Source organism: Trifolium pratense, linkage group LG2 (assembly GCF_020283565.1).
Source record: "Trifolium pratense cultivar HEN17-A07 linkage group LG2, ARS_RC_1.1, whole genome shotgun sequence".
NCBI classification, from domain to species: Eukaryota; Viridiplantae; Streptophyta; class Magnoliopsida; order Fabales; family Fabaceae; genus Trifolium; species Trifolium pratense.
Genome location: NC_060060.1, coordinates 11,910,438 through 12,032,126, shown reverse-complemented (window position 1 = coordinate 12,032,126; position 121,689 = coordinate 11,910,438). Strand labels below are relative to the sequence as shown.

Sequence of the window (121,689 nt, the reverse complement as noted above, 5' to 3'; positions counted from 1 at the left end):
TGAAATTGCTACGTCCGATGTGGTTCAAACCTCACTCCCTCTATTTTGTGTGTATGAGTTTTCAATAACTTATTATTTCGTTTATTTAAAAAAAATTGGGTTTGATCTATGTCAACAAAATCAATATGTAAATTGATGAATCGTTGAAAATAAACTTCCAAATATGTATCTAGTCCCTATTTGAGTGTGATACATGTACTGCACGATTTTTATTTTTGTGAACAATTTTTTTTTTGTTTAATCTATAATGACAATAATATTTTTATATTATTGGAGTATTTTTTAGGTAGAGTAGCATAACGACTAGATTTAAATATATTAAATGTGAAGAATTGAAGAATTTTAAATTCAAACTCAAATTTTTTTGTATGTAAATTATTTGATATCTAGAGTTTGATCGATAAAATTTATTTTATTTTAAAATAAAACATAACATAATATAATATTGAATTTTGTTCATTAATAAAATGATTGGTCCAACCATTTTATAAATAAAGAAGATAATCAAATGATGATAATTGAAATCTGAAGATGATTCCCCGTAAGCTTATCTCAGTTGGTAGAGACATCGTATTATATGAGTAGGAGTTAGGGTTCGAACTTCGGACACTCCACTTATTCACCTTTAAGGTGAATTTTCTAGCCACCGGGCTACTTGACCAAAAAAAAGAAAAATCGGAAGATCAATATAATACTCCATGTGGTCCTATATATAAGGAACACATTGAGAAAAACACACATACCAAAGAGACTTATTTTTTTTATTAAAAATTCTAAAATGTTATGTGTTATTCCAAAACTAACCTTGTGAATGTGTTGTGTAATTAATGCATAACATTAGAAATAAGTTGCATTTTATACAATTTAGGCTTAAATGCACTTTTGGTCCCCCTATTTTTAAAAAAATGAAGTTTTGGTCCCCTATTTTAAAAACCAACTTTTTAGTCCCTCTATTTTCATTTTTTTTTGAGTTTTGATCCTCCATCCTATTTTGGGGTTAATTTTGTTGATGTGGCCTTGTAACTAATGATGTGACAACATTCATGTGGACAAATTTAATATCCATGTCATTATTATATATTTTTAAATTCAATAAAACTTTATTTATAAAATATTTTAATTGTTAGAATTATATATTCAACTGAAATAATAATTGTTAAATCTTATAAAATATGAAATTTGAAACCCTAATTATCAAACCTTCAACTACTAGAATTTTATTCACCGTCGGAGAGAATCCTTCCTTATGGATTTCACTAATCCTATGGTTTCCGTTCAAACTCAACAATTTTTGGATTTTTAAAAACGAAAAGAAATTAGAGATAATTTTGTGTTTCAATAGAAATTACTCATACTCTTTAAACTATCTATGACTTTGAATGAGTTTGAATGAAAACCCAAAAATTGTTTTAAGTTTGAAGTTTAATTATAGATTGGTTTTATATAAAGTTGGATGATGATAAAAGTTGAAGGTTCTTGAAACACAAAACTTGCTTTCAATATGCAATTGTTTGATATGAATCAAAGAGGATCATGTCCATGTTGTGATTGTTTGTTTTTTTCTTAGGTTTAATAAATTAGAGGTTGTGAATTTTTGAATTTTTTATTTTAATGAACTTTTTTAGGTTTAATTAAATTATTTTATAAAATAAGTTTTATTGAATTAAAAACAAATAATGACATGGATATTAAATTTGTCCACGTGGACGCTGATATGCATTAGTGACAATGTCACATCAACAAAATTAACCTTAAAATGGAATGGGGGATCAAAACTCAAAAAAAATTAAAATTGGGGGACTAAAAAATTGGGGGATCAAAACTTTATTTTTTTGAAAATAGGGGGATCAAAAGTGCATTTAAGCCTACAATTTAATAAGGGTGTATAAAAGATTATCTATTTAATAAAGAATAAATTTAAAGAATGTTTCTTATGGGCTTTTGCCCTCTTCATATACCAAAAAAAATGTTTTTTATAAAAAGGAACAAAAAAAATTCTAAAGTATTCCTTATATATAAAACTGGAATGAGTATATGTTGAGATTCCTTAAAAGAAAAATGTTGAGATATGCATATAAATTGTCTTCTAGAAGTGCCTGCTCTTCCTGTATGAAGAAACAATGCTGAAAATAATAAATAAAAAAAAAGTAGGCTAAACGGCTTACGTGACCAAGAGAAGCAAAAGGCCATGGTATTTGAAAATGGAAACGCTAAAGCACCCGTGGGCGTGGGCTACAGATGTATATACCGGCAATTAAAGGAAAATTTTTTTCCTACCCCAACAATCTTCACTTTACCCCAATATTTTTTTAAAAATACCCAATATACTCTTATTAAAAATTAATATAATTTAAAAAAACAATTTTTGTCGTATTATACTGTTCCGGTAGAATTTTCATCCTCACGAAAAACTGTTCCGGTAAGCAACTATCCATACCGGTAAGTTAACTTTACCGGTACACTTTTTTAACAGTGTTCCGGTATGTTAATTATACTGGTACACTTTTTATAACGTTTCCGGTATGTTTATTTTACCGGTACACTTTTTAAAAAGTGTTCCGGTATGTTAATGTTACCGGCACACTTTTTAAAAAGTGTACCGGTATGTTAATTATATTTCGTTTATCATTATACATACCGGTACACTTTTTTAGAGTGTTCCGGTAGTCAAAGTGTTCCGGTATGTAATAAGTGTACCGGTATGTTATTCTTAATTTTTTTAATTTTAATTTATTTTTAAACAGATATGGCTTATCTCGGCGATACAAGTCAAATGTTGGTAGATACTACGGATGTTTTTACAACTCATCAAAAATTTGCTACCGCAGATGATGTTGTCAAATGGGCTCGAGATGTTGGAGATGCCAATAAAGTCGGTATTATCATTACTCGGTCGGATAAAAAGAACGGAATAAGAGGAAGAAATGACAAGTTGATTTTGGGTTGTGACAAAGGTGGAAAGTATGACTCTTCAGAAAGTTCCACGACATCTGCATCGAAAAAGTGTAACTGTCCATTTAAAATTAGAGCTGCACCTTCAACAGATGGTTCAGGATGGAAAGTTCAGGTTATTCATGGAGTTCACAACCACGGGCTACCTGATCAATATCATGGTCATTCTCGCAAGGCACGTTTAACCGCTGATGAAAACAAACGTGTTCAAGATTTGACAAAGCGTAAAGTAGCACCAAGACACATTGTTTTAGATTTGAAAGATCAAAATCCAGAGTCTGTTGTTGATGCCACACTTGTATATAGGAAAAGACACATGATGCAAATACAGGAAAGAGGTTCCAGAACAGAGCTGCAACACTTGCTGCAGTTGTTAGATGATGCAAAATATGTCAGCTGGAATAGAAGAAAAGATGATGGCTCCGATGTTTTGAGTGATATTTTTTGGGCGCATCCAGATTCAATCAAGTTGTTGAACTTGTTTCCCATTGTTTTGGTTATGGACTGCACGTACAAAACTAATAAATATAGACAGCCACTGCTTGAAATTGCTGGCATAACGTCAACTAACATGACATTTGCTGTTGGATTTGCTTACATGGAATCTGAGAAGACGGACAATTATCATTGGGCGTTAGGTAAGCTGAAGCAATTGATTACAAAGCAAGATATATTTCCTAGAGTAATTTTGACTGATAGGGAGTTTGCTTTGATGAATGCAATTAAAGATGTATTTCCACATACTACTAATATGTTTTGTACGTGGCACATAATAAAAAATGTGAATGCGAGATGCACCGTGCAAATACCTAAGGATATGAAACAGAAGGTGAAAAATTTGTGGAGAGATGTTGTTGAAAGTCCGAATGAGGTGGAGTATCAGCAACTGTTGAATGCGTTTCAGCAAGCATGTGTTAATTCAAGCAATTTTGTCGAATATGTCAATAACACCTGGTTGGCCCCTCACAAAGAACAATTTGTTGAAGCATGGACCAATCGAGTGATGCATTTAGGAAACACAACGACTAATAGGTATAATTTTTTATTTTAAAATTGAAATTATATTTTTCTTTTTTTGGCGTTTAATTGACTATTGTTTGCAATTTGATATTTAGAGTTGAGTCTGCACATTGGAGACTGAAGAAAATGTTGGAACACAGCAAATGAGACTTATGCAAGTGTTTGGAAGGCATCAATGACAACATAAGACTAGAAGTTGACAAAATAAAGAAGTCTTTTCAAAAAAGTTTTTACTATACAGAAAAGACACATAGCAGTCCATTTTTTCAATATTTGAGAAACTTTGTCTCCAGGGCCGCTATGACACTAATTTCTGATGAGATGGAGAGAATTGACATTGTTGGAACAAATAAAAACTTGTGTGGTTGCAAACTTAGGTCAACATGTGAGTTGCCTTGTGCTTGTAAATTGAGTGGATATACAACCAGCGGTGTACCGATACCCTTAGATTCAGTTCACGGTCACTGGAAGAAATTAACTATGGAAGAACCATTGGAGGATGACACAGAGGATGGATATGAGTTGGACATGAGTAATGCAATGGAGGCCATATGGACTCGATTTCGGTCACTTGATATTGTTGGTAAAAGAGCGTTGAAGAGTAAAGTGTTTGAACTTGCTTATCCAGCCTCAAGTTCATTGTGTCCACCACCTGAAAAAATAAAAACCAGAGGAGGAGTGAAGAACAAAAATAAAGGCAAAGCACCAAAAGGTTATGATGTGTATCGTGATCCATCATACTTTGAACACGTTGAAAGAGAATATGGTGATTCACAAGGTGACTAATTTATTTTTTTGATAATATAGTTATTGCTTATATTTTTATGTCTATATTCTATTATTATATATTCATCTTTTTTTGTTTTTACATAAATCTAGGTACATCGAAGAGGTTGTGTATGATAAGTGCCAAAAAGTAGTTAAAATTCTTATTCAATTAAGGCAATTATCGACTTATTTTCAAAAATATTTATAGTTAAAACCCCAAAACGTTGTACATTTTAACTAAAGATGTTTTATGTCCTAATCCTAGCTTTTTAAGCTTTCATGATTAAAAGAGGAGCAAAATTTAGTTCTTTTTCCAAGAGGCTGGTGGCTGAGCTACCAGGTGATGGCTGAGCGAGCAATTTAAAAGAAATCTTGGGAAACAAGCAAAGAATTCCACACGTGTCAAATAACCTCTTCACCAAGCCAAGTTGGTGGCTGAGCGACCAGTTAGTGGCTGAGCGACCAAATTGAAGGAAATCTTGGGCATCAAGCTTCAACTTTTGTACGTGTCAGAAAACCCCTTTACCAAGGCAAGTTGATGGCTGAGCGACCAGGTGGTGGCTGAGCGACCACTTGATGCCTATAAATAGCAATTCACTCTCATTACAAAACACACAATTCAGAGAGTTCAAAGACAGAGCAATTAAATTAGAATTAAGCTTAGGTCATAGGCAAGAAAAGGTGGATCCATCCAACTTGAGAGATCAAGGGATTGATGTGCACTCTTTGTTCCTCTTTCCACATTTGTAAGTTTACCACCATGACAATGAGTGGCTAAATCTTTTGTTGTTGGGATTAGGTGTAGCTCATTCATAAATATGTACAACTCTTAATCATGTTATATATGTTTTAATTTATCATCAACTTAGTGTTATCTTTGATTTACATGTTTATCTTTAAGATTTGAATTGTTATAGACATATTTCACTTTGAATCAAATGGAAAAGATAATCACTTATTAAAAATCCTAAAACTCTAGACATAGATTTAGGTTTTTAATATTCACTTTTGTATTGAAACTTAATGCTGTTGTGTTATTCAAATGTTTCGAGACATCGGAGTTTAAATAATACAATTTAGCCGTTATATTAATTATTCAATCGAGACATCGAGGATTAATAAGTATAACGTGATTCTTGTCGTTATCTGGACACAGGAACGTCCGTGAGCAATACGTGATATGTTGATGATTAGTTAAAATATATATGAATGTTTTAGAAACGTACATATAAGTGAAAGAGTGAAGTCTAATCCCGACAACCTTTTCTCTCTGAATCTTTAATCACATTTTTATTTACATTTATATGCTTTTGCAAGTTTTTACAACAAAACAAACTTTAAATACTTCACTTAAAATTATGGTAATTGTTGAACGATTTTTAATATCACACTAGTCCCTGTGGAGACGATAATTCTAAAACTTACTTTTGTACTTTCAACAAAATGGCGCCGTTGCCGGGGACTGGCGTTTGATATTAGTGTGTTTAACAATTTCTATTGTTTTAAGAAATTTTCCAATTTATATTTTCTATTTTATTCCTTGTGCATGCTAACTTGTTTGGTTAGATTGTTGATTCTTGTTTATGCGAGGTAAGACTCCACAAGAGGACTTACTTTTTGATCCAGAAATAGAAAAAACTGCTCGTAAGAACAACAGCAAAAACAAAAAAAGAAAACAACAAGCTAGACAAAGACAGCAGCAAGAAGGAACTTCTGCTCCTATTTCTCCAATACCTTCTATTCCTGAAGAAACAATGACAGAACCTGGAGATCCTCCCACCCCTGGGGTTTGTAACAACAGCCCGAGACGTTTGGCTCACTTGGCGAGACCAAGAGCTGGAGCCAGACAAACCGAAATGAAAACTGGCTTTTTGCAATTGTTATATGCTAACCCTTTTGCAGGTTTACCACATGAAGACCCATACAATCACCTTGTCAAGTTCTATGAGATAGCTGGTTCACTTGGAGCCACTGAAGCAGAGGAAGAATCAGTATTTCAAAGGGGGTTCCCACATTCATTGATCGGTAAAGCAAAAGAATGGTACCTTGATCAACCTACTAATGTTATGACCAATTGGAATACCCTCGAGGAGAAATTTCTTGAAAGATTCTTTCCACACCATAAGTTCATGGAGGCCAAAACATCTATTGCAGTGTTCGCTCAAAGTACAAATGAAACTCTAAATGAAGCCTGGGAACGTTACAAATCTATGATACGTAAATGCCCTAACCATGGATTTGATGAACTAACCCAAATTCATATTTTCAGAAATGGTCTTTTGCAGGAATCAAAGCTCCTTTTAGATGCAACAGCAGGTGGTTCTCTTTTATCATTAAGTGCTGCAGATGCTACAGCAATCATTGAAAAGATGGCACTCAGTGATCGACAAGGTGAACGCAGCAAAATTCAAAGGAAGCCAGGAATTCTTGAACTCGACACATCAGATGCTGTTTTGGCTCAAAATAAACTTCTTACCAACACGGTGGAGGAGTTATCTAAACAAATGTCAAAGTTGATAACTCTTCAAGAAGGATCGACAAAAGCTAAACAGGTTGCAGCATGTGAGTTATGTACCGGAAACCATCCAACAGGTCATTGTCCTCCATCTAACGAGGAAGTGAATTTTATGGGAACTCAACAAAGGCAAGGTCAGTACCAAAATGCTGGCTATCAAAGAGGTAACAACTCAAACTATGGTCAAGGTTGGAGGCAAGATATTGGCTCATCAAATAAGCAAAGACAATATGAAAGTTACAGTCAACCACCAGTACAACAAACTCAAAATTCAAATTTGGAAGAAACTTTGAGATCATTCATAGAGATGCAGACCAAACAAAATCAACAAACTCAAGTCTACCATAGAGGCAATGATGCGGTGTTAAGAAATCTTGAGACTCAGATTAGTCAAATGGCAAAAGAAATGGCCAATAACAGAAATCAAGGAGGATCGTTTGCAGCCAACACTGAACCAAATCCAAAAGAGCAATGCAAGTCAATAACAACTAGAAGTGGAAAGGAGATTGGTAAGGGTATTGGTGATAACTTGAGAAGAGAGGAGGAGGTTTTAAAAAGAAAAGAAAAAAAGGAAGTAGAAGGAAGTGAGGAAGAAACAGAAGAAAAAAATAAAGGAGTATTAGTTGAAAATGAAAAAAATAAAAAAAATGAGAATGAAGGGAAAGTTAGTGAGGAGAAGGAAGACAGAAATCAGAAGTCAAAAAATCTAACTACTCAGCACTTGCCTTATCCTCCAGTTCCAACAAAGAAGGACAAAGAAAGGCAATATGCAAGGTTTTTAGAAATTTTCAAAAGATTGCAAATTAATCTTCCATTTTCCGAAGCCTTGGAACAAATGCCCACATATGCAAAATTCATGAAAGAAATTCTGACAAAGAAGAGAAATCTTAATGAGGAAGAAACTATCCAGTTAAATGCTAGCTGTAGTGCTATTATTCAAAGGACCCTGCCAACAAAAGAGAAGGATCCAGGAAGAGTTACATTACCTGTCACAATAGGTAATGTGGATGTTGGAAAAGCTCTCATTGATCTGGGTTCTAGCATTAATCTTATTCCCTTATCGGTAATTGAAAGAATTGGAAGTTTGGAATTAAGAAAAACAAGAATGACATTACAGCTGGCTGACAAGTCTATTAAGCGTCCAACAGGAATTGCTGAGGATGTGCTAGTAAAAGTGGACAAGTTTATATTCCCAATAGACTTTGTCGTGATGGATATAGAAGAAGATGATGATGTGCCATTGATCCTGGGTAGATCTTTCATGAAAACTGCACGTATGATGATTGATATCGATGACGGGGTAATGAAGTTAAGAGTTCAAGATGAGGAGGTTAGCTTTAATTTATGGGAAGCCATGAAGCATCAAAAAGAGAAAGATGTCTTTTGTAAGCTCGATGCTACTGAAGAAGCTATTCTTGATGTAAGAATACAAATGGACAACCACTCGACTCTTGAACAAGCCTTGACTGATGCGTTCAATGAACTTGATCCAGACAAAGAGAATGAAATTGAAGATTTTTTGAAAAAGCTTGATGATTTTGAAGAAGTATCTCCTCTTGAAGCCAAAATAGATGAATTGAAGATTGATTCAAATGAACCAAAACCGGTGGAAGTAAAGCTCGAATTAAAGACATTGCTGTCACACTTGAAGTATACCTTTCTTGAAGAAGATAACAAGAAGCCGGTGATTATCAGTAGTTCATTGACAAATCAAGAAGAGAAGGAGTTGATCAAAGTTTTGAAAGAAAATAAAGAAGCAATTGGGTGGGCTTTATCTGACTTAAAAGGTATTAGTCCATCCTATTGTATGCACAACATCATGATGGAAGATGACTATAAGCCCGTGGCACAGCCTCAACGTCGTCTGAATCCAACAATGAAAGAGGTTGTGAGAAAAGAAGTTTTAAAGTTGCTTGAAGCTGGCATGATTTATCCAATTTCAGACAGCACCTGGGTAAGTCCAGTCCAAGTAGTTCCAAAGAAAGGAGGGATGACGGTGATCGCAAATGACAAAAATGAGTTGATCCCTTCAAGAATAGTTACGGGGTGGAGAATGTGCATTGATTATCGGAGACTCAATAAAGCCACCAGAAAAGACCATTTTCCATTACCATTCATGGACCAGATGCTTGAAAGATTGGCAGGACAAGAATTCTATTGTTTTTTAGATGGTTATTCGGGGTACAATCAGATCACAGTCAATCCCGAAGATCACGAGAAAACAGCCTTCACATGTCCCTTTGGTGTCTTTGCGTACAGACGAATGCCATTCGGGTTGTGTAACGCTCCAGCAACATTTCAAAGATGTATGCAAGCTATTTTTTCTGATTTGATTGAGAAATGCATTGAAGTGTTTATGGATGATTTCTCGGTGTTTGGCCCCTCTTTTCATGGCTGTTTGAAGAATTTGGACACCGTTCTGAAGCGATGTGTGGAAACTAACTTGGTTCTTAATTGGGAGAAGTGTCACTTCATGGTAACGGAAGGCATCGTGTTAGGCCACAAAATTTCTGCAAAAGGTATTGAGGTGGATAAGGCAAAAGTTGAAGTAATTGAAAAGCTTCCACCACCAGTCAATGTGAAAGGAATCAGAAGTTTTCTTGGCCATGCAGGATTCTACCGGCGATTCATCAAAGACTTCTCCAAAATTGCAAAGCCTTTAAGCAACCTGCTTAATAAAGATAAGTCTTTTAACTTTGATAACTCTTGTTTAAATGCTTTTGAAGAATTAAAAATGAGATTGACCACTGCACCCATAATCATAGCACCCGATTGGACACTTAAATTTGAACTTATGTGCGATGCTAGTGATTATGCGGTTGGTGCAGTCCTTGGTCAAAGAAAGGACAAAATTTTTCATGCTATACACTATGCAAGCAAAGTACTAAATGAAGCTCAAATTAATTATGCAACAACAGAAAAAGAATTGCTTGCAATAGTGTATGCGCTGGAAAAATTTCGTTCTTATTTAATTGGTTCAAAAATTGTTGTATACACTGACCATGCAGCTATCAAGTATCTCATCACAAAATCTGATTCCAAGCCAAGACTCATTAGATGGATGCTCTTGTTGCAAGAGTTTGATCTTGAGATCAAAGATAAGAAAGGTACAGAAAATTTGGTAGCTGATCATTTGTCAAGATTGGTGAACAAAGAGGTGACCAAGCATGAGCATGAAGTTCGTGAGGAGTTTCCAGATGAAAAATTACTAATGATGCAGGAAAGGCCGTGGTTTGCTGACATGGCTAATTATAAAGCTTCTGGATTGATTCCGGAAGATTTAAATTGGCATCAAAAGAAGAAATTCCTCCGTAATGCAAATCAATATGTTTGGGACGATCCGTATCTGTTCAAAATAGGAGCTGATAACTTGTTAAGAAGATGCGTTACTACTGAGGAGGCCACTAGTATTCTATGGCATTGCCACAATTCACCATATGGGGGTCATTACAATGGAGAAAGGACAGCTGCAAAAGTGTTACAATCAGGGTTCTTTTGGCCAACATTGTTTAAAGATGCATATCAACATGCTCAGAAATGTGACAAATGTCAAATGACGGGTGGAATTTCAAAGCGGAATGAAATGCCATTACAAAACATTCTTGTGGTTGAGGTGTTTGATTGTTGGGGCATTGACTTTGTCGGCCCATTTCCTTCATCATTCTCAAACGAATATATACTTGTGGCAGTAGATTATGTATCAAAGTGGGTTGAAGCAATTGCATCACCTAAAGCTGACGGCAAGACGGTGATAAAATTTCTCAAAAAGAACATTTTTACTCGCTTTGGAACTCCTCGGGTGCTCATAAGTGACGGAGGGTCACATTTTTGTAATTCACAACTGGAGAAAGCCCTTGAAAACTATGGAGTAAGACACAAGGTTGCATCCCCATACCATCCGCAAACAAATGGGCAGGCAGAAGTTTCAAACCGTGAGATAAAACGGATTCTTGAAAAGACGGTTTCTACATCAAGAAAGGATTGGTCTTCAAAACTTGATGATGCATTGTGGGCATACAGAACTGCTTTTAAGTCACCAATAGGTCTCACCCCTTTCCAGATGGTATACGGCAAAACATGTCACCTACCAGTCGAGTTGGAACATAAAGCCTATTGGGCTTTGAAATTTCTTAACTTTGATCCATGTTTTTCAGGAGATAAGAGAAAACTGCAGCTACATGAACTTGAGGAAATGAGAGCTCAAGCTTATGAGTCCTCCAAATTGTATAAAGAAAAAGTCAAGAGTTACCATGATAAAAAAATTCTCAGTAAAGAATTCAAGCCCGGGCAAATGGTTCTTTTGTTCAATTCAAGATTAAAATTGTTTCCCGGAAAATTAAAATCAAAATGGTCCGGACCTTTTAGAATCAAAGAAATAAAACCCTATGGTGCAGTTCTTTTGGAGGATCCAAAGACAAAGGATACATGGACTGTCAATGGACAAAGGCTCAAGCTCTATTTTGGTGGCGAATTTGATCGATTCACCACAAAAATGCCACTTTCCGATCCATAATTTCAACGAAAAGGCGTCGAGCTAATGACGTTAAACAAGCGCTTGTTGGGAGGCAACCCAACCTTGTTTTTTTTTATTTTTATTTTCAGCAGGGGTAACATGAATAAAGGAACTAGGCAAAAATTCAGATTTGGTCGCCCAGGCCACCAATCCTTGGCTCAGCGACCAGAGTGACACCTGCACTCTGCAGAATGGCGCCAGCTGGCCCACTCACTGAGTCACTTGATGACTCATCACCCTCACCACTCAAAACACGGTTTTTGTTTAGAAAAACCTAAAAACAAACTACCCCAACTCTATCTCATCCCAAAACTCATTCTCTCTAAACACCCACTTCCACATTTCATTCTAAATCAACTCCATTTCAAAAAAATTTATCAAATCCAAAGTGTTTTCAAGCAAATTTCTAAGCAATCTCTTCCACACCTTCTATTTTAGTTCATCTTTCAAAGGTAATGGCACCAAAAAAAGCAGCAACCAACCAAGGTAGTTCTTCACATGCCCAAATTGATCCCATCCGTTTCCTTGGCCACCCACAATACGCTCGGTTCGAAGAATTGGAAGCAAGAACTATTTGGGGAGAGAATGTTTTCAGAATTGAAAGGAGAGGCATCTTTTCACGCTTCCAAGAGATTATTGATGAAAGGAATTGGGGCGTCTTAGCCAGCCCAGTTGAAGAGATCAATGAGGATTTAGTTCGTGAATTTTATGCTAATGCCATGCCTTTGGACGATCAAGATCCAGTGTCCTTCAAAACCATGGTGAGAGGACACACCATCAGATTTGACCGAGATACAATTAACACTTTCCTTGGCCAACCAAGTGACCTTCCCACTGATACTTACTGTGCTTATACCAAAAGTGTAGTCCAAAGAAATTGGGACATTCCTGCTATCACCCAGACACTTTTGGAACCTGGACACGAGTTCGTGTGGAACCGAAACAACACTCACCCTATCCGTGCTTTGAAGGAGGATTTAACAATTCCAAGCCAACTTTTGCTGCTTTTCACTCTTCATAATATCATCCCTCGTTCCCACACCTCAGATGCTACTATGAGAGTGCTACAGTTCATGCATTTCGTGGAAAGTAACAAAGAGATAGATGTTGCTCGGGTAATTGCTGATCAAATGAAGGAGATAGTGTTAACAGGACTCCGACCAACCAAGCTCAGAGGCAATGCTTCTTTAGGATATCCAGGCCTCATTATGGGCTTAATTAAAGAACAAGCCCACATGACTATTCCTGAAGAAGCAGTAGATTTCAAATTAAAAGAAATTGATGATGCTGAAGCTAGGCGACTTTGCAAGCATAGAAGGCGAACCTCTAGGAGGCAATCTTCTGTGCCACAACCCGCTAATCCTCCCTCATTTCCTCCCACAGGATACCCACCCATGGATCCCCTTACTTTCCACAATATGGTTTCTTATAATTGGGATTTGCATGATGCAGGTTACAGGGCTATGCAGGCTGTGCATCAGTCCATCTATAATACTCAGGTTGTGCAGCCAGTCATGACTCCAGACCAGTTTGCCACTTATGTTCAGTGGCCTGGGGACAGGCCTTTTATTCCAGGAGGGGGTAGCACCTCAGGTACAAATACTAATATGGGAGATACAGGTGCAGGTGTAGGAAGTGGAGCAAACACATTTGATGATCCTGGTGATTTTGACATTGATGATCAGACGACTTTGAGGCAGATGATGGATTCTTTGAACAGGGGTGGAAGCGATGACGAGATGGCTGAAGAGGACCAGACTTCAGTCTCAGATGAGTTTTGAGAGGAGATCAGATAACGACTGAAACTCGCCAAAAAAAGAGTGATATTTTAAATCTTTCAGTCGTTTATTTCTTATTTGTGATATATGTGGTATACTTTTTGAAACAAAACTCTTGATGCATGCACTCTAAAAGAATGTTTTGGTGAACCTATGATGCATGAACTTTGAAAAATGTTTTGGTTTAAGACAAGCATGTATGGTTTTGTGAACTTTAATATCTTTGTAAAATAGTTTGGAAGCATGTGTTTAAATTTCTAAGTAAAAATAGTTTTAATTTATGCATGTATGTTAGAAACAAGCTTTAAAATTTTAAGTGAATCAAGAGGATGGGTTGTAAAATCAAATGATCAAGCATGATAATTTTGATTTGTAGAACTTTATGTCAACTTTTGATTAATGTTTAAAATATGCTTAGGAACTTAACATGTTCTTGAAGTGTGTTGTTTGTCCTAAGATGATTCTCATTATTTTTGTTAAACATGATTGAAGCTTGTGTTATCCAATCTAGCCGGGTGAGAATGTGTGAACTTTCCATTGTTTACATAAATATTTGAGAGCCGACAATTGTGTATGCTCATTTGATTTTAACTTAATCTTGCTGTCATTGATGTGTTTGATGTTGTGGATATGATCAAGGCCTTGTTTCTTTTTGAGTGGTAACTACTTAAGCCAAAATAACCTACCTTGTGAGTTAGTGTGATCCTTTGCTACCCCCCTTGAGCCAAAAATTTTGAAATTTTGTTTGATTTTGAACCCTTGAACCACAATAAAGAAAAACAATGACTTAACCCTTGTCTTAGGATGATTGAGCATTGAATTTAAGTAGGGTTGAAAACAAGTTGGGGAGAAAGAGGTTATTTGTTTGTTTGAAAAAAAAAAAAAAAAAAAAAAAAAAAAAAAAAAAAAAAGAAAGAAGTAGTTGAAAATGGTGATTGTGAAAAAGAAAAAGAATTTTGAAAAAGATGTTACAATCAAAAGAAGTCATTCAAATTGAAAAAAAAAAAAAAAAAAAAAAAAAAAAAAAAAAAAGATTGTGGCATACAAAAAGAATTACCAAAAGAAAGAATGGGGAATGTGAAAGAGGATGAATAGCTTATGTGATGAAATTCTCAAGAATTATGCTCTCTTATCCTTAAGGCATTTTGAATCCAAAGAAAAACAAAGATTTCTTGTAGCCTAGCCCCATTACAAGCTTAAGAAAGTCCTTAGTGATCCACGACTGATAGCATGTTTTGTGATATTGCTTGGATAAATGTTTGAATTAAACTGTTGCATGCACATTGCTTGGATGGAGTGAAACACTTACCCTTGAGTGATATATTTGTGAGAAATTTGTGATAACACTTGAATCTTAATTGTTTGATAAGAATGTTGAGAATTTTGCTTAGGCATAGCAATCACTTCATGATCATGCTTTGTTTCTTTGAATATTTTGAGGATTAGTCTTTAGTAGGCATTGTTTTACTTATGCTAGAAGAAGAAGATTTTCAAACTTTGATTGATTACAAACCCACTCTTGAGATTGCAAATTTTAAAGTTTGTCTATATTATGATATTACCTTTTGTTTGAGGACAAACAAAGTCCTAAAGTTGGGGAGAGTTGATAAGTGCCAAAAAGTAGTTAAAATTCTTATTCAATTAAGGCAATTATCGACTTATTTTCAAAAATATTTATAGTTAAAACCCCAAAACGTTGTACATTTTAACTAAAGATGTTTTATGTCCTAATCCTAGCTTTTTAAGCTTTCATGATTAAAAGAGGAGCAAAATTTAGTTCTTTTTCCAAGAGGCTGGTGGCTGAGCTACCAGGTGATGGCTGAGCGAGCAATTTAAAAGAAATCTTGGGAAACAAGCAAAGAATTCCACACGTGTCAAATAACCTCTTCACCAAGCCAAGTTGGTGGCTGAGCGACCAGTTAGTGGCTGAGCGACCAAATTGAAGGAAATCTTGGGCATCAAGCTTCAACTTTTGTACGTGTCAGAAAACCCCTTTACCAAGGCAAGTTGATGGCTGAGCGACCAGGTGGTGGCTGAGCGACCACTTGATGCCTATAAATAGCAATTCACTCTCATTACAAAACACACAATTCAGAGAGTTCAAAGACAGAGCAATTAAATTAGAATTAAGCTTAGGTCATAGGCAAGAAAAGGTGGATCCATCCAACTTGAGAGATCAAGGGATTGATGTGCACTCTTTGTTCCTCTTTCCACATTTGTAAGTTTACCACCATGACAATGAGTGGCTAAATCTTTTGTTGTTGGGATTAGGTGTAGCTCATTCATAAATATGTACAACTCTTAATCATGTTATATATGTTTTAATTTATCATCAACTTAGTGTTATCTTTGATTTACATGTTTATCTTTAAGATTTGAATTGTTATAGACATATTTCACTTTGAATCAAATGGAAAAGATAATCACTTATTAAAAATCCTAAAACTCTAGACATAGATTTAGGTTTTTAATATTCACTTTTGTATTGAAACTTAATGCTGTTGTGTTATTCAAATGTTTCGAGACATCGGAGTTTAAATAATACAATTTAGCCGTTATATTAATTATTCAATCGAGACATCGAGGATTAATAAGTATAACGTGATTCTTGTCGTTATCTGGACACAGGAACGTCCGTGAGCAATACGTGATATGTTGATGATTAGTTAAAATATATATGAATGTTTTAGAAACGTACATATAAGTGAAAGAGTGAAGTCTAATCCCGACAACCTTTTCTCTCTGAATCTTTAATCACATTTTTATTTACATTTATATGCTTTTGCAAGTTTTTACAACAAAACAAACTTTAAATACTTCACTTAAAATTATGGTAATTGTTGAACGGTTTTTAATATCACACTAGTCCCTGTGGAGACGATAATTCTAAAACTTACTTTTGTACTTTCAACAGTGTACACAACAATCACAGTCATCTCAGAAGGAACTATCTCAACCCTCTCAGAAGCAACAATCTCAACCATCTCAGAAACAACTATCTCAGATGTCTAAAAAACTGACATCTCAGAAATATTTGGGGCAATTTCCTAATCATATGCATCCACATATTGTTGACATTGCTGATGTGCTTGAAGATGGAAATTGTGGTTTTAGAGCTGTTGCATCTTTACTTGGTTACACAGAGGAAGGTTGGTCCATCGTCCGCCGGGAGTTAGATGAAGAGCTTAGAAATAATAACAATTTGTATGAGAAATTATTCAGACAAGATTTGCAGGTTGTGAGAGATTCGTTGGTAGCAACTAGATGGTTCACCATACCTGCTATGGGTTACTTGGTAGCAAATAGGTATAATGTCTTTCTCGTCACGTTGGATAAACCTAGTAAGACTTTCTTTCCTATGATGACTTCATATTCCTCTTCAGCAAGGTTTTTTTCTATTGGTTTTGTCAATGGAAATCATTGGGTTCCGGTAAACATGTCAAAGGGGTTTCCGTTGCCCGAAGTTACAGCTGATTGGAAGAAATTTTGTTCACATGAAGCAAGGTCTTGGATGTCAAACTTAAACGGACGCCTACAATATTGGAACCTTCTAAATCCTCCGGTGAAACGTCTTAGTGGTGTTATGTCTGTTGAATAATTTTTAATTGTTTATTTTATGTCGAATATTTATATTACTTATGTTTTATCAAATATCTAAATTCGTTAGTAACGTTTATTGTGTTAAAAAATATTTTATGTCAATAAAATGCAATGCCTACTTTAGCAACGTTATTTGTGTCAAAAAATAATGTATTGAAGTATAAAAAACATTTGATCGATAAAGTTCATAATCTAAATAAAGTACACGATATAGTAAAAATAGTTCAACAAAATACACAATCCAAAAATAAAAGTACATAAACCAGTGTTCAAAAAAACATAACAATAAAAAACTAGTCATGGGTATGCACCACGACATACATCTAGTGCAAAAAAAAGCTCCTCAAAATCCTCATCATCCCTATCAGCGTCTATCCTCGTAAGAAATGTCTCAAGCGCGCCTCGAGCCATACCTCTCCATCTCCGCTCACGCTGTAGTGCAGTTTCTTGTGGTGCATCATCTGCTGGTGCATCGTCTACTGGGGCATCTGGTGCAGGTGCAGGTGCAGGTGCATAGTGCGGAACTGGTGGTGCTCCATGTGGTCCATCAACAGGGCGACACAGTCTAGGATGTGATACCCTATAGTACCAGGACATGTAATCAGGTACAGTCTCACTAGCATATGTCACTGGACGTGTCGGCTGAAGGATCCGATCAACGGACGCGTGATAACCAATCCAGTCGCTATCAATATCAGAGTAGGCAGGAGCTAGAGGTGGTGGTGGTGGTATATACTGTACAAATCCAAATTGCCTAATACACCTCTCGGGCAAGTAAGGAACTACCGTGGATCCACGCAGATGACCACTATACAGAGTAATCAGATCAAAAGGAATGCTACCTCTGTGAATCTCAAACGGACGCCATATCACGTCATCAGGGGTCAGTGCATCCAATATAGGCCGATAATCGGGGAGCTTGGTCTTCCCTTGCTTATACATCCACCGCATAGCTCGAGGAAATCCAGGATTATCACAATTAAGATCCGTCTGAGCCCGCCTACCAAGGGTAGGAAAATACTCGTGGATCCAACACTGTTACAAAAAAGAAAAAAAAAGAAAATTGTTAACAACGCAACAAAGAGAAAAGAAAATTAAATTACGCAACAAAGATAAAAACAAAATTTAATTGCACAGCAAAGAGAAAAAAAATTTAATTACGCAATATTTAAATTATGTCTTTGTAGTGAGTGTCGCATACCTTAAGAAGTGTCGCATACCCTGCAAGGGCCCTCGTAGAAAACATGGATGCATCGTTCAAGTTATCGTATAAACAAACTAATGCAATACTGGCCCACGAATATGTATGGACTGCAGACAAATCACTAAACAGAAGTAGCCATTTGGCATCCACACGTGTATAACTCTTATCGGCCAGAATGGTAGATCCCACCAACATCAACATCCATGCCCTAGCTGCGCAGTCATATTTCCCGTAGAAATTGGCATTCCTATTATAACTCTCATATAGCCACTGCTGTGAAAAATAACCACCCCTCCGCGCTACAGTCTCTCGCAATGCAAATTCATACTCCTCTCCTAACAACTCAACTGCAAGTTCCGCAGCTTGTTCTTGAGAAACTGATACAGGAGTATAAAACTGACCCCTAACAGGTAGATGCAGAAGACATGCCACATCGTCCAAAGTAATAGTCATCTCGCCGAACGGCATGTGAAATGACGATGTCTCAGGGTGCCACCTCTCAACAAATGCGGATATAAGATGCGGATCGGTAAATTTCAAGCTAGTCCGCTCAAGCCAGCACAACCCCGAAATATTCAACCACCCTTGAATAACTTGAGGATGGTGATCAGGAATCCTGTCAGCTAACTTTCTTCCTAAAGATACTATTCGTAGCTCAATTTTGTCACCTTCGACACGTTCCTACATATATTTAATAAAAAAACATTGTGAATAATAAATTAGACCGGATAATTGGATGCATATCATAAGACATTGAAAATGAACTATAATAATATTTTAACACTAAATTTGTATGTAAAATAAGGATTTAACAGTTGTAACGAGAGTATAAACAATACAAATTAAAAAAAATGATCAATATAACTTAACAAATAATAACAAAAAAAACAAAGTAGTACCTGACCAAACCATACATGACGAGCAACATGATGCTCGTATCGAGTCAAAAGACTCGTATCGATCGGCCCTCCAGGCCAAGCCTGCTGCACAGCCTGCTCCTCAACCTGCTCCTGATGCACTGGCGGCATCTCATCGTCTTCCGGCTCCTCCTGATGTGGCCGAGACTCTCCGCGTCCTCTGTTATGCCTAATTCTACCGTCTCCTCCTCTTGTACGCACCACTGAAAAAAAAAAATTAAAAAAAAAAAAAATCACTGTGAACCGGTACACTTTTTTAAAAGTGTACCGGTATGTAATACGATACGCAGACGTCGAATATACCGGTACACTTTTTTTCAAGTGTACCGGTATGAATATCAATACCGGTACACTTGAAAAAAAGTGTACCGGTATGCATATTCATACCGGTACACTTGAAAAAAAGTGTTCCGGTATGAATATGCATACCGGTACACTTGAAAAAAAGTGTACCGGTATGAATATTCATACCGGAACACTTTTTTTCAAGTGTACCGGTAAATAAATCGAACCGGCACACTTCGAAAAAGTGTACCGGTATGTAAAATTGCACTTACTCTCTCAAATTCGCCGACTCACAACGGAACACTTTTTTGACTAGGGTAAATAGTGATTTTTTTTTTCCAGTTTTACATTATATATGAGGGTATATTTGTCATTTCAAATAGGATTGTTGGGGTAAAGTGAAGATTGTTGGGGTAGGAAAAAAAAATTTCGCAATTAAAAGGTAAAAAAGTAGAACTAATTAGGTGTGAGTATCCATCGGTTTCAACTTTCAATTGGATTCAGGGCGAAAATCACATTATTAATTTTGATTCAATTCTCATTATTTATATTTTCGATTTGTTCGGGTGGCGGGCCATACAAATGGTAGGTAGAAAGAATCGGTTTTTGTAGATTAGCTTGAAATTTTTATTATTCAATCGGTAAGTCTTACTATTGAGTAAAACTGAGAGATACATATAACTTTGTCTAATTTGCACACACTATTTTTACTGATGTACTTTCTCTGGCCTCATATATAAAAAAAAAATAGTTTTTTTAGATTCATTCAAAAAAGGATATATTTAGTCTTAAATATTAAATACATCACTTTTTCAATTAATCTAAAAAAATATTTTTGCTTATATATGACTCAGAGAGAGTAATAGTGAAAAAGAAATTTATGTGTGTGATGCAACACTTTTTTACTTATACACTTGAGAAATTAAATAAGTTGACATCAAAATAATAGTATAAGATAAATTTTCATCTGACAAATAGATGAGAATCAGGGGTGCTTGCGGTGCGGTTTGGTTCAGTTGGTTTTTCACAAGTCATTCAAACCAATGCGGTTAGGGTTGGTATGATTTGTGTAATTTATCACGATATATAGCTTGAGGAATAGTCGAAGCCATACCCAATCGAAAAAGTATGTTATCCAAACGCATTTCAAGTAATTGTAGTATAACTTGACCGGTTGACCCTTTGGCCTTTCCAGCGATACGAACGTATTTAAACAATTGTCGTTCTGTAAAGAATATGATAATATTTTCAACTTGTTACAAAATAAACATAGGAAATTTAAATTTATTTTATTGTTTACATGATATAATATGCAGATACAGAAATTACATATACATAATAACTTATTTTTAATACCAACAATATAGTTTTTATTGCGTGAAATGATATGTTTAGACAACCTAGTATTTTATGGACTCAATTTGGGTTGATTGCTAATAATTAATAGAGTTAAGTAAAGTATCGCGGTTTGGTTTGGTTTTTTGAAAAGAAAACCACAAACCAAACCAAATCGTGCGGTTTAGAAGAAAAATTATCCGTGCGGTTAAAACTAAATGCGATTTTTTGCTGTTTCGGTTTGGATTGATTATGTTTGCGATTTTATTTTTGGATTGGTTCGGATACGATCACCCCTATCGGATTTCATATATTTTCACATTTAAAGTGTATAAATCTAATTCAATAAACTATTCGGAGTAGGGATTTTCATATAGTTCTTGTATTCTAGTTACATTAAGTTGTTATTTTCTCAATTTCATGATATTTTTGTAATTAGAAGTTTGGTGTAGTCAATTGAAACTCTTTACTATTATACAACGTGTTTTAATTAAATAATATTTTAAAAATTTCCCTAAATTTCTTTACTATTTATATTTATGCTGCAGAGCTAAGTAAAAACAAGGCGTTAATAGCACTTTTTTGGCCTTTAATAACGCTTCCTCTAAAATTGCTATCATACGTTTACTTTAATGCCATAGTATAATACTCCCTCCGTCTCATAAAAATAAGGAGTTTTTACGGTATATCTGAAAAATTTCAATGTATCAGTAATTAGATCAATTAATTAATATATTGATGATTATTTTTATAAATTAAAAAACTATTTTTCGATTATTATTTTTCAGATATGATGATTTCATTAGAAAAAACACAAGTTCAATGTTTTGTATGCATTATACTAACTTTTTAACATTTTTTTATTAAAAAATTCAATAATGACTATTATTAGTGATAAAAAAAAAATAAAAAAAAAAATATTTTTTTACAATTTTGATAAATAACATTCAGTTATTATAATATTTTAAATGATAGAAAAATCATTTCTTTCAAAAAATATTCATTTACTTAATAATTTAATGATCTGATGTACCGATACATTGAAATTTTTCTAATGTACCATAGAATTTTCCATAAAAATATTATATTGGGGTTGTGCGCTAAAGTGATAATTATTTTGAGAAAAAAATATTACAAATAAGTCACTTTTATGAGACGATGAAGATGAATACATGCTCATTATCAGAACTTGCATTCAGTACATGGCAAAGCAAACATAATACATTACGGAGCGAACATTACAAAGTAAAATGTGAAATGATTCTTTTGACGATAATAAAAACTCAAGTGACAAACAAGACGATGAAATATGAAATTTTGACCAATACAAAACATGTTATGACTTTATTGACTTTGGTGGGGCGGTTTCTTAGATAACAGTGTAAATGTAGAAAATTCGAAAGTAGGAAATCTTATAACCGATTTATTGGCGCCATCACATTTCTTAAACTTCAAACAAATGCATTCAAATAATTGTCGACACTAGTGAATTTCCCCTCAGGGTAAAGCTCGGTAACTTCCACGCCAAAAGAAGAGTCAATCTCAAAATTTGTACAATCCCCCTTTACTAGAGTTGAGTGACCTAGTGCCAATAACAAGTTTGCAGGGAAAGGAGATTCTGCAGAAAAGAAAAAAAAAAAATATGACATAAATATAACATATGTGTTATACAATATTAAATTATTTAGAGTAATGCTAGCGTAAATAATTTTAATATTTTATTGAAAATTATGTTTATACTAACCCTGAATTAGCTTAATAAGTTGATCTTCTGGAACATAAATTTTCACAAGGGTACTCTTAATCTTATTCTCCCATAAGGAAACAAGCTCGTTGAAAGTCACAACATTTGCAGAAGGTCTAAAGTATAGAGTTTTGTTCAAGGTTCTTGGATCATCCACTGCTTTAATAGTATAAGTCCCAATGTCTTCCTCAGTGACATAAATTCCTGAAACAAAGATTTCAACATACAATATGATGAGTTAATTTAACATTTCTAGTATGTTAATTACTTATGAAAAAAACAATTTGACATAAGATATATGACCTTTGACATTTCCATCTCCGAGAATGACCACTTTATCTCGGGGAGGAGCCGTAACATTTTGTTGTCCTAATGTAGGGAGGAAGTATCCAGCAAAGGCGTTACAACTGACATAAGTGTAAGGAATCCCTTCAGCTTCAATTGTTCTTCGGATTTTTGCTTTTTGCTCAAAAAAGCTAGCCGCTGGCTCAACAGCATGGTGACGATCAATGTCAATTCCGAATTCAGATGGGAGAAACCTCTAATGACGTAGGACAACAAAAACATGTTCGTATTAAATAAAATAAAAAAATATGAAGTTAGAAATCCATAATCATAAAGGATAGCTCAAATGAGGTGTTACCTTGATGTTTCCAGCTTCTTTTATTGCTGCTATGAGCTTGACTTGATCATTTATTTGTGCTCCACCAAGTGTTGAAATAACAACATCAACTTGCTTAATTGCCTTAACAAGACTTTCATGGTCACTTAGATCACCCTATAGAACCAAAAAGAGATATAGATTGATGTTAGAATATGTGAAACAACTATGTAAATATATAAATATTGAAAAAGTAAATTAATAGTGATTGAAAGATACATACATATAGCAAAGTTACTCCAGAAGTTTTGAAGCTCTCAATAAGCTTAGATTTTTGAGGATGAGAAATTGTGCTTTCTCTAACCAAAGCAAAGGTGGGATGTCCTGCTTTAGCACTTGCCTCAACTATGAATTTTCCTATGTAACCTGTTCCTCCTAGGACTAGGATTTTACTCTTCACTGACATGGTACTAATTAAAGAACAAAAGTTCAAAGCAGAAATCAAAAGAAGTTGTGATTTTGTAACTAACTTAATTGTGGCTTAATTTGCTTGTGTTGAACAAAGGGATTGGTTATGCTATTTGTAGGACAGCACCATCACCAAATGTACATAAATTAATGTCCTAAGGCAATGGTCTTTAATTAATTAGTTCATTATTTTATGCTACAAGTTTGTACCTACATGCTCTTCGTGCATGAAAATTGCTCCTTTGAAAGAAAAACCACGCATACGAGATGAGGTATGTATATATGGCATGCATCGCACCGGCAAAGTTTAACTTAAATACGAAAGTTAAAAAAAAATCTGTAAAAATGTTGAATTGAACCATATTTAAAAACTTCATTGTGACTAACGGTTCGAGAACTAAATAGAACCAGTTCAGTTGAATTCATGAGTTATAAGTGCCGTTCGCTTTCATTTAATAGTTCGGTTCGGTTTTTAGTTTTTCAAAATAGTTCGATATATAGTTTGGTTCTGTTTGACATGTTGATTTGGTTTGATTTGGTTCTTCTATACGATCAATTTTCTCCTACTACTTGACTCTAATATTGTTTCTCACTTCTTGTTGGTGCTCTCAGTTGGTTTGATTTTTGAGGTTAATTTTATAACAAACATAAATTTTAGTAAGTTTTAGCTTGATGGGATAGTGTTAAAATATTAGATATTATTAAGTATTTTATGATTTTCATTTTTTTTTTATTTGACAAACTTTTAATGTTTCCTGTTTGATAGTCCAAACCTTTTAAATTTATTATATATTCTATTTGTAATCCTTTTTCGCATACTATATTATTTTACTTTCTCTTCATCCTAGGACTAGTATATTGCTGTTCTCTTTTTTCTTTTCTTTTTTTATAAGAGATTTTGCTCTTCTCTACCACGATCTAATCAAAGAACAAAAGTTTTTATAATTAAGTAATCGAAATATCGTCAACTGAATGAAAATGATAACACTGCAAGCTACATCAAGTGAATGAGAATAATAACACTTACAAAAAAAGGCATTTTAGCTATGTTCTTTTAGCCACTGCCCACTAGGCACTACCCACAATGATTATCGTGCTTGTGGATAAAAATCTCTATTTTCAACAAATACATTATGGGAAACAGTATTCTTTAAGTATTTTATTTAAAAAAATTATTTATTCAAAAAATTAAGAATTTTAATTCACAATGCATTGACTTCAGACACTTTCATATAAAATTCATAAAAATTTACTATATATTTAAGATGCTTAAAGAGTCATTTGAAGACATTATTAGCAAAAGTTATACTCCCTCCGTCCCAAATTATAAGGGAAAAAAGCTCATTTTTTTGTCCCAAATTATAAGAGAAAAAATTATTTTCAAGAATGTTTTTTCTTTATTTTCATAAAATTAAATGCAAATTGCATTTAATTTCTTCTCTCTCTCTCATTTTCTCAATAAACAACAACCAATAAAAATTGTTTTTACATCTTCCTATGCAACTTATTCCAAGGAAAACCCACAAAATCATACTTCAAATTCTCATATTTTACTTTTTCTTAATAAGTGTGATTTTTTTATTTTCCCTTATAATTTGGGACGAAGGGAGTACATTATTATGCCTACCCATTATAATTAATGGTATTTTAGATTATTGACTGAGCTAAAGCCCAATCCAAAGAACTAATCCACTTGTCTTTAGATTTCTCTAATATGTAACGTTGTTGTTAAATTCGACAGTAACATTGATGATCATAGTCCGTAATATTCCATCTCTATACTCCCTAACATCCAATGTTAGTAATTAGTATTGTTAGTTTTTGTTAATTTTGGTGAAGGGGAGAATCAAACTTCTCCTTATAACTTCATTCTCTAACTCATCTATCCCGGCCAACAAGTCACCCTTAAACTCTATCTCTCACCATTTGCTCTCTTATTAACTTGAATGTCCGAGTATTTGCGATACCACTCCCTTACATCCATCTCGACTGACACTTTTGAAGCTTGGCCAATCAATTTCGATCAGATCACACAAGACCTAATCATTTTCTAAAGAAACATATACAGCTCACAAATGAAACATTGATAAGAGAAAGTCTATATGAGCTTCATCAATTTAGGAAGCTTCACAATCTAGTTTCACACCTTAATTACACAAATTTACTCCCTGAATGCAGACATACGAATACTTAACATCATCTCTAGACCATAGTACTATAAAAATAGACCACTTTGGACCACATATTGTTACCCTTTGCCAATGCCAAGTACCCACCACCAGTGTTTTAAAAACCGGACCGGCCGGTTGAACCGGGAGCCGGAGGTAAACCGGTCTGGTCTGATTGTTGGACCGGACATGCTAATGAACCGAAAAAACCGGCGAACCGGCAGTTTTTTGAACCGATCGGTTTATTTGCAGGCAGATTTTTTTTAATTTTTTTATGCTTTTTTTTATGCTTTTTTTTTTTCTTTCTTTCTTTTTTCTTTCCCTTTTACGCTTTTTATTGTTTTTGTTACGGTAAACAACACATGCAGAACGGATGAAATTGTTTTGAAACGAAACAAATTTCACTTGATATCCAAAGCACAACAAGAAGTAACATTGGATAGGGCAAAACTAATAACAATAGAAAAGAAACAAATGGTTGCTCAAAATTATTAACCCATTTGAATATTCCAAGAAGAAAGTAACAATATCATCCCATGAACTGAAATTCATAGATCAATCACCGAAAAGGTCTAACCTTGGGTAACAAAATCAATATTAGGCATGTTTGAAAGAAAAAATAAAAAAATTAGTAAGATGAGAGAGAGAGAGAGAGAGAAGAGGAAAGAAAAAAAAAAGAACAAAGATATGGCTAAATAGTGAGGAGAAAAGAATCAAAGAAAAGAGAGAAAAAAGAAAGAAAAAACGAAATAGATGGAGGAAGAGAGAAGATAGAGCGGCTGTGCAAGTATGTTGTGTAATAGGAGTAATGAAATTTCAATTTTAGGGTTATAGCTTTTATTTGGGCTTTTGGGTCAACAAAACTAGGTAAATTAATAGCCCAAAGTATTATAAAAAGGCTACTTTTCTTTTTAACCAAATAAAAATAAATCAAGTATATTTGACATACAATTTTTTTTGGTAAGATATACAATTATTATTTATTCTTTTAAAACCTATAAACATAATTTATTTGTATATGACATTCTTTATATAAAAATTTATTTATTATTATTAGTGGTATATGTTTGTTTTATATAATTTATGGCATTCTTTTTATGAAATTTTCAAATTTTCAAATTTTTTATATTTTTTAAAGACCGAGTTATCCAATTCAACCGGTTTAATAACTATATAGTTTTATCATAGAGACTGGTTCATTCCATCGGTTTAATCCGGTTTGTCATGCGGTTCGACCAGTGACACAGTGGTTCGACCAATGAACCAGTGACCCAGTGCCCTCGCCGATTCGATGATCGGTCCAATTTTTAAAACACTGCCCACCACTCTGATTTTAATTAAATCTCCTGTAGATAGCTATGCTAAATAAATGTGAGTCAGTCACTGTCTCCAGCAAAGGATACCATTTCTCCTTCATCTAGATGAATTGACACTTAAACAAAGAAGTACTCACTTCGAACCACAATATATGTCACTTTGAGGAAAAATTTGTACCACAATATATGTCGCTTTATATTACCGATGAAACATTTAATGTTATTTTTCCTATTATATCCTTAACTATTTATTACTCTCTCTTATTTTAATTCTTCAATTTATTTTTTCCATACCATAAATGAAGGATAATTTTGTAAATCAACTCATAATATCTCTTTTCCATACAACGTTAATTACATTTCTTAATATGTGTAAAAGTGACAAAATGATATATATTGTGATACGGAGGGAGTAAATTTTTTGGGTACATTCTATCTAGTTTTTGGTACTATATAGTATGCATTAATATCCACATTAAACATGTGCTACCAACCAACCAAATTTTTTCACTAAAGAGTTGGAACTAAGAAAGTTTAGATAGATAACACGGATCTCTTCTAATTAAACCAATATCATGAATTTGATTTTTGGTTTGGACATACACAACAACAGTATAACTCTTACAAAAGATTTACTTTTTATTTTATTTGAATCCTACAAGACTCGAGAAATTAATCTTACATGTAGACGATACCCGGTTTAAAAAAACAAAAAGATGTTGTGAATATTTTTAATATTTATTGGATATATAACGACATTACAGTATTTTGAATATTTTAGGACCCTCTGGTGTACTTCACTCTCTCTGATTTTGTATCATCTTAAGAATTGGAATTTATTTCACAAGGGTTATTAATTAAATTGATTTAAAAACTTGTATGTTTCGTCGGTAAACTATATTCAGTTAATTTGGGTTAATGGGACTTTTAAAGATGAGTAATAGACTGCTATTTTGAGGGGTGTTGATGAACCCTAGTCACCACTTCTCTTCTTCCTAGTGTTTATCAAAAATGAGTGATTCAAGGTCAATTTTGGTCTAGAATCATCCCTCCAAATTGTTTTTTCTTTCACGTTATAATAAATAAGTGTGATTTTCGCATATTTTTTTGTTTTGATATCCGGTCTTCGTACGGTGTATTTTGTAGTCCCGGCTTTGTGCGGTGTATGTTGTTGTCTCGTCTTCGTCTTTGTGCGATATTTATTTGTTTCAGGTTGAAAGATTAGTTCGATCTAGTGCAGATTCAATCGATATTGACTTTTAGTGTCCTCAACACTACAGATCTAGAGGCAATGATATTTTAGACACTTTAATATAGTCATATTTAAATTTGTAAGCTTATACAATCTATTATTTTATACTATTAACATAAATACTAAATTTGTTCGTAGATTTATTTTTTTCATTTTTAGCGACTTTAATTTGTATGATATCATATCCTCTATCAATTTGGTGAATCAAGTATAACTGGCCAGCCCCTGCAACATTGGAAAATAAATTATTGAATTTTTTGACTTTATCACCATGAAACTCAAACTCTCATATGTATCACCATCTTCTTCTTCCTATCATTCTCTCATGGAAGCTCGTCTCAAAATCTTCAACCCTTCACTTTTTCGTCGCCAATTAACCCCCAAAACCAAAACCACACCACCCTTTTTCCCTCTCCTCAAAATCTCTCCAACTCGAGCTTTTTCTTCTCATTCACCAATTCCTCCAAATTCAGATCCTCACACTCATAGATTCTTCTCTTCAGTCACAACTTCTCAAAATCTCAACTTTTCAAACCCCAATAAAAATCTCAACAACCCATTTACCTCAAAATTACAATCCAGCAATATTGTTTGGAACCCATCTTCGGAAAATGGAAATCAAGGTTTTTTCAGTGGCAACAACAAAAACTGTGTTGTTACAGTGGTTTTATTGGGGTGGCTTGGAGCAAAAACTAGACACTTGAAAAGATATGCTGAATGGTACAATTCACGTGGTTTTCATGCGGTTACTTTTGTTGTTGATGTAAAAGAGATTCTTGGATTTGACCTTGGAGTTGTGCTTGAAGAAAGAATTTCTGAATTTTCTGACCAATTAGTTTCATGGGTTTCTTGTGAGGAAAATGATGGAAGAGAAAGATGTTTGGTTTTTCATACTTTTAGTAACACTGGTTGGTTTGTGTAAGTTGATTTTGTTAATCATTTTGATTTGATGATTTTGGTGTTTTAAAATGTGGTTTGTGTGATTTTGTTTTTGAAATGGTTTTTGTTTTGTTTTTTTAGGTATGGTTCTATTCTTGCTAGATTTATGGATAGTTATGATGTTATGGAGAAGATTAAAGGATGCATTGTTGATTCTGGTGGAGCAGAACCTTTTAATCCTCAGGTACTAAGAATTTGAATTTGTTAAGCATTTTTTCATTAAGTTGTTTTTGGCTCTTGTTAACCTTTGTTAAGTAATGTGGAATGTTGTTGATGAAGATAGTGTTTTGAAACTTGGATGTGTGTTTTGTTCTGGCTAAAAGTGAGTTAAATGTAAAATGATTTATGTTTGGATACATTCATATTCATGTAAAATTTGGTTGAAAAATAGTTTTGAGGTTAAGTCAATTGTAGAAGCATAAGCTCAAAATTATAGCTTTAATTTAGAATCAACTATGTAGTTATACGCCTCCGAAAGTGGAACCAAACATGCATTTTGTGATTGCGGATGTTACTTTGGGACTTTGTAGTACAATTGTGATGTGGTTAACAAAACCTTTGGTATGATAACTACTCTTAAATTTGTTAGAATTTAGAAGGGATATTCTGTTGCTGTGGCAAAAAATGTGGATTATCACTCAACCCATTTGTATTGAACACATTAGTGTGTGTTTGGTTTGACTGTGGAAATCAGAATTGATTTTGCATGCGATTTTAGTAAAATATCGATGTTTGGTTCTAGTCATACAATTGGTTTGATTTTTCTTCCAGTTCTCGGGTTGTTTATTAGTGATAAGAAGTAGTTTGTGTTTAGATTGAAAATTTGATACTAGGTTTTTTGACAAATTGACCTTTAGATTAAAACTGTTGAGATTGTTGAGATATTTCCTCATTCATTTCTTACTATCTTTTTTTGGTACAATTTGTTTTCTTACTTTAATTTGTTGAGAATGCTGAATATCCAATTGTTTTCTTCTTCGCCTTTGGTAATTTCTTTGATTGTGAATCGTCGATTTCTGTTTCATTGTATGTTTTTGTTGCAGGTCTGGGCTGCTGGTTTTGCTACGGCTATATTGCAAAAACGCAGCTCTTCAGCCCAAGCTTTAGTTGACGTAGGAAACAAGCTTAAATCAGAGACAAAGGTTCAACAAAATGAACCTTCCATAATTGAAATTGTGGTGTTGTCACTATTAGACAAGATATTCTCATTTCTTTTGCAGTTGCCGGAGTCAAAACAGTAAGTGTCTTCCCTTCAAACATTATATCGCAACATGAATAGCATCAACATTTAACCTTGTTAATTGGAATTTATAATATACACTTCAAAATGTAAAATAGTAAGCACATTTTTTCTGTCTCGTATACAGGAGGTTAAGGAAGGTTTTCAATCCCCTTGCGGAACACCAGCCTTGCCCCCAGCTCTACCTGTATAGTACAGCTGACAAAGTAATCCCGTTTCAATCGATAGAAGCGTTCATTGAGGAGCAGAGGAAGTTGGGAAAAAACGTGAGATCATATAACTTTGGTTCATCTCCCCATGTGGATCATTATAGGAATTTTCCGGACGTATATCTTTTGCAAGTTTCCGAATTCTTGAATGATTGTTTTGATACAGACAAACAGACCAAACATGCATCGGTTAAGTTCCAGTCTTGAAGTGTAACATTATTGATGCGATCGGTGCTAATTACTGGTAATTATACAATAGCACAATTCTTTTGATGATTAATATAAACAAGATCAAGTGACTAACAGAAACACATCATGGCAAACTGATGAGGCCCAAGTTTCTGGTTTTGTTAAATCAATGAAGCAGTTTATATGAATCTGAAACTACGTGCCTATACTCGGAACAAATTGATTCAAATATTGGTCAGATACTCAGATGTACTTTATTTCACCTCTATATACAGCTCTGCAAGTTGGAAGAGAGGTCTTAACATTTAATGCAGCAAGCATTATTTTTGTAGTTGGGATTGCTAGAAATGTAGGATCCTGAACTTGGGGTGGGAAATATCCCAAACCCAAAATGAAATTCATCTTTGTAATGTTCTTTGGTCAATATTATTTTATTAAATTGGAGTTGGAACTGCTTTCATATTTCAAGCTTTGTTTAAACTTTAATAGAAATAGAAATACATCACTAGATATTTGGAAGTACCCTTATAAATGGATCAAGTGCACGTTAACACATACCAGTACACTAACATATTACCATTAGTTATTTCAAGTTTTTGTATAGAAAATAGAAGATGCACTGACAGTGTAAAGTAATGTTACACTATCATACGATTCCTATACACCGCCTAATTCCAATGGATTTGGTAATGGTATTGGTAATGGTGGTGGTAAGCATGGAAATCATAGTAATCATCAGAGAAATTATTCGCATTCGGGGATTAATATGAAGGGAAGGGAAAGTGAAGACCCTGAGACTAAGGCAAGTATGAAGGAAATGGCAGCGAGAGCACTATGGCATTTGGCTAAGGGTAATGTGGCGATTTGTCGTAGCATTACGGAATCAAGGGCTTTGCTGTGTTTTGCTGTTTTACTTGAGAAAGGACCGGAGGCTGTGCAGTATAATTCTGCTATGGCATTGATGGAGATAACTGCGGTGGCTGAGAAAGATGCTGAATTGAGAAAATCTGCATTTAAGCCTAATTCTCTTGCCTGCAAAGCAGTTGTTGATCAAGTGCTTAAGATAATTGAGAAAGCGGATTCGGATCTCCTCATTCCTTGTGTCAGGGTGATTGGAAATTTGGCAAGGACATTCAAGGCTACCGAGACAAGGATGATTGGTCCGTTGGTGAAACTGCTTGACGAAAGAGAGGCAGAGGTTTCCAGGGAGGCGTCGATCGCACTCAAGAAATTTGCCGGCAGCGAAAACTACCTTCATGTTGATCACTCCAAAGCAATTATAAATGCAGGTGGGGCAAAACACTTGATTCAGCTTGTGTATTTCGGAGAACAAATGGTTCAGATTCCAGCATTGGTTCTGCTCTCTTACATCGCATTACATGCAATGTTTTAAGACCGGACCGGACCGGCCGGTTCAACCGGTTCAACCGGGAACCGGACACAGCAGCGGTCCGGACTAGTGCTGAGAACCGGTAGTCTGCAGAACCGGAAAAAAACCGCTTGAAACCGGTACGAACCGTCCTGAACCGCTCAAACCGTCGAACCGGGGGCGGTTTTAAAAAACCGGCCGGTTCGGAATCTAGCTTTAAAAAAAAAAAAAAAACATTTTTTCCCTATTTTTCAGTATCTTTTCACGCTCTTTTTTTGCCAAGATTTTTTTTTTTCCTTTTATACATTGATTAAGATTTGTCTTTGTCTTTTACATAATTAATTAACAGAGTTGTAAAACAATCCAGACATAGAAAAGAAATACAACTAAAAATACCAGAAAGATTCAATTTTCTTTTCCTTTGCTTTTATACAAATAAAAGTAATTGATTTGTTTAAAAAAGTAAAAGAAAAGAGAGAGATTTGCTTGAAGAAGATAAAGAAAAGAGAGAAAAAGAACAAGATTGAGCTTGAAGAAGAGATGTAAGAAATGACGTGCCAATAAAAAATAAGAAAGAAAAAGAAAGAAAAAAAAAATCTCACGTGAGAAGAGAAAGATGAAGTGACGGCTGATTACATTTGCATATTGTTTGTATTGTATATATACTAAGACTAGATTAGATATTTATATTTAGGGTTTAGTAAATGGGCTTGGGTCAAGTATGTTCTTTTTTCACTAATAAATTGGGCTTATTGTTGAGCTAAGTATTATACTTTTTATTTTATTTAATATTTATTTATTTATTACTTTCTTAAGTTGTGTTTTGTTAGTTTGTTATAGAGAAAAAAAAATTTCATTCTATTTTGTTATTATAATAAAATTATATGAACGGTTCAATGTAAACGGTTCAATAACGGTTGAACCGGTCCAACTGGTTGAACCTTGAACCGATGGTCACAACGGTTCGACTTCCGGTCCGGTTCTTAAAACATTGATTACATGTTCCGGATAGCGAAGAACTTGCTCTGGCTGAAGTGCTTGGAGTGCTTGAATGGGCATCCAAACAATCTTTCATGCAACATGATGAAACCCTTGAGACATTGTTGCAAGAAGCCAAGAGTAGGTTGGAGCTTTATCAGTCTAGAGGTTCAAGAGGATTCCATCATAAATTGCATCAGTAGGAAGCATAGTACATTGTCATCATCATTGTAAATGTAAAGGTTTTCCGATCATTCATGATTCTTATCCGTTCCATCATTCTTCTGAGCGTGTATACAATCAGTTTGGCTCCTCTAAAGTGAGTAAACCGAAAAGCAAGAAATTTAGTTGTTATTTCAACAAACTCGTGACTTGTTATGATATACATGTAATATCTACCTTTGATTTGTTAATCACTGGTCGATAATACTCACTCTCGAGGATCCAAATCCGTATACAATCAATTTTACTTCTTCAATTGTCCAGATTCATTTCCATAGCAGGAATGACCATTTCATTTATCATCTTATGAGGATTATTTTTTAAGTTTTACCCTTAAATTAAATATAGCAATGTGTTGCAGACTTTGCTGTCTACAATAATTTACCAACTCATATGCGTTGGACCAAATAGAGAATCATGTAAAGAATACTTTTGAATGATTCTTCAGGTTTTGTTGGACGAATAGAAAGCAAGGGAATATATGAAAAGTCTAGTTGACCTAAGGTTGGCTATGGATGTGGTCCAAAACAATCGACTGGTGGAGTTAGACATACCCACGTCAAGTTTACCTTCTCCTCCCTCCCGGTCCTTTTTATAAGGAACACTTAGAGCAAAAAATTTGGTCCTTTTTATAAGAAACTTTGACCAATTTTCAAATATTTTAAATGTTCAATTTCACTTATGCCCTTTATTTATTATGAGAGAGAATTTAAAAATAAGTAAGTTAGTTGAATAAAGAGTAATTAAATAAGGGTATACATGGAATAAATTTAAATTTATAACTATGTTAAATGTAAATAACTATGTTAAATGTGTTTCATTGGTCTGTGTAATTTTTTCAAAGTGTTCCTTATCAAAAGGACCGGAGGGAGGATTTATTATTATCATTCCATCACGTCACTATAACTTTTTTTGACCACCATAATAAAAATCTGCAACTAGCAATGCTATTAGATCGACTTATTTAAACTTAATTAGTATAGTTTTGAGACTATTCGACAGAACTTATAAAAACAACTTATGATTTTTTTTATAAGTTTTTTTCAACTTATATTTATAAGTTATTCAATAATATTTTATGTAAACTTATACATAAATGCATATTGTAATAAGCGTTTGTACACAAACACAACCTTGACTTGACTATGATTTGTTTGGAACGGATAATTAATAATTAGGTATAGATGGGGTGGGGGTGGATAGCTCAACTGGTTTGAGCTAAGAGTGAAAGGAGTTAAAAAGTAAAGGTTCAGGGTTTAAGTTATGATGAGATGAAAAAACTAATATTAACAACTAATTACTAAGTTTTCCGTTTCAAAAATATAATTGAGATTTCATTTTTGTGCCCCCGAGTCTCACACGCGTCCCCTGGCCTTCCAATCCTACCCTCTCGCAACATAGGATGCAAGTGTGTAAATAGCAAAAAGTGGAGAAAAAACCGTTCACATTCTAGAATGCGAACCTTATAAAATCTAATATTTTTGTATCTCTCTCTCTTCCTTCGCTCCCTATGTTATAAGCATCACATTCTAGAATGCGAACTGATTTCACATTAAAGGATGCAAACTATTTTTCCACCAATTTTTGCGCACCTGAGTTCGCAACTTAGTAGTGAGGGGGTATTTTGAAAATTTCCAAAAGCGAAGGAAGACTTCAAGGGGGCGCGAGAAAAAAATCTTAAAATAATTAAAATAATTAGGTATAGATGGGGGGTTGTATACCTATCTGTATTATTGTTAACAACAATCCTGTTGTTGTATTGTTAGAGTTATTTTATTTCAAAAGTTATCTCAAGTTGTTTCTAATTTCTTGATATTTTGACCAAGTCATTCCATGCTTAGCCTAATTATTGATTTTCTATTCTGATTTATGAGCCAAAGGCTTATTTGTATAGGTTATATCGTTTACCTTTGACTAAGCCTTACTGATTTTCCTCTTTATTAGGAACAAATGATATTAGGTACGTATAGAAAAGAAAAACGTGTTATATTTATTCTTGAGATATACACGTTATATATATACTCCTTCCTCATTCACATGCTTTGAAGTTGTTCTCATTTGCCTTTTGATCATGTTTTGGTTTAGTTGAAGATATATTTTTCTATAAATACTTTCAACTCGTGGAACAAAAAGGAAATGTTTTAGTTGAGTCATGTTTTGGCATGACTAATTAATTAAACCATAATTTATGTTCCCTGGTCTTGTTTCTTTCCTTTCCCGTTCTTGTGTCCTGGGTTGCATTTCAAGTGTTCAGTGAAATTGGAGTTATTCTGTTATCATTCTGTTATCTCTGATAAGGAACTATTGAATACAAGGGAATTTGTGCTTATGAATTGGATAAATCCTCAAGGGCAGTGATCACATGCCTCAGGTTTATGATTTTGCAGTTTCTTGTTGTTTCCTTTCCTCCACGGTGGCTGGCATCAATTACCTCAATATTAAGATAAGTTCATTAATTTCTATTCTATTTTATTTTCATATTTATTTGATACCTATATTCATATTTTTGTTTATCATTCAGATTATTCTAGGTCCAATTGTATAACAACTGTATGAGTCAAAGTATTATATGAAATGTATATATAGTTGTATTTCTTACTCTCCTGGGCCAGATATGTTGATTGCGGGATTTGATTAGGTGAGAGACCAATGAATGGAACAAAATATTGAAAATTGGTTTATACTGTTATTTTAAAAATCCAACGGAATTAGACAGTTCAATTAATTGAACCAGTATTGTCTACGGTTTAATAACAATTTAAAACAGTTGAACTATAATTTTAAGGTCTTGCGGTTCAATGTCATGTTGGTCTTCTTAACACATTGGCAATTTTTGATTGAACACTTATGCGGCCATGTCATACCTCTAACTAAGGGGGACCCTTAAAGAATTCTATATATACTCCCCTTATCTTCTCTTCACTTCTCCCTCTCTCATTTCTTCGGTCGTTTTCTTCTGTAGTTTTAGTTATATTAAGTTTAGTATAACTTTTATCATTTCATGTATAAATGGTCGTATAGCCCGTCGTCGGCTACTCATATTATTTTTACTGATGTTGTTTAATCATCATGGTTGAAAATAGTATGTTAATCGACGAAGGACTTTTTGTGGTCAAATTGAAAACCATTTGACTAGCTGAAACAAATGTCAATCAAATGAAACTTTACCCCAAAAGAGACCCGCCCTGATTTACTTTTATCCCAAAAAGAAAAGGTAGAGGTGGTTATGGAAGATTCATCTACGTGAGATTTGCTATAGGGGGATTTATTGAATGTCCCCCAAAAGTGGCAACAACCTGGCCTCCAACATCTTGATGAACTCCTAAAATGAGAAGTAGATGGCGGATTCGAAATTTAAGTTTTTGTTTTTTGAAGTACTTTTATGTCTAATGTAATTTGTTAGTTTGTTTTATGTTGTAGTAAACATTTTTGAATGCAATGAAATCAATAAAATTATTTATGTTGAATATAACGTTGCAATGTAATTCTGATTTTTAAGTCTATAAAAGAGTTTTCTGCCACTTAAATAGCAGATGACTTGTTTAAAGTTTTCCTAGGGGGCATGGATTCTTTCCCATCCACTAATTAGGTGAAGAATTTTGTGCGTTAATTAACTAATGGATAGTAGTATTTTGATAATTTAACAGGGCGCTTGAAAAAATTGAAAGGGTGCTAAAAGTAATTCCCTATATTAACATACGTAACGTGTATCCATCATAATGGGCTTTATTCATTCCCGTAAAGGATTGGGCTCAAATACCAGTCCAAATTGATCAGCAAGACAATTTGCCCATGTGACTTGGTGCACCATGTTTTCTCTCTAGGCCTCCCATGTATCTTTTATACCTTCAAATATTCTAATTTTGCCCTTGCTAATAACTTCGGTTTGCAGAAACTGAAGTTTTTTCTAGTTCAAATTCAGGGAAAATTCGATTAACGGAAACCGAATTTTTTTTCAAAGCAAAAAAAATTGGTTCGCAGCAACCTAAGTTTTTATTGAAGGGCAAAAAAGTAAAATCCAAGAGGGGAAAAAACCATGGGGGCCTAAAGAGAAAACATCCTGGTGCACAAGGTTGGACAAATAATTGAGAGTTTTTTCTTTCTTTAGACTTAATTGTATTTTTTGTCCTCCTATTTTGGGCCTATTTGTTTCAGATTTTTCACCAAAAAAATCTATTTTTCCCAAAAAAAATTTGATTTTTTTATCTTACTTTTGTTTGTTTCAGATTTTTTCAAAAATCATTTTAGTAAAAAAATTATTTTTTTTCATCAAAATGAGAATCTATTTTCAATAGCTTTTATCAAAATCCATTTTTTTATCATTCATCATCCCTCACCATCTATGTTGCATAGGTGCGGGTACGGTACCGGTATCCGGTACTGGTACCGGAACGTGATACGGCATTTTAAAAGAATTAAGGTACGGGTACGCTCGTATAGTTATTTTTAATGTAATTATATACTTAAAATAATAAAATTATATTCTTAAAACAAATAATTAAACATAGAAAATATAGCAAACTTTAAAAGTAGTTATCTTGTGGTTTACACGTTTAGGAAATTAGGAGTAGTAGTAAGACTATGCGGCTCTACTTTTAAAAATAAATAAAAAGGGAAGGAGACTGAATCGATTCTAATTTTAAACTAAAGTGAATCTTTATTAAAAAAAAATAAACAAATAAAAAAAAGAATGAGATTGGAAAGTGTTGCAATGAGAATTTTTTTTGATGAAATATGTACCACGTGTGTACCCTGAGAGTACCACGCGTGTACCAGCATGAAAAAACAAAAAAAAAAACTCGGTACTTTGAGGGTACGTACCATGAGAGTACCATACGCGTACCGGTACCCGGTACGTATCCGGTACCGGTACTCTGTCTAAAACGGAGTACCCATGCAACATAGCTCACCATCTTAAAATCATAAATTTTAATGATTGTAAACAAACGACAAATAACTTTAGATTTTTTTCAAAATCTCTGCAAAAAAAATGATTTTATTGAAATGATTTTTTAAAAAAAAAAATCAATTTTTTTAAATCTCAAACAAACCGGCCCATTATCAAATTCATGAAAATAGTCCCTCTATTTTAAAATTGAACATTTTAATTTTCTATTTTCATATTTGTTGTAATTTTTGTCTCAACCCATATGTTTCTTAGGGATGACAAAAAGGGTCAACCCGCCTCACCCTATCATTAACCCGTCTAAAAAGGGTGATACAGAGCGAGCTAACTAGTGGTGGCGGATTGGCCGTCAATAAAATTTTAAAAAATAAATTGATAAATTTGCAAAAATGTCATAAAAATTTGTAAATAAAATTAAAAATCATTCAAGAAAATCAAAATATAATAATCAACCAACAAGGTGACCGAAAAACAAGATTATCAATCAAAACTTCAAACATGCATGAATTATAAAACCATAATAAAGAAATAAAACCATTATTATTTCTTATCATAACATTGCCATGCCTACGTGGTCTACGTCCAACAAATAACTTGATAATAAAGAAATTCAAGTTGCAAAATAGGAGTTGACTGTCGCAAGCAAAATTAAATAATGGGGGTCTGATTTTATTTTTTAATAATCAAACAATTGAATGTTCGACGAGCTTATTCTTTTTATTTTTATTTTATAATGTTCGACGAGCTTAAGTACCATCACTATGATTTATTTCTTTAATTTATTTTATTTTGTTATTGGTCTATGATGATACTTTATTTATTTGTTTTCTATTTTTTAAATAGACAAAATAACAAATGATCCCTCCGTCCCAATTTGATTGACACAATTGACTGTTGTGCAGTATTCGCACATGTTGTTTTGATCTTATTTTTCTGCTAATAAACAGAAATAAATATCAGCATATAAGGTCTTATTTGATTCGTCTCCATGAATATTTTCAAAATATCAAATATTTTATAATTTTTACTAGTATCCAATTAAAAATATTAATCGTAAAAGTTATGCATCGATATGTGTGAAACAGTCAACTGTGTCAATTAAATTGAAACGGAGAGAGTACTATTTACCCACACAACTATGAAGTTTCTTGTTATACTCAAATTAAGGTGATTAATTTCGTAATTGTCAGTTGAGCTAAGTGTTAGCGAAAATAGAAGGTTGACTTTTTAATAAAGAATCAAATAATTTTTTAATTTCTATAAATATATCAATTTTCATTTTTAATCATTTTAACAACTTTAAAACTTTGATTCTATAAATTTTCTGTTTTCAATTTTAGTCTTTATTTTCTTACAAATGTTCGCGTAACATGTGTCTAATAGCTTTTGATAAAAATATGTTGTTACTAAAACTTTAAAATATCTTCTACAAAAAAAATTAAAATATCATTAGTTTAATAATTTTACTATTTAATCTTTAATTTAAAAATTTAATATTTAATTTAAAGTTAATAGTAAATTGTTAAAAATTAAATAGATAAACTACTAAACAAATGATGTCTTAAGTTCTTTCCAATCACACGTCATAAAAAAAAAGTTAATTAGAACATTCGACATGTATGAACTTTTATAAAAAAAAATCAAAAGGTAAAATTAAAAATAGAAAATTAAGATGAACTACGTTTGAAAGAAAATTTTAGAAAAATTAAATAATATTTGATATTCTTAAAGAGACAAAAATATACTTAATTCTTGATAAATTAATTAGGAATTTTACCAACAAAATATTTCTAAAATCAGGGGCGTCTCCGAGTTTTAGGAGGCTCTGTGCAAAATATAAAAGTAGCCCCTTAATAAAAAAAATTAAAAAAATTATCGATTTAAATTGCATATAATATAAAAAAAACATTCTTGTAAACATATAAATTATCAATATTAAACCTTACATTAAATTAAATGGAACAAGAAATACAAAATAATTATCTTTGAATATAACGTCAAAAAGGAACATCATAATCTAAGATTAAATTTTATGCAAAGATTAAAATGGACTAGAACTATATTTACGAGTATAGATAACTAATATATTGATACTCATGATATTTATGAACATTAACAATATATAACTATTATTTTAGGGCCTAAAAACTAATCTATTAATATACATCTGATATTTTATAGGTATAAATAATATATAAATAATATTATAGGACCTCAAAATTTTGAGTTGAGGCACTCAAAATTTTGAGGCCCTATGCCGTCGCACACCTCGCACATGCATGCGACCCTCCTCTGTCTAAAACAATGTTTTAAATTGCGGACCGCATCAGGTGATGCGGCCGCAATATTGCGGATGCGGTAGGCACTGCAACCGCATCGGACCGCAATTGCGGTGTGAACTCAAATCACACGTGATACCGCAACGCAACCGCAACGCAACAGCATTTCACCGCAACACAACGGAGTTTTGACCGCAACGACCGCAACGGTTCTATCCAATATTCCTTTTCGTAAAAATTCAGAGAATGTCACCTTTATTTTTTCCTTTATGTCATTTCATTTTAGAGTTTCTGTCTTCTTATGTCTCAATGAGTTGTCGAGGAGATGACTAGATGTGTTGTTGTGTGAGTTCAATTAGTTGTTTTACCGAATATCAATATTCATCAATTTCAGCTTCCTTTGATCTTTCCTCTTTGCATCACTGTGCTCTGCTGCTCTATGCTAATGTATGTATTATGTAACTCTTCCCTTCCATTCACTCATATTGTGCTTCGCTATGTGAAGATGGAAATGGGGTAGAAAGTTGGGATCTAGATCAACAAGAAGGTACTGCTACATAAATTCTAAGAACTTAAAACATGGGAAAGATGAAGATTTGTGAATCTTGGCTAAGAACATAAATTCTATAACAATTATAAATGTTATATATGTTAATGTTTCTTCCATTGGAGTCAAAGTTATATTATTCATAAACATGATACCATGTCTTAAAAATGAATTAAAATTTATATAGAATTATAAGTAAAAGATATCTAAGGAATTACAATAATTATAGTATTTTTTCTGTGTTTGTGCGGATAAAAAATTATTTCACGCCGCAACGGCCGCAGTTGCATCGCAGTGTCCGCGTTAGCCGCAATCGCAACACCCGCAACCGCAACCGCATCCACGACCGCAACCACAATTTAAAACCTTGGTCTAAAACACAAAAGAAAACAAATAATTAAACATTTAGAAGAATAAAATTCAAGATTACAGATAGTGGCCTGAAAATTCAAGGATGAATTTAAGTTGGAAGGTTCGACGAATTTGAAAGATGATAGTGACCTGAATACTGATGACACATTACTTTGCTAAACATTTGATGAATACTGATTACAGATTACTTTATCAAACGGAAGCCGTGCAAAGTAAGAATGACAACATGCATGACAGAATACTGATTCCCTGCTCTAACACCATGACGCTGTAATAGATAAAGGTCGTCCGATTAGAATCGTGTGGATCATATTATTTCTAATAATTTTATTAATGAGTTAATCTCATGATCGATTTAATAATCAACGTCTGAGACGCAAAAGAATGTAAAAATGTGTATTTTTGCACTACATCATATTCTGGTCACCGATATTCTCTCCATTTTTTTATTATTATTATTATTTTTTTTATTATTTTTTTTCCACTTTTCAGCAAGGAAGAAAAGGACAGAATTAGTTTTTTCCTATCTCTTGTTAATTATTACAATTTAATAGGATGTCATGTTTTTTGATTTTTAGGTTGCTAACTCTAGGAGGGTTGGGCAAAAAAAGAAAAAAAATAAACCGAACCAAACAAAAAAAACTGAACCATAATTAATAATTTTAGTGAAAAATTAGTTATGATTTAGTTTAAAAGCATAAAATCAAATCACTTTAACAGTTCAATTTGGTTCGGTTCGAAAGACAAATAATTCAGTTCGGTTCAATTACTATAAATTTTGAAAATAATTTGATCAAATTTAGTTTGATTTTCTTCCAAAATCAAACCGTACACACCAACTGGCATATGAATGATTTAATTATGTTTAAACTAATAAATAATTTATTTGACTGATAGTGAATGTTGTACAGCAGGGAAAAGGATTATTGCAGGGTCCTGCAGGGAACTACATTCTTTTTTTTAGTTTATAATTTCTTTATATTATTTAAATAACAATTGCGTAAACTTACGCAACATTGGCACCTTGCCGCATGAGGGATGAGGATTCACAGGCATACTAAGAAACTTAAAGTGCTAAGTCCGGACTCCACTAACTTCGTTAAGTAAATTGAACTAAAAATACATATATTGAACTAAAATAGTATCTCATCCCCTTTCACACACAAATGCCATCTCCCTTGTTGGGGTTTAGGCCCCTATATATATATGCCTTCGAGCTCTCCCTCCTCCTCCTCCTCCTCCTCTCTCTCTTTCTCATTTCTCTCCCATCAACTTTTACGTTCCAACTATGTCTTCTTCAACTAAATTTACTACAAATTTGTTCATCATGTTTCTCTTCCACAGCCTAGCAACAGGTGAGCAAGTCTTACCTTTGCTTATTATTGATCATCATAAAAAAAGAAACTTTTCTTAATGATAACAATTTAATATATAGAATGTTATGTGTTTTTTGATTTGCAGGTTCATACTCTGCAAAATTCACTATCGTCAACAAGTGCAGCCTCTCTGTTTTTCCCGCTATTTTCCACGGGTTCCGAACCTCATTGCCTTCTACCACTGGCTTTTCCCTTCACCCTGGCGAATCCAATGTCCTCACCATGCCCCGTTCCTGGTCGGGACGTTTATGGGGGAGAACCCATTGCTCCCACCACTCCAATGGAAATTTCTCTTGCCTCACCGGCAACTGTGTTTCCTCAACAATGGAATGTAACGGTGGAAAGTCTTCCTCACCAGCCACACTCGCAGAGTTCAACCTAAACGCCAAATCCAGTGGATTTGATTTCTTCCGCATCAGCTTGGTTAATGGTTACAATCTCCCAATGATGGTTGAGCCTCAAGTCGGAAACGGCTCTGGCAATTGCACGACGACGGGCTGTATGGTACCATTGGGCACAGTGTGTCCATCGCAGCTTAAAGTGATGAGTGGAGGAGATTGCATAGGGTGTAGAAGTGCGTGCAACCCATTTTCTAAGCACTGCTCCTCGGAGTTCTTCGCAAAGGCATGTCCTCACGCCAAAGTCGATGCCACTAAAACCTTTCAGAGTGTTTGTGCAACTACTGATTACTTCATCACTTTTTGCCCTACCTCCACAAGGTAGGTCTCGGTCATATATCTCAATATATTTCTATTACAAGTAAACTTTTATTGAAAGAAATTATATATAACCATCTCAAAAGTTAATATTTGTAAAAAAATATTGATTTATGATCCCAAAATAGATAGACTTTCAAATGGAATGTTTAGAGTAAAAAATGTGATTTGGTGATTCTATAATTGTTTGGTTGCATAAAGTCAAAGCAATTTTTCTATTTAAATTGATTCTATTTCCAGCATGAATTTGTAGCTTCCATGCCCATCTGATGTTTTGTTTTGTTTTGTTTAACCCTGTTTATATCCTAATATTGTATCTATTTTTAGCCAAATCTTAGTTGATTTTAAAAAGTTAACATGAACCCATTAAGATTAATTGAGTGATGAGAGATAATTTGAATAGTAGTATATATGCATAAGAGATTCAATATAATAGGAGAGATTCTATTATAATATGGACCAATAAAAATATTGGTCAATCTTGGACCACATTTTTCATCAAATTAGGGTTTCTCATTGATTTCACTCTAGAACGGAAAAGGACAAGAGAATAACAAATACTCTTTCCGGTCCTTTTTATAAGGAACACTTTGGAAAAAAAAATTGGTCCTTTTATAAGAAACTTTGACCAATTTTCAAATAGTTTAAATGTTCAATTTCACTTATGCCCTTATTTATTATGAGTGAGAATTTAAAAATAAGTAAGTTAGTTGAATTAAAAGTAATTAAATAAGGGTATACATGGAATAAATTTAAATTTATAAGAGTATTAAATGAAAATAACTATGTTAAATGTATTTCCTTTGTATGTGTAATTTTTTCAAAATGTTTCTTATAAAAAGGACCGGAGGGAGTATATATTATAATAATGGGGAAGAGAACGAGAGAATAACAAATATGAGCTGTGTTATTTTAATTAAATCATCCTCTTGAATATGAGTTTATGGGATTGAAAATTTGAAATTGTGTGCAGTAGGATCAAGCCGAGCAAAGAGAAAAACCCTACTATGGTGGACAACTCAGAGGATCAAAAGAAAGGGTCAACCATAGACAAAATTGTCAACTTTTGTAAACAAAATATAAAACTACTGGGCATTGTTGGTGGTAGTGTTGGTGTGGTTGCCATTGTGATAACCATCACAATTTCCTGTGCCTGTACCAAACATGGTTGCAATTGCATCTTCGGCTTGAGCGCAGAAATCAAATCCAAATTTCCTAGTCATCTATTCACAAAGATTAAAGGATGAGTAATCAGTCAATTTAGTCCCTAAACTATCACTCTCTCACCAACTTAGTCCCTAAACTATTAAAACCAACTAAAAGGTCCCTAAACTATATTCACATCCTTCAATTTAGTCCCTAAACTATTAAAACCAACTAAAAGGTCCCTAAACTATATTCACATCCTTCAATTTAGTCCCTCGGTTAACTTTTCCGTTAAGTGACTCTTAGTAGTCCCTAAACTATAAAAAAAAATACTTCAATTTAGTCCCTAAACTATCTTAAAAAACAACAAAATAGTAACAACACTGCTAAATCATTACTGCTAAATCAAATTACTGCTAAAACAAATAGTCTCTAAACCATACTGTTAAATCAAATTCATTTTTAACATAATTCATTACTGCTAAAACAAATAGTAACAACACAAATTCGTTCACAACCTAGTAACAACACAAATTCATTACTACTAAACCAAATGAAACATTACGGCTAAATCAACAAAAACCAAAAAATAAACTTAACCATAATTTAAACCATAAACCATAATCTTCATTACATAAATCAACTAAACCATAATCCATCAAATTCATTACATAAGTCAACAAATCCATTATCCATCAAAACAACTAACTAAATCACAATCCATAGTTAACTAAACAACAATATTAATCATAAACCATAATTTCATTACTAGAAAACTAGCATGCATCATTACAAAAAACCAAATATTATAAGCAACAATCAAACAAAAGCACTAAGTAGAAGGTCCTTCATTGCGTGATCCTTGGCTTAATCCTGGAGTTGGCATGAATCTCATCGATGTTTTCTCCCTTGTGTTGTTGTATGCTTTCATTGGATCTACAAGTTTCGGACTAACTACGATATTTTTGACAGCAACTACTGGTTTAAAAACTGGCGGCCCTTCTTGTTGTGGTATAGTGCTCATTTTCACCGTCGAACCTGGATTCTAGGATAATAACTCATGGCAATAGTCCCATAGCTTAGCATACTGATCAATTTCAGATCCCTCGACATTTTGTTTTGCTTGTTTAAGTGATCTATAAATCATACTATCCTCCAAATGTATATTATAATCCTCTTTCATCAAGTAATAAGCCTCACTATGGCTAAGAGACGGCTGTTGTCTCAATCTCAATTCCAACTTCTCAATAACCCACTTTAATACTTAAACAAATTAGGACCACAAAGCAAAATAAACAATAATATAGATGGTAATAATATAAGAGATACAAAAGCTTCAAAATAGCAGCAACATGAATAAGCCAAAAAGGAAGCAACAACAACATGGTTCACACTAAAACAAATTTGGTTCAAGCTAAAACAACATGGTTCATTGCACTAAAAAACACAAATTTTATTCCTGAAAATTAACAAGTGAAAATAAACCCTTACAAATTTATAAAAGTTAGAACGAAAAACAGTGAAAAACGTACCTTAAAACAACGACGACAACCGGAATTGGAGCGTATAGGTGGCGCTAGGGTTTTCAGATTGAGATGATTTGAGAGAGTTGATCAAGAAGAGAGATATAAGCGTAAAAGTAGCTTTTGAATTTTAGGGTTTTAAAGAACAGTTAACGGAAAATATAACGGAGGACTAAATTGATGGATGAAAAATAGTTTAGGGACTAAATTGAAGGATGTGAATATAGTTTAGGGACCTTTTAGTTTGTTTTAATAGTTTAAGGACTAAGTTGGTGAGAGAGTGATAGTTTAGGGACTAAATTGACTGATTACTCATTAAAGGATTATTCTCGACAGCTGGGTGCAGTGAAAATCCGAACATCGAGACTACTTATTAGTTAATATTGTGGCTTTCTGTTATTGAAGTTAGTAAATTTTATGGTTTTTAGGTGTTTGTTGTTGTTGTATTGCTTTTTGAATTTTCCACTTTAAGTCATCAGTACTTCTGATATCCCTATTTGAATATTTCTATTATTGTAATTTATTCTCACTTATGAAGGGAGTATAATAAACTCAAATTTCATTTTTAATTTCTCTAAAAAATTTCATCAAATACTCCTGTCACTAATTTTAATCCTCGTCGCTAAATGGAGTTAACAAAATATGACGTGGCACTATGTACTATTTTTAATGACATGTCTTTATTTTTTGAATATCACAACTTCGCTTTTTTATACAAATTATTTAAATAATTAAAAAATTGTAAAATTAAAAAATCTAATTTCTTTAAAGAAAAATCCCGATATTCTTCCTTCTCAAAAAACAATCATCATCTTCATCATCAAACTATTAAGATTTGGAGTTATGCCCATCATTCACCCTCATTTAAAAAATCCGACAAAAACGGGTTCCTTCTCTATTTTCGCGTGACGTTTATTGCGTGACGGTGACAGGTTGCCCACAAAAGTAAACCTGGTTACTCAGGCGTTTTATCTTCTACGACTCACTCTTGTGTTTTTGGATGTGGAGAAGCCGAGTCAGCCCATCACTTATTCATCTTCTGCAGTACCGTCGGCTCTCTTTGGGATTTAGTGCGCTCATGGATTGGTATTCCTTTGGTGGATTTTACTAGTCTACGTGATCATTTTGTTCAGTTGTTTGCATCTTCAGCAGGTGGCTCTCGCGGACGTCGATCATTTTTACAGCTCATTTGGCTTGCTTGCGTTTGGGTTGTATGGACGGAGAGAAACCATCAGTTGTTCACAGGATCAGCAGATACACCCTATATTTTGTTGGACAAGATCAAGCTCTTCTCTTTTCGGTGGTTAAAGTCGACGAATGTTACGTTAGCTTATAACTACCATAGCTACTAATGAATATTTTTATTCCGTCAAAATCACAAAGATATTTTAAATTAATCGTATGATATGGTGGATGTTGGGTTACGAGGGAGCAGCCGGAGGATCATCTATATTAGACTTAAGAACAACCTCACAAATAAGTTGAACATAACACTTTAACCTAAAACTTTAAGGCATTAAATTTATGGATCATCTAACTTATAAAATGTTCAACCTCTATTTTTTCAAATAAAATTATGTTTTTTAAAGATTAAAAAAATACAAGTAAAGCATCGTCACTTGATATCTTGAAAATGGTGAGTTCACCTTAAATTTTTATTTAAGAAAATTTTATATAAAATTTGCCATTTAATCTTCTTTTTATTTTTTCTTACTTTTTTTTTAAAAAAAAATTTACACAATTATTCATCTGTTATTAACTCCTCCTTAGATGAAAAAAATTAGGGAAAAATACACTAACCTCCCATGAGGTCTCTTTAAATGAAACAGACACCCACTCTATTTTTAAATTTGACACCGACCTCCCCGAGTCTCTAAAACTAGATAAATATCTCCCTTATCAACTTAACACCGTTAACTATCCGTTAATCATTCATCTAATTTTAAACTAGACAGTAACGTCCTTTAGATCTCTTAAAATGGATAAAAAAAAACTCCCTTGTCAACTTAACACTTTATTTTTTAAACTAAAAACAACTATTTTTCCATGGATTTGGCATAAGACATGACAAAAATCACTGCTAAAAAACGAGAACCTGCAACTCAAACGTCCGAAACACAAAATCACACCTCCAAAGCAAGAACAAAAGTCCTCCCCAACTCAAACTTTAAAGCACAAAAGATACAAATTTCTAAGCTATACAATCAGGAAGCACCCCCACATCATAACATCAAGCTACCCATTACATCAAAAAACAAGCATTAAGAACTCAAAAGTGCACAGAACCTGCAAATTAACCAAAGAAACATGACAAAACCACAATATATCTGATAAACTCAAATTTGTCAAAAAAAATATATCAGAATTGTAACTATCAAAAAATTATACATCATATTTCCAAAAAAACAGTGAATATCCATCAAAATATCTCCAAAATCATATGCATATCTTCAAAATATCTCTAAAATCAAAATATCCATCAAAATATATACCTAATGTGAAGATAATTCCTCAAAAATCTGTGAGCTTTGTAGTCATACCTGTTTTTGAGTTTTATCTCTTTGACAGCCCAATATGTTGTGCCCAAATTCCTTACAATTTCCACATCTAACTGTGTTTGATCTTCTTGCATCCCGAGGACCACCTGGACCTTCGATCACACTTGTCTTTCCATTATATGAAAGTGCAAGTATGAATTTAGAAGGAGAAGAGGGAACTGAATAGGCGGTAACAATTTTGAAGAAGCGCGCTTTCTATTCTCAATTTGATGGACTTTAACGGAGTTAAGTGGGAAGGGAGGTTTGTGTCATGTGAGAAAATAGACGGGTGTTTGTTACGTATGGATAAAGTTGAGGGGAGGTTAATAATGGAAAGTGAATTTGTGTTAATTTTTTTTTGTTTTTTACCACCAGTTCGGGGTCAGTTCTGACATCACGTGGTTCCGGCCCTAACATCGGTGAATTTGTGTTAATTTTATGAGAAAAGAAAATCTCAATTTCAACAACACCGCACCCGCGAAGTGAGACGGCGGCACCGGCGTAGTAGTGATTCTAAGTGTGTGTTTGGTTTAGCGGCAAAGAGAATTGTGTTTGATAGGAGAATTGATTTTGGTTAAAAGTGAGTTGAACAAAATTGGTTTATGTTTGGATACATTTTGTAAAAGTAATTTTCTCCAATTTATATTGTTTGGATAATTTAGATCAAAATTACTTTTGGGGTGATTAATTACCAAAATGGGTTTGTTAAGAAATACTCCCTCCGTAGTTTAGATCAGAATTTTTATTATTGATTATAGGAAAAAGAAGAGATAGAGTAAATTAAATGTAATTTACAATTAATTTTATGAGAATAAGTAAAAGTAATTTTTTTTTGACAAAGTAAAATTAATTTTTTTCTTATAATTTGGAACATGAGAATTTTTTTTTTTTTTTTTATAAGATGGAAGAAGTATCTGACAAATATTTTTATTTTTTCTCATTAAATTAATGGGCTTGTTAAGAAAAGAAAATAAATGGACTACAAAAAAATCAATTTTAGAAGAGACACCCAAACACACTTTAAAATACAAAAATCACGTTGAAAGATAGAAAACGCACGTTTATGGGTTTCTAACGTGAAACCAAACACTCGCTGAGTTCCACTCCACCGCCCGCCGCACCACACTTCCACCGTTGTCCGTCGTTCTCTAATCTCTCTGATTTCTGTTCTCTCTCGCAGGTTTCTCTCTGCCGCAAAAACCCTTTTATTCCTCACTCTGATTTTTTGTTAACTTTTTATGGTTCCTCTATAACTCTATTGTTGAATCTTGTTGTTATTGAATGTTGATGAAGTTGATTCTTCTATTGTTATTGTTGAGTTGCTCATTTGTGCATAAGCTATGTTGTTATTGAAAAGCCATGTTATTGTTGATTAAGTTAATTCTTCTGTAACTGTGCATAAATGAGGTGGGGAATGAAATTAAGTTGATTTATTGTTATTTGATTTACTGATTTCATCAACTGGGGAATGATTTTCCATAAGTTGCTCAAGGCTTCATATGTGTAATGTGTTGATTTGTTTGTTTATTGATTTATTATTATGGTTGTTGTTTATTTCAAGTTGTGTTAATTGCGTAATGCATCACTTTAAGGTATTTTAAACTATGTAGTTTAATTTTTTGATGATCAAGTATGAGCTAATTACAACCTAATTTTTTGTATACAATATGATTTGCATGTTTGATTTATAAATTAAAATTTGTTTTGGCTGCCCACCCCAATATTTTTATTTCAGTCTAGCTCTGTCACTACTCACAAACTACTACTTCTCGTTTTTCAGTCACTATGGCGGTTAACGATGATCCAATGGTGGTTCCCAACCTCTCTCCGCCCAATACCTATGAAGCCGTTGTCAATGGTGGCACCTTTGACCGATTGCATGATGGCCATCACCTCTTTCTCACCGTCTCTCTCTCTCTCTCTCTCTCTCTCTCTCTCTCTCTCTCCACTTCCATTTTTCCTCATCGTCTTTCTTTTCATTTTTCGAAAATTTCCAATTTTTATACTCATCTAATAACGCCAAAGTTTGAAAATTTGTGTGCAGGCTTCAGCTCAGTTGGCAAAGCACCGTATTGTGATTGGAGTTTGCGACGGCCCTATGCTTGCCAAGAAACAGGTTTCGTTTTTCCCCAATTCTAGACGTATCATAAAATATATATTTTGTTCTTCGTTCTTTATTTTTGGTGTGGATTGAATAGTTTCCTTGGTCTATTAGTTGCTAAAAGCAGTGTACACTCAATTAATTAGAGGGTACGATTGGAAGTAAAATAATAATTCTACATTGAAAATTGTAAATGGCATTCATTTTGAAACAATTTTTTATGCTAAAGTGACATTCATTTTGAAATGGAGGGAATAGTTTAGAGTTAGTTAGGTTAGTTATTCTTGTTACCTTTTTTACTTGTACATATATGAAATGTGTTGAGAAGTATGAACATAATAACCTATATATATATGTTACTTTTCTCTTTAATCTACTTAGTTGTTTGAAAATTGGTTTTATGTGTGTATCTATAAAATTTCATGGATTCAACTAGTTAGCCTAAACTTCACAATTAATTGGTATTACAGTTCAATCAATTATTGAATCGGTTGTTTTGGTAAGATCACCCTTTTGTGAACCAGGGGAGTTGCTGAAACTCCCCCTTCCCTTTGTTGGATCAAAAAAGTCAAATGTATTTGGATTTGACTTTTTGGATAATTTTTGCTTATATTTAATTCGGGAGGGAGTACTACTTTACATGCAGTAGAGTTCTGTATGCTATGCAGAATTTCTTGGTGGAAATTTCACCTGTGATGCATACCACATGACTGAGCCACACCCTGATGGTAATTTACACCTTTAAGGTCTTTTTTTTTTTTTTTATTTTAAAACATAAATCATTTGTAGCAACACCAATCACTATTGTATAGACATCTTCATGAGTACTATCTATCTGGGTCTAAAAGTACCATACTCTTTAGGATTTCAAGAGAGAACAGTGAAATAAGATGTTTGTGTGATCAAAATGAATTCCATTTATATAAAGAAAAAAAAAACTGGCATTTTCTTCTTTGTTCACATTGTTTTACTTGGTGAATCTCATATATGGGTTATGATAGTAGAAAATCTTAAAACTGTATATCTGAAGGTAAATTTATAAATCATGCTATGTTTTGAAACTTCCCGTGGCTATGGATGTTTAAGCTGTTACTTTTGCCGCATCTGTCAGTTTGAATTTTGAAAACTGAGGAATTGCAAGTGAATCTTCTATTGATGCACATGATGTCAGGTGAAACTTCCACCAAGAAGTATGAACATAACCTATATATATATGTTACTTTTCTCTTTAATATGCTCAGTTGTTTCAAAATTGGTTTTATTTATATGTATCTATAATTTCATGGTTTCAACTATTGAATCGATTGTTTTGATAAGATTGCCGTTTTGTGAACCAGGGGAGTTGCTGAAACTCCCCTTTCCCTTTCTTGGATAAAAGAAGTCAAATGTATTTGGATTTCACTTTTTGGATCATTTTTGCTTATATTTAATTTGGGAGGGAGTACTACTTTACATGCAGTAGAGTTCTATTTTGAACATCAACTTTTAGCTGTTAATGATCTCTCTAACACCCCGTTGTCTGATTTTGTCATTAAGTTTATGTCTTGCGGATTGTTAATCCGGACATATCTTGTACACTGAGACTTGGTCGTTAGTTTGCGTTGTGAGAGTTAAAACAACATTGTAATAACTAGAAGTTGAAGTCTGATTGAAGCTTTCATCTTTTAAGTATCATAATCTCTTTCTGAACTATTTTTCAACCTTATTTTGTTCAAATAATGTTGAATTCATCGTGGATGTGATCATGTGGATAGTTAAAGGAGATTAAATTACGTTAAAATTATTTGGAAGTCGAAACTAAGGATAATATTAGCCATCTGTTTGCATAATTTCAATCAATTAAACTGAATGTGTTACCTGAACCGAGAAAAACTATTGAATACCACAGATTAAATATTTGAAATGTATAGCTCTTAAAATTCAGTGATATAACTTTTATCTAAAAACATCTTTAATAAATGATATAGGACCTACCTTGTGCTATTTTGATCTTGTTAACTTACTTAGCCACATGACATGGATTGCCTTATTTCTATTTGAAAATCTTCTTTACATATAAAGGAGTCATTAATTGTTATATAAATTATAATCCTTATGTTTTTCTTTCATGTTTAGATTTGCAATTTTGTGATATGATCCTTGTTACACTTATGCAGTTTGCTGAAATCATACAACCAATTGAGACGAGGATACATAATGTCGTAGCTTTCATAAAGGTTTGAGTCCATGCATTGATACATAATGTCGTAGCTTTCATAAAGGTTTGAGTCCATGCATTGACAGATTTTTGCCCGTGCTCTAAATACATGAAAAAGTGTATTTTTTGTTTTTTATTTTGAATAAAACACTGGCATGGATAATTTTTGGCTATAAAACCTGAAGCTTTTATTTTGCTTGTTGATGGGGAACATAAAGGGTATTTATAGACATCTTTTATCATCTATCTGACAACAAAATATACATTTCAATCAGCATAGTGTAAACAGGAGAGGTTGCAGAGTTTTGTATTGTTAGTATTTAGTGCATGGGGGAGGTAATGAACGATAGTAATCTGCATCTTGAAACATTGTTCCATCAATTTCATATAGCGATTAATCTTCTAAGATACATTTTTTTTTTCATTTAAGTTTTGATTATAAGTTTGATCTGACATGCAGTCTATCAAGCCAGAGTTGGAAGTGCAAGCTGTACCAATCACAGATCCTTATGGCCCTTCCATTATAGATGAAAAATTGGAGGCTGTGATTGTGAGGTTTGTTATATAGCATACTTGTCTGTGTTAGTATTGGGTAGTGGTGTGAATAGACATTATAAAAATTAACTTGTGACCAAAGTATTTCATTCCTAATAGCTGATTTGTGATATTTGCATTCACGATAACTGAAACTAAACCGGTGGTTTGTACTTTGGTGTAAGTTGTTTGAAAGGGAACACTAGTTTCCCTTGTTGATTTATTACTAGTTTCTCTAAATGATAGAAATTTAAGATGAACCTGATATAGCATCTCATTTTGAAGGGAACTTCGGTGTGGTCCTTTAACAAAGGGAACACTCTAGAACTAGCCCTGAGCTGAATATCTTCGTTATTGCTCTGTCAATTGTTGTCATGATTTTGTGACATCGATTCTAGTTACAGTATAAATAAATGACATGCAACTCTATATATGGAGTTATTTGATTACTAACGGTGGAATTGGTTCTCTTACAGCAAAGAGACTTTACCTGGCGGATTGGCTGTAAACAGAAAAAGAGCAGAAAGAGGCCTTTCCCAGTTGAAGGTCTCAATTAATTACTTATCTTGTTTAGTTATGTTTATTATATAAAAAAAATCAAAAGAAAACATATATTTACTTTATCGAAATACTTGTCACATTAGAAATATTTATTCCTGAATCTGTGCAGATTGAAGTTGTAGATTTGGTCTCTGGAGAATCGGGTGAAGGTAAGCTGAGTTCCTCAATGTTGCGAAAGCTTGAGGTTGAAAAGGCCGAAAAACAAAGCACAATACCACAGACATAGTAGTGACAAAGATTTGTTGACATGTATAAAAACAAAGATAGAGTCTAAGATGTCCATTGAAGCAAAAAATATGCAGTGCATGTTCACATTCTTTAGAAGAAAAATATGTTGTAACAATGTATCTCTTTTCCTTAAGTTAAATAATCACGTGTAACAAAAATATTATGATTTGAACTGTCAAAAAAAATTATGATTTGAATATGGTTCTTTTTTGTGACTTAATTTCAAAATTATACTTCCATGTATAGTTCATAATAATTCTGTTATAAGTGGCATACTAATTCTATGTTAAAAGGGCACATGTAACATTTTTGAAATTGATAAAAAACCAATATAATATTAGCAGAAAAGTAACATTTTTGAATTTTTTGCGACTTAATTAATTCCATAAAGAACCAACAAGACGTGTCTAGCAGAAAATGTTAGACCTCTCAAAATAAAGAGTGTGTTGCTAGCATTATTCCTCAAAATAATAGCGAATCAATATTGGAATTTAGCTAATCCCAAAAAAAAGTGTTTATTGGAATTTTAGTTGAGAGCGATACATACATTTGGTGCCAAACATATAGGTGTAATTGGACAAGTTTAATTGTTGTGCACCGTCGGTGTAATTTTTTTTTACACATGCATCCAATGACGCGTTGCCACATCATTTAATGAATGTGACATATCATGTGTTTTTAATTACCATACATGATGTGTCGGTATATTATTGGACGCATGTGCAAAATAACTTTACACCAACGGTGCATATAAATTAAATTCGTAATTGGACTTGGATCGTCTTTTTTATAAAAATATCTAAACCGATGAACTCTATGTTAGTTTGGTGTTCGATTTGGTGTTTTTCAAAAGTGGATTTTTCTCAATTGAGTTATATTCACGTAAACTTTTTGCATTCTACTTTATGTGATTTAATTTCCAAGTATTTAATTAAAGATGACAAAATAGATTAGACTTATCGGTCCGTCTGTTTAACCAATCGTTCACTCACATTTTCACCAAACAAACCAAAATTTCTAAGATGGAGTTTTGGTACTTTGCCAACCTGGTACTACCTTAACATAACCCATACAAGAACAAATTTAATCATTTAGTATGATTTTAACCTCATATTTCTAATAATTTGTCAATTTGCATTATTTAAAATCTCTTGTTGCCTATTATATGTTTTGCACCACCAACACAAGTTATAGTCAATCATATATTTGATTTTAAGAAAATTAATTATTAACAATATATTTTGTCAAATTACTTTACTACATCTCACTTTATTGAGAAATTTTTAATTTCTTTTTATTTTTTTGTTTAAGTAGTCTAGTTGATAGAATTTCAATTTTAATTAAATAAATGGACCGTCTCAAGTATATGGAGCATATGAAGTTTGAACTCTAACTAGTACATATATGTAATTTTCCTATCAACTAAATTATACGCATTTCTATTAAATATGGTGTAAAATTAATTTACACCGACACAAAATATCCATCAAATAAAAAAAATGGATATGCATAATATGAAAAAAAAAATGCTTAATTTCATTTTTTTTCACCACTAGTTTAATCGGGTTCGGGGGTCAGTTCTGACATCATGTGGTTTCAGCCCCCTCCCTATCAAGTTCAGCGTCAATCACCACTGAATTTAATTTTTTTAGTCAAGGAAAATGCTTCATATCATTAAACTCTTAAATCTATCCTTTAAATCGTAAAAACAAAATTTACATTCCATAAATATATTGTGAGTTTTTTTTATTGGAAAATATTACTATGACTTTAGTCAAAAAGAGAAATTGTGAGTTTGCCATCATGACTCGTGACGGTTCAGTTGAGCTCTAACGTAACAGTTACGTTTCATTTCTCATTCGTACCCAACGGATATTTTCTGTTTCTCTAAAAACCCTTACCAAAACTAAATTCAAATTTTAACCCATTATCATTATATATACCCTAACAATGCTAACAAATCAGAACCATTTCAAATTTCAAAACTGCATTCAACATTTTCATCACACACACTCTCACCAAATTGCCATTCAAACTATCAACAACAACAACGTTGCTTTGGTTTCATATCAAGGTTCTATTCTCTCACACTCTTCTTCTTCACCCATTCAATTTTTTTCAACATTGATTTTCATCAAGATTCTGTTTTTCTTTGTTAACATGAATGTTAATCACTTTATAGAACAACCCATTTGTTTATACATGACATTGATACACTAAAGATTCAATTTTTAATAACCCTTTTCTTCAATTTTTAGGTTTCTTTTTTTCACTTTTTGCTTTGAATATGCATCTTCTGGACTCTTCTCATGGTTAACTTTGTGTTCTTTTTCATTCTAGATCACTTGGTGACAGAAAGTTGCATCCTTTGAGAAATTCACTCATTTCTTGAATCTTTCCAAAAAAGGGTATGTAAATTTAACTGTGTATGCATCGCAAAAATGTTTTCTTGTTTCAATATTTTCATTGTTCTTGTTGTAATGATTATGGGTTTGGTTGTTTTTTGAAGGTGGTGTTTTGAGAAAACATTGCAAAGATGAATGACTTGATGACAAAATCGTTTCTAAGTTATGTGGAATTGAAGAAACAAGCACAGAAAGATTGTGAACAAGATCTTGACCTTGAACTAGGGAACCTCAACCCAACACAAGATCCTAACCTTTCTCAATTCTTCCATGAAGTTGAAGCAATCAAGGTTGAAATGGAAGAGATTACCAATCTCTTGTTAGATCTTCAGCAACTGAATGAAGAGACAAAATCAACTCACAGTGCAAAAGTTCTGAGAGGGCTGAGAGACAGAATGGATTCTGATATGGTTGCCGTGCTACGCAAGGCGAATGTAATCAAGGCAAGGTTAGAGGCTCTTCAGAAATCCAACATTGCGAATCGAAGCATATCAGAATGCTACAAAGAAGGAAGTCCTAATGATAGAACAAGAGTTTCTGTCACTAATGGTTTGAAGGTCAAGCTTAGAGACATGATGAATGATTTTCAGTCCTTAAGGGATAAGATTGTGTTGGATCATAAGGAAGATTTGAAGAGAAGGTACTATACTGTAACGGGCGAGGTACCTAGTGATGAGGTTATGGAGAAAATGATATCAGGGAGTCTCAAAGTTGAGTTTTTGGCTGGGAAAACAGATGCTGATATGGGTACTCAAGTTAGGCATGAAGCTGTGATGGATATTCAGAGAAGTTTGAATAAGCTTCATCAAGTTTTTCTTGATATGGCTATTTTGGTTGAGACTCAAGGAGAAAAAATTGACAACATTGAGGATAATGTGGCCAATGCTGGTAACTACATCCATGGTGGAACTAATAGTCTTTATTATGCAAGCCAGATGAAGAAGAGGAACAGGAAATGGCTCTTTTGGGTTTTGGCTGTGTTGTTGATTGTAATTCTGGTGTGTATCATTGCAATGCTTTCTTTTTGAATGTAGCTAATCATTGCAAGATTGTAAAGCTGTTTTTTCTTCTTTCTCTTTAAAGAAGAAAATTAACTGGTCATTAGAAAATTAGTTGGTATTTTAGAGGACAAGTTTCAATTGTTCTGTTTGTTTTGGTATTAGTTCTACTAATTGGTTCAAATTTGTTAACTTGAACTAAATTTTGTTGAATGAAATTGATTGAAAAATGCAAATATTTGGTCTCTTTTGTTTGTGTTTCTGGTGTGTGTTTCAGTTTCAGCTAGCTCTTGTTTGTGTTTGTGTTACAACTGCAAATAGAGGCAATCACTAAAGTGCCTTGTAATAACTCATGTAATTCTTTAAGAAAATTTGACTTGTAACAACATGAAAATAGCCAAAAGAAGTCCAAATGAAACATGATAGTGTTTGGTCTACAAATATCTTATCCAAAACTAATGTAAACAATTGAAAACCACCAATTTAGAACAACATTTCTCTTCTCTCCATAGCTTTTTTACTTCAGCTTTGCAACTACTGTCATGTAGAACGTCATGATCAGGGAATTGTTTTGTAGCATCAAACACTTCATTATTCATTATTGCATAATGCTTACACTTTTCCTTTCCTTCTCAAAGCATGTTTGCACTTTCAACATATATAAGGAAACACATTGAATCCATGCTCAAATTATCATAAGGGGTTTTGGTTTAGATTTTTGCTAGGACTTAGTACCAGAGAGGAAATTGTTGTTCATAAACTATCTTGCAACTCAGATTATATATACAACTTTTTAAAATATAAGTATATTTTAACATTTTGTAAATTTTTTTTGAAGAGGCAAAGATAATAATATTAATGCAATATCCCATGTACAAGCAGTACTTAAAGGATAGATACAGTACAGAGATTAGGAACAATCATAAGTGCTACCAAGTTCCTCAACAATTCTATGGGGTAGCTAGAGACTCCAGACCTCATACAAATCCAATATAATTCTTAATAGAGATGTGCTATGTAAACACAAAATGGTTGGACAAAAATACGACATCGTACTTTCTCCACTCACATCACGAATATCGAGGTGTGCAACAAATATTAAAAAAAGCAAAAAGTGTAGTTTTGTTGTATTTTTGTTAAAACATTGTGTCTAAATAACATTTTCCTTCTTAATATATGTTCAATACTAGCAACAGCAGATGACATAACTATATAGCACCAGTGACAGACCATTTAATATCAGTAGAGCATCCAATCTATACCATAATTTTGGAATCAGTTCTAATGCTTAATAGCCAGTTCCACAGCAGGAAAACATATGGATGGGAAACAAAACGGAATGTACCGGATTTTTAGCACTCGACCGCAAATCGAACACAAAGCTGCATCAATACCGCAGAAGCCTAGCCACCCACAGCGTGACGGGATCTCATGCCAATGCCACACATAACTCAAGAGCATGAGAAGCAGAGATGGCTTCAGACCCGAGCATAACATGCAAAGCCTTATGAGATACTACCATCACGATAAGGTAAACTAGGCCGGAGCGCAAAAAACATTTTACCAGAATAAACAAGAGCCATTATATCCTGAACAGCAATCATTACGACCAAGCTCGGCTTCCGCTGAAACATATAAACCAGTAACTCCAAGTCTGATGCATCATAAGAGGAGCACAGTTGACAAGGCTTGGTTTAAAGCGCTTGTTCAAAAAAAAAAAATGCTTGGTTTAAAGCTTATCACTCAATGGACCAGATCTGCAAAACAATATCAGTACATTCTTTGCTATATAGCAATGGTCAGTTCAAGTCCACAGATCACAGAAATATAAATACTGAACTTTTCTTGGTTATTGTCTATACAACCCCATACATGCTAAAGGATCATTTTTATAATTTAATTATTGAAAAGTTTTACAGCGATGTTTACTTTTTTGACAGTTAAAATAGTTCATTCAATTGATAGAGAAACCAAAGGTACAAACTGATTGATCATCATGTGCATTGTGCAGGGATATTTCCCAAATACAAATTAAAACTAACATGGTTAACTAAACAATATAAGTCATGGGCAATGGTGTACACAGAAAGGGCAGAAAACACTAAGGCATTTTCAATCCAATATCTCTATATCCTAACCAAACCAATAACTTCCAATATCTCTTATCCTACCAACAAGAGACAAAGATAACAACTTGAGTCAAACAGTGAACATAAAACAAAATACAACAAAAATCAAACAAAATACAACAGAAAACACCAAGTACTCTTAGAAGGAAACAGTGAGGTACAATAAAACAGATTTTGGTACTCCTATCATGTATAACTTTCCTGCCACCAGCGTGTATTTTGCGGAGGCTCTTCGTATTTGTCTTGCCAACTGTAATGAATCAATATATGTCTTAGAGAATAAAATAGGCCCAACCAAGATGCATTGGATAATTGGTCTTAGCTTTACATATGCTTTAGCAGCTTCTAAAGCGGTATTGAAGGATCCTACCAAACCCGCGTTTTTTCTGAAGGATCGCTGATTTCCGTGGCGTATCGTCTCCATGGCTACTTCTGAGCGCCGCGGTAGCGGATTTCCGTCTACGGAGTAAGATTTTCGTTATGCGGAGTGATAATATCGTTCTCTACCGGAGTTCGATTTTCATTCGGCGAAGGAGGAATCGGTGCTCGAACCACCAGTCTCCGTAGTGGTAACCTCGATTCTCGGGTTAATCTATGGCGAGCCGTCGATGCTGTTACCAAAAAAAATATCTAAGTGACACCGATGCTCCGATGAATTTCGATACGGAGGATGAAGAGATTTGTGCTACCGAATCATCTTTTAATTTTTTTCTTAACCATCATTTTTTTTCTTCTTCCAGATTTTTTTTTTGGTAACAGCATCGATGGCTCGCCAGAGATTAACCCGAGAACCAAGATTACCACTACCGAGACTAGTGCTTCGAGCACCGATTCCTCCTTCGCCGAACGAAAATCAAACTCCGGCAGAGAACGATATCCTCACTCCGCTGAACGAAACTCCTACTCCGGAGACGGAAATCCACTACCGCGGTGTTCGGAAGTGGCCATGGGGACGATACGCCGCGGAAATCAGAGATCCTTCGAAGAAAGTGCAGGTTTGGCTAGGAACCTTCAATAATGCTTTGGAAGCCGCTAAAGCTTATGACGAAAAAGCGATTATGTTCCGCGGTGCTAAAGCAAAGACCAATTATCCAATGGATCTTGGGCCTATTTTATTCTCTAGGACCTATATTGATTCGTTGCATGTGACGGGACATGATCGTCTCAGATGTATTGGATGATGGGGATCATCCGGTTGACTTCTTCAGCTATGACTTGTACCGAGGCGATAGCGTTGCTCGTAGCTGAGATAGCTTCTTGCAATCACAGTTTTATTGGATCCTGAGATAGCTGAGATAGCGGTTGGCTTTTTGGTAAAGTTTTGATTAAATTGGATCCTGATCTTGGTGGCCTTCATATCCATTTGGAAAGCATTCATGCTGCGGCCGGAGAGTGGAACAGAATGGTTCAAGTGAGAATCCTATTGGAAAACCTAATTCCCACATTGATTAAAGATAAGGTTTGACTATAGTTTATAAAGAGTGACACCCCTCACAAATGGGCCACGCACCAAGCCCAATAGTGTTGGGCGTGTGGGGGTGTATTGAAAAAACCAATTCCCACATTGATTAAAGATAGGGCTTGACTATAGTTTATAAAAAGTGACACCCCTCACAAATGTGGAAAAGATTAAAAATGAAGGAAAATATAATTATTACAACTTTCTTTTGTTTGCTACAACAATGTTACATATGTAATGAGTTCCGACTTTAACCTCTCACAAATGACATATCCCTCACCACTAATCAACTATTAGTGGATTAGTTAATTATTATACAAAAGATACAGATTGTAGACAAATCAAATAAGGCAAAAAAATAATTGATAATGCAGAACCACGGTTACTGTTCAAGCAATGGTAAGATGCTGCACGGCCGTCCAAGTTTGTTCTGGCTCTAGCTGGACACTTCCAATCTGAAGCATTAAAAATAGTAGAATTTATAATTCAGAAGAATAAACAGAGAACGCTCAAACATTATTCTAGATATCATAATACTGCAGGATGCTCCGAGACATGTTAAAAAACCACAAGCAGTCTATTTAATTCAATTTCCATCATGTTGACGTTGTAATCAAGAACAAATCACAGCCTAGCAGGGTATGTTGTTGATGTTTGTAAACTGATTACCTTAGCATTTTCAACGCAAACAAAATCTTTGTAACATGCTTCCATTTGAAGATGAGGATTCCACAACACTGCATCTGACCAGCTACATAAGAGGCAAAGGAGTATAAGCCCGTGCCTTGGACAATGAAATAGTAAAATTGTAATATAAGCTTAAAATTGCATACTTTGTGTTCTTGATAGATATTATATCACCCAAGCCATTATCAAGTTGCAACTCATTTGATGCGTCAAGATAAACGCAATCTACAAATCCTGGAAATGTGACCACATCCCTGCATTATGAAGATGGTCAATTAAGCTAAATTAAGAGACTTGGCGCCAATATTTGATTCGTTATCATTGAATGAAATTTTGGTCTTACATGGATTATAGAACAAAATATACTTGTGCATTAGAGGAAAGATGAGTAACGTAAAAGGGATGAAAATTGAAATAAGCAACATAAAAGACTTGGCCACTAAATAAATGAAATGTTGCAGAATTCTAGTTCAATTCGAGACATAATGAGGAAACAAAGAAGGTAGGCTTTCCGGTCATTAGCTGTCTTATATAACATACAGCGGTTATGAACAAGAAAATGCATGTTTTGTATATATCTCACACAGTAAAGATAATTGCAAATTTCAGTAGTCACAATTTTTTGTTTATCTATACAAGTAGTGACCATGCTAAATTTTAATTTAAGAATTCACAGACATAAAGATACAGACCTTTCTTCACTACCCTCAACTGGATTATTAGGATCCGGATGTTTGTTCAAAGTTTTGCAACCTTTTAACCCTTTAACTGATGCACCACTTACAGAGGCCTGTGTATAACAAAATTGAGTTACAAAATGATTACTTTCACAAGTTTAAGCAGCAAATGTAAGCAATAAAATTGACTTAAGAAAAATCATGAAATAGAATAATTAAGATTCATTCAAACTATTTTTGGAAGAAAATTGTTTGTATATTGTTAGGCATAAGATGCTTTGTTTCTGATCAGATATCCAGCAAACATAATACTAAATGTCAATAATATTCAAGCACAAATGTAAAACTCCATTTAGGTAATTCCATAGCGATTATTCAAAATTACGACCATTGTCACTTACCCGAAAATATGTGTGCAAGGCAGTATTGAAAGAGAAAGGTTTATTGTCTGTATTTTTAACTTTTAACTCGGTCGAAAGACTTTTAGCATTTAGTGTGACCTGCAACAAGGGAAACATGAAATCGCATCATGATTTGATAACAAAAGAGTGTGTACTCATAATCATAATCCAGTAGTATTGAAAAGGTGAGCTGTGCTTGAAGAAAACAAGCCCTTGAGGACCTTGTATAAAGCATGGAAGCTGAAATCCCACATAGCGCGACTATAAGAATCATCCTTCAGTTCCAGAGTTACAACGGGATTTCCCTCCACATTCTCAGAATCACCAACAGTCCAATCCAGATTCCTTGCAAACCCATGCTGTCAAAAACTCAACCAATCAAACGTTTTAACAAAATATGATACAAACTACTTGTGATTTCGTTTAATACACACAAGCTTTATTGACTAAAATGGAAGCACCAAATTTTCCATCACTATTTTCACTAAGCTACATACAATAGTAGTATGTAGCAGTCATACCAAAACCAATTAGTCGTCAATTTTTTGTATTTGAATTTCATATATGTAACATTGAAAAACAGAATAAAATGAACTGCAAGAAAATAAGATTGAATAAAGGAACATACCTGCTGAATTGCACCAGGACCAAACTGTGGAAAGCAATGTGGAATTCCTCCACTGTTCCAGCAAAAAAAATTAATCAGTATCTGAGGGATCCCAAATCAGTAAATCACAATTTGTAGCACTGACACTTTTGATTGAAGACGTGTCTGGTGTCGGAAGCATTAGTTTGGCAATGCCAAATTTTGAGCTTATAGCTTTTTTTTGAGCTTATAGCTTATAAGCTCATATTTTAAAAAAATACCTATTTGGTAACATTTTCTTCTCATGAGCTTATAGCTTTTTTCTACTAGCTTATAACTTAATTTGATAAGCTTATAGCTTATCATTTTTTCTTCCAATTTTACCCATGTCGTCTTACTTGAACAAAATTAAATATCAAGTAAACATATGTCGTTTCATATTTATAAGCTAGTTCAACTGCTTATTTTATCAAACACTAGAAATTCAACCAGCTAGGTTATCCGCTATAAGCTATAAGTTCATCCGCGATATGCTAACTTATCAGCTATCCGCTATATGTTAACTTATCAGCTATCCGCTATTTTTTTTTTTTGCCAAACGGAGTCTATATCCAATCACTTCCATTTTTTCAAATAATTACCGGTGTCTAAGTATTTGTGTGAGGTGTTGGTGTCGGTATTTCATAGATAATAATAGAAGAATTGATTAAAAACAAGAACCTTATTGGTTTCTTCTTATTGAAAACAGCATCAGGACGAACAAAAAGAAGGTCTTTGCCATTGGGAACTTTCCAAGAGGTAATGCAACCACCAAAAAGATATATTTCAGCTTCACTACAATCAATAAAAAATTCCACATATAATTCATTCTACTTAACCATAAAGTTCAACAAATATACACACAAAGAGCATAGAGAATGATCCACGCACCTACCAGCCGGAGAAGTGAGAACAAGTTTAGGCAAATTGCCCTCACCTTCCGTAACTCTTACTCCCAAACTAGTTACTTCTTTGTTTCCCAAACTTGCACATACCATTCCACTACATCACAAAAAACAAACAAATTGTTGATAAATCATTACATTATTAAAGGCCATAAAATTGGAAGATATAAAAGAAAACTATGAATGGATTTTGATTTTGTTTTGATTAACCTGTTGTGTCTCCTACGGTTCTGAAAGGTCACTGTGTTGACACCACAGAAAGCCATAGAAGCCATCGCCATATTAACAGAAATACTACTATTTCTTTTTCTCTTTTCATTTCATTATATATATGGTTGTTAATTTGTTATCCTTTTTGTCTCCTACCCATGGAAAATCGGATATTCCAATTAACTACCTTCTCTGGTGTTTTTGAAGAAAGCTAAATTAGTCCATCAAATTGTCAGTAGAGACTTTAAAATGAGCATACTCTCAGTTTTCAAGCCAATACATTATCGGTTGTTAATATGTTTTTATCTTAATTTATAAGTTCTTATTAACAAAAATTATAGCTTCACAAGCTTATTTCTTCTCAATAAGCTTATAATAATATATAAAAATCTTATTTATTTGTAAATTTATCTAATATATAAGAAAGTTGATTGTCTTAGAAAACTCTCAATTGCTCTTACTTAAAATGTTGTCATGTGTCCAAAGTAAGGGCAATTAATGTCCAAAAATTTGGTAACTAACCTAAAAGTACATAACTAACCAAGTCATCTAAGCCATATGACATTTTGTGAGTGAAAAGGAAATGTATAATTGAGATTGGCCCAAGCCATCTAAGCCAACCATATGACATGTGACATCCCTGGTTTTGACTATTTTAACTTCTTCCAATTTCGATTCTCAATGTATGACACCAAATTTCAAATTCAATTTTTTCCCCTATTCACTTATTCAAAATTATATTCAATTGAATGTCTCTAAACAAATATTTTAACTATCGTATATGAGACAAATTATCATTGATAAAAAATTCAATATAATTATCATATGTGAGACAAGTTATAAATAATAAAAAAATTTAAAAAAATTATTTTACACGGGATAAATTCTAACCAAAGTATAAATTTTAACTATCATATACCAAATAAATTATCACTAATCAAAATTTTAAAATAATTATCAATAGAAGGGATTTTTTGAATAAGTTGTGGTTGCTACCATAAATTCTCAATAGAAGGGATGCATCTTAAATGGTCTCTTATGGCAATACATTGTTCACATACGAAAATTATGTTTGTTTCACAGTCAAGACAGGACTTATGGTGAACTAAAAGGTATTCTTTTTTTTAAAAAAAAACATATTCATTTTGAAGTTTTAATCTGATCCATTAAAATAATTATGGATGATGAGAATATGTGACCATTAAAAATTTCAAAAAAATATCATATGTGAGATAAATTCTAACTAATAAAATTTTCAAAAAGACTATTTTACACGGGATAAGTTACAACTGACATAAATTTTAACTAACATAATCAACAAAAAAAAAACTATCATATACGAGATAAATTATCACTGATAAAACTTAAAAAAAACTATTTTTTACGGGATAAGTTATAACTGACATAAATTTGAACTGTCGTATATGAGATAAATTATCACTGATGAAAAATTCAAAATAATTATCATATGTGGCACAAGTTATAACTAATAAAAATTTCATAAAAAAACTATTTTATACGGGAAAAGTTCTAATTAACTAATATAAATTTCAAACTAACTATGATATATGAGACAATTCTAATTGACATAAATTTTAACTATCATATATGTGATAAACTATCACTGATAAAAATTTCAAAATAATTATCATGTATGAGACAAATTCTTGCTATTAAAAAGTTCAACATTTTTTTGTATCCAAAATTACTATCATACATGAGACAAATTATACTATTAACTCATAATACTGATTAAATAATTTTTTTTTTTAATTTTAATTAGTAAAGTGTAACTGCACAAAATATCTAATGTGAATTCTAACAACTCCTTATTTTGGTTTCTAGAACTTAAACTTATTATGTATTATAAAATTGTTATGTTATTTTATATATTAATTAATGTTGTTTGTGATTCTTCTGCTAATGAAGTCAAATAAAGATTTAAGTTTATTGTTGATTAATTTCACTTATGAAGAAGTTTTATGATTTACTTACGAAGAAGTCTTTTGTTTATGTTTAAAAGACCCGTAAATTTTATAAAATTCTGCAAATATTTCTTTCTGCATAAGTGTTTATTGCTAAGTTTATTTTAGTTTCAAAGTTACGATCTAATACATAATTGAAATATATGAATTTGGATAATATCCAAATTTTTCTCTCATGTTATCTTTCATTTTCTTAATCCAATAATTAGTAAATCACAAAGAACAAAAAAAACACTTAAGAAAGAAGAGAAATAAATTGAATGAATACCTAAAATTACTATAACATGACCAACCGATTAGAAGATATATTTGTAACGAATTAGAATGAAACTTTTGATCCTTATATAAAGGTCAAATGTGAATTTTGAGGTGGTTGCATGTGAGTATGTTAGCTGGAACAAGTTAGGTGACAAAAATTAATTGATAAAATCTTTTTTCTTTTTGCGGAATTAATTGTTGAAATATTGTATCTATAGCAAAATAAACAAAAAAATCATGTAATAAATTAAATTGTTTTTTGTGCAATTAATAGTTGAAATCTTGTATCTATAACAAGATGAAAAAAAAATTATGACCTCGAAGTAAACTTGCAGAAAACTGAATAAATGTTTATAAAGGAATTAAGAGAGTATCTTATGAGGTCGAATCTTATGGGGAATTAAAGGAAACATGCGTAATTAATCTTTGAAATCTTGTATCTATAACTTCAATTGAAACTCTCTTAAGATACTTTTCGTTCTTATATAATTTTAATTTTGATCTCATATTTGAGGCACTTTTCGTATTTCCTCAATGCAAAGCCTCCGTTTCTTTTTTCGTTTTAAGTGTTTTATTTAACTAAATCAATCTACTTCATAAAACAAAGAATATATACTAAACAAAAAATAGAGATTATCATTTATGTATTTACTAAACAAAAAAATAGGACGTTATATTGCAAAAAAAAATAAATTTGATTTTTGAACACATGCCACTAGTAAAAAAGAAGAGGATCTAGTGTGGGCAAGCTTATATAAGTACAATAAATATATGTTATTTTTCGGTTTGGAAAATCGATTAAAAATAGCAACAAAGAAATTACTAGCCGAGTCGCGGTTTGATACGCTTTCTTTAAGACGTTTCACGACACTACCCAAATTGTGCAAGGTAGACTAGCAACCGTGAAGTCCCTAGGATAAAACAACCAATTTACTCAAAATATCGTTCTCTACTGCACTGTAGAAAACGGGCAGAAAAACACCTTCGATGGTTGTACAACAACCAGTCTAATATTGATAATCGAATTATCAATTCGAAGTGGCAACAACCACTTTCTGTGAAACAAACGAAAAAGATTTTTTTTTTAAGTAAGAATGAAGCAGCGAGAGAGAAGAAGGAAGATTTCAAATTGTGAAATCGGAGTAGAAAAAATTGTGATAACTGAAGAGTATTTATATAGCAAAGAATTGAACTAGAAAGGAGGAAAATGTGGGAGCCAGCAAAGCAAAACGTGACCAAGAAATTTGGTCGAAGCATATAAAACATGTGCGAATTAATTTTGATACGGTCACAGCAACACACGTATAAAAAAAAATTAATTAATTTTTTCCTTCTGAGTATTAAAAAATAATATATGCCCAAGCCCGACCCAATCCGAGCCGGACGACGGCGGCGGCGCGCGTGTGTGGTGTGCCCCGTTTACAAAACTGGGTACCCCTTGGGGCGTACCCCAAGTAGTGACCTTCTAGTATATAAACACTACTAAAATGTGTGTCCTAACCAATGTGGGACTCAATGTGAACTTTTTCAAATTCACACACTCTAGCTCTTTCACTTGTGTTTATTTCAATACCAAGTTCATCATACAAGTTGTTAACTTGTTCCAACAGTATACAACTAACGGTCTGTTTTTGTTTCTTGTCCATGGAAGAAGTTGTGCGGTTATGGGGAGTGGGCGTATAAGAGAAGAACGAAGAGTGTATAACAATTAACAACAGTCGGTTGCTTCAGAGAGGAATAAAAGGAAAAAAGCGATGCTGATTTACATTTTTCGCGGACGAAGAAGAAACAAGCAACACTGATTATTAGCTAATTACGAAAAATGAGTGAAAGGAGCATGACAAGCTGTTGTTGTTGTTATGAGATGAGTGAATAAGGAGCAAATTGAAAATAAGATGAGCGAATAAGAAATAGGGAATTGTTGAGATGGTGAAGAATCAGAAGCTACTATGGTCGAATTGCTCAAAAGAGGAGCTTTCCTTTATAGAATTTTGTGATGACAGTTAAGTAGATATCGGTTTTTTTAATAAAAAACTTAGCCGATTTCTTACGCGGATTTATGACTTCGATTTCTAGTAAAGGGTATTGTGTAGAGCAATGTGCATTTGGTATGTCTTCAAAAACAGTACCTTCAAAAGATGACATCACCCTAATCCAACTTATCGTTTGAATATATTTTCGAAGACTACGACCAACATCGTCATCTATGTACCACTTTTTTTTATGACTCGGATGCATTTCATGATAGGAAACCGGACTGAAATAAATTATAAAATATAATCATAAACAGAAATATAATCATTATTGTACTTAGTTACCTGGTTGGTGTAGGCTGATGCGAAAGCGGAAGCAGTTTTTGGCCGGACCCATAAATACACATTTCTTGTCTTTGAGGCAGGAAGTCTCTGTCGTAAAAGACAAATAAACCGTTTTTATCGGTCCATCTTCGGCGGATTAAACTACTTTGGTGAAGGATTCATGTGATTATAAAGCAAAATCATTGACAAATGAAAACAGCTTGACACTTCTTCACTTCAACAATGAAAATTCCTTCCTTGTTGATTCTTCTAGGTTCATTCAACCCTAGTTGGAAAACATAACCACAATGCAGGAGCTTCAATCATGTTTCCCGGAGCTCGGGGAAAGAAAATGCAAGTTTAGAAACTGCTCTCATGATAAAGACCACAGAGAAACAGAGAAAAACAAAGAGAAAAATAGTGAGCAAGAAAAACATGATCGGAGACCCTCTTTAGATGAGGATTTAAGCATGAAGGGGAAAAACCCATATCTGCAACTCTCTTAAGATACTTTTCGTTCTTATATAATTTCAATTTGACCTCATATTTGCGACACTTTTCAGATTTCCTCCATGCAAAGCCTCCGTTTTTTCGTTTTAAGTGTTTTGTTTAACTAAGTTTTTAATCAATCTACTTCATAAAATAAGAATACTAAACAAAAAATAGAGATTATCATTTATGTATTTACTAAACAAAAAAAATAAGACGTTATATTGCAAAAAAAAAAAAAGAAGATTTTTGAACATATGCCACCAGTAAAAGAAAAAAGGATCTAGTGTTGGCAAGCTTATATAAGTATTGTAAATTAATCAACTTGTACAATAAGTATACAACTTTAGATTAGATCTTATTCGTTTGATTACAATTATATTAAATTATTGGCTAGTATTATCTTGGTTAACCAATCTTTTTATTGCTGCAAATTATACAACTCCTGAAGAAAAACAAAGAGAAGAACATAACATAATAGGAAAGACACAAAAACAATAAAATCATTTGAAAAATCATTAGCTGAGCATCTACCTTATCGGTTTTGTTCACAACGACGGTGAAGGGATGATTTTTATTTTAATTTAATATTTGCTTTTTTTCTTTAAAAAAAAAATAGTTTAAAAGGTTAAAGATTAAATTTTGACAAAAAAATTGACTTTAAAATCATTTGATTTAACTTAATAAGTTGAACCTAACGAACCGAACTAAACTGTTCGTAAACTTTAAATGAGCCGAATTCGAGCTGAAAAAAAGAGTTTGCGTCGAACTTGAGCCGAGTTTTGAGCTAAACTAATTCTTATCAAATCGAACTCAGACGAGTTCTCTCAGCTCGACTCTTTTCCGGCTTATACAACGGTAAAACGTGAATTTTGAGGGGCCTGTGTGTTAAGGGACTAAATAGCAATGAGCCCATAAAAAGAAGCATATAGAACCGCCACACACACAGTGTAAAGAAAAGAAATGTGGCGATCACGGGAATTATTGAAAAGCGGTGCGGTTGTTGTACGGCGGAGATGGATGAGCACGGTGATGAGTTTCGGCGACGGAAGTCACGGAGCATTAGGATTACCAACAACAACCGTAGGCATAGGAGTAGATTCATACGAACCTACTCCAATTCCTTCTCTACCTTCTGATATTCTTACAATCCATGCCGGTCACTATCACTCTCTCGCAACCACTTCACAAGGCCATCTTTGGGCTTGGGGTAGAAACAACGAAGCCCAACTGGGTCGTGGGCTTTCCGGTAGAGAAACATGGAATGAACCGAAAAGAGTAGAGGGTCTTGAAAATGTGAAGGTCTGTGCTGCTTTTGCATCTGGTGTTGTTTCTTCTGCTGTTGGTGAAGATGGTTCTGTTTGGGTTTGGGGGAAATCGAAACGTGGTCAGCTTGGTCTTGGAAAAGATGTTATTGAAGCTGTTGTTCCTTCTAGAGTTGAAGCACTTTCAAGGGAAAATATTGCGAAGGTATTTTTTTTTTACTTAAGCTTAATTAAGAGCTTACTGTTAATCATGAATATAATGAGCCCTCTTATTTGGAATGGGAAAGTTTCGTACTTTATTTAGGCCTTTTGGGTGTTTATTCAATTCAAATAAGTTGAAAACATATTATGCTTTAGCTGATAACTGGTAAGGTAGCTTGTAGTGGATGGATTAGCTTATAGCTAATAACTTATAAGCTAACTTATTAGCAGATTATCTAGCAGATATAAGTTGTAGTGTTTCGTAAAGTCGGCGTTTGAACTAGCTTATAATTTTAAAATGACATAAGAAAATATAGGTTCAATTAATATTTAAGTTTTTTTTTCAAGTGAGATGACAGGGGTGAACTTGGAAGAAAAATAATAAGCTATAAGCTAGTCGAAATAAGTTATAAGCTTGTGAGAAAATGTCAGTTACTAAACCGGTCTTTATAATCATATAAGTTTATAAGCTATAAGCTCAAAATTGTGTCTTGTCAAACATACCCTATTAATATATACTGTTAATCCAAGAGTAGACGATAGCTTGGTCCGTAAAATTGTAAGGGTCGACCAGTTTAGTCCTTCAAATTTGGGAAATACGAACAAGTTACTCATTTTCTAAATTTAGCATCACAATTTTAAAGGTTTTATTTTTTTCATGGTATAGCAAGAGAGTATTCAAGTCAAATTGCAGGTCACTCATTGGTTTTGATGGATGTTTACTTAATAGATATTTTGGTTTAAGGACTAAATTGATTGACATTCTTTAAATTAAGGAACTAACTTGCTATTTGTAAAGTTAAGAGAATAAATTGCTATATCCTTACAATTTTGAGAACTGAAATGATCATTTACTCCTTAATCCAAATAAGCAATTTTACTATGAAGCATTGACACGTCGACACGGGTAAAAATTTGAGAAAATTGAAGTAATTGAAGCACATGTGTTGGTGTTGGAGACAGTGTCCAACACCAACACATATTGGACACCGACTTAAAGCTTTATTTGTGGCTGTTTCTTTGATGGAACAGGTCTCGTTTGGTTGGGGGCACGCACTTGCTTTAACTGTGGATGGCAAGTTGTTTGGGTGGGGATATTATGCGGATGGGAGGATTGGGAATATGGGGAATGATCGCTTGGAGTCATCTCCATTAGATTCAGCTGCAATTGCGTTTTCAAATAACACACAACTCACGAGTTCAGACCTTGAAGTTGCTGAAAAGAAAGTCTTACAAGGAATGAAGGAGGAGAGTAACATGCCAATAATATGGGAACCTCGCTTGGTGGAAGAATTGCGTAACGTTCAAGTTGTGGACATTGCATGTGGCCTTGATCACTCTTTAGTTCTTTGCCGTATGTAACACAAATCTACTTTGCATAATTTTTCTATGAATCATAATTTATTCTATGAATTTATACAGCACTGTAAATTTAGTCTTAAAAAATAATTGAAAATCTTCTATCAAATTAGTCTTTTTAGACCAGTTATTAGAACCTGAAATGGTCTAGTAGAGACTAATGAGATTGAGAATTTTCAGATTCAAGTATTATTTTAAAATTTCCTTAAGTTCAGGAATATAGTTGACAGCATCTCTACAAATTTATAGACTAAATTAGTGATTCACTCGATAATTCTTTTAGCAAATTACATATGCATAGTTTTGTTCTCTTTCAGCTCTCAAGTATTGTTTACCCTTATCAGGTGATGGTGTCCTCTTGAGCAGTGGGAGTAATGTGTATGGCCAATTGGGGAGAACTAGACAAGATTTGGGATTTTTTCCTGTTGATATAGATTTCACTCCCGTTTCTGTAGCAGCAGGGGTTGGCCATTCTTTGGCAATATGTGAGCTTGATGAATCGGATGGTAGTGACACTGTGGGGGCTACAAACATAGCGTCATGGGGATGGAATCAGAGTTCTCAGCTTGGAAGGTCAGGACCTGCCAATCTTCCTGCCTTGATTGATACATTGGATGAGGAAAATCCGGTGTCGGTTTCAGCAGGGCGTGCACATTCGATTGCTCTTACGTCAAAAGGAGACATGTGGGTCTGGGGATCTGGTAAAAATGGCAGGCTTGGACTGTCAAGTTCTGTTGACGAAGTTGAGCCGTTTTACCTTGATTCCTTGGAAGGTTTTCAAATATTGCAGGCTGTGTCTGGGTTTGATCATAATCTTGTTCTAGTTGCTGAATGATCTGTCTTCAACAAATGGCTTAGTGCTAGGCTTAGTAAATTTAGTAACCAAATAAAAGATAGCAAAGTAACATAGTAAAGAGTGTACTAGGGCAAAGCTGCGTCTCTTTTAAGCTTAAAGCTGTGCCTCTTTTAAGTTCAAAGCTGTGTCTCTTTTATGTTTAAACTAAAGGGTCGGAGGCTTGAAACAAATCCAAGCACTCCCTTAGTCCTAATGTAAAAATGTTAATCATGAATAAAGGTGAGTGTATTTTGATGATTGCGAGATTATTCTAATTACTAAGAGCAAGGATTAATAATCAACTGATGCAAGACATTGGTCCAAGTAGCGGAAGAAATGTAATAGCTTTGCGAGATTAGCTTTACATTGGCCTTGATTGCAATGTATTTTGCAAGACATTGGTCCAAGTAGCGGAAGAAATGTAATAGTCTATAGTAATACTCATGCAAGTAACAATTAAATAAAGAATAAGAATCATTCATTACTTGTAAATTTAATAGAAGAATTCCTTGAAGTCTTTCTTTACATTTGTTTCCTCTTATTTTTGCTCTTAATGATAAACCTTCTGCAACTTTTACAGGAAGGCTGAATAGACAAAAACAGTAAAAACCATTGAATACTGTTTAATTCAATTTTTCTTTGGTTGGTTTTTAACCGATGACTAGCATGATGGAAGGTCCTTTGGTGGTGGCAGAACAGATTGACTTTGTTCTGGTCCATTTTCGACAAGGAAAGCTGTTTTCAACCCCCAACCAGTATGCAGCTCCAAATGACAATGCATGAACCAAACACCTGTGCAATAGGATATACAAAAACATCATGTCATGATATAGCAGAACATGCCATGAAGTTAAACATTATAGAAGCTTAGCACAACTTCGGACGTACCTGGATTATCTGCCTGAAAACGAATTGCTGTCCAACCACCAGTGGGAACCCCAACAGTGTTCCTCTCCATAGGATCTACCAAGTTGTATTTAGCAGGGTCTTTAGCAGGATCAAAATTACCAATACCAGTTCCAACAACAAAAAAGTTATATCCATGAAGATGAAACGGATGTGATTCAACTGTGAGGAGATTGGTATCCTGCAAAACTAGTTCCACGGTAGAATTGAACGCAATCTGGTTTACTCTTGTGCCTGTTGAAGTACCAAGATTGGCCGTTAATGGCACACCGGTATAGTTGAAAGGAATTGGAGGGTTATCGGGAAAATCAGCTCTGAAAACACCCTTGATATCGAAGTAGTGAGCTTGGAGAAGCGCAGTTTGAGGCATCACAAAGGATACATTGTTTATGGAAGCAAGAAACCGGGTTCCATTGAGGCATGTAGGGCAAGAATTTTTGCCTAAACCAATAGTGTAAAAGAGGTTTCTATCAACTTTGAGTGGAACATTGGCAGGGTATTTAGCAGAGTTTAAGCTTCTGAGTTTCGTGTTGTAACTCAAAGCAAAACCTGTGTCATTGCTAGCTGGCAACTGTGGAAGAACGGGTAGGACAGTGTTTGGAATGTTTTTATATTGAAGTATACCTGTAGCAGTTTTGTTGTCAACTGGAACTGGGGCATCCATAAAAGCCTTGGTGCCCATGAAGAACCTGCCAGAAACTTGGTTCGCATGAACCAGAACGTTTGTGGTTTGACCAGGAGCAATTAGTATTGCCTGAGTGGTGAATGGTTTTGTATAAACAGCATCAACCTCCACTACTGTCATATTGTGACCCGCAATTGCAAAGAAAAGCTCGTCGTTGAGTGCAGCATTGATGATTCTCAGGAGGTATGTCTTCCCTTGCTCTACCTCCATCGCAAATGTGTCTAAAAATTTAAGCAAATCAATTTAACTTCAAACAAAGGTTTGACTCTGTTGTAAATATAATTTTACATTTTGTATTTATTTGTACAAATTGTATTTGGCCCATTAATTTGTTCTATTAGTATAACATATTCTATTTAAAGAGTTTAGTGATAGCACAAACTCGGACTAATGTTCTTACGTTTCTCTGAACAAGGAAAGAGTGGTCCTGGTTTTCCATTGATTGTATGTGCATCTGACATATTCGGTGGTAACCCCATTTTGTTTCCTTGCTTTACAATCTCTTCCACATCATTGTTCCACCATTCACCTATTGCATGCACAAACAATTAGAAATCAACTTTCATACTTCTTAATTCTTATCTTATCATATGAATCTTTATAATACTTACCTAGGAGAATTTCAAATTCTCTTGCTGGCTGTGGAAAAGGAAACAGTGTTCCAAGTTTAGGCATAATTACTATTGCACCATAGACAGTAGCCCTCAGCCAAAGAATGTGTGCATGCCACCATAGTGTTCCTCTCTGCCCAGTAACGTTGAATTCATAAGTATAGCTGTTTCCGGTCTGTATCGGACACTGTGTGATATAAGCTGGTCCATCCGCCCAACCGTTACGATACTGTTTAAGTCCATGCCTATAATAAGCATATATCTGATTATTAGACAAAATAAAACTCATATTTACTAGTGTAAAAAACTTCATCTATATGTATTTAATTGATATTCGAAATTCGGCTACCAATGAATAGACATGTTGTATTGTGCATGGTTGGTAACATTGACAAAAACTTGATCTCCTTCCCTAGCATAGATAGTTGGCCCTGGGAATCTCCCATTTACAGTTACAATAGGTTTTGCATGGCACAACCTACTCACATTCTTCACTTGAATCTATAGAAAGAACAAAATGCTATTTAACGAAACCTTGCATTGCAAACTAGTAATTTAAGCATGTTGAATATTATCAAAATATAATAACTCACATCAAACTGGTATTTCTTTATGGCAGCTTCAGATGAAGACATTAAATCAACAAAGAGGAATAAGAGAAAGGTTAACACAGACATGAAACCGCTCAAGCTTGCCATTCTGTTCTGCTCGATATCGAACTTTTTTTACTATTTTGAATGTTATGAATGCAGGTACATTGTATTGCATTTATATATGTTTTGAATACTTATATGAATATTGTTAAGAAGGTGAAATGGCCTATCAGTTTGTTGTTTGAAGGATAGAAAATGAGCTAAGGTTGATTTGGTAGTTCCTTAATGAGTTGTATAGTTTGCAAAATAATGAATAAAAAATTTGAAGGTATTGAATTCCGTAGAGGCTGGGGATGGTAAAGAACAATGTTTTAAGAAGTTATAATTGTTTATACATTTATTTCAACATTTGATATGAAACTGTGAGAGGTACATGAAGCCAAACCAAAGCTAATAATGTACATTGGCTAGACTTTATCGTTAAGGACAAGTAATGGTTCATCAAGGGTGAGTCCTAGTGTCTAGAACTCCGTGTACTATGCAAATTGAAGGTTCCTCTGCCAAAAGAAATGGTATTTTAACCGTTGTGACAACATCATGGTAAAATTTGTGTCTGAAGTACATTTCATATTGGCAAAAAGATTACCCCACACATTTAATATATTAAAGCGTGAGTTTGAATCTGGAATTTTCTACTTCTCAATGCTTGCGTATTTGAGTTTCACTATCAAACTTTAGAAAATTTTTAAAAATTATTAAAATGTTTTTTCGTAAAAAAAAAAACATTACGGTAAAATCTCGCCGTCACTATTTTTCACCCTCAATTTCTAAAGAATTTGCTATGTTTATTTGACAAAAAGTATTTTTTTTAATGTGTGCATCTAAAATAGTTCAATTAGACTTACCATGATTCACCCTATAACTTTGGATGAAAATATGCTTGAAATTTACTTTTGATTAATTATTTAATAATTTAATTCCTACCAAATTATTTGCTTGTTTTAGGCATTTGTCGTTAGTTTCCTATACTAAGTTTTGTCTATCTGTTCTATTGCTTTTCTTAAACATAACAGCCAAGTTTGTTTTTTGGCAATCAAAAAATGAATAAGTTGTAAGGAAAGGAATGTAATGTCCATGGACTGTATCTTCTACTGCATTTAAACTCCTTTTCTTGGACCTCATGAAACGCATCCTTTGTTATAGTTGCATTGTGAAACTTTTTACAACTAATTGGAGAAAACATTTAAAATAGTTTACTTCATTTGGATTTAGAAATAAGTCAAGATTTTAGTGAACGGCTACGTTATATAAGGACTTATCACACAGAAAAAAAGTATGTATTATTGTCGTTACTTTCCATTGACTTCAGTGTTTGAGTGCTCGAAAGTACATGACCTCAACCGTAGAACTCATGTTGTGGTCCTCCATCATAGTTCAGTAACGCTGACAGTCGTTTGAGATCCACTAGTTCATATCAATTACTGATATTAAATGTCTAAAATATTTTATGAATAGATTTTATGTTTTTCATTTCATCGATCATTTTGTAGATAAAGATGCACATATGTGCGCGCACACATGAACATATTTAGGAATTCTAATAGCGAAATATCATATACTACCAATGTATATAAATGATAAAATGATGACATCGATCGTTAGAAATAAACAAAAATTTGTAGATTACCAAATTGTACCATTATATACCCATAACCATAAAATTGCAGACTTGTTAACCAAAGGTGTTTCAATTGATGTCTTCAAGAAGTTAAGATGCCTAATGGGAGTTGACTCATTAGCAAACATGAATTAAGGTGGTGTGCTGAGTTTAGTGCCATTCATGTTAAGTAAAACTAGTTAACTTGAAGTACAAGTTACACAGTTTCATTGTAAAATTATTGATAATTCAAAATTGTTGAGTTTGTTAATGTGTTAGAGAGTTAGTTAATAACTAACCACTTTCAGTTAGGATTATTGTGTTCAAATGATTCCATAAGTCATAAATAATGTTCAACAAAAATATTTTTCAACACGTGACGATAAAAAGAGCTATGCATGGAAGAAAGATAAAATAATGAAGTGTTTTTTGGCAGATGAGTTTGAGTATTCTTTGTATTTACTTTAATGAAAATAGAAGGAAGATAAAAATAACAAGAAATCAATTAACAATTTTATACATTGTCCAAATCTTTGCATTCATTGTTTCTCACATTCAATCTTGAAATTAAAAAATAACTGCAATTTTTGCAGGCAACAACATTAGCAGATAACAAAAGTCAATTATTACACATTGAATAGTACTGTTCCACACAATCTGAAGAACTGTTTGATAATTTCTTTCATGGGTCCTAGCATTTTGGAAGGTCTTTAGGTGGTGGCAAAACAGATTGATCTTGTCCTGGCCCATCTTCCACAACAAAAGCAGTTTTCAATCCCCAACCAGTGTGCAATTCCAAATGACAATGCATGAACCAAACACCTACATAATCATATATACAAAAACAAACATGCATGTCATTATCTTAATAAAACGTCTCTGAGGTGTCAGTTTAGTGGTAAAAATTTAATCAGACAATCTAAATGGTCGGACTTCAAATCGTTTGTGGAACAATTATAGGTCTTGAAGTTTGTGATTTTACTGTTTTAAAAGAAAGGTAACTAGTAAAAAATGTTTAATTACCAAAGAAAATTAGAGACGTAAAAAAATGAAACTCTTCTCATTTTTCCCCTCTAATTTTCGTTGGTAATTTAACTTTTTTTAATGCGGTTGATAAGTTATACCTGGATTATCAGCCCTGAATCGAATTGCGGTCCAACCACCGGTGGGAACACCGACGGTGTTCCTCTCCATAGGATCAACCAAGTTATATTTAGCAGGATCTTTAGCAGGATTAAAATTACCAATACCAGTTCCAACAACAAAAAAGTTATAACCATGAAGATGAAAAGGATGTGATTCAACAGTAAGAAGATTAGTATCCTGCAAAACCAACTCAACAGTAGAATTAAACGCAATCTTGCTAACTCTTGTCCCTGTTACAGTACCAAGATTCGCCGTTAAAGGTGCACCGGTATAGTTAAAAGGAGCCAAAGGCTTATCAGGAAAATCAGTTCTAAAAACACCCTTGATATCAAAGTGATGAGCTTGAAGAAGCGCGGTTTTTGGCATCACAAAAGTAACATTATTAAGTGATGCAACTAAACGCGTTCCGTTGATGCATGTAGGACAAGAATTCATGCCTAAACCAATAGTGTAAAAAAGGTTTCTATCAACTTTAAGAGGAACATTAGCAGGGTATTTAGCAGAGTTTAAGCTTCTAATTTTTTTGCCATAATTTAAAGCAAAGTTTGTGTCATTTGCATTAGGAAGTGTTGTAGGTAATGAAGGAATTATAGTGTTTGAAACTCCTTTGTATTGAAATATAGCTGTTGCAGTTTTGTTATCAACTGAGAGTGGTGCATCCATGAAAGTTCTTGTAGCAATGAAATATCTACTTGCAATTTTGTTTGCTTTGACTAGAACATTTGTGGTTTGACCAGGACCAATTAGAATTGATTGTGTTATGAATGGTTTTGTGTAAACTGCATCAACTTCAACTACTGTCATGTTGTGACCAGCTATGGAAAAAAATAGTTCATCATTGAGAGCTGCATTGATGATTCTTAGTAGATATGTCTTTCCTTTCTCAACCTCCATTGCATATGTATCTAGAAACAATAAATTCATGAAAATTTTCAATGAGGTTAATTAATCAAAATGTGCTAGCTTAATTAGTTTAGTTGTTTTCTTACAAGATAAGTTAAACCTAGTAACTTACATAATTATAATCTCTCTTTTTATAAACATTTTTTTGCAGTATAAAAATGTAGTATAAAGTTAGACTATTATTCTTACGTTTCTCTGAACAAGGAAAAAGTGGTCCCGGCTTTCCATTGATTGTATGTGCATCCGACATATTTGGCGGCAAACCCATTTGGTTCCCTTGATTTTCTATCTCTTCAACATCTTTGTGCCACCATTCTCCTATTACACATATTAAAGAAGATTTTAAAGTTGTATTAATATGAACCGTCTGATTTTGTAATTAACGGCTGAGATTTTGTACTACAGAGAATCTCAATCCCTCAACATTTAGCAAATATAATAAATTATTGAAGAAATAGTAAACTGACCTAACACAATTTCAAATTCTCTAGCTGGTTGTGGAAAAGGAAAAGGGGTCCCTTGTTTAGGCATGATAACAATGGCACCATAAACAGTAGCCCTCAACCAAAGAATATGTGCATGCCACCATAAAGTTCCTCTTTGTCCAGTCACATTGAAATCATAAGTGTAGCTTCCACCAGTTTGGATAGGACATTGAGTTATATAAGCTGGCCCATCAGCCCAACCATTACGATACTGTTTTAGTCCATGCCTATAATATACAAAAAAAAAAGAAGTAATAATCCATATTTTCTTGTTAGAATTAATCATATCATTAATTTTGCATGTGTGTGTATATAAAATGTGACCAAATTTGTGTTTGGTAAAAAAGAACAAAATTGGCCTACCAATGAATTGAGATGTTGTATTTTACATGGTTGGTGACATTGATTTGTACTCTATCTCCTTCTCTAACATAAATTGTTGGCCCTGGAAATCTTCCATTTACTGTTACAATTGGTTTTGCATGGCATAGTCTACTCACATTCTTCATTTGAACCTGTAATTATAATTTCATAAAAAAATTATTAATTCAATTAGTAAAAATAATAATAATTAATTCAATAGATATATACTAGTCTAAGGGCCTGTATGATAAAACTTTTTTTAAAAAATAATCAGAACTTTTCTTAAAAAAAATGAGAATCTAAAAATCGATTAAATTATGAAGCTCTTAATATGAGTAGTTTCTCTTGAAAATATCATTTTCAATAGGTATTTCTACAAAAAAAAAAATGTAATTTTCATTACGGTAAGCAAACACAAAATACTTTGTTTTCTAAGAAAAAATATTTTTTAAAAAATCTTTAAATTATTAAATGTCAAAATAATCATTTTTATAATCTCTAACAAACGGGTCCAAAATCCCGTGCTTTTTTTTATACAAAAAATTCCATGTTTTTGTATGAAAAAAAAATATAAAAAATAATGTACCAAAAAAAAAAAAAATATAAAAAAAAAAATGTGTGAAATTATGTCATGTTTTATTAAAGGAGTGTTACATAAATAGATAGAAAGTAGCATGCTAATTAATTTTGACCATACTTATATAATATATGTATATATATTGTGTATGTATTAACTCACATCAAATTGGTATTTCTTTAGTGCTGCTTCAACTGGAAAAGAGATCAAGCCAACAAAACCAAAAAGAAATATTAACAAACATGTTTGACTACGGAAGCTTATCATTTGATAAGCCATTCTTCTCCTCTTAGAAAACTTTAATTTTGTAATGTTAATGAGAAGAAGATGGTGATGAAAAAAAATGTTGAAATGTGTTAAGTATTTATACAATATTACTACAAAGGTTGTTGAACAATAACCAAATATTTTAATGAGGTTATAAAAACACGAAGGTTGATTAGGTTCATGAAAGCTTTGAAGGGATATGTTGATAAGGACTTAAAGACATTGGAATGCCTTAGAGGCTGAGATTGCTAGGCAAAGGAATCAATTTTATTTTATTTTATTTTTGTTAATTTTTGGTATGTTCAAATGTGGACTGAAAATGAAGGGTAGATGTGACCAAACAAACCTTATACATTAGGCTAACATTTTTCGTTAAGGAGAAGCAATGTCTAGTTAATGGTAAAATGTTGTTGTTTGCAGGAGACACTATGTATGCCTCCAACCGAACCCTTCATTACAAAATTGATCATAGAATATAATAATCAATGTCATGTATTTAAGTCACCACGTTATGACCGTGCGACTTCGAGAAAATGGTTAAGAGTCTCACATTAACCGAGTTTAGTTAGATGTGAGAATAATTTTCATCTAATAAGGCGGTTTTATAAAGTTTAGTTAGCCTCAATCTAAATTTCAAGATAATATATAAAATTTTTGGTGCGATTCGGAAACTCGTATATTATAGGACCACCATCTTATATAGTGGTAATGATCCAACATATCTTGAATAACGCACGGAATCCAGTTGTCTAATGAATTTGGATTTACCGTAGTACGTCAACAAATGCATGCATTGACATAGTCACACGGAGATGACCATTTTATTAAAAGGTAAATGCTAACGAGTGGATTGTCTTATTAAAATCAGACAATCCATATTTAAGTTTTGTATCGTCCTAACTAACCGCGAACTCAGCCACGAGATAAGTAAAATTAACTTGACCAATAATTGTTTCCAGTAGAAACTTGGGTGTTTTTGGTTGCAATTGCAAGCATTTTATTTCTTATTTATTTATTTATTATTAATCAATGAATTATTTAGCTATCAGAGGGATATTCACCTGATTAAGAATTTGAGATGTTATAGCTTGTTTTAGGGGGTGAATTCCTATTGTCAATCCTTCATTTTAAGGTTTTCTATCGTTTCTGGTTGTCGTTTCAAATAAATAACACAAATTTTAAGGTACTGCTACTTCAAACTTAAGTTAAGATATATGTTAGACATGTAGCAAGTTTAGTCATATATACTACATCTATACATTTCTTCTACCAAATATGTTATCTATACATAAAATTAAAGGATTTAATTAGTTTTTCCTTTTGGTACAATATGGATTTATTAGCATTCTTTTTTTATGGTACAAGATTTAATTAACATTTTTTTTTCTTAACATGATTTTATTTTATTATGTTATAACATTATATATATGAAATTTGCACAACTATATATAGTGAAGAATAATTTCTGCTGAAGAACCTATAAAAATAAAATATATCTAAAGTGAATTATTCTCTCCTAACCGAACTTTTTCTTTATAAAAGAATCAGAAATCGAATTTTATATTATAAATCCTACCATGGCTTATGAAAGGCTAACTATTCATTAAAATCAATTATCTCTTCAGCTGATTTTGCAATTAGTTGGCCTCATCACATCATAGTAAAATTATCTATAAATAGCCTTAGCCTAACCTGATTCTCTCACTTTCCTATTTTCTTCTTCCTCTATATTTTCATTCTTCTTGCATCTTTCTTGCTTTCTCAAGCCTATACTCTTTAATTCTATTGTTGTTCTAAGTTCTTCTCTTCTATCTTCAACTTATCACCATGTCTCAATCCTATTTTCAAAATTTTCCCACAGCTACGCCAACGGTTCCTTTACTTTCTCTTTCTCGATCCAAACATAAAGGCATGCCCAAATTTTTGTTTTATTAGGCCCTAAACAAAATTCTATGACTAAAAATATTGGTATAAATAAATAGCACATATACATAAGATTAACAAATTGCTTTGTAACACAATTGGCAAATTATTTTATTTTGAAGCTTAGAGATTATTTCGCTTAAAATTTATTTTATATCTACAAATGTATTTGTGATGACCACATGTCTATGAAGTCCGGCCCCGATACTTCAAAAATGGTAAAGTATCGTCTGACACGTATCCGATAAATTAGCAACTCATTTTTAATTGAGAAGGAAAAATGGGAAGAGTCGTGAGAGAAATAAGATATCATGCCATGCCAGCTACTCCTTTCCTCAGCCTATAAGAAAAATAATTCAGTATATCACCATAATTCCATAAACAAACATAATATGTGAAGTCAAAACTAAGTAGGTCCAATGTGATGGTACTCTTGAGGAATGGATAAAGATTAGATTTATAGCATCCACAGAGGATCTCTAATAAATATCCTAGAGAACGACATAGTAAAGATATAGCACGTGCAAATGGGAATTTTGTCAATTGCCTAACCAACACTTTTAATTTTTTGTTAAATAATTTATATAGGATTTTATATGCTTTGTCAAAAATTATTTTCTCTCCTGAAGTAGCTGCGCAATTGTGGATATGTTGATTATGAGATCGTTTTTGGATGCCTTACATGTGGGGGTAGGTGAGCTTGAGACATGTTATAAAGACTAGTTCTTGTTTATTTATACTTTATTTTAAACTTTTATACAACATTTTTGACTTACATACAAATAGGACTAGTATAGACTGCTAATTTATATCAAACTAAAAAATATGAAAATGTAAATTAGTAGTTTTTTTTCTTCTTAATAATAGAGCAAAACATCCAACTCAAATATAATGTATACTACTAAGACTCCTCGCTACAAGATAAAACCTAATGGCTTATTCAAAATTAATTTGAGTTTGGCAAGTGATTTTTTTATCCAAATAAAAAATACGCGGACTGTGGATCATATTCATGTGATCCTAAAAAATTGGCGGATCTTGCTAGTTGTGGTGGTTTGCTGCGTAATTCAAATGGTCGGTGTATTTAATGCTACACTCAGAAGATTGGTACTTATGACTCGTTTCATGTTGAAACGTGGGGCATGTATGAGGAAATGAAATTGGCTCGAAGACAATGAGTTACTCACATCATTGTAGAAAGTGACTTCAAATTATCGATTGACAGGGAGATGCAATCTTAGTGGGGTCACCCCCATTCTGATTCGTAGAATACAAGAGCTTGTCATTGGAAGACTCAGTTCAACACACGTGGCGGGAAGGCAACAGAAGCACATATTGACTAGCTAATCACAGTGTTATATATGCAAAATTCTTTTGATGTTTTACCTCTAGAAACACCTCTACAAATCTTCATAGTATCCTCTTTGATGACACATTCGGGACTTGCATGCCTAAGAATGTGCGTGTAGTTTTGTAGTTTTTTTTTTCCTCTTTTGGGATTTACCAATCTTCATGTAAAAAAAATAAAAAATAAAATAAGTGGACTTCTTATTTTATTTTTTGGTCAAGCTTTAGTGCCTAAAAATTCCACACTTAAAGATGAATAAGTGGAGTATTTGCGGTTCAAACTCCAACCCTTACATATATATAATGTTTTGTCCCCGTGCCAACTAAACTATGCTTACCGAAACCACAAATTATTTATTTATAGTACTAAGTTAAAAAACCAACCTAACTAAAGATAAACAAAAAATATCACTATCATGCAAACAAATAATTAGGGTAAGCATTACAAAATCTCTAAGATAATTGAAAAATAACAACAATAGAGGTAGAGAATAAGAAATGAATTATTGTAAAAAAAAAGTTTATAAGAAATGAAGTTAATGTTGCACATTTTTCTATTTGAACAAAAATATCCACCTGTCAATAATGATTGCGCCTCATCTATTACAATATAAGAAATTTCATTACTATGGAAAAATCAGTTTTGCCCTTGCTTCATAAATTGCCAAGTGTCCATTGTAAGGGCAAATGCAGTCCAAAAATTATTTAATTGAACCAGATTATGGCCTAACCGAGCCAAATGTGTGGCTAACTAAGCCAAATCAAGATGTTGTGAGACAAAATGCAACTTTATTGCAAGCCATGGTTGCATTTGAAGTCTACCAATTGGTTTCCAATTGGTGACTTTATGTCCCATCAGAGCTTTTCCTTCCAATTTTTTCAAACTGACAAAAGATATCTACTCTTTCCCTTGCAGTCCATTTTGTTCACATTACCCAATACCATCTCAATTTCTTCTCTCCGAAAACTAAAGGTAAGAACTCTTCTTTCATGTACATCTTCATCTTCTTCAAGTTCTTCAAGTCATGCTTCATTTTATACAATCAATCCTTGCAACATTTTTACAACTTAATCAATGTTTTGTCTGTTAAAACTGAGGAAATCTCGGATCAACGGTTTCAAAAATTTTCAATCCGTTGTTTCATGGTTTATCACTTAATCATATAACTTGAAGTTGTTTCATGGTTTATAAAAAGTTTTCCTCTGTGTTTAACTCCAATATTTTGGGTTCAAATTTTTAAATTCTTAAAAACTCAACAAAAATTTATGTTTAACTTCATGTTCTTTGTATTACACCTACCAAATAGAAGATCTATGAAAGATTAAATTTAGTTGTGGTTTTTTAAAAACAAGTATTAATGTCACTTTTATTTGATTTTTTGGTCCAGCGAAATGGCAAGAAAGTTCGAATGTGTCAAAGATATCAATGATGGAAAAGATCTTTGGAAGATTTCAGTGAAGGTCAAAGAAAAATGGAGTAACTCGAAGGATGGAAAACAGTCCATTGAGTTGCTGGTTTTTGATGATAAGGTTATCCCTTGAACAATGTGTATTTATTACTGAATTTTAACTGTTGTTCTTGGTTTTAAAATCATTTTTATTACATTCAAGGTTCTCTGCAATGTTTTAACTCTATGGTTATACATTTCAAAATAGGAGTCTGTATTCAAACATTTGTTTGATATGAGTATGTGTTCAATAGTATGTGTTCAAAATCTCATTGAAAACTATATAAGTATTCAAACATTTTCTGTCAATGAGCATGTGTATGGTTATACCATCAAAATAGGAGTTTGTATTCATACATTTGATTGATATGAGTATGTGTTCAACAGTATGTGTTCAAAATCTCATTGAAAATAAATTGTTGATCTTTGAGTTTACAAATTTTCATAAATCATTGATACTTGAATTTGAAAACATCAAACAATTATCTGTGTTTGTCAGATAATTCCACACAAGTATTATTTCAAGGCTTTTCTTTATATTTCAGGGAGATGACATTTCAGTTTTCATTCCTCATGAGGTTATTCAAAATAATGAACAACTAAATGATTTAAGTGTGAACAACACTTACACTATGCAAAATTTTCAAGTCTCAAAGAATGATGACCTTTACAAAGCCTCACATCATGTTTACAAGCTGAGGTTCAATGGTGGAACTATAGTTAAAGATGTGAATGTTCATAAAATTGGTGAACCAGTCACAAACATTAAACCTTTCACTGAGATTGCCAACCTTGACTTTCATGAAGATCTATTATATGGTATATTTTCATGTTTGTTTACATTTATTTTTTAAATACAATTTTTGGAGTTTACAACTTTTGTTGTGTGTTTTCAGATGTTATTGGACTGGTGGATCAAGTTGGTTATTCACAACCTACTCATGGAAATAGGAAAGTTCAAGTTAACCTTACTCTTCGAGACCTTGGGTATATTTTCCACTTTTTATTGTATATCCTGCGACATGTGTTCAATTGATTGTATACTAACTTGCCTATTGTATTATTGGTAGGAACACTCCAATTGCTTGCACTTTATGGCAAAACTATGCACTTAAGTTCTTCAATGTTCAGAAAGAAGTTAAGGGTGATCCAATTATCGTTTTCATGAAATATGCTAAAATCAAAAAAGAAGGTACAATATATAGGTTTGAATTTTTTTATAATTTAACAAATATGAACTATTAATGATAGATACATAATATTTTTAGGAAAATGGCCATTGACAATTTCAAATACATGGAACACAACAAAGCTTTTCATCAATGAAGAAGTTCCAGAGATTATTGACTTCAAGAAAAGGTCTATCCATTTATTTGTTACTTTTGATCTTTGCAATATTATTTTTAACTAACTATCTACAAATGTTATATGTTATATTATAAGGTTACTTGCTGGGATTGAAAATGGTACTGTTGATCGTTTTGCTGAAACTCCGACACAAATGATGAGCCAATCGTATGGAAGTTCCCAGTACACACCGCAACAAACATTCATGAACAATGCAGATCTGATTACACTGACAAAAATAGTGCAACTACCACAGGTAAAACATTGTACGGAACAAAAGTGATGTTTTAATTGCATCCAAAAGTTTAAATTAAACTTAATCAATGACAATTGTGTAACTCTAAATTGGCCAGGAAACCAAATGTGTGACAATTGTCAAGACAATTAAGATCAAGCCTACAAAGTATGGATGGTACTATATGACTTGCTTCAAATGCCCTAAACAATGCTTTGGTGCTGCTCCTCCTTTTATATGTGGAGATGGTCATGAAACTGAAGCAGAAATTCTGAGGTAAACCTTATGTATGTCGATTAATTCACAACCGGTATAATTTAAAACATTATACATGAATAGCATTGTATTGTCAACAATTGATTACTTACTAAATTACAGGTACAAGCTGGATGTTGAGGTTGGTGATGGAGATGTTAAGGCAACTTTTGTTTTCTGGGACCGCGAGTGTGAGCAATTGATTGGCAAGAGTGCGACTGTTTTACGTGCTCAAATGTTGCAGGTCAAAATTAAACTCTCTTACAATATGATATTGTTTTGTAGTTGTTTTTGTCATCTACATATATACTGATTATATGATTTTGTCAACTACATTTCTCCTGATTATATTTTATATTTTTCAATATATTAGGATGGAATAACGGATCCTCTGGATTATCCTGAGGAAATTGATCTAATTACTGGGAAAAAAATTGCTGTCAAAGTTAAGTGGCAACCCAAGTGGAAAACTGGATCAGTCATTCAAATCAACCAAGGAGATGACTTTATCAATGAAATTGCTGCGATGTTCTCACCTGCTGATGTAAGGATATTACTATGTTTCCATCTAATAATATATATCTCTTTCTTATAGTTTTTTTACCATCATCTTGGAATTCATATTAACTCAATTAAGTCTCATTCCATGTTATCATTTTTTAGGCTCCACAAGGACAGATACAAGATGATAAATCTACATTATTAATTGAGGTAAAAAAGTTATTCATAATTTACTTCTTTAGTATTCATAATATTGGTATCATAAACATCTACAATATTTGAATTCAATTGTTGTTTTTTTTTTTTTTTCAGGACAATAGTACTGCTGAATCTATAGCCCAAAAGAAAGATGAGGTTGAGGTTACAAAACTTCTTAAACAAGTTTTTCTAATATTGGTTATTTTTCTGAAAACAACATTAATTGAAACATAAAAACAATTACATGCAGCCTACTGATACTGATGCAGATGTTGCCGATGGTGATGAAATTGTTATACCGACTGTACGTCCAATCAAGTTTATCTCTTCGCTTATTATATTTTGACTAAGTATATTTCATATTTTTATTTGAATTTAGTTTGCTTTATATCATATTTTCAGTTTTCTCTGTCTGCTTCTGATGAAATTGATCCTGATATATTGGGAATGAAGACACCATCAAAGAGGTCAGGGAACGACCTTATGTCTACTTCCCAGAATGCTGAACTTGAGGATGTCATTGGAGAAAAACAGTCATCCACAAAGATGTTGAAAGTTGGAGGAAAGGCATCAGGCAGAAAGGGACTCAAGGTTCCAAAAAAGGAGTGAATCAATGGAATGTATAATGGATAGCTTAAGTATTTAGTTTAGGTATTATGCTGAACAAAACTTTAAAGTTGTAGCTACTTAATTCATTTGTTGATGTTTTGTCTTATACCAACACTACATGTGTTGTGTATTATATTATGCTTTAGGTACCTATGTTTTGTTGATGTGTTGGCCGTGAACTTAAACACATTATGCCTACTTGGTTGTAATATAATTATATCAGTTATTGCTCCCTTTATGTAGTCTCCATATTAATGACTTATCCAACCTCCAACATTTAAATGCAGTATACCAACTACAACAACTTATTTATGACTATCACATGTCAACTTTTACTTTAAATACACCTTCATAACATTTGATGCTCACTTATTATACACTTCACTTAAGTTTAAACATGCCAACATATTATGAGGATATCAGTTTATATCTTGGTTCCAGGATTCAAAAATCAATTACATATACAGTTCATGTCAATGGTGTTGTAAGTTCAAGTAACATTGTTTATGCATATGTCTACTATTTTTATGTTACATTTTTAAATTTTCATCCTTATGTTATTTGCATATGATATTGGACAGCCATATGGTGAAATTGATCCCTCCTTCGCACAACAATACTCTCATGAGTTAGATGATCAATGGAAATTTTTTTGCTGCAACTACATGTATTTAGTTACTTGGAATGGCGATGTCAATCAACCTAGACTAACAAATGGATGGACAGAGATTCGTGAACATTTGGATTTGCAGAATCATTATCATCTTTTTGGTTTAGAGTATTATGGTGACAGCATGTTTCATTTGGTGCTTAATCCAACTAGGGATTCCTCAACCTATGGATTACCCTCATTTCACTCTCTATCTGCTAAACCAAATGATTCATTGAGTTTTGATGTTGCTATTCCTTCTGATCCTAACTCTACAATACAATTAGTTGAGTATTATTATAAATGACTAAATAAGTTTGCAATTATCAACTGGTTTATTTTGTAACTTTTTTCAATTTTTCCCATTTCAGATACTTAACCAAGAGTTGGGTGAATATATTACTTCTTATCACAATTCCTTGCTGCTTGAAGGACCAGTAGCTGAGCCTATGTTATCTCCAATTATTAAGTTAGTAGATCAAGACCAAGTCACAAGCTATGAAGTGGATAGTTGGCCTATTTTCTGCAGGGAAAACTATTTCAGTCATGGAGATATTGTCAAGTTCACTTTCTTTGATCTTGAAAATAGTAATAGGGTTGATGTTGATTGGATAAGTCATTAGTACAGCATCTCATTAGGTATGTTATTGAGTTTATCTGTTCTAAGGATTTGTTGTAATCCAGCATCATGAAGCAGTAATTGAATCCTTTGTGCTAAGTATTAGTAATGTGTTTAATTATGATTTTATGTTATTGTCTTTGTTTAATGATAATTTATAAGTTATTTAGTTTAATTAAATTAAATTTGGGTTGTTGTGTCTAGAAACATCAAGTCTCACCTATATCCATTTATTGTTGATGTTAACTTTTCATCCAATGTCAGAACTAATGGATAATAACTACAAAATTTTAATGTTTCTTGCAGTCTAATTTGGTTTCTCAGTCTCAAGACAACAGGTTTCAATGACAACCTGATTTTGCAATCTATCTTCTACTATTTCTTGCAATCTAACTTAGTATATGCCAAAGGATTTTGCAGACCAACTTATAGTTTAAATGGTTCAAGTTTTATTGTTTCATAGCAGTTCGTTCATTTAGTATGCTTAATCAAGAGGTTTTCATTTTTTATTAATCATAGCTTTACTCTGATCACCTATATTGTTCCTGCAACTAAGACACTAATACCCATATCCAGCTATTGTGATACTAAGTTTGCATCGAATGCATCAATTTGGTCATAATAACATTAAAGTACTTGGAATTTTATATTATAAACATAGTACACAAAGGAGTAACTTGCAGTTTTTTATGACAACCAACATCATAGTCTTTGACTTCGTTTTACACCATGGTATGATCAATATAGGTGAATGAAAGAGATGTGTATTTAATGCTCTTACCAACTTAGTCTATTCTACAAGTTAACTCACCTTGCAATTTCATTCAACTCAAGCTGCAATGTAGACATACCATCATAGTCATAGCATCCATATTTCCCTTTTCACTTATTGATTTTTTTATAAGATTGCAATTTAAAATTCGTGATGTAACATCTGAAATCAAAACCTAAATGTTTCCCACCAAATTTTGAATTTTGAAAACCATTTCCAATTTGAAATTTCAAATTTTGGTTAAGAGGATCACACTTAAACATTACTCAGTTTTATAATGTTTGTCATCTTACTTAACACTAGAGTATAATAGCCAAACAAACATTGAAAAATTATAACAACTTAATGTTATCATATGGATCAAAGGAAGAACAACCCTCAAAACCTTAAGCAGTTTCAAACTAATGCAAGACAAAAAAGAAAAGCTGTTGTAGATAACAAGAAACAGTCCACAAAGAAAGCAAAACCTGTCATCAGTTCTTCTAAGATATCACAATCAATTTCAAATGAAACATTAACTCCACTTGCTAATATTACCAACACCAGAGAGACTAATGTTAATCTTAGCAAACCAACTGATAAGCATACACAAGGAAATACATCTACAACTACTCCCCAAAATTCTATGTTGAATGTTCCAAATGAAACAAGTCCAACACAAATTTTTTTTCCTTCAGCATCAGCCAATTTTATAAGGAACTGGAATGCTACTCTTAGGAAAATTGCTTCAAATGAACCAAATCCTGCTTTTGGTCAAATGCGGCGAAATGGTTTTGCTGAAAATCATATGCCAATCTCTCAACAAGATACACAACCAATTCAGCAAAGATCCAACTCTATCCACAGAGAAAGTTCATCAGGAATTCAAATCAATCAAACTGATAAAGCACATACACGCACTTCAAATGCTACCCAACCTTCTGATTTGAACAACATTATTGAACCCCCTGCAAAAAAAACTCATTATCAAACTAGAGGAGTTAATCTCTACAACAAGTTCACTGATACACTCAATCAAAATTACACAACTTTAGGGAATACTGAATTTGGAACCAAAACTAATTCTCAATATTCCTCACTTTTTGATAATCATGTCATTGAATCTTCTTCTGATGAGTCTGGATCAGAAGACAGGGCTAGCAGTGATGAGTATTCAGAATCTGATGATGAACAACATTTAGAGGAAGATGATCAACAAGGTTCAATTTTAGCTCCTTCCTTTATTTATTGTCATCAACAATGTTACAATTTAAATTACAAACTACTTACTTGCATTTCTTTTTGTTTGCAGGGTATTTTGATATAGGTGATCCTATTTGGGAATGCCAACAATGTGGTGCATTAATGTGGTATCAAGAAAGGAAAAACAAATGTACACATTCCCTTACACCTCAATTCCAACAATGTTGCCATGGAGGTAAAGCTCAACTGCCATTGTTGGACCAGCCACCAGAACTTCTTCAACATCTTTTGTTTAGTTACCACAATGCAGACAGCAAAAATTACCAAACACACACAAGGATATATAATTCAATGTTTGCTTTTACATCTCCTGGAATGAAATTGGATGACAAAAAGAGAATTGGTAGAGGTCCACCAACATTAAGAATTCAAGGACAGGTTTGTCATCGAATTGGGAGCATGTTGCCAGTCCATGGTCAACCTCCTAAATTTGCACAGCTATATATTTATGATACTGAAAATGAAATTCAAAACAGAATGAACAATTTCAGGTATTGAAATTAACATGTATATTATGCAATGTTGGTTATCATCATGATGCTGTATTCCATAATTGTAGTTTTGATACACCTCAATTATTATTATTTCAGAGATAACAAATGTTGGGTTTTGTGTTTGGCTACATTTTGTAAAAGCCAACTTTGCCAGATGCTGGACAAAGATGCTGCAGCATCCTCGTACAGCATCCTGATGCTCTGTTTTAAGTGCAGAATTTTTTCTGTCAATCTCGTTCAAGATTTGCTTCAAATATTAATTCCAGCACGTGTGTATATGCAAGACGAGACTTACTGCACAAGAATTGTCCAAGTCGGCCTAAGGAAAGTTATTAAAAACAAAAATATAATTATATTATATTTTTGTTCGATTTTTTTTGTTTGGTACAACACAAAACATATTTTCAATTTTAATCTAGGTTTGGCCGCAATTCTCACAGCTGTACAAGTCTGAAGACCTAACTTGGACATCAAGACAATTGAAGACTATAAATATGTGAAGCCTCAAGCCTTTACAACTCATGTATTCTAAACCGTGTTCTTTACAAAGTGTGAGTTTTTAGGGTTTAGAGTTTGTGGCTTTTGTCAGCCTTTCTTGTGTCAATCTGATGCAAGTTTAGGACTGTGTTTGTGTTGTTTATTGTAAGCTACTCCTAAGCTTTGAAGCACGGAGTTAGTGTGTGTGATTCACTCATAAGCTTTTAAGCAAGAGTGTGGTCTAGTTTTTAGGAGAGTGTCTCCATCCTGATTATTATTATTGACAGCAACATGGTATGTGTTGTTAGAGGGAATTTGGGACGGGGTCTCATTATCTAAGAGGTTCTTAGGTAGGATTGCACGGGTAGTGTCTAGGTGATAAGTCAAGTACCGGGTGTTGGTCGAGGGCTTTGAACTAGAGCTATTATAGTGGATTCATTCCTGGATTGGTATCCCCCAGAGTAGGTGACGTTGCACTGAACTGGGTTAACAATTACCTGTCTTATTTATTATTCTGCAATTTTTTATTTATTTACTGTGTTCTGCGACTGTCTTGCTGCAACGTGTGCTATAGCATCTTGTGCAGCATTGTGTTCACTGCGTGCCAGATTTCAATTGGCATCAGAGCAGGCACCCTTTCTGGTTATAGGGTGAGCTCCAGGGAGAATGTCTGGCAACATGGAAAAAGAAGGAGGACTTGTAAGCAGACCACCGCTTCTAGTTGGTGTCTCCAACTATGATTATTGGAAATCACGCATGATTGCTTTCCTAAAATCTATGGATAGCAAAACTTGGAAGGCTGTTCTGAAAGGATGGGACCCCCCTGTGGTCATGGACAAGGATGGAAAGCCAACACTTGAACTAAAAGCTGAGGAGGACTGGTCTAAAGAAGAGGATGAGCTTGCTTTGGGAAACTCAAAAGCATTATATGCATTATACAATGGGGTAGACAAACACATCTTCAAACTGATCAAAAAATGTGTCTCAGCAAAGGAAGCTTGGAAGATTCTTGAAACTGTTCATGAAGGTACTCCTCAGGTAAAAATGTCTAAATTACAGATTCTTACTACTCAGTTTGAAAATTTACGCATGAAGGAGGAGGAAACAATTCAAGATTTTCATATGACTATTCTAGACTATGATAATCAATTTGATGCTTTGGGGGAGAAAATTCCCGAAGAAAAGTTAGTAAGAAAAATGCTTAGATCACTTCCAAAGAAATTTGATATGAAAGTCACAGCTATGGAAGAAGCCAAAAACATATCTCAGATGAAGCTGGATGAACTGGTTGGATCACTCCAAACTTATGAAAGTGTTGCAAATGGAAGAAGTGAAAAGAAAAATAAGAGCATTGCCTTCTCATCTAAAAATAATGAAGAAGAACTGGAGGATGAAGAAGAATCTAATGAAAGTATCTCTGAAGCTATGGAGTTGCTGGGAAAACAGTTCAACAAAGTTCTAAAACAAATGGACAAAAGACCCAGACCAAATTCTAAGAATGATGCTCCAGGCACTATGCGCATCATTGTGAATCAAGGAAAACCTAAGAGTGATGAAAAGTCAAGCTTAAACAAGAATATTCAATGTCATGAATGCGAGGGATATGGTCACATCAGACCTGAATGTCCAACATATCAGAAAAGAACGAAGAAAGGACTAACTGTCAGTTGGTCTGATGATGATGACTCGGAAGATGATACAGCATCTGTGACTGCCAAACATATCTCAGTCTTAACAGGTACTATTACATCTGATACAGAATCTTGTGATGGAGAGGTAACCTACGAAGAACTTGCTGATTCTTACAAAGAACTCTGCCTCAAGAGTGGAGAAATATGCAGAGTCATTGAGAAACAAAAGGTAACCATCAATCAATTGAAGGCAGAAAAATTTGAAAATATATCAAAGATGGATGAGCTCCAGAAGAAGGTAAATTATCTATCCTCTGATCTTGATGAAGCTAAGGAAGTCATTGAAAAATTAAATGCTGACATTTGGCGTTTGAGAAAATTCTCTGACATGTTGTATAAAGATGATGATCATCTTGATAAACTTCATAAAGCTGATGGTCAACTAGAAGAAATCTTAGAGAAAAATGTTCTAAAGCCTAAACATATTGGGCTTAGTTATGAGAATGTCAACAAACACAAAGGTTACAGCTCAGATCTCACGTACATGCATCCAAAAGAAACTCATAAGCAAAAGATGCCTCAACAGATGCTACAGCATCATAAGCAGCATCCCTTGTCAAAGAACAAAAGAAAACATCACTCTTGGATATGTCACTACTGTGGTAGAAAAGGGCATATAAGACCTTTTTGTTACAAATTGTTTGGATACCCTAACAGGCATCATCAGCCTAAACCAGTTTCCACAACTGCCTCCACTCAACAAGAATGGAAACCTAAAGGTAAGAATGTGAAGACCAGTGATGGTACTCAACTTGAGAAGAAGATTACTGCTCTGGTTGCTCACACATCACTTAGAGCTTCATCAAGGGAAGACTGGTATTTCGATAGTGGTTGTTCAAGACACATGACCGGAATTGGAAAATTTCTTGTTGATTTAAAGTCTTACTCAACTGGTTTTGTAACTTGTGGTAATGGTACTAAAGGAGAAATTGTTGGTATAGGGGAGCTCAACAGTAATAGCTTGCCTAAACTAAGCAATGTGTTGTTAGTAAAAGGATTGACTGCAAATTTAATAAGCATCAGTCAATTATGCGACCAAGGGATGAAGGTAAACTTTACCAAGTCTGAATGTTTGGTTACAAATGATGAGGGTGAAATTTTGATGAGGGGCGTCAGATCAAAAGACAACTGCTACTTATGGGTTCCCCAAGAAGAGGCAAATGTGTCGACATGCTTAATCACGAAAGAAGATGAAATAAAATTGTGGCACCAAAAACTTGGTCATCTCAACCTAAGAAGCATGAAGAAAGCTATACCTGAAGAAGCCATCAAGGGCTTGCCAAATCTCAAGATCGAAGAAGGAAGCATTTGTGGTGAATGTCAAATTGGAAAACAAACCAAGAAGCCACATCCAAAGCTGCAGCATCTTACCACTACCAGAGTTCTTGAGCTTCTACACATGGATTTGATGGAACCTATGCAAACTGAAAGCTTAGGAGGAAAAAGGTATGCCTATGTTGTTGTAAATGATTTCTCTAGATATACCTGGATAAATTTTATTGGAAAGAAATCAGAGACCTTTGACGTATTCAAAGATCTATGTATTCTACTCCAAAGAGAGAAAAACAATGTTGTATTAAGGATCAGGAGTGATCATGGTAAGGAGTTTGAAAACTCCAGGTTCTCTGACTTCTGTGCCTCTGAAGGCATCATACATGAATTCTCATCTCCCATTACACCACAACAAAATGGTGTAGTAGAAAGGAAAAATAGAACTATACAAGAGTCTGCAAGGGTAATGTTACATGCAAAGAAGCTTTCACATGGTTTTTGGGCAGAAGCTATGAATACTGCCTGTTATATCCATAATCGTGTCACCCTGAGATCTGGAACTATAACTACTCTGTACGAATTATGGAAAGAAAGGAAACCTACTGTTAAGCACTTCCATGTGTTTGGTAGTAAATGCTACATCTTGTCTGATAGAGAACCAAGAACCAAAATGGACCCTAAAAGTGATGAAGAAATATTCTTGGGATACTCAACAAATAGCAGAGTCTACAGAGTATATAACTACAGAACCAAAACCATGATGGAATCTATAAATGTAGTAATAGATGATATTTCAAGTGAAGTTGTGAAAGATGATACAGAAGATGCTACAGCATCTATCCCAGGTAGTATAGATTCTGAAACTATTGAGGAATTCAAGAATGATACAGAGATTACTACACCTGAACCAATCTTTGCTACTTCAAAGAAAGGGTCATCCATTCGTACTCAAAAGAATCATCCTACAGATCTGATTATTGGTAATCCTAATCATGGAATTACTACTAGAAGGACACTTGACTTAGTTCCTAATGCTTGTTTTGTTTCTAAGTTTGAACCCAAAAATGTGATGGAAGCCCTCACTGATGAGTTTTGGATAAATGCTATGCAAGAAGAGCTAAATCAGTTCAAGAAGAATGAAGTTTGGGACTTAGTTCCTAGACCAGAAACTACTAATGTGATTGGTACCAAGTGGGTCTACAAGAACAAGTCTATGCTAGAGGGGTATTGTGATGCTGATTGGGCAGGTTGTGCAGATGATAGAAAAGGCACCTCAGGAGCTTGTTTCTTTTTAGGCAACAATCTAATATCTTGGTTCAGCAAGAAACAGAACTGTGTGTCCTTATCTACAGCTGAAGCAGAGTACATAGCTGTTGGTAGTAGCTGCTCCCAGCTATTATGGATGAAACAAATGTTGCTGGAGTACAATGTGGTACAAGATGCTATGGCATTGTACTGTGATAACCTTAGTGCAATCAATATTTCAAAGAATCCTATCCAACATAGTAGGACGAAGCATATTGATATTAGGCACCATTTTATCAGAGATCTAGTTGAAGAAGGTATTGTGACTCTTGGGCATATTGCCACTAAAGAACAGTTCGCTGACATTTTTACTAAGGCTCTAGATGCGGTTCAATTTGAAAAATTGCGAGGCAAACTTGGTATTTACCTATCTGAAGAGTTATAGCAATTATTGCTAGTGTGGCGTGCAGTTCTCTTTTCAATTTATTTAGTAATGCACGCTGTTATAGGTAATGTTGAAACATCTGAAGATTTGGTAAGAATTTTGTGTTTATTGATGATAAGGATGTTTCTTGTGGTGAGAAAGTATTTGTCAGAGAAAGTTATGTGGTGTTCTCCCCTGCTGTGTTTAACATTTGTTGGTAATGATATTAGCGCTCCATTTGAGGTCAAAGATGACTCTGTGTTGGAACATGTCAAGAAGAGTGTTCCTGAGAAAGATGCTGCACATGATGCTACAACATCTGCAGCACGGGAAAATTTGGATAACATCTTGATACCCGAGTCTCCAGATGATGTTATTGTTCCTGACAAAGAAAAGGGTTCTGAAGCAACTACTACTGATAATGTTTTTGTTCATGATATCTATGTGATCCCTTATGTTGATGATAGTGGTAAAACTATGTCTGTTCCTTTGAATGTTGATGAATCTGCTGAGAAAGATTCAAATGTTATTTATGTGGACAATCTCAACCTTACTGAGAGGACTCCTGCTTCTAGTACTAGGAGGTTAAAGAAGGCTTGATGTGGAAAGGAATTTAAGTGAAGATTTTTTACAATGCTAAAAGCTTGTTGATTTGATTAAAGCAGAAAACTGCAACCGGCTTCAACTACTCATTCCAATACTCTGACTACAGGCTTGGCTCGGTTTATAAATGTTGTAGGGACCAGATCACCTCTTGACCTTGGTTTCCATATTCTTGATAAAACTGTTCTGCATGGTAAGTCATGTGCTGTGAAAATGCCTATAGTTTTCCCTACACTGATGTGTGATTTTATTCCAGCTCAACATCCTGGCATTTGTACTGAGGCTGGTGTTTCTAGTAAGAGAGGTTGTGATTTATCTTTTGATTTTAGACTGTTTGAGGGTACACATGCTGCAGACTGTGCTGCATCATCTGTCAATCAGTCAACTGATGTTTTGCCTAGGAAGCAAATGATTGTTGACCTCAAGGTGTTTTTTTTTTTTTTTTTTTTAATGTCAATCCTGGTGTTCTAAATGATATTTCTGGTGGTGATACTGAGGTAGAGGAGGAGGACTCTGACGCAAGTCCTTCTATGTGACCTGCTTATGCTTTATTTGCATATCCTTTGATGCTCTCTGGATTGTAACATGCATAATCCATGTCTTTGGGTCCGATACTCCAGGTTTTCTATGCCCTGATGGTTTGTATATGCACTTTATGAGTTCTTATGCTCTGATTCTCTCTGCACTCTATGTTCTCTATGATCTGATAACTCTGTGGAAATATGTATTTTGCTCCTACTATGTGATACTGACTTTATTTGTCAGAATTTATGGCTAAAAAGGGGGAGTAATATGTTGTGCATGATGTGATGCATAATGCTATAGCATCTAGTATAGCATGTCTGTTCTATGTGATATGCATGTGTTGAGGGGGAGTGAAGTTTATGCATATATTGAGGGGGAGTAGGTAGAATTTATTTTTCTACTACTTATGATATGCATGCTTATATAGGAATTTATTTTTCCTATTCTCTGTGGCGTTGCTAAAATTTTAAGGAGTTTATTTCTCCGATCTTGAATCCACTATGTGAGAGTTTATTTCTCTCTATCTGTACTTTGAGGCTAAGATGTGTTATGTTCCGCTGTTGCATGCCTCTGATGCTTACATGCTAGCTACCTTTTCATCTGATGAAATTTTACTTTCTTTCCTAGTTGTGTGCTCATGTTGACTTGAAGGAAAGTTTAAATAGCCTAGCATTGTTCTACTTTCTTTCCTAGTTGTGTGTTTATGTTGACTCGAAGGAAAGTCTAGACAGTATCTCTCCATGCACTGGGCCAAAGTTGTTTTAGCCAAAATTTGCCAAAGGGGGAGATTGTTGGGTTTTGTGTTTGGCTACATTTTGTAAAAGCCAACTTTGCCAGATGCTGGACAAAGATGCTGCAGCATCCTCGTACAGCATCCTGATGCTCTGTTTTAAGTGCAGAATTTTTTCTGTCAATCTCGTTCAAGATTTGCTTCAAATATTAATTCCAGCACGTGTGTATATGCAAGACGAGACTTACTGCACAAGAATTGTCCAAGTCGGCCTAAGGAAAGTTATTAAAAACAAAAATATAATTATATTATATTTTTGTTCGATTTTTTTTGTTTGGTACAACACAAAACATATTTTCAATTTTAATCTAGGTTTGGCCGCAATTCTCACAGCTGTACAAGTCTGAAGACCTAACTTGGACATCAAGACAATTGAAGACTATAAATATGTGAAGCCTCAAGCCTTTACAACTCATGTATTCTAAACCGTGTTCTTTACAAAGTGTGAGTTTTTAGGGTTTAGAGTTTGTGGCTTTTGTCAGCCTTTCTTGTGTCAATCTGATGCAAGTTTAGGACTGTGTTTGTGTTGTTTATTGTAAGCTACTCCTAAGCTTTGAAGCACGGAGTTAGTGTGTGTGATTCACTCATAAGCTTTTAAGCAAGAGTGTGGTCTAGTTTTTAGGAGAGTGTCTCCATCCTGATTATTATTATTGACAGCAACATGGTATGTGTTGTTAGAGGGAATTTGGGACGGGGTCTCATTATCTAAGAGGTTCTTAGGTAGGATTGCACGGGTAGTGTCTAGGTGATAAGTCAAGTACCGGGTGTTGGTCGAGGGCTTTGAACTAGAGCTATTATAGTGGATTCATTCCTGGATTGGTATCCCCCAGAGTAGGTGACGTTGCACTGAACTGGGTTAACAATTACCTGTCTTATTTATTATTCTGCAATTTTTTATTTATTTACTGTGTTCTGCGACTGTCTTGCTGCAACGTGTGCTATAGCATCTTGTGCAGCATTGTGTTCACTGCGTGCCAGATTTCAACAAAGAACTTGATGAAAATATTGTGCGAAAATTAAAGGTTATGCTTGATGAACACAATGTCCATGCAAAATCATTTAGAATGGCTAGACATACATTGCAGAATAATTTTTTCCAAGACCTGATGTTCAAATTAATTTATGAGAGGACTACAGATGGTAGGATTTATAATAAACCAACTGTTTCCGAAGTAGCTGCTCTCATAGTTGGAGATATTGACTCTGCCGCAGAAAGAGATATAATCATGCATAAAAGAAGTGGTAGTTTGCAAAGAATAAATGAGTTTCATCCAGCTTATCTTGCTTACCAATATCCACTACTTTTTCCTTATGGTGAGGATGGCTTCAGGTCAGGTATTCAATTTAGATATAGACACCAAATTGACATTACCAAAAGGAATCGTCTTACTATCAAAGATTGGCTTTGTTTTAGAATTCAAACACGGAAAAAAGAAGCACAAACTTTGTTATGTTCAAGAAGACTTTTCCAACAATTCTTGGTGGATGGATATACGATGATGGAAACTGAACGGTTGAATTGGTTGAGAAAAAATCAGTCAAAACTCAGAGTTGGAAAGTACCACAAATTGAAAGAAGGACCTGCAAATGCTATTAATAGTTCAAACCAGAAAAGAGGAACAAGAGTTGTTCTGCCTTCTACTTTTGTTGGAAGTAAAAGATACATGGATTAGTTATACTTTGATGGTATGGCCATTTCATCTGCAGTTGGATTTCCAGATATTTTTATAACTTTCACATGTAATCCTACCTGGCCAGAAATCACAAGAGAGTTGGCAAAAAACAATTTGAAACCTCAAGATCGGCCAGATATTGTTTCAAAGGTTTTTAAAATCAAATTTGATGAGCTTATGAAGGATTTAACAAAAAGACACATTCTGGGCAAAGTCTTAGCATGTAAGTTATTCTTTTAATATTCAATTTATTCATTCATATGTTATTCCATATCATGCTTATATATGTCACCTGTAATGAACTTATACAGATATGTATACAATTGAATTTCAAAAAAGAGGACTGCCACATGCTCATATATTGATTTTTTTACATCCATCAAGCAAATATCCTTCACCTGATGATATTGACACTATTATTTCTACTGAGATACCAAACCCTGATACTGACATTGAACTTTACAACCTGGTCAAAAAACATATGATCCATGGTCCATGTGGACAATCCAGAAAACAATCACCATGCACTGTCAATGGAAGATGTACTAAATTCTTTCCAAAAAAATACATTGAAAAAACCATAGTTGATCAAGATGGATATCCTGTTTACAGGAGAAGTTCAAATAGTCATACAGTGGAAAAAAATGGTATTACTTTGGACAATGGATATGTTGTTCCATATAATAAAAGGTTGTTGCTCAAATATCAAGCTCATATAAATATGGAATGGTGTAACCAATCTTCATCAATAAAGTATTTGTTCAAGTACATACACAAAGGTTATGATCGAATCACAGCTACAGTTGTACGATCACAAAACAATGTTACTAACGAGGAGACACAAATTGATGAAATCAAACAGTATGTTGATTGCAGATATATATCACCATGTGAGGCATGTTGGAGAATTTTCTCATTCAAAATTCATGGTAGAAAGCCAGCTGTAGAGAGAATGTTTTTCCATTTGGTCGGAGAGAATACTATTTATTTCACTGATTATGACCGTATGGAAAACATTTTGGAAAAACCAAGTGTCACGGAATCTATGTTCACATCATGGTTACAAGCAAATCAAGACTATCCAGCTGCAAGAAAACTGACATATGGTCAGTTTGTCACAAAGTTTACATACAACAGAAAAAAGAAATCTTGGACACCAAGGAAAAAAGGTTTCAAAATTGGGAGATTGATTTGGGTTCCTCCAACCACAGGAGAATTGTTTTACTTGCGAATGATGTTGACGGTTGTCAAAGGACCAATGTCTTACGAAGATATTCGAAAAGTTGGTGATATACAATATAATACCTTTAGAGATGCTTGCTTTGCCAAAGGATTTCTTGGTGATGACAAAGAATACATCAGTGCAATCAGAGAAGCTCATGGATGGGGACCAGGTTATTTTTTAAGAAAATTGTTTGTCATTCTACTTGTGTGTAGTTGTATGAATAGACCATATTTTGTATTCAAGAAAACAATACAGTGGCTTTCAGATGGCATCCTATATCAACAAAGGATCATTGCACATAATCAAGGTATCTATTATACTTATAATATAATTTTGTCATCAATACATTCACTATATATTATACACTAACAACTTAAAAATATTTTTCATTGCAAAGACTTGCAACTGACTGATGATGAGATAGAAAATTTATGTCTCTTGGAGATTGAGAAGTATTTGCAAGGCAACAGGAGATCATTAAGGGAATTTGGTTCAATGCCCTATCCTAGAGGTTATGTGCTACAACAATTGGGGAATAAACTTATATATGATGAGAGAAATTATGATGTTCCATCACTTAAAGAAGAATTCGCTGAATTATCCGCTTCACTAACAGGTTTAGTATAATCCTATCAAATAGACTTTTATTAAATTTCCCTACTTATTCACATATTAATTTACATTAACTTTAATTATTATCATTTAGATGAGCAAAGGAGTCATTTTAAAACAATTATGACTGCTGTGAACAACCAAGATGGAGGAGTTTTCTTTTTACATGGTTATGGTGGAACCGGGAAAACATACATTTGGAGAACACTTGCAAGTGCATTGAGATCAAAACAAGAGATTGTACTTACTGTCGCAACAAGTGGAATCGCATCACTACTACTCCCTGGAGGAAAAACTGCTCATTCCAAATTTAAAATTCCTATTCCAACTTTAGACAATTCAACTTGCAAAATAGACCATGATAGTGACCTTGCTGAATTGCTAAGACAAACAAAGTTAATCATTTGGGATGAAGCTCCAATGGCTCACAGGTATTGTTTTGAATCTTTAGACCATTGTCTACAGGATCTTATGACAAAAAATGGAGAGGAGAACAAGATTTTTGGTGGTAAAGTTGTTGTATTTGGGGGTGATTTTAGACAAATACTTCCAGTTATTCCAAGAGGAAGCAGATCTGATATTGTCCATGCTTCAATCAATGCATCTTATATTTGGGATCATGTCAAGGTTCTGACTCTAACCAAGAACATGAGACTGCGACAAGGCCCGAATAATGAGGAAAATGATGAAATTGAATCTTTTTCAAATTGGCTCTTAGCTGTTGGAGAAGGTAGAATTTCTGAGCCTAATGATGGAATTGCACAAATTGAAATTCCAGATGATCTCTTGATTACAAACTTTGATGATCCCATCAAAGGAATTGTTGATAGCACTTATCCAAATTTCCTGCAGAATTACAAGGATTATGAATATTTACTCAATAGAGCAATCTTAGCATCTACAATTGAAGTAGTTGATTCAATCAATGATTACATGCTCAACATTATGCCAGGTAAATGCCAACATTTCCAAATTTGTTTTAAAGTAATGAACAAATAATGACTCAATTATACTTTTATATTTTGAATCAATCATGATCAGGTGAAGACAAGGAATACTTGAGTGCAAATGATATCGACAGATCAGAAATTCATGATCAGCGTATTACACAACTGTTTACTCATGAGTTTCTGAGCTCTCTTCGGACTTCTGGTCTTCCAAGTCACAGTATTAAGCTCAAGGTTGGATCACCAATAATGTTAATGAGGAATATTGATCAGACTCAAGGTTTATGCAATGGTACAAGAATGATTGTGACCAGATTAGCTGACCATGTCATCGAGGCAAAAATCATTGGTGGCAAGCATCATGGAAATAAGGTATACATTCCAAGATTGGATATGTCTCCATCACAATCTCCATGGCCTTTCAAATTAACCAGAAGGCAATTTCCATTGATGGTATCATATGCCATGACCATTAACAAGTCACAAGGACAGTCTTTGGATAATGTCGGTGTTTATTTGCCGAGAGATGTTTTTTCACATGGTCAAATATATGTAGCTGTTTCAAGAGTTAAAAGCAAAAAAGGTATTAAGATTTTGATTCATGATGAAAAGAAACATCCTAAAGAAACTACAAATAATGTTGTCTTCAAGGAAGTGTTCAATAATATTTGAACTTAGCTAAGTATGCCATTTTGTAAAACAGGTATGTTACTTTCCTATATTTCATGTTCAATGTTGCTTCATATTATATAATCATCTTTTTTTTTTGCAGGTTTAAACACAACATTCAATGTGTTCATGTAGAACTGAATTCAATTACTTATTGAATATATCAATTACATGTAGTAATTTTTTTTGAAACAATATCTTGGTTTGTATTTGTATTTTAATCTATATTTTCATGCATTACAATCTATGTTTTGTAACACCAATGCCTCTAATCATATGTCCATTCCAAATTTCAATCAATTCATGATGATATAATTTATAATTGGTTTATTTTTACACCATTGTTTATCTTTTTCCTAATGTCAAATGCTAATATCTTAAACATCTAAATACAAATAACAAAAATGATAACTATTAATTTCTCATATGGTTGAAAACACATATGAAAGGGAGGTTACTTTTTAGCAATTACTGTAACTTATATATAGCTTTATATGGGCTTATAAGTAGGTCCAACTGATATCAATGGCCCAACACTAATTTGTTCAATTATTGTTAACAAACAATCTTTCGGTGGTCCCAACAAATAAGGACCACAAACATTTTGTGTTATCCAATTTTAAGGAATAAGAAACTTCTAAATATCCTAAAAGTTGTACTTTACTATCCAAACACATTCCAATCGATATCTTCTTCCTTGCCAACAATGGAAAACGAACAACCAAGATTCAAGTCAAACTCATTGCGTGTTTCAACTCTCAATTCTTCAAAATCAATGGGATCATCTCGCATAAGGTATTTCTCAAAACTTATGGTTCCTACTTTATCTAATTGTTCAATTACAATTAATAGATAGGGATGTATGGTTATTTTTGGTTTATAAGATTGGTAGTTAGTAACTATCTGTGTCACAATGATGAATAATTCATATATTGATTTTCCTATTTTTATAGCCTGTAATAATGCAAGCAATAGAAAGTTTAGGGAATGCCAAATAACTTCTTTAGCCTGAATGACATATGATGAAATTTTTTTCGATTGTTTTCAGAGTACCAACACCTGAGGACATTGAAAAATACAAGAACAAATTTAAGGCTGTGGTTGATCCTAAATTGGTATAGTTTTATGTTTTTGTTTTTTAATTTAATAAAAATATTGGAGTATATCTGATATACATTTTTATTTACATTTTGTGTGTTATATTTAGGCAACTATTTCCATGCCTGATGATTTTTATAACAAATGTAAAACCACTTTTGACAAACACCAATTTGGGTGGATTCGAGGACCTAACTATAAGAAGGCTGTGGTTTTATATCAAAAAACTAACACTGGGATGATTCTGAAAAATACATTCAATGTTTCAAGAGCTTTTGGCTTTGTCAAACCTACCAGAGTAAGCTTCAGTTATGTCCCAGCAGAAAATCAATTTTGGATGAGAGTTTTACCAAACAACAGATCTTCTGGAAAAAGGTAATTTGACATTCACAATACTTAATTTGATTGACTATATGTATCATGTCTTGATATTGTCCTTAACCATCATGTATGAATTTACTTTATCAAATAATGTTAATCATACTTTATTTTACTATGTGTTTCATAAATTTGAATTTTTTTTCTTTTTTTTAGAGTTCCAACTGCTGCAGATATCGAAAAATACAAGAACAAATTTGACACTGAAATTGACCCTAACTTGGTATAGTGATTTTTATTTCATTTGGGATTTTAATAGGTTTAGTTGCTTTTCTCAGTTACTTATTAATTCAAATTTTGTTCATTCTATTTAGGAAACCATTTCAATTCCTGATGATTTTGTTAAGAAATGGAAAACATCTTTTGATAAACACAAGTTTGCCTGGATTAGAGGTCCTAACTACAAAAATGTTGAAGTCTTCTATAAACAAACTGACTCTGGGGTGGTCCTTACTGATTCATCAGTTGTTTCAAAGTATTTTGGTTTTGTGAGACCAACCAGAGTTACCTTGAGTTACGTCGCTGCAGAAAATAGATTTTGGATGAGCCCAATACTGAGACTGCATACACTCCAAACCAGGTAACTATATAATTCAATGTATTTTAACAATACATAAATATTTATATTAGAAATTATTGTTAATTTCATTTTCTTCTTTACAGGAGGTGCAGATTGAAGAACTACCAGTGGATAATAACACAAATATGTCAGCTACTCATGACAACAATCATGCATCTCAAATTTCTCCAACAATGGTAAATTAAATCATATATTTCGTTTAATACGTTACATTCATATTTCACATATTATATATCTAACGTTTATTATTCTCAACAGAACTTGAGTAACAAAAAAGGCAGGCTCTCTTTAAAAAGGAAGCGACTTAATGGAGATAATGTCATTCATGAAACTTTTGATGAAGTCTCTTTAAGGAGATCAAGAAGATTGACTGTTGCCAACCACAAAATTCATATTGAGGTAAATATTCATTTTATAATTGGCGCATTCCTTTTAATTAGAATGATTTTCTTCCAAGCCAAATCCTAATTGTTTTGCATATTAACAGAAGTTAACAAACAGCAAACCAAACTTGTCATCAAAAAGAATGAAACACCGAAAGATTGTCAGGGCTTCTACCAAAGCTATGGTTAGTAGGATTAAAATAAAAAAGACTGAATTCGGATATGAATGGACTAAAGTTGTGACTGAAGCAATGGCAAGAAAATATGGAACTAAAGTTCTGGTAATTATATTTCTTTTTACTATAATTATACTTAACTCAAGTTACATTATGACTTTATTGTGCAAATAGCAATTTTAGTATAAGTCTCTAAACCTTATAATTGACAGCACTTCCCAAATGAAATTTCAAAAATTGTATTGAAGCCAAATTTTGCCAAAATTCTGATTGAAGTTCAAATGAATGGAGTAACTCTGCTAAGTATTCCTTGCAATGTCATGACTGCCAAGAGATACCAATTTGAAAGATACATATCTAAAGAATGGTCTCACTTCATTAGGAAGAACAATATTGAACCAGGTGACAAACTGATGTTCAAGCTTGAAGAACCTCCAGCAAAATTGATGATTCAACTGATCAAGGGCAAATGAGGATGGTGACTTTCTCATATTCTGGTTTTTGCAAGTTAACTAATATTGGTGATGTTTAGCCCTATATGATAATTATGTAATAGATCTGTGGATTTTTCTCTATCCTATTTTGTTTAAGACAACCTACAAATATGTTCAGCAATATTGTCTGTAATGACTATTAAATGTTTGTTTCCTATGATGTTCTATGTTTAAAACAATGATATTCTATATTACTCTGACTTATTTCAATACCATCTTATCCGACTAAGTAAGATATGAATAATTTTTTTCAGAATACATTATTGCATATCTATTATATTCAAATTTTTTTTACTAAACATATGATGTAGTTCATTTATTTAACAAATAAACTGCTAAATGTCCACATTTTTGCCACATTGTATTCACTTTACTTACTCTTTCATGTTGTCTTCTCATTGTAAAAATAGTACAAAAATAGAATATTGTATCTTATCATTAGTGAATATTATTTCACTTCAAAATTTGTCTCCATGTTCCCTTTCCAACTTTAAATAAAAAATCAAAGTCCTCAGGTGTTGGTACAATCTATATATTGTACCTAAAATGATGTTTCATGAAATTTTCGTTAAATTTTGTGTTTAGTTGATGAAAAGTTGTCTGAAATATTTTTACGACTGTTATAATATGTCATGTTAGATCAGAGACGGAGGCACATGCATGACAATGGGGGCACAAGTCTGCACTAAGTTTTTGAGAATTTTTTTATACTATATATGTGTTGACACTGTTACCACTTAAGCCCACATCCATTTATCATCGAAATACTAAAGTTGCTATGAGTGTAAAACTTCATCTCCACCCCACTACACACAAGTGACTTCTAGGAATGTAAATGGATATACATTTTACAAAATATTGTAAGATATATATGTGTTGGATAAACATGATATTCGTATTTGTCTTATAAAGAGGTATTTTTATTGAGATTGAAAAATGAGAAGATCATTCAATATTTTATATTTATGATGTATATTTATGCTTAAAAAATAAAATGTAAAATATATTAAATGCTACAAATTTATACTATACGATTATGATGGCCCCTCTATACAAAATTCCTGGCTCCGTCACTGTGTTAGATAGTCATTTTTTTAACCAATATTATAAATACCATCAATATTTTTAGTAAATAAATATTGTATTATTCTAAATTTCTAATCCTTCATTATTTAATTATTTTCAATTTAATTAAATAAATGAAAAACAAATTAAATAATCATGCAGGACCACATATCATTGCTTTAAAAAGATAAAAGATACAAATGGGTCTACAAATTTGTCAACATTAATTTATTGGCCCAAATCCTATGACACTGTGCGAAATTCTTCCCAGGACCACACCTTTAGTGTTCTATCAAAGACTAAAGTATCATTCCTTTTCAACAACCACCATAACAACATACATACAAACAAAAAGAACAAAATCTCCAACCTAAATCCTGTCGATCCACATCCTTCAATTATGGCTTCTTCCTCAAAAAGGTTAGATTTTAATATTCATCTCTCTATTTTGCATCGTTTATGTTTCTTTTATCGTGGAATCAATTTCAAATTTCACCAATTTTCAATGTTAGGGTTTGGATTCTATTTCACAAACACAAATATCTTAAACACATTTATCATCGTCTTCCATGTTTGATTTAAATGAATCCTGCAAACGAAAACAACAACAAAACAATTTATCAAACCTATCGACTGGAATCTGAATAAACAAATTTTCATTATAACTCTACTATGTACTTTGAATATGGACTGACTTGAATATCTAATAATGTTTATGTTTAAAGAATGACAAGACTTGAGGTCGAAAGGCAGAGGACAAAAACTTTTCAAACTGTGATTTATCCAACCAAGGTATTAACTCATTAAAATGTTCATATCAAATTACACATTGTATTTTAGGTATTAGTTATACAACACACTAATACAGTTTGTTCCTTATATCAACTTGAAATTTAGGACAACATTAAAATATGTACACAATTCAAAACCCATTGGATGTTTAACCTACAAAAACAACCATTTGGCTGGGTAGAACATGCAAATGGAAAAAGGTGTCAGGTTTTACTATGCCTGGATGATGGAGATTGTCACATTCAGTCAGGGAGAGTCTTGGCAAGAGAATTTGGTTTTGCTAAACCAACAGAAGTAATTCTTGAATACCAAATTGATGACAATCGTTTCAGTATGACTGTTATCAAAGATGAAGATTTGGTTATTTTATCAACTGATCAAGATGTTGCAGATAACAGTGAAATTTCTGAAGACAATAGCGAACATGACTCGGCCAATGATTCTGATCTTGAAAATTTTCTAAGCAATTATTTTGATAATGATCGTATTTTGAGTTGGAAGCTTAAGGTCAGCAAGGCTTATGCTGACAAAAAAAAGCAACAAGTTTTGGTAAGTTATCAGCATGATATTATAAATTGCATTTAAATGTTTGTTGATATCTCATTGTTGTCTAATTTGATGTAATGTTTTTTGTTTTAAGCATTTCCCACCAGATACTGCAGAATTTGTTATTAAGGAAAAGAAGTTTGTTTACATTGAAACTCCTCACAAACTAAGTGGAATCAAGTGCACGGTTCAAAAGGCACGAAGAAAGAAGGCTATCAAGGAAAAGTATTTGACTAAAGGTTGGTATCAATGGGTGAGGGCAAATGAACTGATGGAAGGAGATGAATTAAGATTCCAAATGGATCCTTTAGTCGATCATATCATTGAAGTTCAAATAGTTCGTCGCAATACAAAAAGAGATCGAAAGAACAAGAATCACAAATGAATCCAGATTAATGTTAGCATGAGTAAGGTTCAAGTTAAGTCTTTAATTAGAATTAATCCTTTTTAACTTTGTTGCTTTAAACCCTAATCAATGGTATGCTGTGTTGTAATCTATGTTATGTTGTAGTGTTTAATCAATGTATGTTGTGTGTAGCTTTGAACTTTAGTATATGCTTTTAAGTTTAGTTTTTCTTTTTAGAGTTACTACAATGGTTGCACTAAAGTATTTATAGTAACCATGCTATGTATCTATCAATGATGAATGATGAATGCTAAACTGTTTGTACGCTATGAGTGATAGTCTTATGGATAATACTATATATTATTGTTATAGTTCATGTGATGATGGTACTTAATTTCAGTAACTATTGTTCCCCAATAACTTAACTATATAATTTTTTCAAACCATAAATTAGGTTCCCCAATAACTTGGCTATATATTAAATATACTACATGTGCATGTTGTCTAAATATTATATGATGATTAGCACATGACAAACTATTTCATTGTCAAGTAACATCATAAGATTCTAAAATCAATAAACTGATATCAATAAAAGTAATTTCTTGAGAGACCAACCAAAAGGACATATTCACATGTCATTGATATGCTACATCTTCAAAATCATATCTCAAAATTATTCTTCACATGCTTTTGACAAATGCATAAAGACAAAATAAATCAAATGCAACAATAATTTTTCAATCCTATTTTGTTTTTACTAAAAAAAATAATATAATTTCATTATTACACTCATACCTATATATATACAACACATCAATATCTATCTTCATTGCAAGAAATATATTTTTCAAAACTTCATTAAGCAAATATGGCTGTACCATTTTCACATAGAATAGAAGGTCAAATTCAAGGTCATTTTACTACAGTTCATGTTCACAATGAGGTAAAATTATGTTTTTATATTAATTGTTTTAATTTATTATATAACACTAATGATAAATCAAACTTTTAGAATGTAGGAGAATTTGATCCTTATTTTGTGGCACAATTTTTTCATGAACTTGGAAGTGTATGGCATTTGATTGATGGTAGTGGCAATCAACATGATGTTGAATTCAATATGTCAGCGACAAAACCGCTGCTAACTAATGGTTGGGCAACACTAAGAAATCATTATGAATGGATAGGAAACATTGAGATTACCTTTTTCTATCATGGCAATAATTCATTCCGCTTGATCCCTTCTACTGCACAAATTCTGCCAACATTTTTTCCTAGGTTCCACAGCTCAAGCACTTATGGAAATGACAATCATTCTTTTAAAATTGTAATGAACGAAACCACAATCAACTCAAATCATCTGGTTAGATTGTGATTTATTTTCAAGTTCAATTTTTAGATAAATTACTTATTTTATATTAATATCAGGTTGTATGGTTAAATAGGTTCTTCCGAGGAAAGTTGGATTATTTCTATTACAAACAAATTATTCTGAAGTTAAGCTTTCTGGACCTTTAAACAATGTCGTTACTTGCACATTGACAACTACAACTGACGATCAGATCACTACCAAACTTGGAGATGGTTGGGCAACATTTTGTCAACTCAATAACATCGTCGAAGGGAATAAGCTGAAATTCACATGTGAGCAAAAAATGCAGTATAACAATGTTCTTATTGTAACATTGATATGATGGATAACGGCTTTTTTTCTTAACTATAAGTATTACAACTATCGTGCAAATGATGTATTGTTTTTCATTCAATAATTTAGTGAAACTTTAGATCAAGTGTTGTAGCATGTATTATTTCTTAATGTACATGTTGTGTTACGGTTTAAACTTCTATTGCATTTATCAGTTTTGAAGTATTTTCTTTATAGTCATTTCAATTAAAAAACAATGAGGTTTAATTTGATTAATACAATAAACATGATGTTCATTTTAAGTTGCTGGGAAAAATACAAGGTTAAATAATGGATGGTCAACAGTTTAAAAATATTATCAATGAATTTTAAACATCGACCTTAAATTTTTCTACAAGAATAATAACAAATGCAAATATGTCTCTTATAATGAACAAGTATTACCCAAAAATTTCACAAAATTCCATAGGTTGGATTATTCTTCGGATAACAATCAATCTTTAAAAGGTCTAACGGACCAAACCAGCATCAATTCAGAATAATAGGTTTATTTGTCTTATAATGAAGTTCAGCTTTCAAACCCATCGAACAATATTCGACAATTGCAATTCGACAATTACAATTAAAAATAGCTAAACTTACAATTTCAATTATTTTGAAAGGTATAAAACATAATAAATATATTATTTAGTTTCATTTATAAAAAACTACAAATTTTTTGATTAATATTAACCTCAAATTAAATAATTTACAATTGAAAGTTTTTTTTTTAACCAATTTACAATTTAAAGTTATAAATGGAAAAATTGTTAAAAACACTAAATTGGGGCCAAACTCGGTGGATCAATTTATGGCCCATCAGCCCAACAAACTTTAACAACATTTGTCTTAAGTATATTAAAAAATTGTTATCAAAAGACCACAAAAATTTCTTAGATCTGATCTATTGCTTTTTCCCTTTCCATAAGAAAACCGACAAAGAAGCTTTCCAGCAGCAGAGGAATTCTTCTTCAAATGGAAAAACACCTAGGCCAAGGATCCAGCATGCCATCCACAAATAAAACAAGGTTTGACAGACAAATTTTTTACTCGATTTCAATTTTATTTACAACATCTTTTGTTAAATTTAGCAAAATTATTTAGGGTTGAACACTATATCTAAGATTTAGGAATAAATACATATATTGATTCGTTATATACTCTGTCTATTTGAATATCAGGTTTATTCATTAGATGCTTCTTATTTTAATTGACATAATTTTATCTTAATCATAATCATGTCTTAATAATTTATATGGTTACTATTATATATTCATACTTGATACAGCAACATTAATTTAACATTTTTTTTCTATCGAATATCATGAATCAATATATCCAGATTATTATCCTTTCATTCAAGGAAATGGGTTTGATTTTTAACAAATAGTGATTGAACAGTATACCATAATCAGATGCTTTCATTTTCATATATAAAATGTTTTCATAACAAAAATTTATACTTTCATGCTTTCTATTATTAAATGCTTTAATACAAACAATAGGTGTATCTGTTGTTAGATTGATACTTATCACCAAAAGTGTTTAGTTTGGAATTAACACAGTAGCAAAAAGAACATCTAAGTTAACAATGTCAAGACAGAAAACAAATTCAGCAGCATTTACTTTATAATTATCGTACAATCATAATTAATCACCTATGACATCGTACATTACATTTAATTTGTTTTCTTTCTGTTAGACAATTTAACCGTGACAATTCTGAAGAAATTGATCCGGATTACGCTGAATTCCTTCACAAATATGGTGAAGATTATTATGAGAAATTGGAAAATTCCAGAAGTAACAACACAGATGCTGGTGTACATACCTTTGAATTCACTCTTAACCATTTCAACCATGTCAAAGAAACACAAATTGTAAGTTTTTATCTTGTCATTTCATTTTTCACATCTGAACTTAGTTTTTTTAAATGTCTATGATATTTATTATCTACTATTTATATTGGTTTAATTCTTCAAATTTTGTTTTATAGACTTTGCCCAACGACTTCTCAACTTATGTTCGTCATTTAAATTTGCAAACCCTAATTCTTGAAGTACCTGGAACAAACAGTTCCAAGGTACATTTAAGGTATCCAACCAATCCTTCTGAAAATGTCCAGATTGTTGGAGGATGGAAAAACTTCTGCTTTGATAATGGAATACAATTCGGTGATAGGCTTCGAATTGAATTCAAACATGTTTATCCAAATGTTGGCAAAGTTTTTAAGGTTACAACCTAATTGGATACATATATGTGAGATCCATATGTAACCTACCTAAATGTTTAATTTTTTGTTTCAAGTTTTCCTTCAAATTGTAATAGACATTGACAAGAAATTGTAATTAAGTTACTTTGATGTTTGATGTTTGATTTTACATGTTTCATTTCTAATTCAGTTATATTAATGTTAATTTACATATGTGGACTTATGAAAAGTGGAACTGAAAAAAAATGCAGCGTAACGTTACGACCCGTGCGATAGCACGGGTCTATTACTAGTTTAGAATAGATTGCTAACGAGGAGGTGGTAAAGGAGTCAGATTTTCACTTGCAAAGTGGTATACATGTTAACTTTTTTTTTTTTTTTGACATGATAACATGTTAACTTGAATATATTATGTTTGTACTTATCAAACCATGTCACAATAAATTTATCAAATACATTAGATGATCTCCACATTCAATCTCAATCCATAATCCCAGCCGCTCAATATATTTATTGCGTTATACTCTCTGATTCTTATTATAAAAAAAATTATTTATTTTTTAGATTCATAAAATGTTAGATGTATCTGATTCATATTATAGAATAGATACATCAAAAATTTTATGAATCTAAAAAATAAACTTCTTCTTATAATAATGACTGGAGAAAGTAATTATTTAAATTAGTTACATGTTATTGAGTTAAGGATGATAATGTGACTTACCATGAAGTTGAACATATGCATGACTTCATGTACTAATATTACAAATCTTATACGCGACTTTTCCCAATCAAGTTAAAACTTTTAGCTTACATTATAATATTGATAATTTAATTAGTCAAACTATACTAATAAGGTAACAAAGACTACACTATTGGGCTATTAAATGTATTTACTAAAAAGAATTAAAGTGAATAAATTTTTATCATATTAGGAACTTATTTCTTCTTTAGTATTTTTTTAGTTTTTAACAAATGAGGAATTGTTATTGTTAAAAAAGCAAAATATTCATAGGACTCAATATTCATCCAAAATATAAAAATATCCAAATAGTATAACATAAAATTACTCACTACAACTCAAGACACCGAATTACTCATCACCATAAACAAAATCAATAAATAAATGAACACATAAAAATAGTATAAAAAATTATTACTCTTGAACAAACTTCCTTGACTTTTCAAAGATAAGTAGTAGCACTATTTCCTTTCTAAATACTAAGATAAGATTAAGACAAGAAAACGTTAAACACTCACTCCTAACCAAAATTCATACATAAAACTAATTGAAACATGATTGCCACGTGTCATAACATAGAAGCTAGGGAGCATTGTAGAGTGTAACACACAGGATTCCGTTCTCTCCAATAATAATAATAATAAACAATATTTCGCTTTCTGCAACGTTATTTATTTACTAAATTAAGATTTTCGAACATAAAAAAAGCTGGATCCAATTCATGCCACACCATTCCCAAATTGTTCATCATCATATCACGGTTGTGCTGGTGGTGGTTTTGGTCTTGCTGGCGAAACCTCTTCAGGTTTTCGCCGGTGTTTTCAACGCCTCATCCTTCATCTCCGTAACTTTTTATTACATTCTTACAACAACTGCGTGTTTTTCTGCATCTGTTTCTCCGATTTCAAGCTTCTTTGTTTTTTATGGATCCGGCTTCTAGAACCTTCATTTCCAATTTTTTTCTACTCTTCATTCACAAGCTGTAACTTTATTGCCTGATTTGCAGGTTTTGATTCTTTTTTTTTTTTACCTTAATTTTTTTAAGATAATTATGATTATTTTTTCTGCATTTTTGTTGATTTTTTTAATATTAGAATTTGTAGATCGTTAAGACCATTGTTGTAAAGTTTACTTTTTTTGTGGTTGTTGTTGATATTTTGGTGGAGGGAGAAGATGAATTAGGTTATTGACTTGTTTTGTTGTTGATGAAATGAAAAATGTACTGACTTTTTTGTGACTTAAAAATCAAGTCTTTGCAAAAAAGTTAGGTTTTTGTGATGACCCTAAACCTTGTTATGATGGATTATGAATGTGGGTTTTTTTGGTTTTTGGTTTTTGTAGAATTGTGATAGTGATGGTTTCAATGCATTGAATCTAGGGCTATGTCTGCATCCGGTGTATCTGTGTTAAGAGCAACTTGCTTGTACTTTGTTGTTGTTGTTGTTGTTGTTGTTGTTGTTGTTATATTATCAGCATGTGTATAGTTGTTGTTGGCTTAAGACAAATGGGATTAGTTCATATTATCATAACTTAATAAGCATGTTTTCTCATATCCGGAATGGAGAATGATTTTGGATCTGTTTTGATGTTTGCAGTTATTGTGGTGGAAGTAAGATTGGTGTGCTGAGCAAAAATGTCGTTGAGAAGTATAGTGCGGGAACTCAAGGAAATGAGGGATGGGATTGGTAATACATCGACGCGGGGTGCAGGAAGTAGGGTTTCACAGCGTCGGACGAAGTCGCACATAGTTCCTGATATGACTTTAACATCACTTGAACCTATTCAGCAGGGACAATGGGCTAATATACCATCTGAATTGCTTCTTGATATAATTCGGAGGGTAGAAGAGACTGAGACTTCTTGGCCTGCTCGTGCTGTTGTTGTTTCTTGTGCTTCCGTGTGTAAATCTTGGAGGGCCGTTACAAAAGAGATTGTCCAGACTCCCGAACAGTGTGGACGGTTGACATTTCCTATCTCATTAAAGCAGGTGATTAATTCTTCACGTTTTTTGGCGCAATCGCTTTTTGCTTCTTTTCCATTTAGGTTGTTCAGTATCTTATGCTCTTTACTTTTTTGTGTACGAATAGCCGGGTCCTCGTGATTCTCCGATACAGTGCTACATCAGAAGGGACAGAGAAACTTCTGCATATCTGTTGTACTATGGATTGGTGCCATGTAAGTTTGCTTCAATGCTAATAATGTTGCACTTGTACTCAATTTCTCTTTCTTGAAAACTTGGAATTTATGAATTTATATCTTAAACTGCAATTTTCTTGCACTAAATATGTAGATTTTTTTATATATTAATCATTACACACCGTTATCACGTCATCATCTCGAGTACTGTTCTCATATTAATTACTTGGTATTCGCAAACGTTCACGTGTCTGATGTATTCTAAACAATAAAAATACAATGCTTTTAATGTAATGCTAGATTTTAGGGCAAATTTTACGGTGTGGTCCACGACTCCACGTAGACCAATACTTGAAAATTGCTTTAAAACGTAATTCGATCAATGTCGCCTCATAGTTGAGAAATGACTTGTTCGATGTTGATTTGACAAAACAAGGGAGACGGGAGTATGGGTGCTTCATAACTCAACTCATTTGTTTCCCCTTATTTGTGTCAAACTAGCACCGATCAAATCACCGTCTTAGACTTGGGGACGAGGAGGATCGTGAGATGAGGCATGGGTGATTTTAAAGTGCCAGTCCAGTTTCAACGATGTGTGTATATTGACACACATGGCAGTTTTTGTTCTCAAAGGAGAGAGTGGATTCTCCATTGGAATTTCCTCAATTTTTCTCAACTGTTACATCTATCATTCAATTCAATCTCCTATTTTTATTTTTATTTTTATAATTTTATTTCTCCTTTTCTCTCTCATGTTTGATGGTGAACGTGTAACAATTGAGAAAAATTGAGGAACTTCCAATGGAAAGAATCTTCTCTTCTCAAAGGCTATTTGAATGGAATAGAAATTGACTAAATCTATGGATACATACGCCTCAGCCAATTTGTGCTTTGTTTTCCTCTGTTCGATTCATCTTAATGAGTTTTGATAGATCTAGCTCTTGAAAAATGATATTTGAGAAGCTTGTTTTTTCTTATACAGCGGAAAATGAGACCGATAAGCTGTTATTAGTTGCCAAAAAGATAAGGAGGGCAACCGGCACAGACTTCATCATATCTTTGGTTGCAGATGATTTTTCCCGATCCAGCAATACATATGTTGGAAAACTCAGGTAAGTTTTGGTTGATAAAACTTTACTTGCCTAGTTTTCAAATTTCCATCTTGCTCTTTATCATATCTGCTAACTGATGATAAATTTTCACAGGTCTAATTTTTTGGGTACCAAGTTCACTATATATGACAGCCAACCTCCACATGGAGCTGGAATTCCACCAAAAAGTACTAGGTCTAGTAGGAGATTTCATTCTAGGCAGGTGTCTCCAAGAGTTCCAGCATGTAACTATATCGTTAGCACCATTACCTATGAGCTGAATGTTCTCCGCACGAGAGGGCCAAGAAGAATGAACTGCATCATGAACTCGATACCTGTCTCAGCTGTTCAGGAAGGGGGCACTGCCCCAACTCCTACATCTTTTCCTGAAATTACCGACGAGCATTTTTGTTCTGCGTCAGCACCAGCACTAAAAGGTAAAGGTCCAGTTGGAGATTTAAGCAATTCAACCCTCCCAGTCCAAGAGATGCCGGTACAGAGCCAAGGCCCAGTTGAGTCTCTAGTACTTAAAAACAAGTCTCCAAGATGGCATGAGCAGTTGCAATGCTGGTGCCTAAACTTCAAGGGTCGTGTTACGGTGGCTTCGGTCAAGAACTTCCAACTTGTGGCTGCTGTTGAGCCATCTCATAATGTTTCTGCTGCGGAGCAAGAAAAGGTTATCTTGCAGTTTGGAAAGATTGGAAAAGATATATTTACTATGGATTACCGTTATCCACTCTCTGCCTTCCAAGCCTTTGCAATATGCTTGAGCAGCTTTGATACAAAACCAGCCTGTGAATGAGACCCATGTCACTGGGTCATTATCTGCTGGATTTTTTTTCATATTTATGTATAATTTGCTAGACACAGTTCATCAACATGATGAGATGAAGCTGACTATGCAGTCATTAGTATTTCCCTTTCATGTTAGTTGTTGTATCTGTAATTTTAACCTGTATGATGTTTCATAGCCATGCAACTAAATTTAAGTTTAGTGAATTTTCAATTTTATAACATACAGTCACATTGTATTTCTCACCGATGCATCTCTTTTTTCCTTTTTACAGGTATTGTAATTTTAGTCGTAGATATTATTTTATGATCGTTGTTTTCACTCGATTGTCATTAGTTTCCATCCAAAATATGCAGGTGACTTCATACATACCCATTTGGCAAGAGCTAAATATACAATTTATATTACGCTCTCAAATGGTAATTCTCTAAAGTTGATGTGACTACAGTAAGAAATGATTGCAAGTCACATAATATTTGGTCATTTGAGATTGAATAACAGCAAATGTTGAAGTTTTGAATCCGTGATGAAAGAAAGAATAGAGATTACTCACTGCCAATAGGTTTGGAGAAGAAACACCATTGTCTTACCTGTCTAGTTTCTTCCGGTGAAGTTTCCCTCTCTTTCACATATGAACTTATGTAGCTTAAAGCTCTATATGTCCTATCTCAATAGGGTTAATCTTGATCCAAGAGAAGAAGCCATTGATAATGTTTGTTGTGTGTACCCTCCGTCCGTCATAAAATATAAAACTCTATAGCTCCGACAAATATCATTAACTTCCATTGCAATATGAAAACGCCATTCAGAGGCAGAGGATGAGGCTGAGGGTGGCCACGACCCTCCCCCATCCCAAAAAATATTTTTTTATAGGTGGACTATTAATTTAAATATATTATTAATATTTTAAGTAATTTAGTATATGTATTTGTACAAATATTAACGTAAATATTAATTTAGAGTTTATTAATAATGACTATAAGAAACTCGACACAAATATTAGTTCAAAATTGGTGCCCATAAAATTGGTTTAACACTCTTAATTACTCTTTCTAATTATATCAGACTGGTTTTTTTTAAACAACAAATTTATTGCCAGCATTTAAATTTAATCATGGGAAAATAGCAGAATGAGGAAAACATATATGCAAAGACCAGTACAAGAAAATTAAGCAGAATATTGTTGTAACAAAGCCGCAATGCAAGGTATATAGGTTTCGTATAATATTCCAAACCATGTGTTTATTCTCCATTTTTACCTTATTCTTTTCGATAATGTCTTTTGTTTGTTGATAATGACATAATTAAGTAACTTTGAATCTATCCACTACAACTGCCAATACCACCCACCGTCTTGCCAATAACCCATGTTCGCTGCTAAATTTTGTCGCCTTG

The 121,689-nt window shown here is 33.3% G+C and overlaps 17 protein-coding genes and 1 pseudogene across 17 annotated transcripts; 13 read left to right on the top strand and 5 right to left on the bottom strand.

Annotated features, from left to right (window-relative positions):
* The first annotated feature begins 2,746 nt into the window (after positions 1-2,746).
* LOC123904191 (protein FAR1-RELATED SEQUENCE 5-like) lies at positions 2,747-3,665 on the top strand. The gene is made up of 2 exons (XM_045953879.1): positions 2,747-3,590; positions 3,652-3,665. The coding sequence occupies exons 1-2, from the start codon at positions 2,747-2,749 to the stop codon at positions 3,663-3,665; spliced, it is 858 nt and encodes a 285-aa protein (XP_045809835.1).
* Positions 3,666-4,272: 607 nt separating this feature from the next.
* LOC123904190 lies at positions 4,273-4,892 on the top strand. Its single transcript, XM_045953878.1, has 2 exons — positions 4,273-4,750; positions 4,852-4,892. Exons 1-2 carry the CDS (start codon positions 4,273-4,275, stop codon positions 4,890-4,892), a joined length of 519 nt encoding a protein of 172 aa, XP_045809834.1.
* Positions 4,893-16,322: 11,430 nt separating this feature from the next.
* LOC123904188 lies at positions 16,323-17,144 on the top strand. Its single transcript, XM_045953877.1, has 2 exons — positions 16,323-16,379; positions 16,461-17,144. Exons 1-2 carry the CDS (start codon positions 16,323-16,325, stop codon positions 17,142-17,144), a joined length of 741 nt encoding a protein of 246 aa, XP_045809833.1.
* A 299-nt stretch (positions 17,145-17,443) lies between these two features.
* LOC123904187 (protein MAIN-LIKE 1-like) lies at positions 17,444-19,486 on the bottom strand. The gene is made up of 3 exons (XM_045953876.1): positions 19,250-19,486; positions 18,348-19,031; positions 17,444-18,181 (listed from the first exon to the last, which is right to left on the bottom strand). The coding sequence occupies exons 1-3, from the start codon at positions 19,376-19,378 to the stop codon at positions 17,444-17,446; spliced, it is 1,551 nt and encodes a 516-aa protein (XP_045809832.1). The 5' UTR covers positions 19,379-19,486.
* Positions 19,487-22,090: 2,604 nt separating this feature from the next.
* LOC123910348 (phenylcoumaran benzylic ether reductase TP7-like) lies at positions 22,091-23,839 on the bottom strand. Its single transcript, XM_045961444.1, has 5 exons — positions 23,516-23,839; positions 23,275-23,409; positions 22,935-23,172; positions 22,632-22,835; positions 22,091-22,505 (listed from the first exon to the last, which is right to left on the bottom strand). The coding sequence occupies exons 1-5, from the start codon at positions 23,696-23,698 to the stop codon at positions 22,339-22,341; spliced, it is 927 nt and encodes a 308-aa protein (XP_045817400.1). The 5' UTR covers positions 23,699-23,839; the 3' UTR covers positions 22,091-22,338.
* Positions 23,840-28,195: 4,356 nt separating this feature from the next.
* On the top strand, positions 28,196-31,481 carry LOC123910344 (transmembrane protein 53). Its single transcript, XM_045961439.1, has 4 exons — positions 28,196-29,354; positions 29,457-29,559; positions 30,419-30,612; positions 30,743-31,481. Exons 1-4 carry the CDS (start codon positions 28,708-28,710, stop codon positions 31,029-31,031), a joined length of 1,233 nt encoding a protein of 410 aa, XP_045817395.1. The 5' UTR covers positions 28,196-28,707; the 3' UTR covers positions 31,032-31,481.
* A 132-nt stretch (positions 31,482-31,613) lies between these two features.
* Positions 31,614-33,764, top strand: LOC123910345 (vacuolar protein 8-like). The gene is made up of 2 exons (XM_045961440.1): positions 31,614-32,392; positions 33,382-33,764. Exons 1-2 carry the CDS (start codon positions 31,780-31,782, stop codon positions 33,561-33,563), a joined length of 795 nt encoding a protein of 264 aa, XP_045817396.1. The 5' UTR covers positions 31,614-31,779; the 3' UTR covers positions 33,564-33,764.
* An 8,995-nt stretch (positions 33,765-42,759) lies between these two features.
* On the top strand, positions 42,760-45,025 carry LOC123904186 (pathogenesis-related thaumatin-like protein 3.5). Its single transcript, XM_045953875.1, has 3 exons — positions 42,760-43,041; positions 43,148-43,781; positions 44,752-45,025. The coding sequence occupies exons 1-3, from the start codon at positions 42,975-42,977 to the stop codon at positions 45,023-45,025; spliced, it is 975 nt and encodes a 324-aa protein (XP_045809831.1). The 5' UTR covers positions 42,760-42,974.
* A 4,973-nt stretch (positions 45,026-49,998) lies between these two features.
* LOC123904185 lies at positions 49,999-58,077 on the top strand (annotated as a pseudogene).
* Positions 58,078-60,901: 2,824 nt separating this feature from the next.
* Positions 60,902-61,318, top strand: LOC123904184 (ethylene-responsive transcription factor 8-like). Its single transcript, XM_045953874.1, has one exon. The coding sequence runs from the start codon at positions 60,902-60,904 to the stop codon at positions 61,316-61,318; it is 417 nt and encodes a 138-aa protein (XP_045809830.1).
* A 448-nt stretch (positions 61,319-61,766) lies between these two features.
* Positions 61,767-65,259, bottom strand: LOC123910342 (putative glucose-6-phosphate 1-epimerase). Its single transcript, XM_045961438.1, has 10 exons — positions 65,102-65,259; positions 64,878-64,988; positions 64,668-64,781; positions 63,990-64,041; positions 63,583-63,720; positions 63,362-63,460; positions 62,976-63,073; positions 62,430-62,537; positions 62,266-62,347; positions 61,767-62,051 (listed from the first exon to the last, which is right to left on the bottom strand). Exons 1-10 carry the CDS (start codon positions 65,170-65,172, stop codon positions 61,986-61,988), a joined length of 939 nt encoding a protein of 312 aa, XP_045817394.1. The 5' UTR covers positions 65,173-65,259; the 3' UTR covers positions 61,767-61,985.
* Positions 65,260-70,957: 5,698 nt separating this feature from the next.
* LOC123910341 (probable E3 ubiquitin-protein ligase HERC4) lies at positions 70,958-74,048 on the top strand. Its single transcript, XM_045961437.1, has 3 exons — positions 70,958-71,600; positions 72,629-72,950; positions 73,300-74,048. Exons 1-3 carry the CDS (start codon positions 71,094-71,096, stop codon positions 73,788-73,790), a joined length of 1,320 nt encoding a protein of 439 aa, XP_045817393.1. The 5' UTR covers positions 70,958-71,093; the 3' UTR covers positions 73,791-74,048.
* A 158-nt stretch (positions 74,049-74,206) lies between these two features.
* Positions 74,207-76,970, bottom strand: LOC123910340 (laccase-11-like). Its single transcript, XM_045961436.1, has 6 exons — positions 76,586-76,970; positions 76,342-76,493; positions 75,993-76,237; positions 75,782-75,910; positions 74,679-75,602; positions 74,207-74,582 (listed from the first exon to the last, which is right to left on the bottom strand). Exons 1-6 carry the CDS (start codon positions 76,688-76,690, stop codon positions 74,452-74,454), a joined length of 1,686 nt encoding a protein of 561 aa, XP_045817392.1. The 5' UTR covers positions 76,691-76,970; the 3' UTR covers positions 74,207-74,451.
* Positions 76,971-78,733: 1,763 nt separating this feature from the next.
* LOC123910339 (laccase-11-like) lies at positions 78,734-82,141 on the bottom strand. The gene is made up of 6 exons (XM_045961435.1): positions 81,879-82,141; positions 81,140-81,291; positions 80,759-81,003; positions 80,481-80,609; positions 79,367-80,293; positions 78,734-79,064 (listed from the first exon to the last, which is right to left on the bottom strand). The coding sequence occupies exons 1-6, from the start codon at positions 81,993-81,995 to the stop codon at positions 78,934-78,936; spliced, it is 1,701 nt and encodes a 566-aa protein (XP_045817391.1). The 5' UTR covers positions 81,996-82,141; the 3' UTR covers positions 78,734-78,933.
* Positions 82,142-86,645: 4,504 nt separating this feature from the next.
* LOC123904183 lies at positions 86,646-90,084 on the top strand. Its single transcript, XM_045953873.1, has 13 exons — positions 86,646-86,783; positions 87,247-87,520; positions 87,598-87,688; positions 87,772-87,893; positions 87,970-88,060; positions 88,145-88,304; positions 88,402-88,559; positions 88,662-88,782; positions 88,912-89,082; positions 89,202-89,249; positions 89,352-89,399; positions 89,488-89,541; positions 89,640-90,084. The coding sequence occupies exons 1-13, from the start codon at positions 86,646-86,648 to the stop codon at positions 89,844-89,846; spliced, it is 1,683 nt and encodes a 560-aa protein (XP_045809829.1). The 3' UTR covers positions 89,847-90,084.
* A 135-nt stretch (positions 90,085-90,219) lies between these two features.
* Positions 90,220-91,180, top strand: LOC123910338. Its single transcript, XM_045961434.1, has 3 exons — positions 90,220-90,330; positions 90,428-90,781; positions 90,867-91,180. The coding sequence occupies exons 1-3, from the start codon at positions 90,244-90,246 to the stop codon at positions 91,116-91,118; spliced, it is 693 nt and encodes a 230-aa protein (XP_045817390.1). The 5' UTR covers positions 90,220-90,243; the 3' UTR covers positions 91,119-91,180.
* Positions 91,181-92,241: 1,061 nt separating this feature from the next.
* On the top strand, positions 92,242-105,778 carry LOC123904182. Its single transcript, XM_045953872.1, has 8 exons — positions 92,242-93,085; positions 93,178-93,619; positions 101,713-102,277; positions 102,323-102,545; positions 102,634-103,854; positions 103,945-104,163; positions 104,254-105,111; positions 105,201-105,778. Exons 1-8 carry the CDS (start codon positions 92,242-92,244, stop codon positions 105,776-105,778), a joined length of 4,950 nt encoding a protein of 1,649 aa, XP_045809828.1.
* Positions 105,779-116,940: 11,162 nt separating this feature from the next.
* On the top strand, positions 116,941-120,539 carry LOC123910337 (tubby-like F-box protein 2). The gene is made up of 5 exons (XM_045961433.1): positions 116,941-117,280; positions 117,870-118,261; positions 118,362-118,449; positions 119,393-119,522; positions 119,616-120,539. The coding sequence occupies exons 2-5, from the start codon at positions 117,908-117,910 to the stop codon at positions 120,301-120,303; spliced, it is 1,260 nt and encodes a 419-aa protein (XP_045817389.1). The 5' UTR covers positions 116,941-117,280; positions 117,870-117,907; the 3' UTR covers positions 120,304-120,539.
* Positions 120,540-121,689: the final 1,150 nt, after the last annotated feature.

Bases quoted from the DNA above. Each gene is read 5' to 3' on its own strand.
- LOC123904182 (XM_045953872.1), top strand. From the start codon at position 92,242: ATGGATCAAAGGAAGAACAACCCTCAAAACCTTAAGCAGTTTCAAACT. The intron at 102,546-102,633 runs GTAAGTTATTCT...GAACTTATACAG, and splicing joins TCTGGGCAAAGTCTTAGCAT to ATATGTATACAATTGAATTT. The intron at 105,112-105,200 runs GTAAATGCCAAC...AATCATGATCAG, and splicing joins CATGCTCAACATTATGCCAG to GTGAAGACAAGGAATACTTG.
- LOC123910339 (XM_045961435.1), bottom strand. From the start codon at position 81,995: ATGGCTTATCAAATGATAAGCTTCCGTAGTCAAACATGTTTGTTAATA. The intron at 81,292-81,878 runs GTGAGTTAATAC...TTATAATTACAG, and splicing joins TAAAGAAATACCAATTTGAT to GTTCAAATGAAGAATGTGAG. The intron at 80,610-80,758 runs GTCAGTTTACTA...TATGTGTAATAG, and splicing joins AGAATTTGAAATTGTGTTAG to GAGAATGGTGGCACAAAGAT.
- LOC123904190 (XM_045953878.1), top strand. From the start codon at position 4,273: ATGACACTAATTTCTGATGAGATGGAGAGAATTGACATTGTTGGAACA. The intron at 4,751-4,851 runs GTGACTAATTTA...ACATAAATCTAG, and splicing joins AGAATATGGTGATTCACAAG to GTACATCGAAGAGGTTGTGT.
- LOC123910342 (XM_045961438.1), bottom strand. From the start codon at position 65,172: ATGGCGATGGCTTCTATGGCTTTCTGTGGTGTCAACACAGTGACCTTT. The intron at 62,538-62,975 runs GTCTGTATCTTT...TTCATAATGCAG, and splicing joins GTTGAGGGTAGTGAAGAAAG to GGATGTGGTCACATTTCCAG. The intron at 62,348-62,429 runs GTATGCAATTTT...CCTCTTATGTAG, and splicing joins ATATCTATCAAGAACACAAA to CTGGTCAGATGCAGTGTTGT.
- LOC123904184 (XM_045953874.1), top strand. From the start codon at position 60,902: ATGGCTCGCCAGAGATTAACCCGAGAACCAAGATTACCACTACCGAGA.
- LOC123904183 (XM_045953873.1), top strand. From the start codon at position 86,646: ATGGCAAGAAAGTTCGAATGTGTCAAAGATATCAATGATGGAAAAGAT. The intron at 87,689-87,771 runs GTATATTTTCCA...TATTATTGGTAG, and splicing joins CTTACTCTTCGAGACCTTGG to GAACACTCCAATTGCTTGCA. The intron at 88,061-88,144 runs GTCTATCCATTT...TTATATTATAAG, and splicing joins ATTATTGACTTCAAGAAAAG to GTTACTTGCTGGGATTGAAA.
- LOC123910338 (XM_045961434.1), top strand. From the start codon at position 90,244: ATGCCAACATATTATGAGGATATCAGTTTATATCTTGGTTCCAGGATT. The intron at 90,331-90,427 runs GTAAGTTCAAGT...GATATTGGACAG, and splicing joins CAGTTCATGTCAATGGTGTT to CCATATGGTGAAATTGATCC. The intron at 90,782-90,866 runs GTTGAGTATTAT...TTCCCATTTCAG, and splicing joins CTAACTCTACAATACAATTA to ATACTTAACCAAGAGTTGGG.
- LOC123910348 (XM_045961444.1), bottom strand. From the start codon at position 23,698: ATGTCAGTGAAGAGTAAAATCCTAGTCCTAGGAGGAACAGGTTACATA. The intron at 23,410-23,515 runs GTATGTATCTTT...TTGGTTCTATAG, and splicing joins CTGGAGTAACTTTGCTATAT to GGTGATCTAAGTGACCATGA. The intron at 23,173-23,274 runs GTAACACCTCAT...CTACGTCATTAG, and splicing joins AAGAAGCTGGAAACATCAAG to AGGTTTCTCCCATCTGAATT.
- LOC123910344 (XM_045961439.1), top strand. From the start codon at position 28,708: ATGAAACTCAAACTCTCATATGTATCACCATCTTCTTCTTCCTATCAT. The intron at 29,355-29,456 runs GTAAGTTGATTT...TTGTTTTTTTAG, and splicing joins AGTAACACTGGTTGGTTTGT to GTATGGTTCTATTCTTGCTA. The intron at 30,613-30,742 runs GTAAGTGTCTTC...TCTCGTATACAG, and splicing joins CAGTTGCCGGAGTCAAAACA to GAGGTTAAGGAAGGTTTTCA.
- LOC123904188 (XM_045953877.1), top strand. From the start codon at position 16,323: ATGCTTTTGCAAGTTTTTACAACAAAACAAACTTTAAATACTTCACTT. The intron at 16,380-16,460 runs GTAATTGTTGAA...TACTTTCAACAG, and splicing joins ATACTTCACTTAAAATTATG to TGTACACAACAATCACAGTC.
- LOC123904187 (XM_045953876.1), bottom strand. From the start codon at position 19,378: ATGCCGCCAGTGCATCAGGAGCAGGTTGAGGAGCAGGCTGTGCAGCAG. The intron at 19,032-19,249 runs GTACTACTTTGT...AAATATATGTAG, and splicing joins GTCATGTATGGTTTGGTCAG to GAACGTGTCGAAGGTGACAA. The intron at 18,182-18,347 runs GTATGCGACACT...TTTTTGTAACAG, and splicing joins GGTATGCGACACTTCTTAAG to TGTTGGATCCACGAGTATTT.
- LOC123904191 (XM_045953879.1), top strand. From the start codon at position 2,747: ATGGCTTATCTCGGCGATACAAGTCAAATGTTGGTAGATACTACGGAT.
- LOC123910341 (XM_045961437.1), top strand. From the start codon at position 71,094: ATGTGGCGATCACGGGAATTATTGAAAAGCGGTGCGGTTGTTGTACGG. The intron at 71,601-72,628 runs GTATTTTTTTTT...TTGATGGAACAG, and splicing joins CAAGGGAAAATATTGCGAAG to GTCTCGTTTGGTTGGGGGCA. The intron at 72,951-73,299 runs GTATGTAACACA...TACCCTTATCAG, and splicing joins TCACTCTTTAGTTCTTTGCC to GTGATGGTGTCCTCTTGAGC.
- LOC123904186 (XM_045953875.1), top strand. From the start codon at position 42,975: ATGTCTTCTTCAACTAAATTTACTACAAATTTGTTCATCATGTTTCTC. The intron at 43,042-43,147 runs GTGAGCAAGTCT...TTTGATTTGCAG, and splicing joins CTTCCACAGCCTAGCAACAG to GTTCATACTCTGCAAAATTC. The intron at 43,782-44,751 runs GTAGGTCTCGGT...AATTGTGTGCAG, and splicing joins TTTTGCCCTACCTCCACAAG to TAGGATCAAGCCGAGCAAAG.
- LOC123910337 (XM_045961433.1), top strand. From the start codon at position 117,908: ATGTCGTTGAGAAGTATAGTGCGGGAACTCAAGGAAATGAGGGATGGG. The intron at 118,450-119,392 runs GTAAGTTTGCTT...TTTCTTATACAG, and splicing joins GTACTATGGATTGGTGCCAT to CGGAAAATGAGACCGATAAG. The intron at 119,523-119,615 runs GTAAGTTTTGGT...AAATTTTCACAG, and splicing joins ACATATGTTGGAAAACTCAG to GTCTAATTTTTTGGGTACCA.
- LOC123910345 (XM_045961440.1), top strand. From the start codon at position 31,780: ATGAAGGGAAGGGAAAGTGAAGACCCTGAGACTAAGGCAAGTATGAAG. The intron at 32,393-33,381 runs ATGCAATGTTTT...AACATTGATTAC, and splicing joins GCTCTCTTACATCGCATTAC to ATGTTCCGGATAGCGAAGAA.
- LOC123910340 (XM_045961436.1), bottom strand. From the start codon at position 76,690: ATGGCAAGCTTGAGCGGTTTCATGTCTGTGTTAACCTTTCTCTTATTC. The intron at 76,238-76,341 runs GTAGCCGAATTT...TGCTTATTATAG, and splicing joins TACAACATGTCTATTCATTG to GCATGGACTTAAACAGTATC. The intron at 74,583-74,678 runs GTACGTCCGAAG...CCTATTGCACAG, and splicing joins TTTTCAGGCAGATAATCCAG to GTGTTTGGTTCATGCATTGT.